This window comes from Rattus norvegicus, chromosome 1 (genome assembly GCF_021556685.1).
Source record: "Rattus norvegicus strain SHRSP/BbbUtx chromosome 1, alternate assembly SHRSP_T2T, whole genome shotgun sequence".
Lineage (NCBI taxonomy): Eukaryota > Metazoa > Chordata > Mammalia > Rodentia > Muridae > Rattus > Rattus norvegicus.
In genome coordinates this window covers 30,704,013-30,845,768 of record NC_141534.1, presented here as the reverse complement: position 1 = coordinate 30,845,768, position 141,756 = coordinate 30,704,013, and the positions used below count along the sequence as shown (strand labels likewise).

Here is a 141,756-nt window from a genome sequence, read left to right as displayed (position 1 = left end):
GTGGGGTCTCATGATATCCCTGCTTTTTTGTGCAAGCAGAAAAGGCCTTCCGTGACCTTAGCTCCTCAGTTGTAGAGCAGCCCAGAAAAGCATTTGCATGCCCAGATATAGTTACAAGATCCTGCTTCCTGCCCAGAATGCCCCAATGTCACTATCGGCAGAGACCGCCAGCCTCCAGATGGTGTGCAGTGTGCGACCCTCCTGGCTCATAGCCGGCTCTCTGGCCTGTTCTCAGTCTTCACCCCACTTGAAGCCCTATCTAAGTCTCTCTTTTTGCACAGTGCTATTTCCTCCCTAGGCTATATAGTTTACAGGTTCTAGGCAAATTGCAGAGTCTTGAGCTGGTGTCTAAGGCTGGCAAATCCAGGAAATCTGTGGGTCTTTTTCCAGTGGAAGAATTCGTGTGGCCAGAGAACCACATATCCACCCCCAGATAACCTATCCAGGTTTTAATCTCTCCTTTCTCAGCACGTACACAGTAGCAGCTCAGAAAGACCTCAGGAGACTGGCCACACAAGGCCTTCCAGACAGGCAAGTTCCCCTTCAGAATCTAGGACAGTTCGTGACGGCAAGTGAGAGGGTGGAGTGGCTGTGTGAGCCTTTTGCTTTTACTAAAACAGCATGCGAAAATAATAAAAAAAAAGATTAAAACTTGCAGAAAATATTGTTCACCCACTCCTCAAATCTCAACGGTCAGAAAAGGTGGAAGCCTCACTTAGCACCTGAGCTGAGGAGGTGATTGGGACCAGCAGGACAGGGCCCTGCAGAATGGACTCCACACACTGATGGGTCTGCGTCCACACACAACCACCGCGCCACTGGTGGCCCTATGCCAGCACCTGGGAGCGGATGACAGCTTTTTCTCAGGAACACTTTTTACTATAAACACAATGCCCGCTATACTGAGAGGACGGGTGTTTCCAGTTCCATGCTGGAGAAGACAAGGTGATTCCTCTTTGCCTCTTAGTTCACAGTTGTGTGTTCAGAACAGTTTGTCCCTCCATCCGTCCATCCCTCCATACAACCTTGCTTCCCTCCTAAGTCCCAATATCTATACCTGGTTTTCACTTAACATTGCAGCTTGAGAATTTCCCTCTCGTTCATTTTTCAAACAGTTAAGTCGAGATAGTTTTAAATTTGAACTTTTACTTAGTTTTTCTTCCAAGTACCATTTCTGAGTTATAACACGGAAAGTTCTTAGTGTACTGGGTACCCGTAATTCTTTACCAAAACTTCCCAAGCACAGCTCATCTGATCCTCTCTGTGGTGCTGTGTTGAAACTCCAGTTGCTAGTGTGTGTCCGGAGCATTTCCCACAGGCCACATGCTGCAGCTTGGTCCTTGGGGTGGCGGTGTTGAAAGTGATGGGACTGGGGCTTGGGGAGGTCTTAGGTCACTGGGAACATGATGACCTCAAAGGGGAAAGTGGGAGCCTGGTCTCTTTTTGTCTTTTCATTCTTGGCCATGACGTAGGGGACTTTGCTTTACTGTACGAGACTGTCAGGATATGCTGCGTTGGCTCAAGAACAACAGGCTGGCCATGGACTAAAGCCTTCACAATTACGAGGTTAAGCAAGGCTTTCCTCCTTATAAGTGGACCGTCTGAGGTGTTTGTTACAGCGACAGAAAGCTGGTTGGCTCAAACATTATTTTTTTCTGAGGTGGGCGACTCTTTTTGGTGTTGATAAATTCATGTAACTACCACTCAGGTCAGTACCCAGGACATCCCATAATCCCAAAGCTCCTGCTCTCTCCCAGCCATTTGACCTCTCCTACTGAGACTATAGCTTTGTTTTGTTTTGTTTTGTTTTGTTTTAGGCTCTTGGACATCTTGAAGGCTCCATGTAGTCTGTGCTTTCACTCAGCACTCTGATGAGGTCAAATGAGCGTAGAGTAAGTGCTTTCCATGCCAGTCCTGGCTGCAGTGTTCTTGGAGGACATGCTGTGGCTGTCCACCATTCTGTTGCCCTATGGCCAGGGACAGTCTTCATCTTCATCATGCCAAAGCCATCACTGCCTCTAAGCACATACATGTCGGGGTTTTTTGTTTTGTTTTCCTTCTATCCCCACCTCCATGGGAGCATCACTGCCTCCCAAGTCTCAAATGATTTGTAAGGTGCTGCCATGGTTGGGGGTAGCTTAGGGGAGTACACAACACCTGGTTTTGATTTCTAACACTGTGGGGGGAGTGATGTTAAATCCAGCATAGAGGTGTACACCTATAGTCCCAGCATCTGGGGTCAGAGTGCTCCGGAGAGTTGAGAGTTTAAGGGCCAGCCTGGGCTACACACTGAGACTCTATCAGTGCTGCCAAAACATTTCTAAGAACAAGGGACCAATCCTCAGATACCCCAGGGCCACATGGGTCCTCTCATGCTCATGAGTTCTACTGCTGTTCCACTCCACAATGGTCTATGAGACTGTCAGGATATGGGCCTTGTTAGCCCTTATCATCTAAAACACTTCCCAGTCCACTTCCTAAAGGACAGTGACCCTTCTCCATGCATTCTTGGGATTTAATTTTTGGAATTTGATACCTACAAATGTTTCGACATACTCAGATGTTGCCTTTCCACTCCTGATGGACAGAAGCTTTGACTATGAAGTCAATCACCCATCCTTTATGAAAAGCTTTGCCCTCAAGGTGCTGAGCTACCCTGGGCCCTTCCTTGCATTCTGCAGGCTGCCTTGCTGAGAGGCTGTCCCCTGTGTAGGTGGTCAGTCCTTCACTCTGGCCCCTGAACTGTCCTTTGGCATTATACTCTCTCCGTCCTTGGGGCTTCATCAAGAGCCATGACATCTAATGGTCCAGGCCCCATGGCCATGTTCATGTCCTCTTCAGGAGCCTTTTCCCCACCAGTTACCAACCCTCAACTGTCACTCCAGCTCCTCAAGATTCCTGTTCTCATCAATGAGATTCATCTCTACATTTTGGAAACAAGTAGACTATCCCCATTCTCTTAACGTGATGCACAGTTCCTTCGGAGTCCTGCCACTCCTCCACTCCTAGAATGACCCCAACTGGTTCAGGACTGTAGCTTTCCTACCCATGGATGAGATCAGCTCATAACGAATCCATTTTAAATCTCTAAGACTCCACCATCCACCTTATTCACCATCCTGGTTGCTGTAAGGGTCTTCTAGGTCACTCCTTGAACTGGTTAGTTTTGTGAGTTCACTTGACACAAGCTGGAGTTATCACAGAGAAAGGAGTCTCTGTTGAGGAAAGGCCTCCATGAGACCCAGCTGTAAGGCATTTTTTCAACTAGTGATCAAGGGGGGAGGACCCACTGTGGGTGGTGCCATCCCTAGGCTGGTGGTCTTGGGTTCTATAAGAGAACAAGCTGAGCAAGCCAGGGGAAGCAAGCCAGTAAGTAACATCCCTCCATGGCCTCTGCATCAGCTCCTGCTTCCTACCCTGTGTGAGTTCCAGTCCTGACTTCCTTTGGTGATGAACAGCATTGTGGAAATGTAAGCTGAATAACCCCTTTCCTCCCCAACCTGCTTCTTGGTCATGATGTTTGTGAAGGAACAGAAACCCTGACTAAGACACTCCTTAAAGTCAAATGTCTCTGTCTCTACAGTAATATCTGTGTCCATAGTGCTGAAAAAGCTGGGTTTTCCTCCAACCACTGGAGTTAAAGACATGCTGTTCCTTGGTGGGTCTGACTGACTCTACCCCCCCCCCCAACTAATCCCTTCAGTTTAAAAAGAATACTGAAAGGTCAACATCCAGTAAAGACATCTGCAGCCAAAGCTGACAACCAAGTTCAATCCCTGGAACCCACATGGTGGGAGGAGAGAACTTATACGAGTTGTCTCCATTTTGGTAAGAGGTGTGTGTGTGTGTGTGTGTGTGTGTGTGTGTGTGTGTGTGTGTGTTTTCAATAAAAACACCACGACCAAGGCAACTTATAGCAGGAATGGTTTATTTGGACTTTGAGTTTCAGGAGGATAAAAGCCCAATACCACGGTGATATGGAACCCCATCCCTGTAGGTTAGCCTTTTGAGGGCTTCTTTATTTTGTTAGGTTCTTATGTCTACTGCCCTTCTAACCCTTATTCTGCCCTAATCCCGTCCAACCCCCTATTACTAGGTAGGAGAGAAAGGTTAGAAGGAGATGGGGAGTAGACCTTAGGCTACTTCTTGCTGATTAAGGGAATCAAGTTCTCTGGGTTAAGTCCAATCTTCATTGTCAGGATATCCAATTTCTTCTTCTCATCTCTTTGCTCACAACCACTTGGCAAAGCACAACAGCAGCCTCCTCAGAGCATGCCCCCCAGCCCCTCTCAGGACCCTCGAATGTATACCCTCTCAAAAATTTCCCAGAATTCCAAGTGTCACACACTCACAGAAACTATCTACAGCCAGTAAAACCACACCTCTGCTAGAGCATGAGGCAAATCATAACGAACTGCTGTGAAGTAGCCTCTTAGCCCACACCTGGGATTAAAACAAAAACATATTCACATAGCTAGGTTTTTAAAGAAGCCAAAATTTTCACTATCCGTCCACAACACACACTTCTCAGCTGCCACAAGGTTAATATTGGTGCTCCACCATGATATACTGCCTCACCGCAGGCCTAAAGTAACAGAACCCAGTAACCATGAGCTGAAGCCTCTGAAATCTTCCCTCCTGTGTGCTGCTTGTCTCTGGTGTTTGTCACAACAATGGAGAACTAATGAGCATGGATCGTTTCCTTCAGTACTGTAGACACCTGCTGTTCAAATCACAAAGATGTCCTTTTATTCAACATCAACTTGGCCTGGGCTGCAGTTACAAACACTCCCAATGATGCAGAACAACAAGTATAGATGAGTCACAGAAAAGTGTCCTGCAGGCTGACCCCTAGGACAGCTGTATCTTCATATCTATCTTGGCATCGTGACTGAGGAGAAAGGGCAGGGATGAGCCATTCTGCTGACCAAAGAAGTCACATATCTTACCAGCTTCTTCAAAGGGTGAGGAGGGCAAGCCCATGAGGCACAGTGGGGGGGGGGTGGAAAGTCATGGTGACAGGCACTCACAGTTACCAGAGTGGATGATGGTTTATTAGACATGATGTATTTTCCCAACCCCATACTTTGAGCCACAGTCCTTATAGCATTTTCTGCTATGCAGGGCAGCCTCACCCAGCCTTCAGGAACTTGTTCCTGAGCATCCTGACAGAGCAAGAAGCCTCTGTGTCCAAAAGATGATGTCCTTTCAGACTGCATGTCCATCCTGCTCTGTGGTCAGGACCCTGAAGTCTGTAACAATTGCTTGGTTACTATAGCTTAAGAAGTGATCAGTCACATGGCGTCCAACTCACCAATAAACAGTGCTTCTGCATCACCAGGCCCAAGAGCTGGTCCCCAAGTGATCAACATTGTGAACATTCCTGGCCCCCACAGATACTTATGTGGCAGATCCTACCATAGGATCCCTCTGATTCCCACCAGAGTGCTAGGAAACAGAAGGACCATTAGTAAGGATGCCTGTGCCTGACCTTGGCTGTGTCTCAGGGTTTCTTCTCAACTGTCCCCATCCTTACCGTCCTCCAAGAAGAAGAAGAATGACTTCCCTAATGGGTGGGGACAGTTGCAGAGAGGCTACTCTTTCAGGGAAAGGAGAACATTATGGAAGCCAGGCTTGGCCGTTGATCCCTGCCCCATACATTACCCTTGTTCTACCAAAGCAAGTCTCGAGGCCACCATCAGCTCAAGGTTAAATGTCCCTAAAGGACCTAGCATTGTGCAGCCTCTACCAGATATGAGCAGCAGGTGTGGAAGAACATTTGGTGTGCTCTCATGTCCTCTGTAGAGGGAGGACCAAAACACTGTTGAGGGACAGTCATTCACAGTAAGACCCCATCTTCTGTGGCTGACAGCCACCCAGGCCTGCATGGACCAAGATGAATGGCTGGGGCTTGAGTCATTCTTAACTGTATTGAGGAGCAAACAGGGAGAGGAGTTTGAAGCCCAGCCATGATGCCCTTGACAATATCTTCCTTGTGCCTTTCTTATGAGAACAGAGGCAGGAACTGGGTGAAGAGCTGGAGCAGGATGCCCATCACAAAGACTGAGCAGTGATTTTCTGAAAACTCCAGTGCCTAGGCCATGAGGCACAGAGGAGAAACCACTCTGATGGGTCTCCTTAGCCCTCCTCCGTGAGGACTGTGGGAAGGGCTAATTGGAGGAAGGCCATGGAGGAAAGCCATCAGGAGAAGGCTCGTGATGGGCAGTCATTAACCTTTGTCTGGAGAAGTTTGTTTACAGGAGAGCTGTGTTTGGAGGCCAGAGTTGCTGAGCAGTGCTCAGAAGTCACGAGACTCCAGATGCACCAGCCCCTGCTAAGCTCAGTATTGACTCTGAGCCCGCAGTTAAGCCCACGATATTAGCCTCACCCCTTAGAGTCATCTCTGTTTGTGTCTCCTGCCTTTGTCTTCCCTAAAACATTTCTGTGGCAGGAGGGTAGGAGTGGGGTGCAGAGAGAGGGGAGACAGAGGTGGGGGTCGGGGAAGAAGGAGAAACAGACATGGGGAGGAGAAACAGAAACAGGATGGAGACAAGGGGAGAGAGTGGTCCTCAGTGCTGAAAGCATCAGAAATTTACTGTGAGCCTCTGAGTTCTGGTTACTAGGAGGAGGCTTCCCCAAGGGAGTCCTGCCTGATATTTTAGCCCTGCTCCTAACCTCTCAGGCCTATAAGTGATTACTGCCCACTGGACATTTCTTACCAGGGATCTTGGCAGAAACAATGGGGGATGCAGCTTGACTTTGTCTCTGAGTTATAGCGACAGCTGACCCTTGGCCTTGTGCAGACAAGAAGGGGAGCCAGAGTGACCAGTACCTCCCTGAGTACGCCCACTCCCTCAGCCCCAGAGCCTTCTGCCACTTTGCTGCTAGTGGCCAGGGCTTCGCTACGATCCTTAGCTGTTATGAGCGCTGCTGCAACAGGCACCTGTTTCAGAAGCCTTCCTTATATACATCGCACACAGGATTTCTCAAAAAGTGCCTGATGGTTAAGAGAGATGAAAACTACTTCCAGGAAGGGCCTTGGGAGAGTCTCTCTCAGCCACCTGGGAGCATTGGAAGAGGCCTTGGGGAGCACCTCTCTCAACCCCCAGGGAGCACTGGTTAGTTATCATCTCAATCATGCCCGATTTAAAAAAATAGAAAGTCGGGGTTGGGGATTTAGCTCAGTGGTAGAGCACTTGCCTAGCAAGCGCAAGGCCTTGGGTTCGGTCCCCAGCTCCGAAAAAAAGAAAAAGAAAAAAAAAATAGAAAGTCATCTCTTAGAGAATTGGTTTATGTCTCTTTAACTTCTGACTCGCTTGATAGTTTCCATATTCACAGGCTTCTGTAGGTTTTCTGTGACAAGCTATTCTGCCTGTTTCCATGGGTTGGCGGTCTAAGCATCTGAGCTTAAGTTGTGTGTGTCACAACTGGAAGGCATAGGCTCAGCACAGCCTCTGTGGGCCCATGTATCCCAGGCTACTGGGCTGAGGCACTATAAGGGGGATGGGAGCTGTATAGAAAGATGCGGGGCTGAGCCCTCCCCCTAGCCCAGAGCACTAGCTCCCTATTATGAGATGGAGGTGAGTGACCTTCAGGGACTTCTTGGCAGCCATGAGGCTGTGTGGGATGTTTCACTGGGGACCAGTCTAGCCCACGGTATTATCAAGGTAGATTGGGTGTTTTAGGAAGAAAGGGGTAAGAAGGGAGGAATTCCTAACTGTAACCTGAGGAGCTTGGCAGATCCCCACATCTCCAAGATTCCTTGTCAAGTCAACTCCAAGAAGCCTTTCAGCAGCAGGGGGTCTGGTTAAAGGTGGAAAGATGGAGCTGAACTTTAAATAGCCAAGATGGCGCTGAACTCTGAATAGCCAAGGGCTTGAAGGTCCAGCACAAGAGCCAAGTATTCTTGGAGATAGAAGTGTGGAGTAAACACCAAGGCTGGGGTCAAGAGATGTTTAAGGAGATGACTGGCTGCTTCCCTTATGGGGAAGGAGTCCTTGGTCTGTCAACCCAACCCTAGGGACCCAACAGGAAAGTGGAGCCATGATAGGAGCTAGATTCTGACCCTCTCAAGGCTCCAGCCTATGAATGGGACAAGAGTAGCACTCAAGGTCATGGCATGTCTCCGCCCCACTCTGAGTTATCATTTGGCTTCTGTTCAAGCCATGTTTAGAAACTTGCAAAATGGTCTTTAGGTAAATGGCCCGTGCCGGATTAACCATCAACCGAGGGCCTGTCTTCTGGGCATGCTCTCTGGTCAGTACTTTTCCGAGATGAATACATGCTTTGGAGATATCTCTGAGAGAAGCCAGGATAAAGATGGGGCTTGTGCATGCCTTGAATTTGTGGCCTTGAAGTGTTGGAACTGCTGTCCTAAGGCCAATAGTGCTTTCAAAAACCTGCTTGCTTCTGTTCTCAAAGCAGACACGCTGTTCCTGGTGGTCTGATCCCTGCCCCTGCCCCAAACCTTCTGAAATGTCCTCTAGGTCTTCTTGCTTTCCAAACATCTTCTATGGCCAACCCTATCCTCCACCCCTTGTGCCTTTCTACATTCAAATACCAGCTCAATTTCACGATGTGGAGAGCCCTGCCTGTGACTTCCCAAGGAGTACTGGCTCTCTGTGTGTCCCCAGACTAGCATGGTCACTGTTCTCCAGCCGACTGTACTTGTTAGGAACCTGAGTCCTGCATCTCAGCATTTGAGATCTTGACCTGACCTGGGAGTTGGCTTTCAAGTAATTATAGTTCTGGTACTGTGTAATTGCAGTGTAATTGACTTCTTGTGCAAAAAGGAACCGCTATTAAAAAGTCACTGGGCTTGGCCCTTTTCACTGGCTTACTAATCTTGCAGACAAAGCAAGGCCACATGCAACTGTATTTTCAAATGGAAGTGGCTAGAAGGAAACATACTGAAGAGGACATCTCAGAAGCAGAATTCACAGCTCACGAGTAACCAGCCTTCAGAAATGCCTCTGGGTGTCCCCGGCCTTCCTAAGGTGCCTTCCCACCCTCTACTAGGATTTAAGTTCACCACGAGCAAAGCAACTGAATCTTTCAGAGTTCTCTCTGGCTCATACACTGTGAGATCCCAGGGCCAACACAGATTTAGCACTGAAACTCCCCTTCGCTTTTCCCTCATAAACAGTGTAAGGCTGAACAAAGCTGAGCTTCTATAAGCTCCTATTGCATCACACTCAAGGGCCTTCCCACATGTTACAGATAGCCATTGGTAGCAGGAAGTCTGAGGCCTTGAATCTTTTCCCATGAGAGTTCAGAGCTATGCCTGAGGGGGCTTCTGCCCTTGGGAACCTTGGAAGGTTTCCAAAGAGGTTGGAGCACAGGAAAGGGGTTTGCCTAGGTAGCTAGCGTTGGGAAAACAGGAGCCTTTTTATGTCACCAGGGCTTGCTGCAAGATGATGCCAGAATCTTTGTAAACAGTCTGTTGGTGCTTGGGGGGGGGGTCACTTAAATCCAGGACATTTCTGAAGGAAAGAAAGCTGGCCTCTGTTCCCTGGAGTTCTGACAGTAAGCTTGCCTGGAGCTAGCAAGGCCTGGCCCTTACATCCAGGGCAAGGATTTCCTGAGGACCTCTGTATGCAGGGTCCCAACAGGATTGTCCTACACACTGAGAGTTTAGGATATAGAGGAGAGAGACACATTCAGGTAGGGTAGTGAGGTAGGGAGCTCATATGAATACTCAGGTGAAGCCATCAGGTGTAACCAGAAAATACAGAACTCAGGAAGGCAGGAAGAGCTAGCACGGGCAGAGGGAAGGACCCAGGGCACAGTGACAGAGGTGGAGCTGGTGACAGAAAACCAGAGAAACCAGCAGAGCCCAGCTAGGCAGGATGGAGGACTCACCGTCTCATCTGGGATACAAACTGGGCTTTGAAGAAAGGGGCTGATTGTAGGAGGAGGGCCTCTGGGAGACCAAGAACAAAGCACCAGGGATCTCATGGAGATACTGAGAAGACCTGGCTTCAGTGACCAAGACCCAGGGGAGAATGAGATGAAGCTTGGGGGACCAGACAGAAGAGCCAAGTAGGAAGAGTAAGGAGAGGGAAGCGACAGAGAAGGTAGAGCGGCAGTGGCAACATGGAGTTCGGTTTGGAACTGATGAGGGCAAGGCGTGGTCTTGAGATTGGTAGCTAGGGTCCAGAGGACAAAGCCGGGGGAGTGATTACTGGGGTGGGGGGGTGCAATGAGTCATTTTAGAACTTTGAAGAACGAGACAGGTGCTGAGTAGAATTGGGTGGCAGGTGCTAAGGTCACCAGGAGTTGGAGGAAGGGCTGGCAGCTCAAGTGGAAGTGGAGGGAATTTCAGTGAGGGGACAGGATCCTTGCCCGTCATATCCTGGCAAGTACATGACACTTCACTCCTTGAGGGCAAGGGTTAAGAGAGAAACCAGACCCCCCCCCACCCCCTCCCTTTACTTGAGTCCTCTCCCTCTTTCCTATTCTCTTTCCTCTACTTCCCTTTTTCTTTCCCTCCCTCTTCTCCTTTCTTTCTTCTCCCCATTCAGAGAAGGTGTGGCCTGTTGTTCCTAGGATTTTGCCTGGGTGACTCCCATCCCCACTCTAGCTTACCTTCTAGCTTACCTTGCCTTGGGTAAAGCTTGACTGCATGGACCCTTAGTCACTGTAGCCCAAAGCCCAACTCTGCCCTTTGTTGCCAGTTCAGGAAAACAACGAAGACTTCCTGAAAAGCTACCAACCCTGGCACACGCAGAGACCGGACTCCCAAGCTGACAGGCTCTGCTTGACTCCCTCCAGCGGTCAGGATGCAGAACTACCTTACCTGAAGTACCAAAGGACAAAACTCACCTCTCTGAAAAGAGCTACAGAGAACAGAAAATACAAACAGCAATACCCCAGACAGAATATCTCTGTTAGGGCTTCTTCATAACCAAAGAGCAAGTCCAGGAAGAAAAAGGTTTTTCCAGCTTACACTTCCAGATCATAGTTCATCATTGGAGGAAGTCAGGACTAGAAATCACACAGGGTAGAAACAGGGTAGACAGGGGCTGATGCAGAGGCCATGGAGGGATGTTACTTACTGTCTTGCTTCCCCTGGCTTGCTCAGCTTGCTTTATTATAGAACTCAGGACTACCAGCCCAGGGATGGCACCACCCACAATGGGCTGGCTGGGCCTTCCTCATTTATCCCTAATTGAAAAAAAATGTCTTACGCCTGGATCTCATGGAGGCATTTCCTCAACTGAGGCTCCTTCCTCTTCCTTATGTCAAGTTGACACATAAAACTAGTCAGTTCACAGAGTGCTTAGAATTTGAGCTCACAAGGCAGGGTCGTATGGAAACAACATCATGAAAAGAACAGGGCCTAGAGGACACCCCTGTACTACCTAATCTCCATAGAAACCTTGAAAGTAGCTAAGGAGTACCTCTGCAGCAGGATGGATGAACCTGCCCATGAGAGGAAAGGCAAGCAGGCAAAAAGCAGACACTTCCTTCCTCCATATCTTTTTTAATGTGGCCTGCCACCGAAAGGCGTGACCTAGATTTAGAACATCTTCTAATCTCAAATGGTCCAATCCAGAAAAACTCCTCCACAGGTGTGCCCAAGCTGCTTGGGTTTTAATTGATGTAGCCAAGTTGACAGCCAAGATTAGCCACTATGGGGAGGAAAGAGTTTATCTGGCTTATAGGCTACAATATAGCATCAGGGAAGCCATGGCAGGAACTTGAAGGCAGGAACTGAAGCAGAGGCCACTGAAGAACACTGCTTGCTGTCTTGTTCTTCGTAGCTTGTTCAGTCCACTTTCTTACACATCCCAGGACCACCTTCCAGGAGAGTAGCGTCCACAAAGAACTGGGCTCCTTCCGTATCATCAATCATTAATCAAGAAATTGTTCCACAGACTTGCCTACAGGCCAATCTGATGGAGGCATTTTCTCAGTTGAGGTTTCCTCTCCCCAAATAACTTAGCTTTAGATACACACACACACACACACACACACACACACACACACACACACACACACACACACACGTGCTTCACGTGTGTGTGACTGAGAGACAAGGCATAACTTTGAGGCGATTACCCCGCTCCTAGACCCTCTTCTCAGCTTGTAAGACACCTCAGTAGGAAATTAGATCAGGTGTTGAAGGTATGGCTTGGAGGCTTATGACAGTTGCTTCTGTTAGAATTCTGACTCCTGAAAGCCTAAATTTATCCTTGTGTACTTCTTCACGGTCTATAAGCCTTATGGCATAGGACCATTATACTTCTCAAGAAAAACCTTCAGTGGACTGACAGCAGATTCCTTAAATATCAGCCCTTCATGTGGGAGAAACCGGAAATTGCCTTTAAGACTTGGAAAAAATCTAATCCAATCCATCCATCTTCCAGAGGAGGAAGAGAAGCCTGTCTACTGTTTTGAGGAAACCCTCATAGACAGCAGTGCAGATCACCTTGCTCTCTCAGATCAACCATTAAAACACTGCAGCTTGACCCTATGTGGATGGAAGGTACTTTGTGAAAGAGGGACTCTGATATCCTAGTTATAGAACAGTCCTGGTTTTGATGTACCCAAATCAAACTTGACACAAGCAGTCCCTGGTTAATGCCTCTTTAAGTTCTGAAAAACCTTCTAGAACTTAGAAATCCATTCAAGTTTGGTGAGTCCTTGAGCCTGGGTTTCCTTGAGGGCCTGGTGTAGAGATCTAGGTATTTCTGCATAACCAAGAACCCAATTCTAGAACATCCTGCTCTGGGACTGGAGAGATGGCTCAGTGGTAAAGAGCACTGACTACTCTGCCAGAGGTCCTGAGTTCAATTCCCAGCAACCACATGGTGGCTCACAGCCATCTGTAATGAGATCCAATGCCCTCTTCTGGTGTGTCTGAAGACAGCTACAGTGTACTCATATAGAACATCCTGCTCTGTTTAGAAATGTTCTCACCTGTTTAGTGGGTTTTTTGTTTTGTTTTGTTTTTTTGAGTGATGCTTAAGATGGATTGAATCTATTCAGATCTCAAGACTCTGGTTTGGTGGACAAAACAAAACCCCAAACGAAAGTAAATCCAAAGTAAGTAGCACTGATTTTCACATAGTTGGACTTTTCCTTGAGACAGTCTGTCATTCCTGTCAGTCAAGAAATTAAGAATGGGGACTGGAGAGATGGCTCAGCGGTTAAGAGCACTGACTGTTCTTCCAAAGTTCCTGAGTTCAATTCCCAGCAACCACATGGTCACAACCATCTGTAAGAGAATCAGATACCCTCTTCTGGTGTCTTCAGACGAAGACAGCTACAGTGTACTCACATACATAGAATAAATAAATAAATAAATAAATCTTTTTTAAAAAGAAAATGGATCTTGTTCCTCAGGCAATAAGCTCTTCCGTTGGCCTGCACAGAAGGGGATATCTGCACACTAGATGAAGGTGGTGTCTGTATTTAACTGTTCCTTCAGGCACCCTGGTGATTGAGCACTGAGCGCGCCTTTAGTTCCAGCACTCAGGAGGCAGAGGCAGGCGTTATCTCTGAGTTCAAGGCCAGTCTGTTAAACAGATCAAGTTCTAGGACAATCAGGGCTACACAGAGAAACCAACCAATCAACCAACAAACTATCCCTTCAGGTCTTGGGATAGTGCTAAACCAATTAAGTAAGGGCAGCCTGGGAACCCTGGTGAGAGAACAATGCAAGTGGGTCGCCCGTCTCCCTGGGTGGCACCCTGAGAGGAGATTAAAAGTGGCTAACTGGATGGGACAAAATTAAATAAAAAGATCTAGCAGAAGAAAGGGACTCTGGGTGAGGAGAGTCTGAGTAAGAAAGTACATGCGGGATTGACCCATGACCTTGTAGATCAGATGGAGATGGTGAGGTAGCATTTATTTGCTGGGCCCTTTCTCAACAACACGGATGAGTGTGTGATATGGGTTAGAACTTTTAACCAGGCTTCCTGGTCTCTTTAGTCTATTATGGAAACCAATCCTATTTTGCCTCTAGGCTTGAGGAGATAATGCTTTTGATAGAGGAGTTAGATAATGCTCTTAAAATGTCTATCCACAAGAGTGGCCATCTTAATCCTTCCTGTCATATCTCCATCTGTCTTTACCAAGACCTCGGCCCTGGAAGGAGAAGTAGCTTAACCCTAAGTTTAGACAAGAGTTACTTTTCAATAGAAAAGACAAGGTATGGGGAACAACCAAAAAGAAATGACAGAAATGGAGGTCCATCTTTGAGGCTACCCCAGTATATCCTAAATAGTTGTGGACCTTCAAGATTGGAAAGTAAGGGAGAAGGTCAAGGAATAGAATCTCCCTGCAGAGTCTATCATAAATCAAAGATCACAATCACTCACACTCAAAATTGTCCAGGGCTCCTCAAGATTAGTGGGCATACTGTTAAAGCCTAGGTAAAATGTTAAGGTCCAGGTAACTGTTACCTGGCTAGCCTGCCATTTTGTGCTGTTACCAATTTTATAAGGAAACTTTCTCAAATACTGTTTCTGCTGTTACTAGGAAACTTTCTCATGCCCAAGTTGTGTTCTGTGCCCTTGGAAACCAATCAGGCTACAAGTCAGCAGAACTGCTTTGTGTAGTTACCCACAAGAAGCTTGGGCCCGAACCAACCATCCAACAGTGCTTCCTGTACTTATGTATAAGTCCTTATGGTATTTGCTTTTATAAGCTGCTCCTGGGATAAACCCTATCGTAAGAGACTCCATTTATTTAGAATAAGACTTCCATTTTGAGTAGGGGGTCAAGTAAAGCTTAGGTTTCCAAGACCTCCCAATGAAGAAAATCTCATCCTAGGTTAAAATTCATGAAATTTCCCTAGAGCCAGCCATCAGGGATTAACTCTAAGACCTCTCTGCCCAGGTCCTAAGGGAATAGTTGCCAGCTGGAGGGCTTGAGCAGAACTGAAAAAAAAATACTTTTGCTGTCCCAAACAGCCATTGAACCTATGGTCTAAGGAGGAACCCTTGCCTGTCAGAAAGAAAGAAGAGATTAAATTACCAGCTTGGAACTTCCACCATTTCTAGATCATGGTTAGGAGCTTTCCCATCCCAGGATGGGAGAAGGGTGCTGGGAGCTCAGTGGTCACACTTTCTGATTTTTATTTTTTTATTTATTTTTTATTTTTTATTTATTTATTTATTTACTATTTGGCTTGGCTTATGGTGACTTTGACAACACTATTGGTGGTTCTCAGAAGAAATCCTAAAACAGGGTCCCTGAAAGAGTACAAATGCATTCTTGTTTACATGATGCTCCCCCTCTGACTCTGAAAAACCCAGGCTCAAGTTTAAGAAAAACCTTGAAGACGGATTATTTCTTGGAAGCAAAATCTGTTACTAAAATTACTCAGATATGGCATCCTTCCCTAAGCCTAACCCTGAGGTGTCTCTCTCCAGCTTAGAGCACTTTATCTATGGTAGAACAAGAAGTTCAAACCCTGGCCTTCCTATCAAGTGTGAGGAAAGAGAAGAAAGAAAGGTTTACCATCCATCTCAGAATAAATAAAAAGCTCAATTCCATACTCCATAAAGGAGAGAACTGGTTCCAGCAAGCTGTCCTCTGAACTCCACACTTGAGCTGTGGCACATGCACATGGACACACACACACACACACACACACACACACATACACACATGCATGCACATACACACACATACACATACACACATACACACACATACATACACATGTACACATACACACACAGGCACACACACATACACATACAGGCACACATACATACACATACACACACATACACATACACACACATACATACACACATAAACAATCACACACGCACACACATACATACACATACATACACACACACGTACACACACACGTACATACACACACGCACACACACGTAAATAACTATGTAATAAACATTTTTGTTTTTTGGTTTTTTTTTGGTTCTTTTTTCGGAGCTGGGGACAGAACCCAGGGCCTTGCGCTTCCTAGGTAAGCGCTCTACCACTGAGCTAAATCCCCAGCCCCTGTTTGGTTTTTTTTTTTTGTTTTTTTTTTTAAAGATTTATTTATTTATTATATATATAAGTACACTGTAGCTGTCTTCAGATACACCAGAAGAGGGCATCGGATCTCTTTACAGATGGTTGTGAGCCACCATGTGGTTGCTGGGAATTGAACTCATGACCTCTGGAAGAGCAGTCGGGTGCTCTTAACTGCTGAGCCATCTCTCCAGCCCCTGTTTTTTTTTTTTTTTTTAATAAACATTTTAAACCTCACCTTTTATTACCAACATTCTCTCCTTCACCTTGTACATCCTGGGACTGCTCTGTGGTGCATGCTGTGTTGTCTGACAGTCACTTGTAGTTAATGTGCTTGGTGTATTTATATTTCACATATAACTTGGCTTCAACTACCCACCTACCCCTTTTCTTGTTATGTTAAGCATGTCTTCTGAATGTGGTCACAAGGTGGCAGCATGGCTTCACTCCTGTTTCTTCCTAAGAGCAACTTGGACAAATCAGACAGGCTGTTAAAACTAAGGAAAAGCCACCAAGGAGGCAAACAGGCTAATTTCCCTCTCTCTCATTAGGTGAAAGACCAGAGCTAAGTTAGAAGCATTTGCAATTAGAACTGGAAGACCCCTTAAGAAACGCTTGTCAAATGGGCTTACAGACTGCCCAAATTACTAGCATAAAGTAAAAAGTTTATTTTTTAAATCGTGAGTGCATGCGTGCGTGCGTGCATGTGTGCACATGTGTTTGTGTGTGTACGTGTGTGTGCGTGTGTGTGCGTGCATTCGTGTTTGTGTATGTGTGTGTGCATGTGTGCATGCGTATGTGTATGTGTGTGCGCGTGTGTGTGCATGCGTGCGTGTTTGTTTGTGTGTGTGTGTGTGTGCATTAATATGTTTTTGTGAAACTACCTCTTGCCTTTGAAGAGACTAAACATTTTCCAAACCTTGCAACTAAGCTGATAATAGACCTTGAGGTGATTTAAAATTGTCCACTCTACATGCTGTTCTACAAAGTACTCAATCAGTTTAAGAATGACATTTTCTTTAGAAAAACAATGTAACCAACCTTAACATGCCTTAAATTCTCCATGTAATCAACTTTCACAACCAAAGGTAAATTTAAGATACTCTTAAATAATGTATGTAGGGTTTTGGGGTCCCGCGTCCACTCCGCCAAAAGGCTCTGCTGCTCAGGGAGGCAGAACATGGGACTTGCCTGTGCTCACCCCAGGCTGTTGGGGGGTGGGTGTCAGTAGGGAAGCCCCAGGATGAAGAAGCACAGTCAGAGGTGGGACAGCTGGAACTGGGGGTCCCCGGGCCTGTGGCAAGGCCTGGGCTGTCTGGTTCTCAGGTTCTCAAATACCCAGGCACTGCTGGGAGCCACAGAAGAGTTGAGAATGGAGTGGAGACCATGGACTAGATCTAGCCTGGGGTGGAGGGGGAGAAGAAGGAATTCTGGCTGGTCCTGCAGGGGGCAGTCCTTAGCTTGATGGTGGTTGGCTTGGGCTAGGCTTGGCTTAGTGGACAACTGTGACTGAGTGCAGAGATAACTACAGGAGATTAGATGGCAGTTCTGTAGGCGAAGGAGCTCTCCATGGCTCCCCATGGCAGATCCCCATGAAAAGAAGCAGTCCATGGTTTTAAGACATTACTGTCGGGGTTGGGGATTTAGCTCAGTGGTAGAGCGCTTGCCTAGGAAGCGCAAGGCCCTGGGTTCGGTCCCCAGCTCCGAAAAATAGAACCAAAAAAAAAAAAAAAAAAAAAAAGACATTACTGTCATGGTGGAAAGTGAATGTGAAGAACTATATTCCACTTCTCAGGGTGGGCCTGAGATTAAATACCTTTTGCAGGGAGGAGCGTCTGGGAAGGAAAGTGTCATTGGCTAAGCCACCAAACCTTTAGGTACCTCATTAAAATGGAGCTCTGTCTCGAGCCTACGTGACCACAGGTAACATCCTCTACCTGTGGAGGGGTTTGGGGCGATGCCCTTATAGGACTGATGGTCACAGATCTATGGAGGGCTGAGGCTAGTGACAGGGGCCTTGTGGCCGGGAGTCAGGCAGAATGCTTACCGTTCCTTCGGGGTCTCCAGGGTTTCAAGCCTTGGCTCAACCAGGAACCAGGGTGCCTTTCACAGTCCCACAAATGTACTCTTCCATGCCTTGACCCAGAATGTGTTTGTGTGGTGGTGGTGGTATTGATCGTTTGCTGAAAGCAACCAACAGACTTAAATTAACCTTAAAGGCAACAAATACCAACCATATAAGTGTTGAAAACAACGTGTGGATGTAGGCTGATAATATCTGCGTGAGGTTTCAAGTACTGTCCTGGGCCAAAAAGAAACTTCTCTTGTAAACCTCTGTTAAATCTTTCTGCTTTTAAAAACACGCCCTCATTCCTTTCTCATAACAGGTTTTCTGTGATGTTCAATAAATGTAGGTCAAAGGCATTTTTAGGGACCGACAACAGGGCGGAACACAGCCAACAGACAAACTAGAGGAACACCACAGACTATGAGCAGACAGAAGATGCCGGGGCGGGGGGCGGGGGGGGAAGAGGGAGAATTTAGATCTGAGCCGGATCCTGGTCTCAACTACCCCAAGAAGAAGCCTCTGTTCTTACTGTTTCATGTGATATCCACACACATGTTCATGTGCCCACATGTGCCAGAGGTGTTGTCTTCTTAGGGAGAGGCCAAATCTTTTAAGTTCAGACTCCATTTTAGAAAACCTAAGTTTGAACTCATGTAAACTAAGAGGCTGGAGCCTAACATTAGTTTCCAAGTCGTCCCCCCAACAAAACCCAAGCCCAGCTCCAGTCACTGCAGAGGGAAGCAGGGTAAGTTGATGATATGACTCCCAGCACCAGTCAGTTATGTTAAAGGCCACAGTAGCTTTCCAATCAGGTGTTTACATACTTATCCCCTACTTGCTGGTTACTATAAAGCCTTGCCCAATAGATATTCACAGACACAGACACACAGACATGTGCACACACACATACCAAAACAACCCACCCACAACCAAGACTCAACAACCCACAACAAACAACTCAACTAAGTACAGAAGCTGAATTCTGGACAAAATCCCCAGAACCACTGCATCCAATCCCCAGAAACCCATTAGTTGAGTAAGGCCCAAGCCCAGCTCAAACTACTTAGCAAGCACCAGCACAACCTGCCCTTCTGCCTCAGGCAATACTCTGTGTAAAGGCTCTTGTCAAAGTGGGACTATTATTGTTGTTGTTGTTATATTTATTTTACATATGTGAGTACACCATCGCTATCTTCAGACACACTAGAAGAGGACATCAGATTCCATTACCAATGGTTGTGAACCACCATGTGGTTGCTGGGAATTAAACTCAGGACCTCTGGAAGAGCAGTCAGTGCTCTTAACTGCTGAGAGCCATCTCTCCAGCCCCAAAGTGGGACTCTACCGAAATGCCGTCTGCTCTTCCTGTTTATCAGAAGGCCCCTGCTGTCCTTGAAGCTTGCTAAGCCTATTCCTGGGCCTGACGGAATGTCTAGCATACGTGTAGAGCAAACAGCATAATGAATTTGCATTGACATGAGACATGAATTACGTCATGTCTTAGATCCTCTCCCTGTGATAAATACCAAGAAGGCAGCTAAAGTAAAAAGAAAAAAAAAAAAAAGGTGATTATTCTGGTTCAAGGACACAGTCCATCCTGGTGGGGAAGTCAAAACATCACCTGGTGACATCCTATTCAGTCAGAGGGCAGAGAGCCACTCAGCAAGCTTTCTCCACACAGCATCTCCTGCTTAGGGGATGGTTCTGCCCACAATCTGAGAAGTGCCATGTCAATTAACATAATCATGATAACCCCCCCCCCCCGGAGGCTAGCACTATTTACAGATCCTTCACAGATGTACCTGGAGGTTTGTCTGCTAAATGAGTCTCTCATTTGGGAGGACTTAACCACCACAACTACTCAGCAATAACGTCTGGGAAGTTTAGAAATCGCCAACGCATGGGTCCCCTTTTAGACGAATTAAACTAGAATTTCATATTTCTCGAGGATTTCAAGGTGTGGCCACATTTTCTATTACCCGTCAGATTTTTCCAAGTGTTATTACATGATATTTGGTCACACGGTGAACCCTGAGATTATGTTATTTACGGGGGGTGGGGGGGAGCTGTTTTTAGCTGTGGCGTGGCTCAGACCTTAGCATACGTGAGCCAGAGAATTAGAAGGAGCCAGAAGACTAAAGCTGATCGTCAGAGTTAGTTGGAAGCCAATCAGAGCAAAAAGTCAGAGGCCAAGAGAGAAGCCAGTTCGAATCAGTCAGCTTGGAGAGGAGTTGGAGCCAGAACAGCTGAGTTGAACCAGCCAGCCAGAGTTCAGAAAGAACTAGAAAGGGGGAGTTTATTCAGCAGCAAAGCAAGCTGTAATCCCGGCAGTAGGGAGGCAGAGGCAGGCAGAGCTCTGTGAGACCTGCCTGGTCTTCATAGCAAATTCCAGGCTAGCCAAGAGTACACAGTGATAGCTTGTAGGGGTCCAGGAGTGGGGTGTAGGGCAGCAAGGTGGAAAGATGGAAATGCCCACAGCTTCCTGGATGAGAGATAAAGAGGAAGAGAGCCGTGTCTTCTCAGTAGAGGTTAACAAGCAGGCCTGTGGCAGACAAGCAGTCCCAGAGGGGCAAAAACATCAGAGAAAGAAAAAGTAATCCCAGAATGTCAGAGAAAGCATGCCCAGCCTCCTTCTGATATCTGAACAAAAGAGAAAGGAGTTAAAAACAATGAAAAGGATCTTTCAAATGAAAAAGATAGTTTACTGGAGAGATGGCTGGCTCAGTGGGTAAGAGCACTGACTGCTCTTCCAGAGGTCCTGAGTTCAAATCCCAGCAACCACATGGTGGCTCACAACCATCTGTAATGATATCTGATGCCCTCTTCTGGTGTGTTTGAAGACAGCTACAGTGTACTTACATATACTAAATAAATCTTAAAAAAATTTTTAAGAAAACATTCGGGATGTTCTTGTCAGTCTCGTGGGGTTTCATGAAGGAAATATTTTTTTTCCTGTAAAAGTATCTTTTATCAAAACTGATATAATTGTCTCGGAGGCTTACTATGTCTATCTAACTTAGTCCTAATCCTGGAAGGATTAGCCTCTGCACAACCATATTTAGTCCTAGAACGTTTTCAGTCTCTCAGACTTGCTGCTGAGAGAGCTCACCACTTCCTAGTTCTCTCTGATCGCTGGCTGACTTAACTCAGCTGGTGACTCGAACGCCTCTCCAAGCTGACTGAATCGATCGGCCTTCTCTCTTGGTTTCTCCTGAATCACTCTGCTTGGCCTCATACTGACTTTGGCAATATGTTCTAATATTCCAGCTCCTTCTCGTTCTCGGGCTCATTCTGCTGTCACCTGTGTCTGGCTTGTTCTCTCTCTCTCTCTCTCTCTCTCTCTCTCTCTCTCTCTCTCTCTCTCTCTCTGCAACATGTCTTTGTACAACTGTTCTGGTAAAGCTGCCTCCCTTCTCTCTGCACTGCTCTCTCTTAAGGAGCCTCTCTTTCACCTCTGTTCTCCTGAGAGTTGAGCATATCTTACTGTCTAATCTTTCTCTAATTCATCACTTTTCTGCTTCTTAATTAGACATCACTTTCAAACATGGGAGCTTCTACAAATTAACTTTACCTGCATTGTTCGGGATTAAAGGTGTGTGCTAAGGGTGTGTCTGTATTCCAGTCAGAATATGTTGTTGGAGTAAAATCCCTGTACAACACCAAAAGAAAAACTACCTGTGGGCTCCAGGAGTACCCATTGAGGTCTGAGCCTGTCTCTGCTCCAGGAGACCCTTGCCTACCCACAGTGACCGCCAAAGCTGGAAAGCATCCTCCAGAGTCAGGAAGGAAGGAAGGAAGGACCAGCTCTCCCAGGTCTCCTTCAAAGGCCAAGTGTCAGATACAGCTAAGATACCGACTACTTCCAATGTCTCAAGAATTCATGTGTTCCATTAGTTTGACTCAAAGTTTAGATCTCATTTTAAAGAGAGGTTTAGAATTACAGAATTCGGTGGCCAGAACAAGGCAGATCCCACACGTCTGTCTCCCCCGCCTTTTTCCCATTGTGCCAGTGAATTCACAGAAGAAAAAAAAAAAGCCACACCTTTGATAAATATTCAAAACCCTGGCTGACTAAAGTGTCTTGAGATTTCGGAGATGTGGAATATTGTAGCTCTTGAGTCAAATTATTAATACTCTTAGTGCTTGGCTACTCACTGATCATCTGTGTCAGACATAATGTCCTTATGACTGTCCGACAAATTCTTGCAATGTATTAATTTAGCAGACCACTAGCTGTAAGCAAGCCAAAACCTAAGAATGTCATCGGATAATACCTAAGACTTCTAGTGGGGAGCCTGCCCTCCCCCCACTTTTCTATATATAGTCTCCCTGAACCAACGTATTTGGAAAATGCCTTGATTTATGACTGTATTCATAACCAAAAAGCTTTGTGAAACCATTTTCCCTTTGGTGCCTGGTGTTTTGGGGCAACCCGCATCTGTGTTCTGGGGCTGTGGTCACTCACATTTTGGCTCAAGTGTAAGCTCTGCCTGCCTTTGAGCTGTGTACTCAATACATGCTCCGTGCAATGCTGAGCTGCACGGACACACCAGTATCAGCCCGGGCCGTCTGGCTCTTACTTACCTTGTCATCTCTCCGGTGTGGAGAGGGAGTAGTGACAGTGAGCTGAATGGGGAGGGGCTGCCTTGCCTCAGTTTCCCAGGTCTGGCCCTGCGCCTTCCACACTGCCACCAGCACAAAATGAGAGTCTTGGAACTAGGAGATGAGGTTCAAGACTTCTGGGAGAGGTGTCTCGTACAGGCGCCTCCCATAAGCCTCGGAGATACAGATCTCAGAGAGAATACCGTTTCCAGAAGAGGAGGCCCAAATCAAAGGAAATCCCATAGAAGCACACGGTAAGCAAGGATGCCATTTTAAGTGGAATTTCCCTTTTCTGCCTGGAAAGCCTCAGAGTGGTCCACTGTAGCTCAGAAGCCTTTTCCTTTCTCCTCTGCTCAGGAGGGGCCAATTGTTTTTCTGGGAATTCAGGGTTGGCAGCAGGGTGTCCTAAAACCATAAGTGGCTGGATCTGGTTACTGTGGGAACGGAGCCTTGGGGAAAGGCTGACCTCCTGCAGGGTGAGAACATCCAGGAATTGTTATAATGGGTGGCGAGTTCCAAAACGGACAAGGATCTGTGAATATTTACAGTATGTACAGGCAAACTCTGCTGGCTGGGATTTGGTCCACCCTAATACCTAGGGTGTAGGGTGGGGATGGGACAGTGGGCAAGAGAGTTGGCAGGATCTCACTATCTGCACTGAATCAGCGTGAAGCAACAGCTCTCACGCCTCACCTCCGGCTCACAGCTCCGGCTGATCTTCCCCCTGTGGAGAAGAGATGCTGCAGGGCCTGAGAACAGTTGACAGCATCTCCCAGGTTACTCCCCTGGTGAGGTGAATGGTGATGAAGGTCGCTGACCAGGCATAGTCCTTCTGTCCTGGGGTGACCATGACCATAGACAAGCTTCAAACCTCCTCTGATTGGCATCTACGGTCTCCTTGTTCACAGTCGGGCTTCTTTATCAGCACTTGATTATGTGCAGACGCGACCCAAGTCTCCCTCAGGACAGCGAATGAGGACCCAAAGATGAACAAGGACCGCTGAAGCATCCAAACTACACTGCCCTTTTCTGGACAGGGCTTCCAATCTTTGTCACCTACTGTAGTTGCAGCCAAACACAGTGACCCCTCTCAAATGGGCACCAATGAGACTGACTTCCAAGAACCACTCTGGTCTGGGAGAACCAGCATTTTAATCCACGGGCCACGTCTCTAGCCTATGCAGTGGTAAAACTGTTCTTACTGACTCTACATTCCACTCTGGAAAGCCCACCCTGTAAAAGCCCTAAGACTCACAAGCCCAAAAGGCCCTGTACTGTGTGGTAGGTGGGGCACCAGTCATCTTATAGAGAGGTAGCTAGTTACAGCCCTGTCTCTCCGCCCACACTTCTCTAGCTCTGTATCTTTGTTTCTCTGACACCTCTCTGTGACTTCCTTTCTCTGACTTTCCGACCTTCCTGACTTTTGATCACCCAGGCTTCCTTGAAAACCCATTCCTGGCAGGAGGAGACACACCCTAGAACACTCCCCACCTCCAGGGATAAGATTAGATGTGCTCGCTGAGTGAGGTCAGAGGAGCCTGGTTCTGGTTCTGGTGACCTTAGAAGTAGCTTCCCAGGCTAGCCCTGGAGCCCTGCTCTGCCCAGGTCTCTCTGAAATAAGTTGAAATAGGTTTTTCTGTAGTTGCCCTCTTGGGTTAGGGTCTTGAATAGCCTAGTTCACGATTCTTCATGGCTTTCTCTAAAATGAGGACTCGTGGGCTTTGCCTCCCTTTGGGTGCTACCCCTCTCCCTCCCACTGCTGCCACCAAAGGTGGCATCTTTCCTCATGGCCACAGAGACACCTGATGCCTTTTCAGAAGTTCCTGAAGCCTCCCTCAGCTCTCACAGTAGCCTGGGCAGTGATCAGACATGCCTTAGTGTCCTTTCTGGAGGCCTTGGTTCAGGTCTCATAGGTGGTATAGCAGTAGAGAGGCCACTGCCCAGACTGGTAGGTAGGATGCTCTCGGGGAGCCTTAGGACATCCAGATGTTGACAGGCTGGGTTTCTGTGCCCACGGCCTGTGACTGATTGGGGAATGGAGAGGACTCCTGCGTGTGAAGTCCCATGACGAAGTGTTCCAGTTCTGCCAGTTGCTTTCATTTGAGTCACCATCATGCCCTCTGCTTACTGTGCCTGTCATGGTGACATTCAAGGTCCATCCAAGGATCCATGCATTGGCACCTCTAGTTTGGAGAGGCCTCTAGGGTCCCGATGACAAAAGGGATACTATCTATGGCCAGGGAAGTGTCTTCCAGATCAAGGCTCAAAATGCTCTATGCAGTAGGAAGTACCCTTCTGCAAAGACAAACTGAATGGACAGAGTGGGTATGAGGGATTATGGGTATGATCTATGGGGCTCTGAGGAAAGCATGCTGCTTGCAGGGTTAAGTCAGACCTCGCATAACAGTCAAAAAAATTGCAGAGGCTATAAATAGTCTGCTGGCAATCAAGATTGGGATTCCAATTATAGACCAGGAGAGTGTGGAACCGAGGCCATGTCTGTGTTGGGAGGACAATGTATTATCATCAGTGTTTTTCTTTATTCACTGAGACATAACAGAGACAACTTAGTGAGAGCTGGGTGTGGTGGCCATGCTTGTCCCCTCAGTATTTGAAGACTGCCAAAGGTTCAAGGCTACCCTGAGCTCTAGTTTGTTCTAGACCAGCCTGGGCTATAGCATGAACCCACACTTACAATTCAGATGAAAAGAAGAATGAACAAGCTATAAGAAGCAATAACCATGGAAACCCACTGATGGGAGAAGATGCTGGAGAAGCTCTCCTGTTTCCTCAGGACTGTGCTCCATCCTGTTCCCTACCTCCTGCATGATACCGTGTCCTCTATGTCTCCTACTGCCTGTGCCTCCTCCCCACTCACTGTCACCTTGTTTTTCTTTTTCTTTTTCTTTTTTTTTTCCTTCGGAGCTGGGGATCAAACCCAGGGCTTTGCACTTGCTAGGCAAGCGCTCTACCACTGAAGTAAATCCCCAACCCCTACCTTGTTTTTCAATCCTCACCCATTTACTGTTCAAAACTGGGGTCTTATGTAAAGCAGGTTTCATTTCCCTGTTTGTCATTCTAAGAGGTCACTAGACTTTTGATGGCTTTTTTCTTGTGCAGATACACAGAAGTGAGCAGGACCAACTGAGCTTCCCATGGGTCAGTCCTGTCTGGTCTCAGCCTAGAGGTGCCCAAGGCCCACAAACTCTGGCTGCAACAAAACTCCTGACTGTGAACAGTTTGAGTGTGGTCCCCATGGAAAACTCCTTAGCACTTGCTATGAGCGGTTTGACTAACATTTCTGGGTGGCTTCAGAGTCTCGCAGATTCTTGAGACATTTGCAAGCAGAGGGACAAGGGGAGTAGAGGTTGTGTCCAAAAGGATAGATCTGGGCTTTTTTAAATTTAAAGGTGAAAGTGTAAGCTGTCTTTGAGGAACGTCCTGGGAAGCCTTCACCCTCCTAGGCTTCAAAAGACAAGAGGTTTTGAGGCCCCCTCTCCTACCATGCCCATCCAGAGTCATAGCTGAGCACAAAAGGTATGTAAAGGGACAGGCCACTCTGACCCAGCCAGTGACCGTCTTGAGCCGATCACAGCACGAGTCTAAGTCACAATAGAGATACTCTATGAGCAGTGATTGTGAGGGTTGCCCTGAAATGTCTTAAACATTTCCAAAATAAGAACCAAGGGATGAAAAGAAAACAGTAGAGGTTTAAGGGTGGGTGGGTGGAAGGAAAAAGTTATCATTATTTATAACCTAAAACATATTCCAATGCCATGGAGAAAAGCCCTTGAGTCGTACAACTCAAAAGTCCATGAAGTGTCAGGCTTCAAAGGAAACATACAAAGCCACCAGTGTCCTCTTCTGTTTTTTCTCTTTCATCAGCACGGCCATTCCTTCTAAGAGTAACACGGAGTCAGCTGGATGGGAAATGTGGGACCTCAGGGAGGCGTTTGACAATGGAAAGACATCAGTTTCCAGCAAGTTAATGAGTGCATTTCAGCATGAATGGATTTGGATTTAGACCACCATGGAGACATACCTCTGGGGGTAGCTGTCCAGGTGTTTCCAGAGAGGTTTAAGTGTAGAAGGAAGGATCTACTTTTTTTTTTTTTTTTTTAATTGAGGCAGGGTTTCACTATGAAAGCCACTATGGAACGCCTCTGGCTCAGTCTCCCAAGTGCTAGGATTACCATCATACCTGGTAGCAAGACTCATCTTGAGTATGGGCGGCACCACCAACCCCCGGGCTGCAATTCCTCACTTGATAAAATAGTGGGAGTCAGCCAAGCACCGGCACTCATTTCTCTGGAGGGCTCAAGCATGACCAGCTGCCTCGTGACATCGATGTCATCATCGTCACAACTTCCCACTACAATGGGCTGTGTCCCTTCCTAAGCCTCTCCTTTCTCAAGTTGCCTTTGTCAGCCATTAAGCAATAAGCTTAATAGATAATAGTTACCGAATAAGTAGCCAATACATGGCAACTTTAAAACATGACCCAGAAGTTCATCTTGGGAGAAAGGGCCAAGAATGGCCTTGGAAAACTGAAGCAGACTGACTGGAGAAGAGCCTCTTCCTGCAGGGACAGGATCCCAGGAAGATGTCTGTGCAAGCGAGAACACTCATCCTGGTTGGTTTTCCCCTCTCTGGCTGCCAGGCAAATGGAGGTGGGTGGCGAAACTTAACTTCCTAAGAAAGACACCCTGGCTTCCAAAAGAGAAACTATCTTTCTCCTGAGCTGGATTCATCTTGGAGAGGCTTCACACATCACTAACAATACTATATGCAACATCCAGGCTACAGTATAGGTGGGAGCAGCTAACTGACCTTCTCTCCCCAGCCTGTCTACTGCTGAAAGACAGATACGGTAGCTGGGCCAAGATTAACCATAGTGGGCCATGACCGTAAGAACAGAAGCCCCGTTCCCGTACATTTCTTTCCTTCATTCTCTCCCTCTTTATCAGATACCTTCTTTCCGCTCCACTCTGCAAGGCGTGCTTTGGAGAGGCCCGGCTTGCCTAATATCTGCCTCCCGTCTCCTTCTGAGCTTGAGACAAGGAGCTATGAATAAATATTTGAGTGAGCAAATACACAACCAATGTTATATGAGGTGAATGTCTTAGCTAGGGTTTCACTGCTGTGAAGAGACCATGACCAAGGCAACTCTTATAAAGGACATTTAACAGGGAGGGGCTGGCTTACTGGTTCAGAGGTTCAGTCCATTATGGTCATAGCACGAAGCATGGCAGCGACCAGGCAGGCATGGCGTTACAGGAGCTGAGAGTTCTACATCTTCATCCAAAGGGTGCAGATTGTCCTCAGGTAGCTAGGAGGAGGGTCTCAAAGCCCACCCCACAGTGACACACTTCTTTCAACAAGGCCATACCTCTTAATAGTGCCACTCCCTGGGCCAAGCATGTGCAAGCCATCATGGTGAAGAGCTATGTAACGACCATGAGCACAGAGCGCTTGGTGTCCCCCTTCCAATGTCTGCCTGTTTCAGGCCGTCTGAACAGCTCTTTATCACCCTTGGCTCTCCCAGGAGTCTGGCAACCCAGACATAAATCTAGGAGATCAACAGTATCAAAGCCTTATGTTGTTGTTGACTCCAAATCATAAAATTATTTTCGTTGCTAATTCATAACTATAATTTTGCTACTGTTATGAATCCTAATGTAAATACGTTTGGAGGTTTGCCGAAGGGGTCATGACCCACAAGTTGAGAACAACTGCTCTAGGCCTTCACATGCCCCTACTCCCAGAATTCCTTACCTTGGGTCTCAGCAGACATTCATCAGACACTGCATTCCCTGACCCTCCTCAGCCTCGAATGAACTGTGCTCCGCTGGGACACCTAACTGCCCGTCCCATAGCCTGTCCTATCCCAGTCTGGCCCTGTGCCAGATCCCTGTGATCTGGTGAGTTGTTGGCAGGGGAGGATGGGGGGTGAATGGCTTGGAGGTGTGTGGGAGTTGGAGTATCCTAGTCATTTATCAAGGCGGGGCGGGGAGGGCAGGGCAGGGGCAGTGGGGGTGGGGATGGCTGAATAGAAGTGGGTGACTCTGGGAGACTATAAGGGAGGGCTGAAAGGTATGGGGGTGGGGGTGCTGTGAGAAACTTGGGCTAGGGGCAGGGGTGGGACCGGGGCAGGACGGCTACACTTCGGTGACCATCCTGGAAATCAAAGATTCCGTCTCTTTGGCTGGTAGTGACCAGTAAGATCTGTACCGCCATCACCAGGTAGGTCATCGAATGCCCTTCCCAGGCCATACGCCCTGCATCTTCCTGCCCAAGCATCGTCTGTTTAGGTCCAGTACAGGTCCTTCCCATATGGGTCCCTGCCCCTTCCCCTAGCCCTGCCCGCAACCTCATCCACGTCCCACTCCATGGCCACCTCAGCCCTCTCATGGCCTTTCTCTGCCTTACTCTATTTCGCCCCTCTCTCCTAACCAGTCCCCTGCTCCCCTTTTCATTCTCGCTCTTTTTTGCTCTCACCTCCTGCCCCAGCCTCGACCCCTGCCCCTACCCCAACTTTCTCACAGCCCGGGTGTCACTCAGCCCTCACTTATACTCTCTCAGACCCACCCACTTCTATCCATCCATCCCCACCCCCACTGCTCCTGTCCTGCCCCTCCCCGCTCCCGCCTCGGCTTCCTCCTGCCCCGCCCCCACCTCGTGCCCCGCCCCGCCCCTGCCCCGCCCCGCTCCCCGAGACCCACGGTCAGCACCGGCAGACCTTCGCATCCAGCAGTCATCGCGGCGCCTGGCGTTCCGACGCCAACATGTCCCAGCGCTTCGTGGTGATCCCAGCACAGAGCGGGACGGGGGACGCGGGACCCAGGGCAGAAGGTGGCAGCGGCGGCAGCCAGCGCCTGTGCTCGGATCCCGACCCCGACCCCGACCCTGACCCCGACCCCGATCCCAGCCTGGCGGCCGCTCTGAAAACACAAGAAGTAGATGCGCTGCCCATTCTGCGCTACTGCCGCGAGCCCAGCCGCTATGGTAGGTGCAGCTAAGCCGTCCTCCCAGTGGGTCATTGCTGCCTCTGTGGGAGCAGCAAGTGACAGACTCCCTGCCTGCTGCCCAGGTGTCAGGAGGTGGCCATTGCCTGCTGACTTTGGGAATGCCTTCAGGTCATCAAGAATTACAGCGCTGGCTTTGGAATCAGCTGGTGTCCTTTGTCCCACAATTTAGTTCGGCTAATCCTTGGCCCTGCCTGATGTCCTGTGGACCTTGTAGGTGGTAACATTCTGTAGAGTGGTTGTAAGAACCGGTGGGATATTGTGGCTGGTGGAGAATAGCTTCGGGGTTGCCTTCTGATCACTAACTCTGGATCCCCCACAGTTAGGACCACTGAGAATAGGAGCCCTCTCCTCTGTCTTGGTGAGGGATTCGAAGATGCAAGGAAGACAGAGGCAGCCAGCCTTTAGTGGGAACTGTGAGTGTAACTTCACTGTGGATGCCCACTTGGCTTGCTGTCCTTTAGAATGACTTGCGACCCGTGCTTGCATGTGGGAATCCTGGAACAGTACAATGTATTGTTGGCCACACATCTGGTGAGCCAGGTTTTCTGGGGAACATGAGACAGAAGCAGGCTCTCACAATGCACTCTCCAGATTGCCCAGATTGCGCCAGAGCCGGACTTTGGGTCTCAGAGTGAAGATGAAACCAGATCTGGTCCATGAGTTGGTGTTTGCCCCCCCCACTTGGAGGACAGATGGCACTGGACAGGCATTCTGTGAGAGACCGCTACCTTCTGAGCACCTGTCTGTCTTCCTGGGTAGGGTATCTAGAGCTGGATTGGTACCTGTATAAAAACAATCTGTCCAGTACCAAGATGCCCTGCCCTGGTCAGCTGGGGAGAGGCCCTATCACAGGTACCCATGTTCATGTTGCACACATGCAGAGATCCGGTGATGAGGGTATGCTGTGACACTGCGACTAAGAACTTAGCACTGTTATTTTATATAGCAAACTTTGAGCAATTGCTTCCCCCTGTGGACATTGCATCGATTGTGTGTGTGTGTGTGTGTGTGTGTGTGTGTGTGTGTGTGTGTGCGCGCGCGCGCGCGCGCGCGCATGCGTGCGTGTGCATGCGTGTGCGTGTGTGCATGTGTGTGCGTGCATGTGTGTGTATCTGTGTATACACGTTCACTACAGTTACCCATTCCCTAGATGGCCTAGACCGTAGGCATGCTGAGCTATGTCTCCACTGTCTTTGTTCTGAGCTCTAGGTCAGGAGTTGTCTCACGCTTTTAGGGGACGGGCAGGGTTGCCAGGATGCTTGTCCTGCTGGGTAGTGGTTGACCTTCCTTAATCTTGGCATGGCAGCAAGGTCACATGTGGCTGTCTCCCTGCTTGCCACAGGGTGTGGGTGGGAGAAAACAGGACAGCCCCGGCTGCTAGGGTCCTCTTGTTGCTGAGTTAAGGAGCCTACTGTTCTCCTGGATAGCATCCCTCACCTTTAGGCAGAGAATCTGCTGATGGGTGGTATGACAGGGCTGGGGTCTATGCTGACTTTGACCTGGGCTTTCTGGCTCCCACTGTACTTGTGGAGAGCTCAGGCTTCTGGGTAGGACTGCCCAGGAACACTGTACACCTACAACACCTGGAGCCAGGAGCATGAGTTAGGCCAACACTGTAGTGGCTTCTGCCCCCTCATCCTCCAAGTCCTTTATGCTGGACTATAAACCCCATCAGAGGTCCTTGGAGACAGGATGCCAGGGGACAGGCATGGATAGAGACTTCTCCATGTCCCCCTCTCTCATTTCAGGCTCTTAAAGTAATGTAGAGGAAAAACATGACCCAAAGTCCTGGATGTAACAGATAAGACAGGATTAGGAGAGCCCACCAGGAGACCTCTCAGCCCTGAAATCTCCACCCTCCTCTCCTCTGTTGTAAGCAGTGTCTTTGACTTCTGTCTAGAAGGCCCAGAGGTTAGCTGTCCAGGGGTCAGATCCCATTGGAAGTTGGAGATAGGGCTGGGCCAGTCCCTGTCACCCCTGTGTGGGTGTTAGGGATGTGGGACTGGGGTCCCAGCTCTGCAGTCCTGGCTGGGTGATGCATCTGTCCATGGACAGCTGGCTCCAGCTGTGTGGGATTTCGTGAGACAGTTCCAGACAACGGTCAATCCAGTGGTTCTGTGCTATGCTCCTACGTGGGAACAGAAGACCTATTATTTGGTGTTTCATTAACACAGTGTAAACTAAGTTTGAAAAAACAAACAAAGGTTTTATTGGTCCGACTTGGGCACAGTGCCAGGAGCCAAGCACTGGTTGGGGTGTTGTCCTTAGTCAACCTTAGGTTACATATGTGTGGCAGGTGATGACAAGGAACTTTCCAAATCTCCAGAGACATCAGGTCTCGTGGCTTTCAATTTCCTTCAGGACCAACTCCCAAAGCTTTCTACTAGGATTCACCATGATACATGGATACTGGCCCAGTTGATGCTTTGACTCAGACCAGCACCCTTCACTTGAGCATTTTGGTCTCATCTCATTTGGCGGGATGTGTAGGAGTAGATTGCGCATGGTGGCATGGTCTTCCTTTGCTGTATGGAGGGATATGAATGTGATACTGTGTCTCATGTCTGCAGAGCTTGCTCTGCATACTTCCCATAAGACACATGTCTCAACACTGAGACTTTGAACTGTGTTCTGTTTATTTTGATGAAGATGTCACCCATGGAGGGAGAGAAGTGAGTGTGCCATTTGCTAGGGGTGACTACCTGCTCCTTGGTTGTTACTGTATCTCCTGTGAGCAGAGGGGCACAGGGGAGGGTGCATGGGCCAAGGGGAGATAACCCAGCACAAAAGACCCACAGGAAAGATTCTGGCCCTGTGGCAAGGGTCCAGAGAGAAGGCCCTCTCTGCTCTCTAGTTGAAGGGATTCTGGTGAGAGTTCTTATGGCAATTGCAAAGGTGGTCTCAGAACCATTTAATAGCACATGAAGTGGTCAGTCACCAAGAGTGCCCCCAAGACAGAAGGGACAAGGAAAAGAGAAGTCTTAAGATAGCAAGAAGAGACACATGAGAAAGACTTAGAGCTCCTGGGAAGTAACAACAGCCTAGAAGGTCATAAGTGGCCTGGAGCGTTCTCTGCCTTCCCTTGTTCTGCCCTGCCTGGCCTTTGAGCTGCAGACTCCTGTGGTTTCACTTCTGTCCAGGACAAAGACCAATATGGGTCCCTGATTGGAGGTTGGCATTTTGGCTTCCCGTCACTGTTATGGCTGGTAGGACTACATGTCTGCCAAACCTTGATAATTATATTTGGAGGGGTGGTGGTTCAGGGCTTGACCACAGAGATCTAGTGAAGCTATTCCTGCCTCCTGGAGACCCAGATCAAGAGAACAGCTCACCTTCTACAACAATGGCCTCTCCAGTGAGTCCAAGCTGAAGTCTCCTGATGTGTACATATATCCACATGCGTGTGGCTCTAAGTCCTTGTATCTCTTTACTACCTGCAATGTCTCCATGCTGTGTATGTATCTTTGTGTTTTCTTGTGCTTTTCTATTTCCATGTTGTCTTTGTATGAGTCCTATGGTGTATATATGTCATGTTTTCTCTTTGTGTCTCTGTGTGCCTGTCTCAAACATCATGTTGTGTCTGTGCTGTCTGCACGCATGTTTGTGTGTGGTCTCCATGTCATCTGTGTGGATCAGTGTGTCTTGTCTCTGTGCTGTCTCTTTGTTGTCCCTTGTGTTTGCATGTGAGTTGGTGTTGCCTTGGTGTGCTTGTCTCCATGTTACCTACGTGTCCCTGTGTCTTTGTGCTCTGTGGTTTGTTGCTTAGCATATTTTCTATGGCCTCCTCTGAGGCACTTTCTACAAGAACAGTTCTGAGTTCATCCCGTGAGGAGTGCCAGCTCCGAGATGTGTTCACACATTGGGCAATGTCTCTCACTACAGTTCTAGGTTCTGCTTAGGGCAAGTCTTGGTAAAAATTACATCCCAAGCCATACCTGGGTTTCCTGGAAAGAAATACTACTAGGCTGCTGAGGCTGGAGAGCTGATGTCAAGAGATGGCCAGGCTCTGGAGCCTGAAAACCCGCGGCCTGCCGGGCAGACTTGTTTACTTTTTGCTTAAATATTTCATAGGGTGTGGCCCTCCTGGTAATCGGTGAGATGCCTTTAGCCCTCGGTGAGCAGCGCCAGCTCAAGTTCTGTCACTTTGCTGTGAAAGGAGCCTCGCTTTGGTGATTGTTAACTTGGCCTAACAAGAAAATTCTCCGTGCACGTCCTGTTCTCTTTGCTAAATAATATTTAACTTGGCTTCTTTTTTTCACGGGATAGGCTAGGGTTTGAGACCTCACATCACATATGGGGAGGAATTTTCTTTAAATAAAGCAAGAACATCCAAAAGAGAATCACTACCGGGTCAGGAAGAACCTGTGTTCAAGGCCTCGGGATGGGGTTGCCCTTGAGCTGGCCTCCCAGTGCCCCTGCAGACCCTGCAGCAAAGCAGAGGAACTTGATCCCGAGGCATTCAAGATGACAACCGTTTTGGTGTCTCCTGCCTGATGGGAGAAATAAATACATGTCTGGGTGACGCCCACCCTCTCCAACCACTAGAGAAACAAACACACAGGAGCATTTGTGTTCAAGTGGGCACATGGCCTTCTCCAACCTGATGGAGTAACAAACACGTGAGCATATCTGTGTCTAGGGTACCCTGGCCTGAATCAAAGCAGCCCCGTTGGCAGAGGAAGCAACTGGGTGACATTGAGGGTGATGTTCACATTCAGAAATGGCTTAAAGTGGGGGATGACAGTTCCTAAACCCACAAGGTGAAAATCTGTTAAATACGAATAGGTGGGACACTGGCAAATTATCTACCTGGTAATGGGTTACCTTCCAAAACTTGGCAACTAAAACACCCAAATAAATGGACAAAGGTGAGGCTGGAGAGATGGTCAGTGGTTAAGAACACGGGTTGTTCTTCCAGAGAGGTTCTATTCAGTTCCCAAACCCACACGGTGGCTCTCAACCATCTGTAATGGGGTCTGATGCCCTCTTCCGGTGTGTCGGAAGACAGCTACAGTGTGCTCCTATACGTAAGATAAATAATAAGTTTTAAAAAATGGACAAAGGGGCCAAGGAGGTAGCCCGGCGACAAAGCATTGCCCAGACAAGGCCCTGGGTTCTATCCTTACACCTCAAAATGAGCAAAAGGACCTGCTAGCTGGCAAGTAGGCTGTGAGAAGATCCTCAGCTGACTGGTCAGTAGAGAAATGCAGGCTGGAGCCATGGCTAAAGCTGAGGGTGTAGGTGATAGGACACTTGCCCCCCGACTCCCATCCCAGTACCAAAATACAACCCAAAACCGAGCTAAAATAAAATAACCCGACCATAGTGAAAAACCACTTTATGTCTCTCATGGCTATTTTTAAAAAGTTGAAACTATCAAGTATTATCAAGGATATGGAGAAATGGGAGCCCTGGGCTTGCAGATAGATGTCAAATAATATACTCCCAGGAGAAGACAGTATAGAGTTCCTCGAGGGCTTAAAGGTAGTCATTTGGGGCTTATCAAGATGGCTCAGTGGGAAAGGTTGCCACCAGACCTGGCAACATGAGTTCAATCCCTGGGACTCCATATGGTGAGAGGAGAGCTGGCTCCCACGCATTGTCCTCTGACCACGCAAGTGTCATGGTGCCTGCTCTCTCACATTTTCACACACATACCAGGGAAGAATGTGATACAAATTTCAGCTTAGTTATGTGATAACTGAATTAACGACGGTTGCATCCCCACAGGTGTCCAAGCTCAGTGAGGCAGGCGCAGGCGGATCTCCGCACACCACACACAGCGGTGTTGTTCACAGCAGCAAAGTAGAGCCTCCCAGTGTCTCTCAGAGGGAGAGTGGGGAACCACACTGAGGTAGTAATGGTGTGAAATGAGGTCATGGAGGATGTTATCTAGGGAGACCCTCTGCTCTAGGCCCCAGCTGTTGAAACCAGACCAACGTGGAAACCACTCATACCGAATTCCGTGTCATCACTTACATCACTTACAGGAAGCAGTAGGCAGCCAGCCTGACACTCAGGCTGGTGAGAAAGTCTCTGCGACTTTAACCCTTTAAAAAGAGGTAACCTGAGCTAACCAGTCAGGTGTTTCCTATGATTCTATCTCCTGCTCCCACTGTAAAAACCACCAGCCAAGATTGGTGGCTCAAAATAGCTAAGTCCATTAGAATTTTGCCTTTTGATAATGGAATGACATCCAGCCTTTAGAAAAGGACACAGGTGGACTGGAAGGCAGTCAGAAAAGGACATGTCTGTATAGTTCTGCTTTATGAAGCTGCTGGACTGTCACTTTATCAGAGACAGAAGGTGGTTGAGGTGGGGGGGGGCTGTTACTTAGTGCCGCACAGAGTCTCAGTTTTGAGGTCTGCATTTTACCAGGTGGGCGGATGCAGGGGCACAGCAGGGCCCCATGTGCGGACTTCACTTAGAATGCTGGGTATAGTAAAGTTCATAAAATCGATATTTACTGTAAATAAACTTATTCACTTTTATTTAGGAGTGTGTGTGTGTGTGTGTGTGTGTGTGTATGAACACACGTCCCACCCTTGCATATTTAAGCACACACATAACACATATAGACTCAGACACAAAGAAGATGAAAACAGGAAGTAGAGGTCTGAGAAAACCACATCTTCCCCGTCCTGCCCTCCTGTAGGTGACAGCACCTGATGCTGGCTCCTTTCAAGGAAGTAGGAGGGGCGTGAACCTGATTAAATCAATTTACACCAGGGCAGCTGTTCTCAGAGGAGCCCTTTATCATCTAAATTACTCTCAGCAAGGTGTTCTTTGAACAGATATTTTTGTCTAAAGATCTTCCTGTACAAAATTACATCCTATTACCTGTAACTGTGGTTCTGTAGGGGCCAAGGGTGGGATAGGGATGTGAATATGTCATGTGTGTGTGTGCACACATATGCACACACACATCTCCACACCCTGTGTTCAAAGGCAGGCAGGCGGGCTATCGGGCTATCTTTGGTGTATTGGAAGTCCTATCTGTGTATCAGAAGTTATTTTCTGCTCAAAAATTTTTGTTTTGTGCTTTCTAATTTTTTTTAAAAGATATATTTATTTATTTCACGTATATGAGTACACTGTAAATTCAGACACCCAGAAGAGGGCATTGGATCCCATTTCAGATGGTTGTGAGCCACCATGTGGTTGCTGGGGATTGAACTCAGGACCTCTGGAAGAGCAGTCAGTGCTCTTAACCGCTGAGCCATCTCCAGCCCATGCTTTCTAATTTTAAAGCAAATCATTATTGTTGTGTTTATAAAAAGATAAAGAGAGTGGGGTTATGTTCTATGGAGGTGTGGGAGAAGGGGGTGCCTCTGTGTGCCCATGCTGAAACATCCCTTCCCCTTGAGAGACCAGCCACATGGCGTATAGTATAGAGTTTATTCAGGGCATGGGGAGGGCAGTTAAGAGAGTAGTAGGGCAGAGAAAAGGCGAGGGTGGGGGGGTGGGAGAGAGAGATAGAAGAGTAGAGGCCAGCCATGAGCATGGGGAGAGAAGGGACAAAGGGGGAATAGGGGGAGAGCAAGAGAGAGAGAGAGAGAGAGAGAGAGAGAGAGGGGGGGGGGGGGAGGGGGCAAGCAGCTCCTTTTATAGTGTCAGGCATAACATATAGTTCCATGCCTGTAATCTGAGCACTCAGGAGACTGAGACAGAAGGATTTTTGAGAGTTTGAAGTCAGCCTGGGCTGCATAGTGAGTTTCAGGGTGACACACTGTTATAGGCCATAGAATAAGACGTGTCTATTATCAACAATAAAGACAAAACAACAATAACAAAAACTAATCGTAAACCCAAGCAAACAGAATTTAAGGAAGCAAGTGACTGGGATGGTGGTACACACCTATAATCTCATTCCCAGGGAGGTAGAGGCAGAAGGCTAGTAAGCTCCAGTCTGGTTTACAGAGTGAAACTGTCTCAAACAAATCATGAAGGGAAATATGACTGCTAATACTGGCAGTGTAACCACTCTTCCTGTGACCCATAGAAAGGCCTAGCCTCAGTTTTCCTCTCAGAATTCTCAGGTACTAAAAAAAAGGAGGTGAAACCAACTTTCCTGATGTGCTGGGGCCAACTCCGTGTCCCCAGCGGCTGTCGAGTGGCTTATGGCCTTGTGTTCAGCACAGAGGCCACAGTGTGGGATGCATGGGATGAAGTCTGGTACTGTAAAGTGGTGAGTCTTCTGCCTTGGGCTCTGGCCTCATCCTTGGAGGAGACGAGAGTTGAGAGTAAGCTCGTCTCCACAGGTATTTCTAACCTATGTGCTCTGTATTGTGCAGTCGGGGTGGGGATTGAACAAGTTGGTCTGCCATTGTGATGTGAAGAAATTGGCACAAAGTGGGCTGTGAACATTTTGGGTGCTGGCTGTTTTCTCCTTGGTTGCTTTGCATACATCACTCTCTCCTCTGAGATTCTTGGGAGCCCCAACTGGAGGCCTGTGAATCTGCAAGCAACAACCAAATGGCGAGTGTACACTCAGTAAGCCACACAGTGCCATTATGTGTCCACTTCTTCAGACAGACAGATAGACAGACCCCAAATGCAAAGCAATTGCCCATGGGGGCAGCATTAGCATCTCATTTTCATTCCGGCGTGTCAGCTCCTGTCTGTGAGGAACAGGCAAAGCCTGTGCTGATGAAGAATGGTGGATGAGGAAGTCTTGTATGCTCACAATTTTGTCTATGGGATGTCTGCAGAGGGGCTCTCTTCACTGAAATCACTTCCGTGTCAGGGGCCCCCCACTGGTGGCCCCCTGTAGACTCAGGTACATGACACTCCCTAGTGGATGCCGGCGTTTTGAGATGCCTATCTAGAAATTCTACATTTGAGTTCTTTCCTGGCTCTGGGCTTCAGCTTGAGACCATGTTAGGTGAGCCTACACAAGCCAGGGTATAGCACCTCCTTGTCTGGCGGAGAGGTGGGGTGAGCAAAGGAGCAACTGAGTTGGGATTTTGCTAGTGATAAGGCCTTGCTGTGCAGGGTTTGCTGGATAGACTGAAGGAAATCTGTGCTATGCTGAGACTAATTAATGACAGGTACCCAAAGTTGAATGCAGGGTTGTCTGGGGCTGCCACACCACCTGGAGCTCAGGAGCCAACAAAGAGCCCTGGGTGTGGAAAGAATACTGCAAGAATAGAGGAAACCTCAGAAAAATCAATATAAATGTTACATCCTGCTATACACTGATGTGTAGATTAAAGCCCTTGCCTCCAAGTGGATGTCCAGAATTGAGCCTCTAAGGAGAAAATCGGAGCTAAAAGGAGGTTCTAAGGAGGCCCTGCAGTGATAGAACTGCGACCTAACCAGAAGAGGGGGACTGGAGGCTCTCACAGGGAGTAAGTGACCACACAGACCTTCTCAGCTTCTCCGGGAAATGCCCTGAAAGTCACCTGCGCCCCCATTTAGCTCCTCGCTATCAGTCTTCCCATTGTGGTCCACTAGGAGATCACTGTAAGCCTGCATGGTCAGCGCCCTGACTGTGCCTCCCAGGCCTGATGTTTGTCAGTTACTCACCAGGGAGTCCCCTGAAGCCACCTCTACCAGGCTCTTCGGCACCCCCTCTGCTGGCCACCTGTGCTCTCCCTGGGGCCCTAAGCACCTCTGATGCCTCCATCCCGTTGCTTGGCAACTACAGCTCTCTTGTCCCTCTGGACAAGACAGCTCAGGGCTGGGACAGCCCGTGTTCCTGGGCAAACCAATGCCCCTGGTAGCGCTGGGCTTTCATCTCTCTGTTTACAGAGCAATGCTCCCCAAAGGGGCTCAGGGGAAGCAGAGTAAAGAGAGCAGAAAGTGTCAGCAGCTTGAAGTTAAAACACTGCCCGCCACCTCCTGCAGTTCACCCGTGTCCGTCAGGCCTGGGGTAAGTGGGGACCAGGACACACATGCTCCTGGTGTGCAGAAACTTACAACCCACCAAGAACCTTGGAGACTTGATGTCCTCCTTTACCTGGGATAAGTTAGCTAAGGGCTGGACCTGCACTGATGTGGGCTTGGGTCTCCTCCAGCTTCAGGCACAAGAGAGACCTATGTCTTCCCCGGAACTGGCCCCTGTCAACACTGGCTTACAGGCAGGCATGCCCAGGACACGTTCTTTGTGCCTATCCAATCCAGCACAACTCTGCAGCTCCCAGTACTTGTGAATGCAGCCTGGGCTGTGGGGTGCTGGTCCCCAGCCACCAGCCACTAAACATAGTATTCCACAAGTGGCTCCAGAGAATAGGATAGCTCCTGTGGGAGACTCTAACAGATGCAGAGGTAATGTGGCTCCTTGGTCAACATGTGCTGGAGTATTCTGGGCAACAGCAGAGCTTAGCTGGTATAGCCTCGGCTCCATGCCTCCTGCGTGCTGTGGTTTGAGGATGCGCTGGATGCGGGCTGCAGGCAGGACATAGGCTGAATGTTGTGGCATATTCTGTGACTGCAAAGTTATTCTTGGACCAGTAGGCGCCCCAACAGGCCTCACTCACAATGACTCATTTTCTGAGACATCTAGAAGGAGATAGGGAGTAGAAGTGTATAGCTGGCCCCCCACTGGGTCAAGAAAGATTCCTTCCACCACTCATCGGGCATACAACAGAGTTGATTTCTGACAAGTAACACGGTCATTCTGACCCTTTTCCTTAGGCATCCATGTTTCTGGGACCATTGGTCAGCCAGCTGTTGAAGGGACTCTGTGTGGCAGTGTTAATGTAGTGGTTCCGTTCTCAGCGGAAACAAGTCTTTCTATATAGACTTACCGAGTCCCAGGTGGTAAAGGCCATCTCTTCATAGTCCTGGTCTCTGCCAGCTATGCCTTTGTGAAGACATACTGTGCCACATTGACTGGGAGTGTTCCCTGTCCCTTGGGAGCTGCCTTTCCATTCAGGTGTGGTGTGGCCTCTGTGTCACTGGCCAGCATTCCTCTTAGGGAAGCCCTTCTAAGCACCAGAAAAAGCAAGGGAGGGACTCCATCTCCAGAGATGGGGGTAGCCTGGGTTATAGGACCAGAGAGGCTCCCACAGGGGGCATGCAGCTGCTCAAGGTCTCCTCATGGTTGGTGACCCTGAGCCAGTTTGCAGCTCTCATGGTCAGAACTTTGAGAGGGTCACCTGTAAGTGAAGCCATCTGGTTGCACTTATAGCAGCCCTGATGTCATCAGAGTAAAGGTCCAGGCTGCCAGCTGCTCAAATGCCAAGTCCTGGGAGCTGTGTATTGGTAAGGAGTCAGATCTTAGGAAGGGTGGCAGTCCTGAGAGGGTAGTAGCTTCCTCAAAGCTCAGTCTTGGGCAACTCAGAGCCACAAAAGGCTTTCAGGGAGGGAAAGGAGTTTCAGGGAGACAATGTGTAGGGAGGTTACTGCCTCCCAACAGTCGTCAAGGTGTGTCTGGTTCTTCTGCTCAGGAATGCACACTGAACTTGGACCTCCTGGGGGCAGATCCTGACTCTCTCTCTCTTTAGACCAAATCCCTTCAAGGACTGAATATAAAATGGGAGGGGGCGGCTTACTGAGGTCACTAGAGGTCCTGGGATCTGAATCTAAAGAAAGCCAATGTGCTGCGAAAGATCCGGGATATAAAAGGCTAGGGGAGGCAAGACAGACTTGTAGGAAGTTGCCAGGGACAACCCCAAGAGAGAGTTATTTGTCTGGCAGCAGATTGGCCCATGTTGTAGGGAGGTACCTGTCTGGGACATGTTTCTGGGGTGCTCCTGCTCTGGGGGTACTTGTATACTTGTTGCCCCTGCCTCTTAGGGCATGTTAGCACCCCATCAATTCTTCTGTCACTCTGTGCTCCTGCATATGTGGTTGCTCTGCACATCCAGCTCAGGCTGAACAATACATCTTGTTTCCATGGAGACTGCGCATCTAAGCCCTGGCCCTCTGAGGTGGTGCCCTCATTCTCAGGGACTCACGGGGGCTCTATATGAGACATTCCCAGGAGGGATAAGCATGGTGTCCTAGCATAGGTGGACAGCAGCGTGGGGTGGAGAGGAGAATTCATGGAGCCCCACCAAGTGAGGACCTAAGCCAGAAATTAAGTGACCAGGGCAGGGTAGCCAAGCAGGTACTCAGTGGGCAGGCCATCTGCTTAGAGGGGAATAGATGTGGGCACCCAGGTGGCTCATTATTCTCATTGGTCCACCAAGGCCTCTCTTTTCTGCTGCATGGTACACCTTCTCTGTAACCTTACCTCAAGGATATCATTGACACCTGCAAATCCCGATTCCCTGAGGTGACAGAAGCCCTCAGTGTACCTGTGGTAAATGGTTTGCTTCAGCTGCTTCAGAAGCACTCTGATTTAGCACCCTGATTCAACAGGAGCACAGAGCTGCAAAGGACTTGGGGAGTCAGGCCAGTAAACTAGAGGGGAGATGTGAATGTGGTATAGACAGCAGTCCTAGCCTTGTCTTTGCCTGAGGGAATTTTTTATTTTTTTAAAGATTTACCAGAAGAGGGCATCAGATACCATTTCAGAGCCACCGTGTAGTTGCTGGGAATTGAACTCAGGATCTCTGGAACAATGGTCAGTGCTCTTAACCACTGAGCCATCTTTCCAACTCTTAGCTTTGTCTTAGCAGAGAGGTGTTTGTGTCAGCCCCTCCATTCATATACTGTTCCTAACCCTACAGCTTTAGTCTTAAGAGGAGGGACCTGGGGGAGGATAAGGTGTCTTAGGGTTTTATTGCTGTGAAGAGATACCATGACCAAGGCAACTTTTATAAAGGAGAATATTTAATTGGGGCTGGCTTACAGTTTTAGAGGTTCAGTGCATTACCATTAGCAGAAAGCATGGCAGCATCCAGGCAGACATGGCGCTGGAGTAGCTGAGAGTCCTGCACCTTAATCAGAAGGAAGCCAGGAGAAGATTGCCTCTTCTTCAGACAGCCAGGAGGAGGGTCCCTTCTGCACTGGGACCCTCAAAGCCCACCCACACAGTGGCACATATTTTTTAACAAGTCTGCACCTACTCCGACATTGACACACCTTGTAATAATGCCACTCCCTGGGCCAAGCATATTCAAACCACCACAGGCAGCCAGCCAGGAGAATCAAGCTGTCGGGTCTTCCCCAGGGTGAGTGACAAGGTTTAACAGTGACCTCTGTGAGGCAGGAGGCTGGCCATCAGCAGACATTTCAGATCCTAACCTTCCGGGACTGTAAGAAAAGTGTGCTGTTCATGAGTTATACAGTCTAGGGTGCCTTGCAGCTTAAAGGGGCTAAGACACGAGGCCATGTGCTGTCTTGGAGGTTTACTTGAAGACTATGATGGCTATTTTGGGTTGTCAGTTTGACTACATCTGGGATTAACTGAAACCCAAGCAGCTGAGTAAAGCTGTGAGGGACTTTTCTTAATTAAATTATTCAAAGCGGGAAGGCCCACCTTACATCCAAGCATTTTGAGGTGGGAAGATCAGCCTTAAATCCGGGCCACACCTTTTAGTGGCAGCCTGGATAAAGGACATGGAAGAAGGACCTGCTCCCTCGTTGCCTGTTGGCCTTAATCTTCAAAGTTCATTCCTTCACTGGAATTAGAGCCTACTCTTTGGGATTCCAGCATATATTGAAGACCATCCAGCCTTGTGGACTGACTATTGAACTCTAGGCCGTTAGTAGGCAGCCATTGTTGAACTTACTGGACCACAGCCTGCTATACTTTATGCAGAGTAGCTACTCTGGTATAGATTTACCATATATATATATATATATATATATATAAAATATATGATGCATCTACTTACACACACACACAGACACACACACACACACACACACACGCACACACACGTACAGCTTTGACTAGCACAAAGACAGGATGTTTGAGTTTAGTTCAGTGCAGCCTCACTCTGTGCAGGCTGATGGTACAGTTGGATGTTCTCCTTTCTTGTCTGGGCACGGTCCGTTTGGTGGAGGAGCTGGTGCTGAGGAAGTCCCTGCGGAGCAGTTCCTGGTTGGGATGTAGTTCACTTGGCTGGACAGGGATTCCTTGGCTAGCAGGTTTCCTTCATGTGTCCTGCGTGTGATGATTTCTAGGAAGGATCAGTGTGGCCCTGCAGCCTCTGGTCCTTGGGAGACAGAGCCACTTTCTAGTGAGGACTCCTCCCTTAGCCTCTGGGACAGGAGAGACTGCTGAGGAAGAAGGTCACCGGGTGGAGGTCACAGGTGTCTGAGGAGCACAGACCTTGGGCAAGGACAGTGGTGGGATATGGATGTGTGCCTGAAGCTCAGAGTTACCCCCAAGTCCCATGGTGGGGGCCCCCTCCTGCCATTTGATGCCTTAAAAGATCCTAAAAAGAAATCCCTTCCTGAGGATCTGGCTGTCCTGGGTTTCCCTGGGGCTCTTGCATGATCTCCTTGTACCTGGGAAAGCCAGAGCCCCTCCTCCACCTTCCATCAGCCCTCACCACGAAGTGGAGGAAGCAGAACAGCAGTTCCTTCCTCTCCATCATGGCTCTGCCCAGCAGGCGTCCTTACAGCTCAAAAGCTGCTGCCTAGGTGCTGAGGCAGGAAGTTGGATGGGGATCTTCCAGGTAGGGTTCCATGAGTCACAGGCACAAACCAATGCCCTGGAGATACTGAGGGTTCTGGGCTGCCACCTCAGAGGAATGGCTCTAAAGTTACTCATAAGTGAACTCTCAGGTCAACCAAACAAAAGCAGTTTTAGGATTTGTTTGTTTGTGGCAAGGTTTCATGTAGCCTGGGCTGGCTTTTAACTCCTCCGTAGGTGAGCTGACCTTGAACTTCTGATCCTCTCATCCATCTCCCAAGTGCACTGCCACACCCAGTGCCTGTGTGAATTCTGACCCACATCTGGAAATAAAGCCAGGTCTGTAACATCCAGGCTTGGGTGGCAGCTTACACTCTCCTGCTTAAGGGGGAATTGAGAATGGGCCTCAGCTGTTGCTAATGTGCTTTTGTGCTTGACCCCAAACTCACAGCTTTACTGCCAGGCAATGGTTGGTGGCTTCAGGTCAGGGGACAATGGCAGAGCTGAGCTGCCTTTGACAACAACAGGAGTGGTTAATCACTAGTTTTCTAGCAGTGGGTAATGCAGAGCCTGGAGAGCTAGGCTTCTGAATGTAATCTCAGCCAGAGTCTTTTATTTCCTTCCTGTTTAATCATGTCCAGAAATTATATCCAGCAGAGTGGAGCTGCGGCCTCCTTCCTGAAACAGTGGGTGGTTCCTGAGAGTTCTTGGGTTTATTTGTGCGACTGAAGCCCGGCTTAGAGCTGCCAGTCATTCTGGGCCGAGGTTGGTTGATGCCAGCCAGGCACCTGGCCCTTGCTCTCCCATCTCTTAGGGATCTCATGAGGAGGATGGAATGGACAAGAAAGGGGACCTATCAGGAAAGCACTGAAAGTGTCTCTGGTCAGCCTAAGGCTGGAGTCTTGGGGCATATTCCTGCAGTCCCATGTGGCATGATCCTTTGTTGGAAGTCCATAAGACTCTGTCTGAGAAGGAGGGGGGGAGTCACTAATGCATCCTAGGCTTCCCTCAGAAGACAGGCAGCACTTCTGCCGCCCAGGCTGGCCCACGAAGATGGATAAAGAAGCCAGCATCAAAAGCATTTGCCACTACGGGAGACACATTGGGGGAAGACATACCGTGCTCCAGGAGCAGCAAGCCCTGGGTGCCAGTTGTTCTCAGGACCTGCAAGGGCGCAGTCTTCACAGACAAGTACCATGTGTGGTCATCAGATTTGTAATCTCCAGATCCTACCGAAGCTGGGCAGGAGCGGCAGGGGTGTGCAGGCTGTGAGGAGAGTGAAAACAGAATTGGAGCAGGTAACGGAATTAGCCATGCCATAGGTAAAGGGAAGGTGTAGCAAGCAGATCAAGCCACAAAGCACTGCAAGGATGGGAAAGCAGCCAGGGCAACTCTGCGGCTCCCTTGAGTGTCTGTGCAAGCACGTTTGCAGTTGTGCCCAGTCTAGAAGGAGCCCAAGGGGAGGAAGCAAGGCAGTGCTCCTCATGTATCTGAGTCTGGTACTGTGGGGAAGAACCTAGGTTGCCTCCGGTGGATTTTAGTCAGGGTGTCTGTGCCCCCCTCCCAGGAACTTTTTAAGAGGCATCCTTATATGACATCTAAATAAGGATTAAGGCTAAGGGTACAGTTCTGTAGGAGTTCTAGAAGGTGGTTTCAGCAGGACTCCTCGGGGCTACAGCTCAGCCTGTTTCTCCCAATGATTCTAGTTATGGAAGATGTTTATCTCAAGCTATCCCTGATAGAGCTTGAGGAGTACACTCCACTCACACGCGATGGCACATTTATACACAGCGTGCATACTTCACAGACACTAGCCAGTGGTCACACGGATGTGCCACAGCTCACTGGGGTTCTCAGCCCGTCAGATTCTTGATGGCCAATGCAGTTGTTAATTTTTTAAAATTAGTTTTAAGAACTAATGTTCTTAAAGAACTAACTGGATGCACTGAGTGAAGGGCCTCTCGCCAGCCTGAGCTTGGCAAACACAGCCCTGGCGGCCTTGCCCTTCTCCCTGATTACCTCCGCCTTGCTAAAAACCATTAGATTACATTCCTAAAGCTAGCCAGCAAGATCTAGTCCTTTACTTGACCACTTCCTCCTCCTGAGGCTGACTACCAAGGTCCAGGAATCAAAGTGTTAAAGTCCAGCAATCAAAAGCCCCCTTTGGGGCTGGAGAGATGGCTCAGAGGTTAAGAGCACCGACTGCTCTTCCAGAGGTCCTGAGTTCAATTCCAGTACCCACATGGTGACTCACAACCATCTGTAATGAGATCTGATGCCCTCTTCTGGTGTGTCTGAAGACAGCTACAGTGTACTCACGTACATGAAATAAATAAATCTTAAAAAAAAACAACCCTTTGGCTCATCTAATTAGCATGCCCAATTAAAATCAAACACCCCATCGTAACAGGGAGCCTCATATTTTACATTTATAAACTGCCACTTGCCAATGGACCACCTCTGTCACTTCTCTACCAAAGGCTGTCCTTTGTCTCCCTCCAGGACAAATACCCCCTTCCCCTCTCCCTTATTCCCTTCCCTTTCATCCACTATCTCCTGTGTTTGTCTCTTATTCCCTGCCCTCTCTCCCTCTGGAGCAATTAAATCTCCTTTGTGCTGAGAAAGTGGTCTTGGGGGCTCCTGAGTTTACACTATCCCTTCAGTGAGTGTTGTAGTGTTGTTATTGGAGTAGTGAGAGTCTGATCCTGGACCCTGGACCCTGTTATAACATTCCAGGCTCAGTCTCCTGTCCTCAACAGGTCAATTAAACAAACAGGGAATAGTGAGAAGCAGAGAAAGATTTATCCAGTATGGCCACAGTTGGAAGAGGAACAAAGAGAGGCAGTGGTTCTCCTGACCCAGTCTCTGAGGAACTGAGAGGTTTAGGTTTAGAAGCCAGGATATCTGCGTGACTAAGAGTCCTGGTCCCAGGGTCGTTCAACCTATCTCATTGTCTGAGCTCCATTCTGCCCTGTAAGGTGGTCTGCCGGGTTGTCACAAGTGTCAGAATCTCTTTCCTGGAAATAAGCTTTTCTTCTGGGTAGCACTAGACTTTATTTAGTCTTTTCATCCTCCCAACATGAGATTCCTGAGAAGAATTCCAACTTCTTGGGGGTCCGTAGTTTCAGTAGTTTGATAGCCACAGGGAGGGGCACAGTGTCTCAAATATCTCTACTTCTGCCAGGGTGGTAAATGTTGTTGCTGGATTCGTCTCCACTCAAAAGTCAATATTCGAGAAATGTGAGCTGGAAGGGAAATCAGATGAGGGCCTCTCAGTCTCAATTCTCCGCCTGAGGGTACTTGGGGATTTTATCGAGTGGGAAGGAGAGACACAGGACAGTGGTCTGGAAGGCGGTGTGCTGAATAAAGTCTTTGTCATCTGTGGTAGGTTCTTCTGTGTCTCCCTTCAGAGTCTTCGGATCTTTTTCCATGAGGGCACCAGGTGTGGAATTAGTGCCCACCACTAATACAGCATCACCTCACCTCAATTAAACATTTGCAAAGATGCAGGTTCCCATCACGGTCTGTTCCTCTGGGGCCAGCTCACACGTTGCCTCTGGTTTCCATGCTGGAACCCACTGTGGCTGTGTAACCCAGTGAAGCGAGCGCTGCTGTGGGAAGTGGCCAGGCACTGGGGACAGGGTTTCTGCATGGCTCTCTGTAAAGCCCCCTGGATTATCTTTATAATCATTGCTAGACCCACAAGGAGGGAACTCCCCCACCTCCACCCTGGGGAAAAAGACGGTGTTCGATTTCAGTTGGGACTCCCTCAAGACCTTGGGTCCTTGGGATGGGTTGCTTAAATCCTCAAGGCTTTAACAATTTCCTTGTGGTCTTTCTGTGGCTGACTTTCCGCTCCTTCCTTTGAGAACAGAGGTCACATTCTCTCTTGTTCCCATGCTAGTGGAGGTGAGAAGCCTCCGTGGAAGGGGGTAGCACGGTGGAGAGGCACACTCATGGCAGCTTGTGCAGTCTTGTCTTAATCTCTGATTTCTTTTCTTCCTGCCCAGTGTTTTTTTTATCAAGTGCCAAGCCCAGTGTTTCCAAATCTCTAGCTTCCTCAGCAAATTATCCACCATTTATTCTCTTGGGTCTATAGCCCCTACAGTGAATGCCAGGGGTGTTTTCTTTTGCCTCCTTTGGGATTGAACAAGCAGTAGTTGTTTGTTTGTTGTAATACTAGGGATTGGATCTAGGCACGTGCTAGGAAATTGTTCTACAATCAAACCATACTCCTGTCACAGCAGAGCAATTTTTAAAAGTAGGAATCACATTTTTAGTATGTAGCCCTAGCTTTTGTTGAAGCAACTGCTCAGAGATCTTGTAATTAAGGCCATTTGCACCTGAGACCTCTGTGCTCCTACCTTGAAGGCATCTCTGTTTTTTGGACTCTGCTCCACGCACCTGCCACGTGGTGGCTTAGATTAACCGTAGTGGCTGGCCCCCATCTCATGGTCTGCATTCCTGAACTTTCTCAGGGCCAGGCTTGGGGTTTTACAGGTCTGGAGATGTCTTGATTCTGCCTTCATCTTCAAGGAGACATTTGCCCAGTGGTCATGGAAGTAGTAGGCACCCCAGTCTCCTGGGCTAACCCATCCTTTGACCACCAAAAATAAGAATCCTGCTGTGGTCAGAGATAGGGTTAAAATTATTTTTGCTTTTGTGCTTTTTAAAATTAGTTCATTTACCTGATAACCAGAACACAAAGTTAGAGAGGGAGAGAGAAAGAGACAGAGACTGAAAGAGAGAGAGATTGCTTTTTAAGTCAGGGTGAGCATATCTATCTCTTCAAACATACACCACCCCTACAGTAAAACATTCATAATCTTAACACCTTAGAGTACAGTAGAACCACATGTACCCGTTAGTTGAACTAACCACTACTTGGTGATTCCTCTCCCTCTCCACTCCAGTTCCCTTCCCTCCCCTCCAAGTATTGAACTCAGAGCCTCATACATCTATATATGCAAGTGCTCTGCATACCTCAGCCCTGACCCTTCGCGCGCATGCACGCGAGTATGTGTGTCTGTGTCTGTCTGTCTGGACTCTGCCATATCCTGGTATTGCACATCTTTGGACTGTGCTCTTTGTCTTGTAGAAAGGATCAGGCTTGCCTTGGGGGAGGCTGACATGGTATAGGGAGTTTAGAGTTGTGAGGGCCATGTGATGTGGCTGTGCTTCAATAGCAATCAAAGCTCATTCTCGAAATGTATTTTTAACTCATGCCCCAAGGAAATAGAAATTAATGACTTGCATTATTTACACAAAGAAGTTCATTCTTGATGGCACAGTTTTTAACATTATGTTTGCTGACTCTGTCATGGGACATAAGTCAAATATTTAAGGTTTGAACAAGGTGATTAAGCCAAGAGAGTTATCTAAGTCAGCGACTGCTGGGCAAACGTATTTCTCCTTCTCTCTTCTTTTAATGAAATAGAAGGAGAGGACTGGGGGCGGGAGGTAGATTTTAAAGGTCTTTAAAGCAAAACTCAAACTTTATAATATGAGAAGATGAAAATCGAGTTGGTTTGGTAAGGATTTACTGCCCTTAGCAATGTGTATGCAGGACTCCCAGTGCACACAGAAATGCTCAGAGGTTAAGTCCTCCTCAGCCTATTGGGGAGGGTCCACCCACAGTGCCTCATTCTCCAGCTGCCCTGTAGCCCTGCTGAGCAACTGCCCCTTAGGGTGTAAAACCTGACTGGAAGGTTTTACTCCTTTATCTGGAAGTCCTTCTGGGAACTCTCTGGGTTTTGAGGAGCTGGTATTATTTTCCAGCAGGGCTGCACTGCAGATGTCCAGCCCCAGGGTTCAGAAGCCTTGAGTTGGTATCCATGGCCCCTCCAGTGGTCAGAGGGTCCTGCAGTCGTTTCTGCTCTGTTTGCTGAGGTGCCTTTTGGTGGGTGCAGACACAACATCCCCCAGGGGCTGTAAGACTGCCATCTCCACCTGCCTGCAACCAAAGAATGACCTTTGGCACAGGCCTGAGTCACCTTGCCGATGCTAGTTTAATAACAGGACAGAGATCATGGTGGGAGGTAGCCTGCTTATCTCTGGGCAGTGGAATCTGGTTACTAAAGGATGGTGCAGTATTCTGTCTGGCCAGTGCTGCACATGTTTCAGACTATGCTTGGTTTAGGCAGGGCAGGAAGTCATCCCTTAGTCCCAGCAGATAGACCCCACCGTGCTGTGTCTCGAGTTCCCCAGATAGATTGCATGTGGATGTATGCTTCTCTACAAAAGCAGTGGCCCCTAACCACTTTTTATTCTGCTTCAATATATACCCCGGGAAATGTGCTGTTCATTCCATATAGGGGGAACTTAACAAGAGAAATTATTCACAATAGCTAAGAGGTGGAAAGGACTGGAGTACCCATAAGGTAAGCGAGAGACATGATTGATCACATGGTAGAATGTTACTAGCTCAGAAAAGGAAGGACACTCTGACACAAGCCGCACCATGGATGAGCCTCCAGGACATTGTGCTCAGTGAATTGAGCCATTACGAAAGGACAGATGTGTGACTCCCAGTCTCATGATGTCTCTAGAGTCACTGTGCTTATTGACCAGGAAGAATGGCGGGGTCAGGGGCTGGGGAACTGGTGTTTCTTGGGGACAGAGCTGCAGTTTGAGAAGAGAAGGTGCTAGTATCGATGATGCTATATATAGATATAGATATAGATATAGATATAGATATAGATATAGATATAGATATAGATATAGATATAGATGATGCTGGTATTGATGATGCCTTGGGAAGCATTTCAGGCCAAAGAATGATGTTAATATTCTAATAGTATTTTTTCTTTGCAATTAAACAGAATAAATTATTTTAAAAAGAAAAAGAAAGGTGGTGCATGCCTCTAATCCCAACACTTGGGAGTCAGAAGCAGGAGGTTGAAGTAAGTTCAGAGGTCTGCCTGGTCTACATACTGAGTGCCAGGCCAAATGATGGCTGTTCATGGAGCTCCTGTCTCAAAATAAGCAAACAAACACCCCCCACCCCCTGACCCCCGAAACCCAACCCTCCCAAACCATGAAAAAGCAGCAAATGACTAGATAAAGTTTTTTCTTTTTTATTCATTAGCCTCTGTGAGCAGCTTGGGGGCAGGGATATTTCATTGCATGTGCATGGAGGTCAGAGGGAACTTTGTGGGCTTTATTCTCTCCTACCTTTGTTTGGGTTGGAGGATCAAACTCGGGTTTGAGTGACAAGTGCCTTTACCAACTGGGTAATCCTGCCAACTCTAAGTAGATGTTTTTAACAATCACCCGTAAGGTGCCAGCAGCGTGTGGACGGCGACCTGTGGCCAGCTGTTGTTAGTGTGACGTGTGATAGCTCAATGGCCACAGTTACTCTGCAAGGAGGACTTTTCAACGTGGGTAGATGTCAGCCGTGACTCTGACACTGAGTGGGTTCGTAAGCCTTACCTCCAAAGTCTCCTTGACCTTGACTAGCCCACAAGGGGAGGGGCCTGGCTTGGTCAAAGGGTCAGCTTGTGCTGGTCCTCAGCCAAACCGGAAAGAGAATGGGTCAGTCGATGCAGCTTAAATGTGAGAAACACGGAGTCTAGAGCATTCGGAGATGGTCACTGTGTGGGAAGAGCTGGCTCCGTCTCTGTAGCCCGAGACAGAGCTCCTACTGTATGCACAGCCACAGCCGTGATGCTGTCTGGGAGCTGTGACTTAGGAGTGGATGCTGGGCTGAGGAGGTTGGTATGCGTCTCACCCTGCCATTCAGGAGCCCCATTTGTCTCCCGGACATTCCACCACCCACAAGTCCCTGGATGCGAGTGAGCATCCACTCTGAGGCCAGGATGTACACGCAGCTGCTGCTTCTCATCAGAGCCTTCTCCGTTCCTAAGGGCAGCCCAGGCATGGGGCCTGGGCAGGGCACCGATGGGCAGAGGCTTCCTGGCCCTTCCATCCATTCCAGGGTCCTAGAACTTGTTTCCTTGTCCTGACGCTGCCCTCCTTGTCCACCCTGGCCACCCTGGAACCCACAGAAGAGGCATTATGTTATTATTGTGCCTATCGATGTTTATCTTCTTCAGGGTTATTTGAGGCTATGTCAAAAAGAGCTTAGGGTGTGTATTAGTCAGGATTCTCTAAAGGAGCAGAACACATGTATGTATATATTGCACACACACACACACACTCACACTCACACCACATACACTCTCATGCACCACACACCCCAGGGTAATTAAAGAGCTTCAAGTGTTCCTGGGGTAATTAAATGTTAGGCTGCTGTCCGGCAGAGAAAGAAAGCACTGACTGGCCTTGAATTTGGGCCTCCTCCCTACCCAGTGTGGTGGTAAAGGTTGTGAGCTCTCCAGCCACGCTGGGGTTGATCAGGAAGCTAAAGCTGACTGGGGCTCTTCCTGACCTTGGTACAGGCTGGCCACTACCAGGCCAGACGAATGTCTGAGAATTCTGCTTCTAGAAATTCCTGCCTTGGAGCCAGGCACCTTTGTCATGGGTTGGGGACCAGGTGAGTTCTTTTGTGCTTTGTGATTTAACAAACATTTGCTGGCCTACCCTGTTCTGTTGACAAAAGGATGTGTCAGAGATAACCCTCCTTGCCAAGTGAGTGCAGAGCTTGCAGACCAGCAAGCAGTCACTTAGGCATGGTGGAGGGCCCTTGGTTCGGTAGTTCTGAATTCTCTGTTACAACAAAAAGCACAGCTTTGGGAGAATGGTTCTATACTTTTTAAAGGCTGAATCTCCTTCCATTTTCCTACTGAGGGCAGCTCAAGCAGAGGGAGACCCACTTCTGCAGTCTGAATTCTGTGCATACAACCCCTGCTCCCACCAGAAGATCAGGTCGAAACATGACCATCCCCTGCACAGGAGGTGTCTTCTGTATAGTCCTCGGGTCTGGGGTTTCCACTTCAACCACAGGTGGACAAAATTGCAAGCACCTGCTTTAGCACTCAGCAAGGTCACAAGGGCACCTGTGAAAGTGTGTGGTAATGGCTGGCTCCGATTTCCAAGACTGTGGATGCACTGGGGAACCGTTTAACATTTCCATGGTCTGAGCACTCAGTCTTCTGGTCTCTGTTGAGCTGGTGTTTCTGGATCATTGGCTTTTCTGGTCCCTGCTGTACAGTGGGCCAAGGTGGCTGCAGGTTACACGTGCCTCTGACAGCCTGGGAACTGGGTTTGCCATCACAGGGTGGAACTGTGGCTCAGAGTAGTCTCTTTCGTGTGCCTACAGGTACCTGCCCAAGCATGGTGTCCCGGCGGAGCAGCTGGTTAGTCCTGCCCTTTTTTCTATTGCTCTGTGTACTATGCACCTGTGTACAGTGGCTGTCATGCACACTAGGCTCCCTTTTCCACCCTCGCTGTGGGGGCACAGAAAAGTAGGGATTTTCATGGAGAATATTTTTCCAGTTTACCCCGGGAGGTAATTAGGTTTGGAGGTCACAAAGGGATGCTGAAGGCCAATCTGCACTTGGCAGCGGCTGCTGATGACAAACAGCATTACAAGCTAGATTTCTTTGTTAGCCTCTGGAGGCCACATGAGGGATCTCCTGCCCAGCTGGGCTCCCATAGCCTAGAACATCTGAGCAGTGAACTGGACTGGCCGGACCCTACAGCTGAGCAGAGACCCTGAGCTGTTAACAGTGATGAGCAGTGCAATATGAGATAGTGACCAGACAGTGGCCTTGAATGGCCTTTCGGGTGACACTCTGTGCATACTCTTGGTCCAAGTGGACTGGATTTTGGATGAAGAAGGAATGGCATTGTAGAGCTGTTTGACTGAAGGCAGATGGACCTCACCAGAGCCCAAGGTCCCCTTGGCTTACTCCTCACAGTGCTAGGTGGTCCCTTCCTGACCATTGCTAGAATAATTATGCAATGGGGAAGCCCTATATGAAGCAGGCTATGGCCTTGGTCTACCTTGAAGGCAGCCTCCCAAAGAAGGGTTCCGCCTGGGCTAACCTTCTGGTGCCAGGGTCTAGGATTGTAGATGACAAAGTTTAGAGGTTACAGGAAGTTCCTAAATGGGCAGGAGAGATGGCTCAGTGGTGAAGAGCACTAACTGCTCTTCCAGAAGTCCTGAGTTCAATTCTCAGCAACTACATGGTAACTCACAACCAACTGTAATGGGATCCCACTCCTTCTTCTGGTGTGTCTGAAGACAGCTCCAGTGTACTCATATAAATAAAATTATATGATTATGACTATGTGCACCAAAGCCCTGGACCTTTATAAGACAAGCGGTCACAGCTAGGAGGAGGTGCTGCTGGTGTCCCATGGTTTCTTGACGCTAACAGCTTGGGATGGATGATACCATATAGCAGTTGCTGGATGTGCTTCATTGTGGCCTAGCTGGTCCCTCTGAGCAAGGACAGACTCATCTCTGAGGTTAGGCTGGGGAAGAAGGTGACAGGAGAGCCAGACCTTTGCATCTTATTTCTTGAGTACTTTAAAAGCACTTCAGAGGTACTTGGGAAGGGGCCTGGTTGCAAATGTTTTACTGAACCCTGTAACTCAGGTAGAAATCTGGGTTCTCTTTTGCATTTGTAATCCCAGCAGTACTGGGAGACAGGTGACTTCCTGGAAGCTCAGAGGCCAGTTAGGCTAGGCTCCGTGTCAAGAGTGCCACACCAATGGTGGACCCTATCTTGAACAGAAGGAAGAAGGTGCCTAAGGGCCCACAGCGGGGGTCGTCACATGCACCATCCATGTACTTACCTATGGCACAAGCGTGAATATGCACACATACATGCTCACACATCACACATGGGGGGGGGACTGGGAGGAGCATGGTGGATCCTATGATGTGTATCTCATTGCAGCTTAAGAAATTTTACAATGTAGTGCTCACTGAATAACATGCTCTCAGAGTTTCCCAGTCTTCTTTAACCTCTGCATGCATGATTTCATGTCAAGAAAAATGTATTTTCATAGGTTGAGTATGCATCAGACTTTGGTGTCCTGTCTGGAGCAGTTATAAAGCACAGTTACATTACGTTTTTTTAAAAAAATATTTTATTTTTTTAAAGATATATTTATTTATTTATTTTATGTATATGGGTATATTATAGCTTCAGACACACCAGAAGAGGGCATCAGATCTCATTACAGATGGTTGTGAGCCACCATGTGGTTGCTGGGATTTGAACTCAGGACCTCTGGAAGAGCAGTCAGTGCTCTTAACCACTGAGCCATCTCTCCAGCCCCGACATTTCATTTTTTGTAACCCTTGAAGTGGGCAGAACATCCCTCGGGTGTCTAGGAAGGTGTGGTAGCTGGCACACTGATCCTGGTTCTGTGGGAGCCATTTGCTTTCTTTCCCGTTAAAGCACTTGGTGCTGCATTGGTCTTGAGGCTGTCCATACTTGGTTGATGGAAATCTTACATCTCTACTCTGTGGGGATTAAAGGAATGTCCCCTTATAGGGGACAATCCCTAGGCTACCGTGCCCTGTTCTATGGGCTCTTCCTTCTGTAGGGTCGCTAAGCTCAGTGGGCAGCCCCTACCCACGCAAGCTCCCAGCATATCTGAGAATATTGAGAATACCCTTCCTTAGTTTAACTACGTGCGGTGGTCAGTGTCGTCTGAGTTCCCAGCTTGTGGGTATCATGCCACAGTAACAGACCTCGCTGGTGCTCAGTCAGCCAGAAGAATGGCTGAGAGACAGACAAGTTTGAAAAAAAGAACTATAGCTGGGCATGTCTGTACATGTATGTAATCCCAGTACTTGGGAGGGAGAGGCAGGAGGACCGGGAATTCAGTCATCTTTGGCTATCAGTATCAAAGTTTGATGCCAACCTGGGCTATGAGACCCTGTCTTTAAAAACAACAGAAGGGAGGGCAGGGGAAGGGTCTAAGTATCAAATGGTTGCCTGTATGGATGGTGTTCTGAGGAGGAGGCCACCGGTCACTGTTTCCACCCAAGGTTCAGTTGATCAGGAGAAACAGGTGATAGCCCTTTCCTATTTGCTATGGATATGGAGGGAGGTGGGGTGACAGTATGGCCTGAATAAGCTTCACCCTACCCCCTACAGGAGCTGGAGTAACTGTATAAGGGGACATTCCTGAGCGCCCATGATTCCCTCATGCTCCTTTCTGCCAGTGGGCAGAAAGCAGGCCGTGCTGGGCATAGCTGGGCTTTCACAGAAAGGGCTTTTCTGATTGGTTTCAAGATGTTTTATTCTCATTGGTAGGATATGCAAATCCCTGTAACTCCAGTGTTCCAGTCCTGCCATTGGTCCGGCAGCTGCCTTCCAGACCTTGTCCCTGATTGAACTGGGCCAGGCCACCAGGCTGGCACTGTTCCACAGGTTGTGAGCAGCTCTAACACTATCACCTATGTTTCTCTTGAGACATCTAAAACAGTTTTAGGGGACTGGTTACACCTGGGGGCTATGGCTTTTTGTAGGATGTGAGTGTAATACCAGGGTCTCTGAAATGGTAGGGAACCTTCTGCTGAGCTACACCCCAAGCCTGCCCCTAACATTTCATCTCCATTCTCTTTCGATGAGTGTTTGTTTCAGGTTTTTCACCAGTCTTTCATCGAAAATGCACAAGGTCCTGAAATTCCTTAAGATCTGTGACTTCCTCCCTGTGGTATTCTGGAACTCTTTATTCGGATCTTCCTGTCACTACTACCCTCGGAATTTACCTGTCCTTGGAGCCAAACGTAAGGGAGGAAGTGCCATCCTCCAAGCTTGGGCTGCAAGGGTTCCCCAGGTTGGATCATGAAACATTCCTGCCAGCAGGTACAAAGAGGCTTGGGACTTGGCTGGCCAGGCCTGTCCCAGAGCCCAGCCACCTTCTTGGGTGGGATTACTTAACCGCAGGGTGCACAGCTTCCCCTGACTAGCCATGGATTATTCGCTGGGCTAGGTTAGCACCCTGACCTGGTCAGGGCCCCGGCCCAGATCACCAGCGTTGGTAGGGAGAGGAAGCTGCAGACAGGCTGAGAGAAAGGGTCATGATGTGGTGGGAGAAAAGCCCCACGGGAGTTTGGAGTGAGAATGGGAGAACTGAAACTGAGGAAGTGGTGAATGACACCAGCTCTTGGAGGGCGGGAGGACTCAGAGCCTGTGTTGTGAGTAGGGGTGAGGGGAGAACGCGGTCCTGCGGAGCAGAACTGTTGTCTCCTGTGCTGAGGGAGGTCTGCAACTGTGGGACGTTCATTAGGCGGTGGCCTCTAGGGGTTGGGTTTGTGGGTACGGAGTCCTTGAGGGTACAGGGCTCTGGCGGGGTAACCCAGGGACTATGGTTACAGGGGCGGAGTTGCAGGGGCGGAGCCTTTAGTGGGCGTGGCCACCCGGGAAGCCGCCCGACCCCGCCCCGGGCAAACTTTTCCTGAGCCGTGGGGGCGGGCAGGTGAGGTCACGTGGCGGGCGGGGCGGGCCGGGCGGACCCCGCCCCTACGCCGGAGTCCGGCGGCTGCTCCGGGGCAGCGTGTGGCTGCGAGGGACGCAGAGTCTAACGGAGCCATGCCCACGAACTTTACGGTGGTGCCGGTGGAGGCGCGCGCCGACGGCGCCGGGGACGAAGCTGCTGAGCGCACGGAAGAACCCGGGTCTCCCGAGAGCGCGGATCCTGCCTGCCCTACGCCGGGTGAGCTTGGCCGCACCTGCAACGGGACAAAGGCAGAGGCTGGGCCCTTCTGCTGCCGCTGGGCCGCTCTGGCTCGTTGGTTGGCGGCGGCCCGCGCGGCGCGTAGCGGGGCGATGGGACGGGGTCAGAAGGGCCAGCTGGTGCCTGCCTGGCTCGGAGGAGTGACCCGAGCCCGGGAGAGGATTCTTGGGCTGGTGGTTTGTTGGTCCTGTTCGTTCAGTCTCTTGAATTCAGTGCTCTGCTCCTCGTTCGGGCTGCATGGGGCGCCCACTGCACGTCTCCCTGTTGGCTGGACTCAGTCAGCCCTGGGGGCGCGGTTCCCACCCCTCTGCAAGGCCTGACTGGAGCACCGAGGCTTAAGCACCGGAAACTACTTGGTCTGGCAACTCTGACGGGACTAGGGAAGAGTTACAGAGCTACTCGAGGTACCTATGGAAACGGGAAGGCCCAGGTGTCTAGGTAGTACTTGGTAGAGCTGGAGGTACAGACCCCTGGATGGGTGATCTCATTGACGTACAGCTTCCTCTGTGCAAAATTTCCTTTGCTCCAGGATGGCCCAGTGCGGTCATCTAGTAAATCTGACTGGAATCCCAGTTCTGTCTCCACTGACCTTGGACCAGCCAAACCTCCCTTGGGATCTTAGAGGAAGGACAGAGGCCCACATAAGCCTGGGGAGGGGGCTGCGCACTCTGAGCGCGGGCTTCTCTTTGCTGCTCTTTGTTCCCTGAATCCGGAGCTCTCTGGCACTTTCACTTTCCACGGGGTGGGGATGGGCCTGGGAATCTCTCTCCATCCCACTTCCAAGCACCCCCTCTGCTGATGGCAAGTCACCTTGAACTGGCTGCTTCCTCCCTGTTCCAACTCTGCTCTAGACCTAGATCCTAAAAGGCCCTACTCCAGCTGTTGAGGTGAGAGGACCCAGCACAGACCCACAGCTGCAGCTGGCCTTGCACATACCCCACGTCTTATGTTGGAGGCTCAGGCTCAAGGCTCTGGGTCTGGAAGGAAAAGAGGGTCCAATCTTCAAGAGACGGATCTTTCATATGGCCTCAGAGGTTTTGCTGCCCAGAATGCAGGCAGTAGAAACTGCACTTCCTCTGGTCATACTTTTAGGAGTCTGCATTCACATGCTAGAAGTGCTGGCCTGGAAGTGGCCTAGCCCAGGTCAGCAGCCTACCTGTCTCACTCTGTGACCCTCTCTCTCCATGGGATGCTGGACTGTTCAGATTTCTCTGCACAGACAAAGCATGCCATGTCTCAGGGCTGCTGCCTGGCTAAACACATAAAATCAGTTGTAAGGTGGAAGCAGAATCTAGAAGTCCAAACTCAGTGTCCAGCAGCCACGGAAGTGTGGAGGGTCGACAGCATCACAGAAACCCCCAGAGTACTGCCCCGATAGCCCTTCCTGATGCCCAGTGGCCTGAGGCAGACAATTCTACACATTTGCAGATGCCCCATATGATTAGTGTCTCAGGCAGAGGTAATTTTCCTTTTGATTCATTTCTTGTTCCCTGCACTATCAGGGCCCTCAAGTGGTGCCTGACGTCAGTCAGAGCTGAGGATTGAGCTTCTAGGAAGGGAAGTAACTATCAGGCTTCTTATGACTTGCACATGTTTAGGCTAAGGAGAGGAAAGCATGCACTTTTAATTTAATTCATTAGTTGTTTTGAGACAAGGTCTTATGCAGCCTTGAACACAATATGTAGCTGAAGATGACCTTGAACTCCTGATCCTGGTGCCTCTACCCACAGCTTGTATTACGTAATGTGTTGCCACACCCACTTTATTTTTTTTAAATATGTATTGCTGGTCAGGATTGAACCAGGGCTAGGTACATTGTTAGGCAAATGCTCTCAGACTCGTTCTGAGAGTACGTGTTTTAACGATCCTTTTATGGTCCAAGCTGAACTTGAGTAACTTGGCTGGGCTCATATAGAACTTGGCAGTTTGGTGCTCTGTATATTTAATATTTCTATAAAGATGGTTTTTGGAAACTTTAACCACCATACCGTGACGGGGGTGAATATGTTGTAGTCACAAGTCTGCTGGGGTTTGGTTGTTTCTTTCTTCCTTCCTTCCTTTCTTATAGTTATTATTTATTTATTTTTGTTTTCAATTTTTATTATTTTATTTCTTTACATTCCAGTCCTTGTTCCCTCTCTCAGTCCCCCTTCCCACAGTTCCTCATTCTATTCCTCCTCCCCTTGCCTCCCAGAGGGTACTTACCCCCGTCCCCCTCCCCCCTCTCCCCCAGGCATCCCCCTTCTGTCAAGTCTCTTGAGGATTAAACACATCTTCTCCCATTAAGTCCTGACTTATAGCAGACGTCTGCTCTGTGTGCCAGGGGCCTCCGACTGGTCCACGTGCGCTCCTGGTTGGTGGCTCAGTCTCTGGGAGCTCCCTGGGGTCTGGGTTAGTGGAGACTGCTGGTCTTCCTATGGAGTCACTCTTCCCTTCAGCTTCTTCAATCCTTCTCCTAATTCACCACAGGGGTCCCCAGGGGTCCCCAACTTCAGTTCAACGGGTTGGGTGTAAGTATCTGCTTCTGTCTCATTGAGCTGCTGGTAGGGCTGTCTGGGGACAGCCATGTCAGGCTCCTGTCTGGTAAGCACATCATAGCATCAGTAACAGTGTCAGTCCTTAGTGCCTTCCCGTAAGATGGATCCCAAGTTGGGCTAGTCATTGGACCGCCTTGTCCTGATTTCTAACAGGAGTTGCAGACCCCAGCCGGGATAAGAAAGGGACCTTACACTTAGTTTTTGGTGGTTAAAGTCCTGTATAGGCAAGAAGAAGGCTTTCCAAAGGTCGGCTGTGTGGATCTATACCATGTGTGTGGTCATGTGTGTGGTCATGTATGTGGGCATGTGTGTGGGCAACAGGCCAGGGCCAACTTGCCTGATCACAGGAGTCATCTTTGTACACTGCAACCTTGTCCTGCCTCCTATGCAAATCCCTTGACAGTTCTTGGAAGTATCATTTTTTTAGACATGTCTCCTGCTTGTGACGGAGTGAGTTTGGAGACCTCATTAGGTCTACACAGATCCAGGCTGCAGTTGAACGGGCCTCCTAGGCCATCCCAGCTTACACAGCCCGTGTCTTTGGAACCAGAATGTAGGTCTGGCATCTGACCCACATTCAGTCTAGTCTGCCTAGGGGTCTCCTCAAGTTGTGAACACATGGCTATAGGGAACCCCAGCCCTCTTGGGCCTGGTGCAGCTTCTCTCCCAGGGAAGCAGGTACTGTGAGGGTAGGAAGTAGACTTTTCCCTGGGCCATACATAAGGCTGAGCCTTAACCTTGACTTCCCCTGGTGCTGTGTGACCGAGGTAGGGTCTGGGATGGCAGTTTAGTGGCAGAAATGCAGTTGCTTCTGTCTCCTAGATAGTGTGTGTCTACCTGTGTCCTTGGCCCTGTGTAGGAGCTGGCCTCCCAACCCATATAGGTGAAAATTTGTTGGGCAAGAAGAGGGCAGGCGTGGTGAGTGGGACACCCACATTTTGCTCCCTTAGTCTTTTAACTTCTGTTTCCCCCTCACTCGGGGTCCCTCCCTTAATTATGTGTTCTAGAAGCACCTGGGATGAGCGTCTGGACAGGGAGCGTGCGTGCCCCTCAGCCTTTCAGCAGGACAGACATTGGATCTGGAGTTTATTTATTGTGAGATTCTTCTCGAAGTGGAAAGGACCTGTGAATTCTTGGTGTTCTGCTGGAAATGTTTACAGTGGAGAGAACACTGCTTGGGGCCAGGACCTTTCCTGTCTATCAAAGTGGGGCATCATTAGATCTCAAGACCTTTGGGGAACCTGTCAGGGAACGTGCAGGCTTCCTAGTGAGGTGCCCCAGGCATGGGAAAGGAGATTCCTCAATGGAGTCTTTCTGGATTTACTGCAAGGTAATCACTACCTGGTGGCCCTTCCACTCCAGGTCAAATCTGATGTCTGTGCAGGCTTCCTTCCGGTCTGGTTGTAGGTCCCCTTTCAGATTCCATCCCCGTGGTGTCGTGCTCTGTAGTTGACTTCACGTTAGTCACCTGGGGACTTCTTCCCTCCGTAGAAGTGACCCTATGGTAGAAGTGACCCTATGGTACGCTAACGGAGACAGTCCTGAGTCACCTTTGTCCTGTCTGGAGGTTGAGTGGAGGCTGGGCAGGTGATAGTGTTCTGTGCCTTCAGGGCTGCTGCTGACAGGGGTCACAGTTAGGACGAAAAGATTCAGAGAAAAGTACTGCTAGGAAGTGGACTGAGCAGGAGATTTAGGCCCTGCTCTGTTTGGCTAGGACAAGAGCTAACAGCCTCATCCTGGGATTTTTCAGGAAAGGTGTGTGTGTGTGTGTGTGTGTGTGTGTGTGTGTGTGTGTGTGTGTGTGTGTGTGTGTAATCAGAATAAGAAGGAAACATGCACCCTGTTTCCCTTTTCAAACCAAAGATAGTGCTGGGTTCTTTTTTGCTCAGTGGTAGGGTGCTTGCCTTGGGGCTGGGGCTTTGATCACCAGTATTAGTACTGTAAGACAAAGCTGCACAAAACAGCTGGAGGAAACAAAGGATCTCACAGGAGCAGGTGACCAGGTGGCTGCTGGGAACCCAGGTGTCTATGGGCTGTGTCCTGCCTCCTCTCAACTGTATCCGTGCAACAGGCCCTTCCCTTAGGAATCAGTGATACAGGTGTCAGCACCAGTCATCATGCTAGGCCCATGTTCATGTGGGTGAGCATGCATATATGTACTGTGTTTGCATGTGATGGTTAGAGGAGCTGGTTCCTCCCCAATGGCAGGTCACATGGTATTAGACATTGTCATTTTCCATGGTCAGACTGCCTCGTAAGTGGCTTAGTGTCACTGGGTGGCCTTCAGGACTGATGAGGGGGCTGAATGTTCTGACTCTCCAGTCATTACCATTTTTAAAAAAAAAAAAATAAATCTGAGGGTCCTCCTGTACCTAGAAATTCATCCTTTTCTGGACCCTACATAATGCTGTGCACTTGAGGCCAAGCCGACTCGGGTTGTTTGGGCACTGGGTATTGCAGTCACATTGATGGAGAAAGATCACCTAGTAAAGTGGTGTCTCTTGGACCTGATGCCTCTGTGACCAGATGGGTTCCCCGCTTCATCCTGGCGCAGTAGGAACCTAACATGGTGTAGGGCAATACCTCGTGGAGAGTGAGCTCTGTGGGGCCGAGTGTCAAGGGGACCTTTGTAGGATGCTCATCTGTTGCCTGCTGGAGCAGTGGGAGAGTGGCCATGTGTTCCTTGGGACCTGAGAGCAAAGAGAAATTCCAGTAGGGTGCGCAGGAACGATACGGACCACTCACCAGTGGTAGCAGAGACAAACTGATGGCTTCCAGAAAGACAGCCTTATAGCCTTAGGAGACTTGTGAAGGGCCTAGGCTCAGAATGAATTTAGCTTTTGTTGGTGGTGACTCAGGGTGGCCACAGGGTGCTGAGGTGGCTGGAGGGAATTCCTTAGGAAAAATGGCCTTGAGCCTGGCAGGAAGAGTCTTGCATTCAAGTGTGTGCATGCCACAGGGGCTGAGGCAACTCTTATCAGAGCAGGGCTACCATGGATTCTAGTATGCAGAGGCGTCCCTTAGGAAGAAGCCAGTGGTGAGTAGCATTATGTGAGCTGCTGGGCTGTGTGTCTTTAGTTTATTAACTCACCCGTTTGTGCTGGGTGTGGTCTGTGAAGTTACCTGCTCTCCTAGTAACACCATAGGTGTTGTATGTGTAACCTAAGAGCTGCTTTGGGAGTTAGACTCTGGCTTGAGGAGCAGCAGATGTAGGCGACCACATGTCCAGGCATGGTGTCACCTTCTGAACCTGGAGAGAGACCCCATTTTTACTTTTTGCTCTGGACACAGCTGTGGGAGAACACTAGGAACCATGTTACTCCCCTCTGTGAGTGGTGCTCATGGATTTCAGGGTAGTTTTCCTCTAGGTAGATAATCCCAATGTCCCTTAGAGCTGTTTGGCTTCTGGTGTACTTATTCTGTGGTCAGGAAGGACAATCAGAAAGAGGCGGAGCCCAGGAGAAGGAGAGAGGTTTTGTCCACGGGATAGAGCTGGTCACTCAGAAGTGCACCACAGCTCTCAGCACTGTCTAACTTGATGGGGTTTTTTGCTGCACCCCAGAAAACATCTCAGACCTCAGCAGAGGTTTTGGTCACATTCGCCTTCAAGACCATTTGGGAGTGGTTTCACTCTGCCTGCCTGGCAGTGAATGGGGGAGAGAGGTCAAGGAGCAAAAATGTAAGAGCACCACCTTAGCAGACAAGATCTGACCAGAGAGCGTCATGGCAAGCCCACGCTTCGGTGTTGAGGGGCAGAGACATTGGGCCAGGCCTTCTGCCTTCTGTTGCTTGAGACAGTAGCTCCATCCTGTTAGCCGTACAGTTGGGTATAGCGTGTGGTAAGACACCCAGCAGTCTAGCGGGCAGCTGGCTAGACAGCTTGCAGTTCCTGTAGCTCTTCGAACATAAAACCCTGCCTTTGCAAGCCTAGAGGGCAAAGTTTGGTGTACAGTGTTAAGTATTAACCATTCTTCCCATGCTCCTGTTGTCAGGGCCTGGCCAAGTGGCTGGGAGGAGATTACTGTCATTTGGAGTGACAGCTATACAGGAGGCAGCCACTGGAGAGTGAGTCCTGCTGGGCTGGAATTCAGAGGGAACACCCTCCTCTATGTAGAGGCAAGGAAGCCCCTGTGTAGACAGGATGACAGGAGTAGGTAGATAGTCTTGGGGTTCTGATGGCTTGAGGTGACAGGTCCTAATGGGTGCTGACTTTGAGCCCCCACTAGGGATCAGTCATAGAAAGTTTCCTACCTTCTTATGACGTGAAGGAGGGAAATTGCCCTTTAGGGTAGGGTCTAGGCTGTGCAGAGAAGCCTTCCAGTCCTGCTCAATGGCAGGCCCACCTTGGTGATGAGGCTTTCAGCTCTGTGTTCATATATATGTCCATGGTGGCCAGGCCACAAGCAAGTATAGGTTGGGGGGTTCTGGGTGTGTAGTTATGGTGTCCCTGGATCTGAGTTGCTTAGTACGCAGGTCAGATGTCCCCTTGGGCTGGAGGCTGCTATAGAATCATGTCCCTCCTAAGTAAAGGCCTGTACTGCTGGTGCCAGTGTCTTAGGGTCTAGGCTATCTGCAGGTGGGAGGCAAGACTGGCTCCATCAGCCAGTTGCTGGGGTACCCAGGCTGTTTCCTCCTTCTTAGGTAGGCTTGCTTTAAGAAAACCATTGTGTCAGGGTGTGGAGGCTGACTGGTATATTGGAGTATACGCTGGCAATATCGCTGCTTGGTCTGATGTTCTCAGAACCACACATGCATTTGATCACAGCCCCATGAGGGAAGGGTCTGCGGAATTCGAGGGAGGAAAGTGGCAGTCCAGCCCTGTGTTTTCATAGTTAGACACACTTTCATTTCCTTGCTGGTCTGAGCTTCTTTAAGCTTACAACTGCAGGGTGACCCATTTCTGAAGATGGCGGATGATTCTTGAGCATTTCTCTGTGCCTCAGTTTTCCCCACCAGGGCCTCATCTCTTACAAAGGCGGCCATGACCTTTCATCTTTTGGCCCATCCTTCTGTGGGTCTCTGGCGCCAGCAGGCTGGGCCTGGCTTTCAGGGAGGCTCAGGAAACATCTGATGGTCACTGGGGAGGACTGAGTGCTCTGGAGGCCATAGGAGGGAGTGCCAAGTGGCTCTTCTTGGGTTTCCCTTTTCATTTAATGGAGGGACTTGACCGCAACCCAGACAAGTATGTAACTGAAGCTGCCCCTGGGAGGGACCGACTGGTGTTCTGTGGGGGCGCTGATGCAGGCACAGGCCCCGTCCTCCTCTGCTTTGTCCTGGGCTTCTTGCATCTGGGCATTCGGGTACAGCATTCCTCTTCTCAGCTCTGAGGATGCTCTAGTCTCTGGGGAAGAGAGACTGGATCATGGCTAGCACCAACTGTGTGACGTGGGTTGTTGGAGAGTGAGGTCACCGGAGGCTGTCTTCCTCAAGGGCATGTCTTTTATATTAAGTCCCAGACCTACACACGGCTTAGGTAGCTGCTAGGGCTGTTCTCCCATAGATGACTAATGCCCTGAGGTTTGTCCTCCACGATGAAACAGTCTGGAGCTCTGATTTCTTTTGGCCTTGTACGGGGAGTATGTTGCCATGCAGATGAACCATGGGTGTGTTTCTATGTACAGGTGTGCATGGTATGCACACATAAGTACAGTATACGTGTGACTCTGGTATATACTATGAATGGATGAAAACACGTATATGTGTGAGTGTGCATGAGTACACATGTGTGAGCATATGCATGCGTGTGTGTGTGTGTGTGTGTACACTCATGTAGATATATGTTGTGTGTACTGTGAAATCTGAAATCGTGCAATTGTGGTGCGTCAGGCTTTGACCTCTTGTCCTCATTGGCTGCTTCTTTGCAGAGAAGCTCTTAGATGGCGGGCTACAAAGCTTCTGCTTCTCTGGGTTTTTTTAGGCCGGTTTGAATGCTAGACTTAAAAGCAATTAGAAGCGATGCCTTGTAAGTGGACATAAGGAATACCAGTGACCTTTATGGGCATGTTTTGGGGACCGTCCTACCAATTCAAGGGTAGGAGGTAGAACAGGCTTGCCACATCGTTTGGGAAGCTTCCTTCACTACTCACCGGGCCCCCAGATCTTTTTAGTGTTCCTCAGAGAATCTTTGCCTTTCAAACTATATGAGATGTGCTACTGAGTTGAGTTAGGGTGAGCAGGAGCGTGGACAGCAAGCTGTAGATGTAGGTACTAACCAAGGTTGCGGGGTTTCCAGCCCCCCCTAGGCATTAGCCTTGCTCACACACTTGGTTTGCCAGTTTCTACTTAGATCTGGACCTGTTCCCGTGGAGCCTTGTGGAAAAGAAGTGGGGTTGCCTGCCACCCGGTGCAAATGTTCTGCCTGTGCATTAGAGCCCCATCTGCAGCCCGGCATCAGTGCAACCTTGAAGTAAAGTGCATTGCTTTGCAGGAAGAAGGTGGAGCTGGGCCTGAGTGCAGAGGAAACACTCTAAGCCACTAACTTCAAAAGTTCCCACACTGAATTGGAGTGACAGAGAGGTCAAGTCAGGCCTGAAAGCATTGAGTAGGACTCGGAGCAGATGGGAAAGGACTGGGCCTGTTCCCTGAAGACAGCGACTCTCTACTGGACCTCACGTTTCTGGAAACCTGAGATGGGAGGCAGGGGTTAGAGGAATGTGCATGGAAAATGCCATAAGAGGTGACCCTCTTGGGCCGGAGCTGTGGGTGGTTCTTGTTTCTCAATATTTCCTTTGTTTTCTCTCCAGAATGCATTGTTCATTCAGCCCGCAATTTGCTGTTGAAAGTGGAAAGCCGTCAGCCTGTCGGTCAGCCTGTGGCTCTCTCTCTCTCTCATTAACCATGCTCTGTAGCCTGTCCCACTGGCCTGGATTTTCAGGATGCATGATGGTTCTGAGAATCTGGAGGGCGGTCAGGAGCCGATGGGTAGTCCTTGAGTTTTCCGGGACCCGGAACTCTGAAACCTATTCTAGCACAAAACCCTTTCACAATGCAGCCACCAGGGTAGTTTCGTGGTGGTGGTCCTGGCTGGAGACAGGCCGTCCTTAGGAAGCCAAAGAGCCGAAGGTTACCAGGTGGGACTGCATTTCGTCGTGGGTGCTTGCTTAGTAGCCAGCCCTCTGAGCTAAGCAGTTTGCGTACCTCCTCCACCAGGCCTCTCTGTACACAAACTCTGCTCCTCTGTGACCCATGCCCCATCTCCTGTGTTGCTAAGCTGGGTAGACTCTCCACCTACCCTGGATGGCCGGAAAGGGAGGAGGCTGCTGGCCTTTGCAGCCAGCTCTACCGGCCAGCCTCCTCAGCCTATCCGGGATGTGGCTCCGAGTCTCAGGGGTTGCTTTCTTTCTTTCTTTCTTTTTTTTTTATTCATCATACATTTATTAGTGAATATCCCTCTGAAATCAGCAACAATATTAAAAAAAATAATGATTGCACGACTTGGTCAAGCAGAACTAGCAACTTTCATTTTAAAAAAAGTACAAATCTGTTAAAAATTTCAATCAGTATACACATATATAGTACAACATACTAGTTATGTTAAATGCTACAAACCAATGTGAGTCCAGTGGGATGGAAAAACCACACATTTAAGCTTTAAGAACCATTTGTCTCTATATATTAGCATTTTCTCAAATACATACATGGGAAAAATGGGGTAACTGTAAGATGTGCAAGGAACAGGGCCCCCAAATCACATGTGTTTATGTGTGTGTGTGTGTGTGTGTGCATGTGTGTTTAGTAATATATATATAAAACCTTTCTAACACAGAACACAGGCACTGGGCCCAGCAGTGCTAGGGGAAGGTGCCCACTGTCAGGCCTAGGCCAGAAGTTGGTAAATAAAGAGTAAACAATGCCAGCCCAAGGGTTGCTTTCTATCCCTCCCTTGAGCCATTGAGGGATTAGTAGTAATGCCCTGGAGCCCTGCCTGCCTCAGGAAGAACAAGGGAGGAGGCCATGCCTGGATCTTGCTGTGAAGGCCTGGCTGCCTGTGAATGGGTCTGGGGGCCTGCCAGGTTGTGCCTGGTTTCTCCCTACTAAGACACCACTCTGCAAGGAGCAGGCCGGGAGTAGGGAATCAGCTTGCTGTCCTGGAGCAGATCCTGGGCTGAGGGCCAGCAGTGGTTCTGGCACTGCTTGGCTCTTGCCTATGAAACTTGGCCAGATTTCACACATACCTGATGCTTATCTAGTGGAGAGGTTGTCTCCCATGCCCAGGACCCTGGCCACCTCTGACCTATGCACGCACCTCTCTTACATTCACAGTCAGATTCTCTGACGGGACAGGGTTCCTGAAGCTTGAAGCCTGTAGTCCCTCCTTCAGTGGGACCTAAGAGACTGCAGCTATAGGAGGAAACTGTGTTTTATTACCTGCTTGCTGAAAAGGGAGGTTGCATTTGCCTACCTTAGAGGAATTCATTAAGACATGTTTGAGAAGCCAGACCTGAGGTTGCTTCTGAGAGGGGTTTCTAAGTAGAAGATGAGTAGGTGCAGGTCCTTGTCAAAAGTCAGCAAACTTGCATTTCTACAGGCGAGTCCCATTCAAACACAACCTTAGCATGGTGGCTCTCTGGGACATTGTGCTTACAACTATCTCTACTCATGTCCATAAACTTTAAAATGCATCAGTTGGACATCTACGAAGCAGGGGCAGCCTATAGCTAGTGGGCAGCTAGGAGCAACTGTCCCTAGGCTAACATAGGGCTGTCCCAATGTAAGATGACAAAGGGAAAAACCAAGTTGAGGCTTTTTCTCCAAGTTGAAACATCCTGTATTCTTTAGGATAGAGGTCAGGGTCGGCCCAGGTTCTGTGCATTTATAACATGTCTTCCTAAAGCATTTGATGCACTTGTAAGAAAACTTCATGGTCTCTGTGGGCCCAGGGCTGTAGTCTAAGCTAAGCCCACTGACCAGATAGTGTAAGTTATCATCATAGGAGGCCCTGGAGTGGCCCCATAGTGGCCCTGTGAAGAACTGCACCTATGAAGATAGATGGGCTGTGGGCAGTGTCCACAGAACCGCCAGACCTTGTATGGTGAGGAGAGGAGCAAGTCACAGTGGCCAATCCCCTTTATGTCATAGACAGGATGCCCAGACACCCTGACCATCCAGGTTGGTAACAGGGTGTTACAGCAGGTGGGTCTTTTAAGGGAGGGTTCCAAGGTTGGCAGGTTGTTAGGGTGGCTGATCAGGAGCTGGGCCTCCCTGGTGCCAGACAGGAATGATGCAGTCCGCCTTATCTCATGGCCGGATTGTGGAGCTGTGCTGGGACTAGTCAGCACTAAAGAGTCACGATGCTACTCTCTCTGCCACTGCTGCCATATTCCCCGAAGGTTCTCTGTCCACTGATGCCTAGGTTCTGTGGGGTTTCCTTTTGTCCATGCATGTTTTACCTACATGTGTGTCTGTGTACCATGAGTGCCTTGTGCCCACGGAGGCCAGAAGAGGGCACCAAGTGCTCTGGAACTGGCGCTACAGTTGGTTGTGAGTCACCTTGGTTCTGGGAATTGAATCCTAGTCCTTTGAAAGAAAGAGCAGAGTCTTAGTGTCTCCATCCTGTCCCAGGAGTCCTCAGGATATCTAGTTGTCCTTAGCTGAGAGGGTTTCTTACACTTACTCATTTCTGATAACCTGACGTCACGGGAGTGAGGTCAGGTCCTGGAAAGTTTCTTCTGTGGAGATCATGTCACTTCCCTGCCTGGGTCTGTGTCTGGGGAGGAAGGATTCAGGGAATGGGTACCTGTCCTCTGGTATCACATTGGGTCTTTCACTGTCCCAGAATTCTGTCCTATTTTCCTCAGCACTGGGGATAGCTGCGTGAGGCCCCTTTACACTATCTCCTCTCTAGGTCCCTCATCTGACATTTAGTCCTTTAATTTTTCTTTCTCTTTTCAACAAAGGACACGAGGCATGGGTAGTCAGCTGATACTGCGCCCTCTCTGGTTTCTGTTGAGGCCAGCTGCCCTTGGAATGGCTGCTGAGGCATCAACTGGCAGGTCATAGGTGTTACACAGGGAGTAGGCTCTGGCTGCCATGGGGATTATAGTCACTGTCTGCTGGAGATGCCTGAGACCCTTGTACTTGCATCTTAAAGGCCAGCAGGACGCGGATGTCAGAAGAGAGGCGTGATACCTCCAGTTGTATCTTTCTAGGAGTCCATCTGGCTTCCCTCGGTTTCGAGGTTCTTTGCTGCAGTCTGACTGTTTCATAGTTTTATGCATGAGGTTGCCGATATGGCACCAGCTCATCTGGAAGGTTTGCTAGAAGTGCTGGCCTTCCTGAGGAACCTCTATGGTCTGCGGCCCCCTCTACTCTAAAGGAAAATTCCCTCAGTACCTCAGGTCCTCTCCTCTGTGGGTCTGTGTGTCTATGGGCCCAGAGGCTCTGGGGTTTGTAGCAGATACATGACAGCTCAGCTGAGCATTCTTTGTCTCTGTTGTTTCTGTGAGGGAGGCTTGCAGGCAGGAAAGGGTGCATCCATCCATACCTCATTTGTTCTATTCTAGATTTTATGGCTGAAGACCCTGAAGATCTTACCTGTCATTCGTTACTGTTTTATTTTTGTGTTTTTGAGACCGGGTTTCCCTATATAGATCTAGCTGTCTTGGAACTGGCTATGTAGACCAGGCTGGCTTCAAACTCACCAAGATCAACCTGCTTCTGAGTGCTGTGGTTGATGAAGGGCATATATCTCTACCATCAGACTCTGTCACATCCCTTAATGACAGAAGCGGCAGAAAAGGGGGAGGGCTGAATGACTCATCTGCCTCTCTCTATTTACAGACCCAGGTATCCCCACGGTGTTCTCTGTCTCCCCATTCTGCATTTATAGGGAGTGCTTGGCTTTGTAATTTTCTAAATCCTGCTGCATCTCAGCTATGGAGGGTCGTGGGCTCTGCCCGCCCTGTGACTTCCGAATGAACCCTTTCTGGTTGTTCTGTCATGGAGTAAGTGACAGGCCATTGTTACCTGCGTGTGAAGTAGGCAGGGTTTTAGAAGTATTTCTGTAATGAGAGAAATTGATCACTTTTGGTCCACGAGTGTGGAGGTTTATCAGAAGAATTCGTCTTCCTAGGGTGGAGAGTTAGCCTTGTGGTCTCTTGACCTGGCCACATCTTAGCCGAGGTGGACAGAGTCTGGCTGCCTGGCACCTGCCTGCAGAGTACTGGAGCCTGCATTTCCTCTGGTGGAGAGGCCCATGTTTAAGTGCGTGGCTGAGGCAGTGGATACCTGACCTAGTGTCCACTCCTCTTCATGCCATCCATCCCTCTGCACACTCAGCTGCCCTCTGCCCAACATGCTTCTAGTCGCTGTGAGTGTGCCGCTGAGAGTGTGTTGCCGTGAGTGTGTCACTGTGAGTGTGCTGCTGTGAGTGTGAGTGTGCTGCTGTGAGTGTGCTGTGTGAGTGTGTCGCTGTGAGTGTGACGCTGTGAGTGTGTTGCTGTGAGTGTGCTGTGTGAGTGTGTCGCTGTGAGTGTGACGCTGTGAGTGTGTTGCTGTGAGTGTGCTGCTGTGAGTGTGCTGCTGTGAGTGTGAGTGTGCTGCTGTGAGTGTGCTGCTGTGAGTGTGAGTGTGCCGCTGTGAGTGTGCTGCTGTGAGTGTGAGTGTGCCGCTGTGAGTGTGCTGCTGTGAGTGTGCTGCTGTGAGTGTGCTGCTGTGAATGTGCTGCTATGAGTGTGCTGCTGTGTGTCACTGTGAGTGTGAGTGTGTCGCTGTGAGTGTGTCGCTGTGAGTGTGCTGCTGTGAGTGTGCTTTGAGTGTGCTGTGAGTGTGCTGCTGTGAGTGTGTCACTGTGAGTGTGTGGCTGTGAGTGAGTGTTGCTGTGAGTGTGCTGCTGTGAGTGTGTCACTGTGAGTGTGTGGCTGTGAGTGAGTGTTGCTGTGAGTGTGCTGCTGTGAGTGTGAATGTGCTGCTGTGAGTGTGAGTGTGCTTCTGTGAGTGTGAGTGTGCTGCTGTGAGTGTGAATGTGCTGCTGTGAGTGTGAGTGTGCTGCTGTGAGTGTGAGTGTGCTGCTGTGAGTGTGAATGTGCTGCTGTGAGTGTGAGTGTGCTGCTGTGAGTGTGAGTGTGCTGCTGTGAGTGTGCTGCTGTGAGTGTGCTGCTGTGAGTGTGAGTGTGCTGCTGTGAGTGTGAGTGTGCTGCTTTGAGTGTGAGTGTGCTGCTGTGAGTGAGTGTGCTGCTGTGAGTGTGAGTGTGCTGCTGTGAGTGTGAGTGTGTTGTTGTGAGTGTGCTGCTGTGAGTGTGCTGCTGTGTGAGTGTGCTGCTGTGAGTGTGCCGCTGTGAGTGAGTGTTGCTGTGAGTGTGTCACTGTGAGTGTGAGTGTGTTGCTGTGAGTGTGAGTGTGTTGCTGTGAGTGTGAGTGTGTTGCTGTGAGTGTGCTGCTGTGAGTGAGTGTTGCTGTGAGTGTGTCACTGTGAGTGTGAGTGTGTTGCTATGAGTGTGCCGCTGTGAGTGTGCTGCTGTGAGTGTGTAGTCTGACACCTTGGAGCTTAGCAGCTTTCAGCTCTGGGGACTCCTGAGCTCTGGACGTGAGTGTTTGGGTGTTATGTTCTTTTCTATTTATCTTTTTTTCCATCTATCTATCCACCTATCACTTACCTATCCATCTATCATCTAGCTAATGTGTGAGTACCTGTAGCTGTCTTCAGACACACCAGAAGAGGGCATCAGATCCCATTACAGGTGGTTGTGAGCAGCCATGTGGTTGCTGGGAACTGAACTCAGGACCTCTGGAAGAGCAGTCAGCGCTCTTAACCTCTGAGACATCTCTCCAGTCCCTATTTCATTCACAATTATCTCATGACTCTGGTGGAATTAGGAAAGGAGGACCTTTGGATGTCCTCTGTGCCCTGAAGATGGGTGCCATAAATACTTACCATCTGTTTGGTTTAGGTGTGGTCTCACCTGTGATTAGTCTCTTTGTATCTGTCCAGTCAGAGTTTGGGCTTTGATGATGGGTGTGTCTGTTTAGAATTGGTGTTGTTAGAGTGTAAGGTGTGATGATGAGTGTATGTCTTAAAGAATTGGTGTCGTTGGAGTATAAGATGAGACCTGGGGGACTAGAGAGAATGGTCGATTGCAAGCTTACGGTCTTCAGCACAGCCCCCAACTGGAGGGATGTACTGAAATTCTGATGATGTGTTTTACTATCTTTAAGGTTTATGAGCACATGTGCATGTGTGTATGTGAGTGTGTGTTTCTGTGTTGTGCACTCACACATTACTTTGCTAAGTGATACAAAGTCAGAGGTGTATGAGCTGCCGTAGTGGACGGCTTACTGTGAGCCAGGTTGAGGCTGTGTGTCGAGTCTACCCCAGTCTCCCCAGCATGTGTTCGTATCCTTATATTTCTTTCCAGGTCTCGCAGCCTTAGCTACCCCGTGTAGTCATCCCACTGAACGGTCGTTCATCTAGTCAATAACCTCATAAGTGTCTTGCCACCACTCCCGGGAGTGTTTCTTGGTCAGGCTGTGGGAGCACTGTTTCCCTCCATGAGTGACCATTGCTGTACCTGTGCATCTGGGCAACGGGTCAAAAAAGTCTCTTGAGAACACCAGCTGTGACTGCTCAGAACAGCATTATGGCTGCCCTTTGTGAGAGGCCCAGGCAGGCTACGACTGGAGGCCAGAAGAACAGTTTTCTGAAGAGCTTTTGCCCTTCCATTTCTTTCCATGTAGCCCTCCTCCCTGGAGACCAGTAACTTGAGCTGAGCTGGAGGCGAGCAGCAGAGACTTTGTTCAAGGTCATGAGCTTGAGTTGGCTCCCTCTGAGCATCTAAGGGAGAATCTGAAACCCTGTCTCCTGACCCTCTGCAGGGTTGTTGGGGTATGAGTCACACCCTGGTCCTCTTTGTCCTCAGAGCTGGTGACACCAGGGTGTGTTGCATTTGTATTTGCTTTTCTTGCTGTTTGTTTGTTTTCAAAGCAGGTTTTCACCGTGTAGCCCTGGCCTACAACTTCCATGTAGACCAGGCTGGCTGGCAACTCACAGAACTCTTATCCGCCTCTACCTCCCAACTGCTGGGGTTAAAGGTGTGTGCCACCATACCTGGCTTCTTTAAACCTGATATTAACTGATTTCCAGACATCAGGAAATCCTAAGTCTCTCCTACACTTGGCCTTAGCTCTCTGCATATGACATATTTACCACGGTGAAATATTCTTTCTTTCCCTTCTTCATCTGTCTCTCACACACATGCAGAGGCTGTGAGGCTTTTTTGGGGCAGGCCCTCTCAAAAGAAAAAAAAAGAAACAAAAACAAAACCCCCCCAAAACCACATTTTCTTTCAGAATTTCTACAGCATTTACCAGGTGAGAGAATTAATGTTCACTCAACAAAGAGTTTCACTGAGTCATATAACGTTGTGATGTCACCACAGAAAGCCCGCTATCCTGCTTGATTCTGAAATTTTCCTGTGTGCCTCTGCTTTCTGGGCAGCAGGGACTGCAGGCTTGTGTCTGTGGGCCCAATAGTTTGGATAGTGGCATGGTGGGAACACCCACTGATACACAGGACCAAGAATGCTTGCTGTCCAGCTACCCTTTACTGTGTATGGTATGATAGCCGTGACTGCTCAGTAATTCAGCTGGGCCTACCCCACTCGGCTGTGTATCCCCCATTGTCTCCCAGCTACAGTCTCCCTAGGCAGTTTCTTCTAGCCTGACCACAGGTCTGAACACCAAGGCATTATAGCAGGTCTCCATGGCTTGTGTGGTCCTCAGGTGCCTGTGTATATCTGTGCTTTAATCAGTTGATGCTTAGATGGCCCCAGAAGTGGTCATGGGGGACTATCCAGATGGTGCCCCTTGGCTTTTGACACATCACTGACATTTCCTGGTTACATTTAGTCTTAGTGTCCATCCCCCTGCCTTAGCCCTGTAGTCAGTGATTCTCCTGAGATGGTCTGAGTGGAGCTTAGCAGCATTTGTAGGTGCTGAGTATACATCTAGGGACTAGCGCGCCCTGCTTCTTGGCCTGTTAGCTGGCAGAGTAGGAAGATACATATGTCTATGCATGTGGGTAACTGGACACGCCCTGAAAAGGCCAGAGTTTCCACCCCTTCTTCAGATGTGTCACGCCTCAGGGCTCATCTGGCCCTCCCTTTCCTAGAGGGGTAGAAACTGGCTTCCACTGTCCACAGTGGGCTTTGTTGTTTGTTAAATTTAGTTCACTTATTAGAAGACCTGGGATGCTGTTCTAGAATGCTTCACCCATACTCTGGAGCAGGAACTGAACAATGAGGAGTCTGTGTTTGGTTACAGTGTTTTGGGTGCTTAGCATAATATTTATGTAGGTTCAGAAGCCATGAAAGGAAACGTATTGGCTCAGGATCCCCAAGACCGGTTCTCAGCACAAAGGAGATTTATTTGCCCCACAGGGGCAAACAGTAGGGAATAAGAAACAAAGGCAGGAGATAGAGGGTGAGGTTGAATTGGGAAGGGGACCGAGAGGGGGGTGGAGGGTTATTTGTCCTCAAGCACGGAAGGACTGAAGTACTATCCCAGGATGGAGAGGAGACAGACATAGCCAATTGGTGGCTTAGAAAGGTAAAATGGGAAGCCTCGGGTTAGGCTGAGGTGTTGAATTTTAATTGGGCATGGTAATTAGGTGAGCCAAGGGGGGCTTTTGATTGCAAGACTTGCTGGACTTTTGGTAGTCAGGCTTAGGAGGAAGGATTGGCCAAATAAGGGAATAGAGTGTGAGGGCTAGCTCTAGGAATGTAACCTAAGGATTTTTAGCAAGGCAGAGGGACTCAGGGAGAAAGGCAAGGCCCTCTAGAGCCATGCTGGAGCTGGCCAGAATTCCTTGGAAGATTTGAACCACACTGTTCAGCTCTCTCTTGGCCAGGGTCTCTTATACCTATTAAGTGTCTGTTTTGCTGTGATCCACCTCTCCTGTTTCTTCTGTCCCTTGACTCTCTTCTTCATCTGTCCCTTGACTCTCTTAGGTCTGCCACATGTAAGATTTGAAGGTGATGAGATGAGGAGACCTCACACTGGGGGCAGTTGAGAGTACAGGCTCTCGCCTCCAGATGGAAGGTGGTTATTCCGCAGGATGCTGGCCTGGTTAGCTCTGTGTGGGGGTGGGCATGGGTTTGATGGGAACCTAGGGAATTGTGCCTTGGCCGGTGAGCCCTCACTTGTATGAAAGGCTCTGCATGATTTCGCAAGGATGAGCGAGCGTGTATGCACAGGCGGATCAGCAGACCTCACTCAGCCCCCAGCTGCCTGACCATCCAGTAAAGGACCAGCCAGCCTTTATTTTTAGCTTCAGTCCATCCCCTCCTACTTGCTCCACGGTTCTGATGTGAGTGGAATTCGAAGGGTGTAAGGTCCCACTAGGGAGGATAGTTACACAGAACACACTGGGTGGGGTCGTGCCTTGCTGTGTATATTCCACTGCCCTCAGAGCTCCTGTCTTATCAAAGACCCTGCTGAGAAGCATGGTGTGGCCGTGTTCTCAGCTGTCTGTGCTGCCCCATGAGTTAATTCTCTGTAGAAGACTGTTCTGTTCCTACCTTATTTTAGTTCCTTGGCGATCTGGGGGAAGCTGAGGGCCGTGAATTAGGAGGAGGGGGACACCAGTGGGACTTAATAGCATTTGCGTGTGTACTGGCGAGGGAATTTCTTACTAGAACAAAGCCACTTCTGGGTTGTGGGCCCTCACAAAGGTTTCTCCCTCTGCTTTGGTTCAGCACATGTAATCAGATGCCACATTTTAGGGCCTACTTAAATTCAGGGCCGGGCACTTTGTGTTCCTTTGTTCCCTGACCCCTGATGACCTTGATTATTGGAGTTTGTTACTGGGACCTGGGTCAGGTGTATCCTGAGACAGAAAGGGTCTAGTGAGCTTCAGGGATCTGCGTCAGCCTTTTCTGTTTGGCTACCAATCAGGATTGGTGGTAAACCATGGTCTGAACTAGCTAATAGGAGCTGTGTGTGGGCCTTTCCCGGAAGGCCAGCATAATCCCATTGGGATTTGAGGAATTTGAAATTCAAAGCTACTGTCAAAACAAAACAAAAAAAAACAAACCTTAGTGTGTGTGTGTGTGTGTGTGTGTGTGTCCTCCCTCAAAGAGGGCTTTAGTCTTTAATGGGGCCAATCTGTTTGTGAGATTCTTGGCTTTTAGGCCAGTCATCCCCAGAAGTATCACATGCCTAGTTAGTAGGACTTGAAAGAGGACTTAATGTAACTTTCTGTTCCCCAACTGGAGGCTGTTTAGAATCTTTACCTGTTCCTCCTTCCAAGTAGCTACCTTGAATAAGTCCAAGTAAAGATTCATTGCCCTGCTCCTATCCTATGCTGCTGGCCCACAATATGCTCAGGGACAAAGGCCTTGGTTCCAGACACCAGCACAGGGTCACAACCTGTCACATCAGGACTCAGTTCTTGAGGTCTCACAGCAGAGGTCTCCTTTAGGTTCCTTCCTTCCTCAAGGATGCTCCCTTTCTACAGACCTCCGACTGCAGTATCTCAAGATCACTACTTCGGCCTCAGTGGATGCCAAACTAGCCCTGTGTTTTTTGTGACTGAACAAATGTCTGGGTCCTTGGGCAGCTGGAACATGAGGTATCGAGGCCATGTGCCCAATGCCTTGCTATTCTGGGTCAGGAATCCAAACCCCCAAGGTGTGGTCTCCTCTCATCCTGGGCATCATAACATTATACTGCTTACTGGACCTGCCTGTCAAGGGCCTTAAGTGTCCATGACTCGTTGACTGTGGACATGGAGAGGAAGCAGAGGTGAGGATCCTACTTGTAGAGACCTGTGTGGAACACACTGCAGGACCTAACCTGTCCCTCCTCCTCCATCCCATTTGTCAAGACTGTTACTGATTTTTTGGAGGGGGGGTCCCCTTCTTTCTGGCCCTTGTTCCTGAGATTGGCAGAAGTAGGATCACTCTCTCTCTTTCTGCCTCGGGAGTCCCATGCCCCCATTTATGCCTCACCAGAGGAGGTCACATAGCTGGTAGCCAGGTTAAGCTTCCCTTCCCCTTACAAGGTCATGTCCTCATGCAAATATGGCACCCTCAATTGCCTGTTATTATCCCACAAGGGTTTAAATGGCTTTTGTTCTCCCCAGCAATAAACTGAACCAGTTCTCCGAAGCTGTTCCTAGGTGTGTGGGTTCCTTACTTGAGTACTCACCAGTCCAGCCCCGTGTGCAGAGGGGAGAAGCAGACATAGGATGTCACCATCTCACATGTGGAAACTGAGGCAGAGAGGATTGGTCTAGGAACCTGGCAGCATGAGGCATGCCCTTCGTACCAAGGGCTAAGGAGTCCCTCAGAGGCACATCTCTGCCGAGACCCTGGCAGGGAAGGAATTAGAATACAGGGTCCCATACCTACTAACTTGGCCACGCTGCCTCCGGGCCTGCATGGCCTGGCATCCTTAGATGCCTGGACTTAGAACCTGACTGTCTTCCACAGGAGATGGAAACCCCAGGGAGAACAGCCCATTCATCAATAATGTGGAGGTGGAAAGAGAGAGCTACTTCGAGGGGAAGAACATGGCGCTTTTTGAGGTAATTTTATTTTAGTTTCTACATGTAAAAGGTACATTAGTGAAGAACCTGTGGGGAAGTAAAGGAGCAGTCGTTTCTTGTGTCCCGGGCAAGGGCAGCCTGGGCTCATGAGGAAAGAGCAGAGTGCTTCTGTCTGAGATCCACTGAGCTGATCTATTTCTGATAATTGAGCTGCAACCTGGGCAGACGCATTCCCTACAGGTCCTGAAGCCTGAGGACCCCCTCAGTCCTCTGATTCTAAACCTGCCGGGCAGATGTTCTGGGGCACACAGATCTGGGGCGGGGTGGTGGTGGTGGTGGTGGTGGTTCCGTTCACTTGGCTGTGGGCTCTTGGGACAGATGGATCTTCTGGGCCGGTGATCTGCTGCCCTGGGATGTTGATGAATCTGGTCCCAACTATGTGACACTTTGTACCCATAGGAAGAGATGGACAGCAACCCCATGGTATCATCACTGCTGAACAAGCTGGCCAACTATACCAACCTGAGCCAGGGTGTGGTAGAGCATGAGGAAGATGAGGACAGCCGGAGGCGGGAGATCAAGGTACACACACTGCCTTCTGTGGATAGCCGTCTTTCTAGGCAGAGAACACCAATGCCAGACTTTCAGATCTTGTGTATCCTTTCCTTTTATGGGGCTTGGCCACCTTCATCTTTCTGGTACTGTGTCCAATGTCCTATGCTTCTGGGAAGGGACAAGGTCCTAGAGGTGGTGTGCAGGCTGCCCTGCATACTTTGAGTGGGCGTCTGTGGGACTATTATAGCTCCAGAGAGACTCCTCAGACACTAAGCCCTGCCTGAGGTCTGGCTTTGTGTTTCATTTTATTATTTGGTTGCTGTGTTTGTTTTTGAGATATTCTCACTCTGGCCAGGAGCCCATTGTGTCACTCAGAGTTGGCTTTGAACTCTTGCCTCAGCTTCCAGATACTGGGATTACAGGTGTGTGCCGTTATGTCTGGTTTAAAGCCTTCACTAAAGACTTTGAGTTTTTTTTTTTTTTTTTTTTTTTTTTTTTTTGGTTCTTTTTTTTGGAGCTGGGGACCGAACCCAGGACCTTGCGCTTCCTAGGCACGCGCTCTACCACTGAGCTAAATCCCCAACCCCAAGACTTTGAGTTTTATTCCCATCAATTCTGTCTAGCTGCCTGAGGCCCCTGCTTTCTCTGGAGGTAGGAGTTCAGTGCTGGTGAGCAAAAACGAAGGTGATCTACCCTGTTTGTCACAGCTAGCTGTTTCCTAGGTGCTTCTGGTGAGCCGGTGCCCAGCCTGACTGTGGGTCTATGGAAGTCAGGCCACAGCTCGGCACTGGCTGTCTTCTTTCCCCCTGCTGTGAACACGGCAGGGTCAGTACTGTGTTTCAAATCTACAAGTGTTCAGCACTTTTGAGACTATTCAGATCTGGGGCCATGTGGTCCCTGGGGACAGGGCTAAGGTTCACAGAGGCATGGGCTGTCTTCCCAGGAGCAGGGCAGTGGCTTCCTCAGAACGTTGTCTGGACCATGCCTTTTTCTGCCCTCTCCCGGATACTCTGGGCATCCTTAGCTGAGAGTCACAACTACCCAGATGTGCTGAATGACAGACTATAAAGGAGAATTTAGGGGCGGTGGTGGTGGTAGAAGTAGGCTTGTCACTCAGATGCATTAGTGGGGTTTACTTGTGCCCCCCATCACTGCCTCATGGCCCAATAGACTCTTGGGCCTCATAAGCCCTAGGCCTTCCCTGTCCACAGTACACATGTCCATTTGCCTGTCTGTCTCTCTTGTCTGCTGGAATTTGTGTCCAAGGAAAACTTGGCCCATGCCAGGGAGCAGGTCTGAATGCATCTTGGAACTGACCCTCAGCCTCAACTCTGCATAGTCCCGGCCCCACTCAGTTTAGTCTTTTTTCCCTAAGAGTGGAACCCAGCAGGCTTGGCTGCCCACAAGGGCACTGTGGAAAGAACCTGTCCTTGTAAACAGAACATCCAGGTTTGGGGATATTATACTTGGTATGGCCTTTGTATATTTTACCCTATCCCAAAGTGTGACAATTCTCTGGCCACTGTTTCCCTCGAGGACATGACTTCTGGACTGGATTTCAGTTGATGAATGGTTAGGACCACAGCAGAGCTGCCTATCTTGGTTGAAAATGCCCCACTTAGTGATCCACTGGGTCAGCTTGACAGGAGAAGTAGAGCCTGCCCCCGGTGTCTCCTTTGATGGCACAGAAGCTTGTCCCCAGAGACGGGAATCACTTTCTTTTGAACTGCTTCTGGGTTGTAAACAGGTCTGGGTCATTTGGACAAAGCTGAGAGCTCAGAGGTGGCCATCCCCTCTTTGAAGGATCTGGGAACCCCAGGCAGACAGCTGGCTCCTGAGCCCATGTGTCAGTGGGATCTGAAGCTAAGCCTCCTATGTACCTCACTCAGGCTGCCCATCATGGCCTGCCTAGACAAGTCGTTTTCTGCCGCGTTTCTATTAGAGACATTGGCTGTCCCTAGTATCCATCTCATGCTGTGGTCTTGTACACACACATTCTTGAAAAATTAAAAAGGCAGGTTTGAGAGATGGCTCAACAAGTGTAGGTGACTGCTACTCCTCCAGAAAACCCGTGTTGGACAGCTTACAACCAACTAGGATGCCATTTCAAACGGACCCAGTGCCCTCTTTAGTCCTCTATTGGTACTTGCACTCATGTGCGTTAAACCAACAGACGTGCATGTACACATAACAGATTAAAGATGATAATAACTCTCAGAAAGTCCCAAAGGCCTTTCTTCATCTACCAGCTTACAGAATCCAAACCCATAAGGATTTTATTTTCTGACCCCACAATGCAGTGCCAGACCTCAAAGATAGGGAGGGCATGAGGTCAAGTCTTGGGCCTCCCTCTTGCTATATATATTTCTCCCTTCTGTGTGAACCTTGATGCTCACTGGCCTTGGGTGCAGGGATAAGGTCTCCAGGCTGTCAAACCCAGAGCTCTCCACACACTCTCCTTTTTTCCTGTGAAACCTTTGATGTCGAGTTGGTGGACGTTAAGCGGCCCTGCCCTGGGTGGCTCACAGTGGCAGGGTCCTGTGCAGGCCTGAGCTGCCATCCTGTTCTCTCAGGTTTAGGTGGTCAGTTTGTTCTCCTTGGACTCTGCCCTCTGGCCAGCTACAGCCATCCTGTACCATCCCTCAGCTGCTGGGCTCTCGCTGCCTGGTCTAGGTTGGATGACGTCCTTGGCCAGGCTTCTGTGCGAGCATTGCTCTGTGCCAGCCCTGTGGTCATCATCTACAGGCAATGTGCTCAAGCTAGTCCTCCATCTTGTTCTGTGTCCACCTAGACTGAGATGAGCCTCCCTGTTGGGGTCTGGCTTCTCAGCTCTTGTGTCCCCGAGTCTCTAGTCTGTTTCCTATTGTATGACAGTGAGACTTTTGAACTTTCAGGTAGTCTTACTGGTGTTTGGCCCCTTTCTGGCCTCCTTTCTTTCATGCCTCAAGCTACCTGGCACCAAGATTCAGGCCCCTAGCTGTCCCACATATAGAACAGGGACCCTACCTCACTGTTCCAAACTTCCCACTCTGATTCTTCTCCCCGGCAGGAAACCAGAGTCAGGCGGTTTGTTCCTGTGTCTGCCTAGGATGGTTTTCTCAACCTCCAGCACAATGCTCTAGACGCCAGGAGTCTGCTCTAGAGTCACAGAACCTCATCTTATTTAGGACGTAGATTTTTGTAGGCATCTTCCCTATCCTTGTATTTTCATTGTATGGCCACCATGTCCCTGCCCAGTTTTTCTTTTCCTGTGACCTCCAAACCAAAACATGGGGTAGGGCTCCAGGCTGAGTTACTGGGTGCGGGCTGTGAGCCTCCCCAGACATATGATACTCTGTTCCAGGCCCCACGCATGGGCACCTTCATCGGAGTCTACCTACCGTGCCTGCAGAACATCTTGGGTGTAATCCTTTTCCTGCGCCTGACCTGGATTGTGGGGGCGGCTGGCGTTCTGGAGTCCTTCCTCATCGTGGCCATGTGCTGCACCTGTGTGAGTGTTCATGTTTGCAGCTGGTCCTGGGGCAATTTCGCAGGAGCTGTGCTAGGGCCCGGGGAGGCTACTATTGGGAAATCCAGGTCTGCGTTTTTAGGTCCCTCTCTAGGAACCAGAGAGGCTCAGTCCTATAGAGGACTCAGGAGAGGTGGGCTGGCCCATCCGGTCTGGCAAAGCAGGTTTCCTGCTAGTCTGAAGATCTTATCTAGCTGTATCTATGTTGAGGGTTGCATTTCTCGTCAGGACAGGTGCCTCTTATTGGGGTATGATGAGACCCCCCTAGTTTGGAAGGATAATGGATATTTTCAGAGTTTCTTGAAGAGAAAGGGACACAGGTTTGAAACTTGTTCAAGTCCAGGCTTCCAGCATGTTTTCTAGTTCTACTGACATTTTTGTCATGCTGGTTTACCTTATCCTTGTTTACCAGCTGACTTTCTGTCCTTCCCCTTCCTCTGGTGAGGAAGAGTATACCTTTGTTTTACTTACCCACGTGTCACTGGGTCCTTTCTGTAGGGAAGTCAGATAATATGGTTGAATGGGAGTCTCCTTGACTCCTACCCCAGGCTACCTGACCACTTGTTCCCTGATAGCTCACACCTGTGTGTCTATCCCAGGCTACCTACTGTCCTTTGACTGGCCATTCTTGTGGCTACCTGCTTGCCTGTTCCATGACTGGTCAGTCTATGTTGTCCTTCCAATCCTCCAGCCCATGCTTCCCAACTGGTCACTTCATGTCTTTGCCACACCATGACCACCCTAGGGCATTCGCCTATATTTCCAGGCTGGTCATTCCACATGGTCACCCCAAGCTGTCTTCTGGTTTCCAGTGGATGCCATTCTTGGTACCACATTCCTGGTACCCTCAAATAAACTTACCTGAGCAGAGGGTGCTTGCTGGAGGTGAGGGGGATACAAGGTGTGGTGCCCTGTTCCCTGTTGCATGCACATCTAGATGAAGCGTCCTCTTGTGCTTCTTGGATTGGTAGAAAGGTCAGGCACTTAGATGAGGTTCAGCTTTCAGGTCTGTGGCGAACAGGGTCCGAAACCTGTGTCTTCTGTGACCTTTGGGAATGGGTTTGTGGGTTGGGTAGAAAAGGGTTGACAGGCAGGAGGCCTGTCTTCCCTGGTCATTAGTACCTCCTTTGAGGTCAGAAGCTTGCAGCCTCAGGCTGAGCGCGTCGGAGCATCTCAGGGCACGAGTTTCCTGAAAAAGCTGCCTCTCTTTGCAGACAATGCTGACAGCCATCTCCATGAGTGCCATCGCTACCAACGGTGTGGTCCCAGGTGAGGGTGCCAGCGCCTGTGGCCCTTGAGTTGGTTTATCGATCTCTTCACAGTACAGGGCAAGAGCTATTGCATGCAGATGCCATTCCCGCCCCAGGCTCATGTGATGACAGTGACATTAACTGTTTTCACCAGGGTGGCACTGGAGTATTGTGCTGCCCATGGAGAGAAGGGAGAGGCTCTCTCCCCAGAGGCTCTGGTGTAAACACACCCTCACTGCTTGCCTGTCTGTTACTACGAGGACAGACACCACATCCTTGAGTTGGACACAAACCTAAGTAGAATGCAGGTCCTTCTGAAGCGGTGGACTCTTATGTGCTAGCAGAGACACCCCCAAGCACTACTGCCTGTCCTCTGCATAAAGGAGTCCACAGGCCTGTGCCAGTGTCTCTCCTTCAACCGTCTGAGGGCACAGCAGGTTTTCTGAAGACAGGTGAGGCCTGTATCAGATGGTTCTCATCACACTTGAGCTAGCCTGTGACTGTGGACGGGGTAGACATGAATTCATAGCCCAAGGCTTTCTAGTGATTCTGCTTTGAGGGCAGACTAAAGCTGCTCGTCCCTTAATGGGGACACATCTTTTTTTTATAAGTGCTCAGTGTTCACAGTTAATGACACTCCCTGACCCATATTTTGCCTTGGGCTGTCTTCACAGCGGGAGGCTCATACTACATGATCTCCCGTTCGCTGGGGCCTGAGTTTGGAGGGGCTGTTGGCCTCTGCTTCTACTTGGGCACAACGTTCGCAGGCGCCATGTACATCCTGGGAACCATCGAGATCTTCCTGGTGAGTCCATCTGCGGAAGTCTTCCTTCCTTGCCCAGTCATTTTGCCTCAGACTGTCCTCTACCCTGCTGCTACGGACAGCTGGGCACTCAAAGCTGCTGTCTGTCTGGGCTGAGGGTCTGGGTCCCTGATGGGTGAGACCTCACAGTCTGTGCTGTCTCAGGAGGCATGGCTAGACCGGACTTTGTAACTCCTTGAGTAGGACTCGATCAAGCCCCAGAAAGAAGGTAAAGCCGTTCTGCTCATCCCTGGTTCTTACAGTCCTGGCAGGCAGCCCCCATTGCAGAAGGGCTTCCCTGCACCTTGATGTTGGGCTTGGGCTCAGTGTCTGGTGGGCTTTGTACCCTAAGTTTTTGTTCACTGTGGGTACTGTTTATCCTGGCCAGGAAATTATGGGGGCAAGAGCTTGAAGCAGCTAGTTGTGTCAGCATTCAGGAAGAAGACCCTAAGAGTGGCAGGTCTTTCCATCTCAAACTCAAAATAATCCCTCACTCCTGTGAGCTAATCTAATCCTGACTAATCTAATCTGACACAGGTCTTCTAGGTGATTCTAGATCCTCCTGATTGATAATAGATTGATAATAAATATTAACCATTATAACCATCTTCATGGAGTTGGCTCTTTTTTTCTCTGCTACCCAAGCATCCCGGAGCCAGCTGGGAAACCTTCCCACGCTTTCTAAGAAAGGGTTCATGGGGGCAAATGCATATTCTAATTTGGGGAGTCTGGGCTGGGACCTAGGGTTCCTTGTCCCCCTATAGGTCCTGGACTGCAGAGTCTAGATTGCCATGCTCGTTCCTAGGGTCCCATTGGTCACCAAGGAAGTCCCACCTACAGTAGAGCAGTTGCAGGACACTGTAGCCGTTTGGTAGCGCTCTGGAGACTGTGCTCAGCAGTCAGCTGGCATTAGTAAACACGGAGGAGCTGCACTGGGCTCTGCTGAGGCTGTTGGCAGGAGCCCTTGGCCCCTCACCACAAGGATTCTCCCCTGCCCATTAGTAACCTGACCAAGGTTACAGTCTGGCTCTGGCAGTTCGAGGGAACCAGACAGGAATGACTGCAGGCCCGATGCCCTGGGTCCGTCTTGGATGGCACACAAGATTCTGTCTCCGTGCACCCAGTGGCCTCAAGCCTGACGGGCCTTCTTTGCCAGTATCAGGGAGGGAGCCAGGGTGAGGTCAAGGCTGGGTGAGTTCCTGGACAGGACCTTCTTTGCTGACCTGCCTTATTCCCACAGACCTACATCTCTCCAAGTGCAGCCATCTTCCAGGCAGAGACAGCAGACGGCGAGGCGGCCGCGCTGCTGAACAACATGCGTGTGTATGGCAGCTGCGCACTGGCGCTCATGGCCGTGGTGGTCTTCGTCGGAGTCAAATATGTCAACAAGCTGGCCCTGGTCTTCTTAGCCTGTGTTGTGCTTTCTATCCTGGCCATCTATGCTGGTGTCATCAAGACAGCCTTCGCCCCACCTGACATCCCGTGAGCCTCAGGCCGTCCTTGTGGGGTGGAGAGGGGTGTGATCTAATGCATCTCGTGGTGTTCAAGGGGCTTGGGCCTGCTCTCCTGGTTCCCTCTCCTCCTAGCTTCTCTAGGGAAGAACATGGAGGTGTCCTTGGTAGTTCCTTGGTAGTCGTTCATTCCCGGTTTCCAGTGTGGTTTTTTTTTTTTTTTGGTTCTTTTTTTTTCGGAGCTGGGGACCGAACCCAGGGCCTTGCGCTTCCTAGGCAAGCGCTCTACCACTGAGCTAAATCCCCAGCCCCTCCAGTGTGGTTTTAAGGAACTTTGGAGTATGGGGTGGGCACGGCGCCCATGCAGCTGGTTCTGGGTGCATCTGGGAGGCTGGTGAAGGTTGTCCGTTTGTCAGTGCGCACAGTGGATTGGTTACTCTTTGGTCCCTGCGATAAAGCACAGTGATTAGGAACAGGCTATGGAAGAAAGTGTTTATTTTGGCCTGTGGTTCTAGAGGGGTGAGAGAGCAGGGAGAAATAAGCAGCAAAAGCAGGCACGGTAGCAGAAGTAGGAAGCCGAGAGGGGTGGGGGCAAATTGAAAGTGAGACTGACAAATCTGTCCCTAGAATATAGCTTCCTGAAACTAGGCCATATGTCCTGAACCTCCCCCAGAAGCACCATCTTTGGGTATCAAGTGTTAAATGTCTGAGCCTGTGGGAAACAAGCCTCATCCAAACCACCACAGTCAGATGGGCAAGCTTTATCCCATGAGACGTGGCTTCCTCATCTTCACAGAAACCCCTCAGATGAGCTGCCTCTTGTCTTCCTATGGCACTGAGGAAGGTAGCCCAGGTGGCTGGGTCATAGCAAGTGAGTGAGCCTGGGACCTAGGTGGAGTCTGGGCATGCTGGGACTGACCAAAGCCATGGTCCTTGGTAGGGAATGTGGGAGCTGTAGTTCCACCATCTCTGTGCAGGGTGTGGTCACCTTCCTTCCAGAGTGAGTTGCTCTGGACAGGAGGAGGACAGCCCTGACCCATGGAGGGCCGTATGTGAGATCAGTCTTCACGCTTGCTCCTGACATGGCACCTGCAGTGACATGGGTCAGGTTTATTAGAGCCACTCAGGAGGCGTTGAGCCCCGCCACCCCCCGCCCTGGCCAGCCCCCGTGAGTCAGCTGAGCAGTGTGGTGAAAACAGGCTCTGCCCTTTCTTTGCTCCAGGGTCTGCCTTCTAGGGAACCGCACGCTGGCGAATCGCAACTTTGATACCTGTGCCAAAATGCAGGTTGTCAGCAATGGCACAGTCACCACCGCGCTCTGGCGCCTCTTCTGCAACGGCTCCAGCTTGGGTGCCTCCTGCGATGAGTACTTTGTGCAGAACAATGTCACTGAGATCCAGGGCATTCCTGGTGTGGCCAGTGGTGTCTTCCTGGGTGAGTACTGGTGGGGACGGCTAGGACCACCTCTCTGGGCCATCGGGGAGGAGCACATGGGATCTGCTGGGGTCTCTGAGGAAGGATACCTGGAAAAAGCAACCCCCAAAGGGTCTCAAGGGAGGCAGCAAGGGCATATGGATTGCTGGCTGGAGCCCACCTACGGAGAAGTCCCTTTGGGTGTGTTCACAATCAGTGCAAGACTGCAGTAGAGAGGAAAGGTGGCCACACTCCCTGGATCGTTGGAGGAACCAATACAGTTACAGGCCCTGTCTTTCTGCCTTGTTGGTGGACGCCTAGCAGGGAGGGCACCAAGACTGAGGGAAGCTAGCTGTTTAGGGGTCTGTGAGTGCTGCATGCAGGGATCCCCCAGTGCTACTGAAGCCTCATGTTGAGGTTTGGGGAGAGTGGCTTCTTGCCACTGTGGTCCTCACAGGCTGAGTGCCCTGATTGGAATTAGAGCCATGGAAGAGCTGCCTGCTGCTGAGTGGTGATGCTGGGAGCGCACAGTCCGTTGGGCAGTCCTGAGAAATCCTGACTGTTTTTATTACAGATAACCTGTGGAGCACGTATTCGGACAAGGGGGCATTTGTGGAAAAGAAGGGCGTGTCCTCGGTGCCTGTGTCCGAGGAGAGCCGGCCTGGTGGATTGCCATATGTCCTCACAGACATCATGACCTACTTCACCATGCTAGTCGGCATCTACTTCCCCTCCGTAACGGGTGCGGCCCCCTCCCCCCGCCTCCCCTCCCTCTCTGTCTTTGTGTCTTTCTGTGTTTTCCCACCGTGACTATCTCTTCTCTGACTCTGTCTTTCTTTTTCTCCATTACTGTTTATGTCTCTTGGTCTGTCTCTATTTTCTGGTCTCTGTGTGTATGTCTCTGTTTCTGTCTTCCAGTCCTCAGAGACCACACCCTCCCAGCAAGCAGTGGTGCTATTAACTCATCTTCTCTGACCTACAGATGAATCTTTCTGTCACTGTTACCTCTGTCTGTTCTGCAGGGATCATGGCAGGATCCAACCGCTCCGGGGACCTCAAAGATGCCCAGAAGTCCATCCCAACAGGGACCATTCTGGCCATTGTGACTACATCTTTCATTTGTATCCTTTCCTTAAAGGGGCCCTGGCCAGAGGTGTTTGAACTCTAGTGCTGCTGCCTTAGCTCCACTCCCCTCAGTCACACCCCAATTGTGCCCATCTGTGATGCACTGTCCAGATTCACAGCCTGCATTGCTCAGGATGCACTATCATGGACCCTAGTAGAATACCAAGTTTCCAGGCAGCTAGGAGTAGGGTCTTAAAGACCACGCCCACAATGACACACCTACTCCAATAGTGTCACCAACCAAGCACCTTTTGAGTACCCTGTGGCTAGCACTCTATAGCTAGACAGATGTGAGGACAGTACTCAGTGGACTGTGGAGGTGTTGGGCACATCTGTGGGGACAGGATATGGAGACATGTTACTATTAGGTGGCCCTTGCTGGGTTGCTCCAGGCCCATGGGATGGGACCCACAGGCCAGCATGCATCTCCTGGAGTTTGCATGCTACTCTCTTGCCCCAGGACTGTCTGTTCCTTGACCTCAACTCAGATCTTTCCTGCATTGTGCTGTTTGGGGCCTGCATCGAGGGTGTAGTCTTGCGAGATAAGTATGTTGGGTTTTCACTACATGAAATGACTGTAGTTGGTATTGTCTTTTCTGAGGGAGACTTCAGCTTTGAAATTAAATTACCTCTGGGCCTCATAATTGTGTATGAGTTAAATGCCCTTCTGAGAGGGTCACACTGCCTTTCGCCTGACTTAAAACATTGATGTGTCACCCCTTGGGCTTGGAGCCTGAAGATTGCTAAGAGCACAGTTGAGGCCTGATAAAGCTGGAGATGGGGAATGAGTATAGGTGTGAGAATGGGAGAGATGGGACCCAGGGACCTCAGTCCTGCTGCTCAGTCAGCAGAATCTTGGTGTGGACTACCATGGACCCTTCATTCTTAGGGTCCAGGCTTGTCAGCATCCCAGGGCTTCAAGAGGTCTTGTAAACGGCAGGGTGAAGAAGTAGAATACCACCAGACCTAGAGATAAGACCTCTGTAGAAATGGCCACCTTAGTATCAGCCAGGGCTTCCTGTTCCTGAGAGGATTCTAGGGGAACAGTTTCAAGCCGTCTACGCCCTTAGCCTGTTTGGATCCTAGCTGGGTTGGTCCTCTGAGGTGGGCTCTTTACCTTCCTTCTCCCCAAGCCCAGAGGTTCACACTCAACCAGGGGACAGAGATTTTTTTGGAAGCTCTACTGACCACCTTCCCTCCTCACCTGTAGGTTTGGGGAGGCCCTGCAAGGGAACTTGGTCATTGGCATGCTGGCTTGGCCATCTCCCTGGGTCATCGTGATTGGCTCCTTCTTCTCCACCTGTGGTGCTGGCCTGCAGAGCCTAACTGGGGCACCCCGCCTGCTGCAGGCCATTGCACGCGACGGCATCATCCCCTTCCTGCAGGTGAGTCCTGCACTCAAGCTGCAGCAGATGGTGCTAGCTGTCCTGAGAAGGGACCGTGTAGTGTCAGGTCTGGGTGTGGGGGTCTGTAACCGTCCATCCTGCAGAGCTGGACGCGTGGGATGAGGACAGGGGACATATGTTCTGCTTTTGGACTCTGGTTATCTCTCACTGTAGCTGCTGGGCTAAGGGTGCAGGCCCAGGGCAGAGGTTGCCCAGGACTATACAGTCCTTTTCCAGTGCTTCATGTCCGTCCGTTGACCTATTGAGGCCATGGTCCCACTGGTGTTGACCAGGGGCCTGGTGTCCCTGGACCTGGCCTCTATAACTGGGAGTAAGGCTCCTGGAGTGAACCTAGAGGTACAGGGTGTAATGAGAGTCCTGGGATGATGTCACCAAGGTGTCATAGCCCAATGGCTAAAACCAAAGAAAGTTGTTTTCCAGAAATTCTGGATACTGACCACACAAAAGTGATTTGAAGATAGAAAACAAAACAAACAACAAAACATGGAGGTTTGGGTGTGGCAGGGCTGTCCCCTGAGCCTGTTTGTCTGTATGGCTGTCGGGTTTTCTTTTGGACTTGGCTGCAAACGGCGCGGTGACATGTGACTAAAGCTAGGTCTCGCTTGTGAGTCTTGTAAGAAGTTCCGTTGTTTAGATGTTCAGGTGACACTACCTTGCAGACGTTCCGTGCACACAGGCATTTCCTACCCAGCTCACCTTGCTCTCTGCGTACTGCAGGTGTTTGGCCATGGAAAGGCCAACGGGGAGCCCACGTGGGCCCTGCTGCTCACGGCCCTCATCTGTGAGACCGGCATCCTCATCGCCTCCCTGGACAGCGTGGCTCCCATCCTGTCCATGTGAGTAGCCTGCGAGGACATCAGGGTGGAGGGTGTGAGGCCTTGCTTACTCCTCCTTCCTATCTGGACATAGAGTAAGTGAGGAATAAAGATACATGGAGGGTAGGCAGGAAGGCAGATGGTTGTGCTGTGGGTACACAGCTGTTGGACCCGCTGAGGTGAGTGTGGTTGGACAGACAGCTGCTATGGTAGGTGCAATGGCTGCTCCTGTGGTAGACGCCGGGGGACAGAAGGCATGTGATCGTTCATGGGGTCCCTGAGTTGCTGTGTGGAGGCCTGTAGAGGAGGCTCCACTGTGTGAGCAGGGAGGGTCTTCCTGAAAGGTAGTGAGCAGAGTGTGGTGGAACAGCGGCAGGACACTACCGTGCCATTGTAGCCTCACTGGACCGTCCCTTCCGCTCCAGGTTCTTCCTCATGTGCTACATGTTCGTCAACCTGGCCTGTGCTGTTCAGACCCTGCTGCGCACACCCAACTGGCGTCCACGTTTCAAGTTCTACCACTGGTAAGACCCTCCGTGTGGACGCCCCGAAGGACCCACAAACCTGAGCACGCTCAGTCTGTTCCGCAGGGTGCCTGCTGCTGGGCTTAAAACTGTTTTGGTGGAAGGAGCCCCAGTGATGTCCATGAGGCCGTGGGCCTGTCCCGGCCTCTGACTCGTACATGCATTCCTGAGTGCACACGTAATTCATAATGTCAGCCTGGTCCTCTCCAGCCAGGAATGTTGAGGTCCCAGAGCTGCGGGACTTCTTCAGGCCCCTTTCCAGCATAGCGCTGGGTAGGTGGGTGGAGCCCGTTCTGTGTGATGCATGTAGCTGGGTGTCCTGTGTACTTCAGGAAGGAAATAGACGGTTGCACTCTCCTCAGGCTGCAGCCCTGCTGTGCCGATGCAGGGGCCTGGGGCTGATATTCTGTTCAAGGGAGAGTTTCATAGTGGGGAAAGTGCTGTTGGTGAAGCAGGCAGGTGCTGGTTGGGGGCCATATGGGCCAGTCTGAACGTCATGTCCATCAGGACCCTCTCCTTCCTTGGGATGAGTCTCTGCCTTGCGCTCATGTTCATCTGCTCCTGGTACTACGCCCTCTTCGCCATGCTCATCGCGGGCTGCATCTACAAGTACATCGAGTACCGAGGGTAAGTGGCAGCCACTGAGGAAGCTGTGACTTTACCACACTCCCCATGCTCACACAGAACCAGAGCAGTCACTCGACTTGCCGGGGGCATGAGTCTGGGTACTGGTGCTGAGGTCTCGGGAAGGGTCCTAGGTGTCTTGTCCCAGCCAGGCTGACTTACTCAGGTATATGCTGATTTCCTGCCCGGGAGTTACTGTGCAGGAGCTGGGCAGGGTTTTTGGTTTTTGGTGTTTGATAGTTTTACATGTGTTCTAATTTGTTACCAGCTCCCACTGCTAACAGTCTGTAAGGAATTTGGCACTCTGTCAACCATAGCACTACATTACGTTTCAGCGATCTGTCCCCACAAAGTTACCTATGTCCTTCCCTGACATTTCCGTCCCCACTCTGGGCCTTGAGACCAGTCTAGTTCAGGGCTTGCAAGTCATGGCCTCACCCTCATTCTTCTCTTTGACCCTGGTGTCCCCAGTGAACGGTACCAGAAGTCCTGCTGCTCAAACCTTTTCATTTTACCCATTAGCCCTGCTTGTCCTGGGAAACCCCTTCCTGCTGGGTTTACAGACATTGTAAATGTCCCAACTAGGTAACATTCTTAAAGAGTGTTACTGTGACAAGGTGGCCTTCCTCTGTACCCACACAGGGCTGAGAAGGAGTGGGGGGATGGCATCAGGGGCCTGTCACTGAATGCTGCCCGCTATGCCCTGCTGCGTGTGGAACATGGGCCCCCACATACCAAGAACTGGAGGTGAGTATGCCCCACAACCACAGCCCCAAGATAGCAGAATGGAGCAGAGACCCTTATCCTGCTACCTGGGTAGCACTGTCTCAGAAGCTTTTGACTCTCTGGGGAGAGATCTGACAGGGCATCGTTGCCAAAGAATGGGAGAATAACCAGAGATGAGTCCTGGCTAGCCAACAAGCCACCAGCAGTGTGGATTGGAGGCGTGATCCTCTAAGGGAGTTTTCTCTGCCCTAAGGCCAAGCAAAGCAACCTTAGCTAGGACACCTGAAGCCCTACCAGTCCCACCTGTCCCGCCTGTCTCGCCTGTCCTTCCCATCCCACCTGTCCCACCTGTCCTTCCCATCCACCTGTCTCACCTGTCCTTCCCATCCCACCTGTCCCTCCTGTCCTTCCCATCCACCTGTCTCACCTGTCCTTCCCATTCCACCTGTCCCGCCTGTCCTTCCCATCCCACCTGTCCCACCTGTCCTTCCCATTCCACCTGTCCTTCCCATTCCACGTGTCTCACCTGTCCTTCCCATCCACCTGTCCCACCTGTCCTTCCCATTCCACCTGTCTTTCCCATTCCACCTGTCCCATCTGTCCTTCCCATCCCACCTGTCCCACTTGCCCCACCTGCTCCACTTGTCCCATCTGTCCTTCCCATTCCACCTGGTCTTCCTGTGCTGTCTGTCTGCTTGCTCTCCCATCTCTATCCCGTCTGGCTCCATGAGCACGGGAGCCCTGGCTATGTATCACCATTCCTGTCCCTGCCTATCCTCCCACAGGCCCCAGGTATTGGTGATGCTGAACCTGGACTCTGAGCAGTGTGTAAAGCACCCCCGCCTGCTGTCCTTCACCTCTCAGCTGAAGGCTGGCAAGGGCCTGACCATCGTGGGATCTGTGCTGGAGGGCACCTACTTAGACAAGCATGTGGAGGCCCAGCGGGCTGAGGAGGTAGGCGGGTGGAGTGCTGGGTGAATGGGGTCTGGGTTACAACCACCTAAGAAGGGCTGAGCCATGTCCTGCATCTCGAGGCTGAGGGGTACAATTTGAACATGTGCTGCTGCTGGTTTTTCTCATGGTGGCTACTGAATTTTGAAGAGATGAGGTGTGCAGTCTCCTGAGACAGGGGCAGTGACAGCTGCCATGGGACTGAAGCCCTGAGGGGCCCTGTGCCTAGCCTTGGCACTTCATCCCTGGTGTCTGTTATAAATCAGTATGCACCCCAGCCCCTTGTAGTAGGTAAAGATTATATGTAATGAGGCTGCCGGATGTCCTGATCCTTTGGATAAGAGTGAGTAACCAGAACCTGCTCAGACAGCATCCTGGAGCCATCTCTGATGCCTGCTGCCCACACTTTGGTGGTCCTGTAACTCCTGGGTTTCTACATAGGCCTTTTTATTTCTCTGCATTCAGTTGTGACAGGAAGCCACCTCCAGCCTAAGCAGAAGCAGAACAAGTAGTGCCATCCGTCCCTCATGTCTGCCTCTAGCCTCTGCTGTCCTCCCAGAACCGGGCAGAGTCTTGTTACCTCCAGCATCCAGCTAGCCAGATTGTCAGAAATCTTTTTATTCCTCTCTCTCCTTCCCCAAGGCTCCTTTATGGCTGCCACGTCTTGGTGTCACCCTCTTCTCTGGAGGGGGTTGATCACAGAGCTTTTTTCTTATGGCCTTATCTGGTCTTGCTTGTGCATCCAGGCCTCCTGCTGTCTGTGTGTCTGTAAGCTGCAGCCCAGTTTCTGAGTCCAGTCCGTGCCAGGTGAACTGTGGAATGGACTCTGGAGAGTGGGTTCTGAGGAGTGACTGTGGGCATTGATGGTAATGACTATTGATATCCCTGGTCTGGAGTGACAATCCTGTGGCATTTTCAGTCATGGCATCACTTGCCTGGCCAGCCTGCCAGGCCACTTTGAGATTTAGTAAGTTCCAAGAGGACAAGAGGCCTGAGGGGTCATTTTCTTGCTCCTCTAAGAGGACAAGCAGTTTGTTGTCCATTGGCACTGGAGCCTCCGGGTGAGCTCTGGCTGCTGCTGACTGCAAACCCACGAATTTTAGCATCATAGCTCTCGCCCTTAAGGGTGGGTGCTTTTCTGTCTTGTTCTTTAGTGTCTGGCCTGTAGCTGGTCTGAGGGACATTTTGTTAGGGTAGAGAGGGTAGGTGGCTCTGTTTTGGCGGTACTCTTGTTTTTATCTGTGATATTTCTTGGGTACAAAGAGGCCAGTGTCTGCTTTAAGCTCATGTCCTTTTCGGGTGTCTCCTCCACACTTTAGAGGAGATCCCAAGAACTGAGGCCACCCCTTGGACAGATTCTAAGGGTGCACATGGACTCTTATTATCGGATGTCCCTGGCAGAACATGGGAGAAGGTATTTGTGTTGAAGTGGGTGGCTCTGTGCTAGGGTGGGATCCATATGTGCTAGACGAGTGGCTGGCCACTAAGCCATACTCAAACCCTGGCTGGATGACTTTAATCTCTGTGCGCTTTTAGGTGGAAGGTTGGAATCAGGAACACATGTTGAAAAACAGAAGCCAAGCATTTGCCTCTCCTGCTAACCACAGGAAAGTTTAGCATTGGAATTAGTCGTTTCTATTGCTCAGCAAAAGCAAGAAGGAGCTGCCCCAGGGTCCACCTGTCCCTCATGCCAGCGTCTGGGACCTGTCACTTTTCTGACGGAGCTCTGCCATTGAGTCAGACTATTAGTAGTAGTAAATGAGGACAGTTTGGGAAAGCCATCATCAAGTCTTGTGTAAGAAATGCGTTGTGGGCATTTCCTTAACATCTGGGAGATTAATATTCCTTTCCCTCCACTGCAGCATTTGTATGCGAGGGCCTGAGTCACCCTATCCTTCCCTAACTGAGGGTCCCATCTTCCTCTTCTGTGAGGTTTCCCTGCCCACAGTGGCTTTGGCAGAAGTGCTGACTTCTTGTCCAGGGCAGGCTCTGCCTGGTCAGGGCTTTGGCCTCTAAAGCCTTAGGCTGGGCAGGAGAGTCTCTGGTTGTAAGGTAAGGACTAAGATCCAGATCTAGCTCCTTGGGTCTCGCATGGGGAAAGCAACGTTGCAGCCAGTGTCAGGGACACAGGCATCACAAAGCCAGGGCAGGTGAGTAGACCCTCTGAACAGTAGACATACCCTTCTGGTCCACAGTCTTTATTCTCTGTGCTGTGACCTTTAGCCAGCTTCAGCCCATAGGAGGACAGCGTAGCCCTGCCACATGCCATTAAGCTGAGTCAGCCTCTCTAGTACTTCTCCTGTGAAATCCCCGTCGTGAGCACTGTCCTTCCTGCCTGGGAGCAGCTGTGTCCCCGTGACCACACCTCCCGCCTGGGCTGCCTCTCACTCCCTGGCATGTTCCCCTTTTAGGACTGTGTTTAGATTGTTTCTGGATTATGCAGGATTCTATAAGTGGAACATGTTGCTGTGAGCCTGGCCTACCCGGGGTGGCTGGTGGTTGGTGGAGGTGAGAGGATGGCTGGGACCGCATGTGTTATCTGTGCAGCGTTAGCTGTGGGGCAGTGGTGCAGGGCAGTGTCACTGTGGGGCAAAGGAGGGAGAAGACTGCCTTGTGACCAGTGGAGCAAGTCCAGACTGGGTGAAGTCTACATCTGAGGTGTGGGCAGGGCAGGCTCAAATCACTTCTGGCTTTGGAGGCTCCAGGCATTCCTAGGCACTCAGCCTGTCTCTGCGTGGCTGCCTTCCTTCTCAGATCTGTCTGTCTGTCTTCTCAGAGTTACTTGTTACTTGGTTCAGGGTCCCATTGAACAGTTAGGATTCCTTTGCAAGGATACTTATTTCCAAATAAGGTCATGCTTTCCCATTTTGGCTGTAGCAAGGTCAAAACGAACCCCTCTTGGGAACACCATTCAAGCCCTCAACAGTCCAAGTTCCCTAAGCACATCTACCTCCCGAGCAAATTACATTCATTGTGCTGCAGTCTCCAAAGTCTTGAGCATCAATAAGTATGAATCTCATTACAGACTACAACAAGAGGAACTCCTCTCTGCTTACCGTGAGATGTGGAAAATGTTTGCCGGACAGTGATGTGGTCTTCCAGTTCTCAATCACTGAGCCATCCCTCCAGCCCAAAGATTTATTTATTTATTATATATAAGTACACTGTAGCTGTCTTCAGACACATCAGAAGAGGGCATCAGATCTCATTACAGATGGTTGTGAGGCACCATGTGGTTGCTGGGATCTGAACTCAGGATCTCTGGAAGAGCAGTCAGTGCTCTTAACCACTGAGCCATCTCTCCAGCCTGGTCTTCCTGTTCTAAAGGGGAGAGTGCAAAGGCATGAGGGTCGCTGTCTGCATAAGTGTGAAGTGTAGTAGGGCTGCTCCTCTAGGTACCGTCAGACACCCTACACCCAACAGGATCTAGTAGCCTGCCTGTCACAGAAGAAGGACTGCATCCCTAGGGCTGTTGACTAGTGAATGGTGTGTTCTGAGTCATAGTGTCCAACCTCTCTATTGTCCCTAAGCTGCTCTGGGGAGGGAGGAGCTGTCCTAGTAGATGCCTGACATAGTGATTGTTGTGTTTATAAAAAGATAAAGAGGGAGGAGGAATATGTTCTGTGGGTGTGTGGTAAGGTATGGGGGAAGGGAGTGCCTCAACGGGCCCATGCTGAGGCCTCCCTTCCCCCTAAGTGACCAGCCACACATGACAGTATAGTATAGAGTAGAGTTCATTCAGGGGGAGGGGAGAGGATTTGAGAGGGGGTAATAGAGGCAGAGAAAGGCAGAGAGAGAAAGAGTAGAGAAGAGCACATGGAGGAAGGAATGGGGAGAGAGGGGGGGAAGGGGCAAGGGCACAGAGCCAAGAAGGCAAGAGCAAGAGAGAGGAGGGGGCAAGCAGCCCTTGTTATATCGAGTCAGGCACACCTGGCTACTGCCAGGCAACTGTCAGGTGGAACTTGGACAAAATGCTAACGGTGATGGAATGACAGAAAGGGACAGGCGTAGAGACTGACATTGTGGCTTGTCACATAGCTCCTGCTGGAGCCCTCCATTTGCTCAAAGGCTGTTAACGTCGACCCATGAAACATGACCCATGAGCGTTTGATGCCTATTGTCTGATATGACCCCACCCCCAATCCAAATAGTAAGGGGTGGTGGGTAAAGTCAGAGATCACATTCAAGCACTATCTGGCATACCCTGGTGGTGACCCTCCTTGACACCTGCTCACAGCTGTGCCTCACGGCGTCTGGTTCACTTTGTCTCTTACACGTGTACAAACACACATGGCTGGTCCCTCCTCGTCTCCCTCCCTAAGCATCAGGCTATGGAGTACGTGTGGGGCCACCTCACAGGAAGGATGAAGGACATGGTGTCGCTGACATGTGTCTTGGCATCGTGTACTAACACCCACCTCCACCACTCTCACAGAATATCCGGTCTCTGATGAGTGCAGAGAAGATGAAAGGCTTCTGCCAGCTGGTGGTGTCGTCCAACCTGCGAGACGGTGCATCCCACTTGATCCAGTCAGCTGGCCTTGGTGGCATGAAGCACAACACTGTCCTCATGGCCTGGCCAGAGGCTTGGAAGCAGGCAGATAACCCTTTCTCCTGGAAGAACTTTGTGGGTGGGTGTGGCAGCCATCCCCCTCCCAGGTTCCCTGATAGTCCCAAGAGTTAGTGTCACACCAAGTATGTAGCCAGATAATATAGACTTGGGTCCTCTGAATGTGCTGGCCACGTTGTTAGTTCCTGAGAAAGCAAATGGCGGCTTTACATTCTTGAATACTTTTTCTCCTATTGCCTGAGACCAGTCTCCATTTGGGGATTTTCCTAGAATGTGACACACAGTCTTCTGGAGATCATGGAGTAGCTGGTGATACGGAAAGTTGCTCTTTGATGCCTTCCTGGGTAGATGACTTAAAGGGACCTTGTCTATTTAGCCCATGACAGTCTCCGCACTATCCGGAGGGAAGCCAGCTCTCTGTCCTGAGAGCCCATGGTCCAGCTGGCCCTTGGTAACTTAACCCACGGATACCTCTCTCCACAGACACTGTCCGTGACACTACAGCAGCACATCAGGCACTGTTGGTGGCCAAGAACATCGACTTGTTCCCGCAGAACCAGGAGCGCTTCAGCGACGGCAACATCGATGTGTGGTGGATCGTGCACGATGGGGGGATGCTCATGCTTCTGCCGTTCCTGCTGCGCCAGCACAAGGTGTCTGCCGTGGGCCGTAGGCCAGCAGCCGGGCTACAGGGACAGCACTGTGTGGAGGGTGTGGCCTGGCCCGAGTCCCTGCAGAAATGTCCCCGCTCTTCCCCAGGTGTGGCGAAAGTGCCGGATGCGCATCTTCACGGTCGCCCAGGTGGACGATAACAGCATCCAGATGAAGAAGGACCTGCAGATGTTCCTGTACCATCTCAGGATCAGCGCCGAGGTGGAGGTGGTAGAGATGGTGCGTGCACAGCTGGGTGCTGGGGCGGGGGGACGGACGGACGGACGGACAGGCAGGCGGACGGATCATCATGCTGTACTCGTGGACTCACAGAGATAGTACATCCTGATGCGTTCCTTAGTGGATGGACGGATGGACAGACAGACAGGCAAATGGACCTGGATGTCATGCTACACTTCTGGAATCACAGAGACAGTACATCATGATGCATTCCCTAGTGAATGGATGAATGAACAGACAGACAGACAGGCAAATGGGCCTGGATGTCATGCTACACTTGTGGAACCACAGAGATAGTACATTCTGACCTGTTCCTTTAGTGGATGGACAGACAGACAGACAGGCAGACAGACGACTGAGTGTACTGGACTGGGTGTCGTGCTACACTTGTGGAACCTCAGAGATAGTACATCCTGACGTGTTCCTTAGGGTGACACTTGTATTGTCTCACTGTCCCCATCCTTTGTCTGAGCATGTCTCAGTTGACAGCAGCTCTGGAGGAGAAGGCCTGTGGGGTGTAGTCTCTGGGGGTGAGGTTTGCCCAGAGGTCTGGAGCCTGGGGCTCTTTTTTTGCCCTTGACTCCATAGTTCCTCAGCTAGAAATTATCTCCCGTCTGTGGGTATATAGGGCCACGAGTGGAGCTGCTGGGCTAATAGGTAAAGTGACTGTGGCTTACAGTACATGTAGTTTACCATGTCTGAATGACTAAGGAGTGAGGTTAATCCTGAGGTGCCCACTCCAGCTGTCTCTGAGGACTCAAGATTGTCCCTACGGACTGAGCAGCCCCATGTGGATTAACTGTGTCCTTCGCTCCTTACTGCCTTCTGCTTCCTCTGAATGCCAGTTCTCACTTGTGTGGTGAACATGACTTATTCCTCATCACCTGATCTTGGATGACACCCAGTACATGATCACCCTGCATGGTCTGTGCGTGGCTGTGCAGCTCAGTCCCTGGAGTAGAACTGGCAGGGAGTCACATTTGGTAAAAATAGTCCCAGAGAGGCCGGCTTTTCTACAGTCTCACAGAGAGATTATGTTTGAAGGGTGTACCAGAAGGGCCCATTTCTTTCCCACGGCCATGCGGAGTGCCACATTAGGTAAAGGGAACTCTCATTACCCTCCATGGTCTCATGGAGGAATCCCAGCTCTGGGGCTGCAGAAGCACTTCTTAGCTGGGGCTTGCACACTGCTTGTCTCTGCCTGTGTCTCTTTAATGATGGATGAGGTCTGGCTTCTCTCTGCATTATTGACGACCTCTTGCATTCTTTGGTCAGCTCCCAGGGAACCTTATTTTCTCTCTATAGGAGCTTTGTGTGAGTCTTTGAGACTTGGAGACCTCTGTGAGAGTTTTGGGTAAGGGCAGGTTGGGTTTCACTGCGCTTTGTGCTCTGGGTGTGCTGGTCAGAAATGCATGTCCACATTTGGACATTTCCCAGCCATCTGGAGTTATAGACTTGCTCTCTGTGGCTTCTGTTTGTAATCTCCTCTGTAGGTGGCACTCTAGGTCTGTCTGCATTATTAGTAGTCAGAAATTACCTTTTTGACTAAGTAACAGAAGCTGGCCAGAAAGGAACCCTGGGGGGAGACGAGGTCTTATGACGTGGTCCAGGCTAGGCATGGAGCCCAGCAGTCCACTGGCCTGGACCAGTGTCTGTAATGTCCAGTGTGTGGTCCGCCTAAGCCCTCAGCTTCAGTCTTGCCCCAGGGGGGTGGCTTTTAGAGCTAACCTCCCTATGAGTTCCCACTAGAATACAGACTTTGTCCCTACCCTGGGGAAATGGTCTACTGACAAGGGGCTACCCAGAGTGTAAGGAGTTAGGTGTTTGGGTATAACAGGCAGGGCTATGCTGAGTGCCAGCAGTCGGGATCATTAGATCACTAGTGCTTAAATGCTGCTGTCCTCGGTTCAGTATCGTCCCCTATGGATTTAATAACTGTGAAGAGTGAGTTGCTCTGAGACAGGAAATGACACTAGTTATTTAGGAGTATGTATCCCTCGAGACCACAGCTCCTACAGACAAGCCAGGACTGTCCGGTCCAGAACCCTGAACAGCTCTGTGCTTAGTCAGTGTGAAATACAGCAGCAGCCTTGACCGTGGCAAGGCTACGGAGTCCCCAGAAGGAACGTAGCTAGGCTCTTGTGTTTGTCCACCTGTTTTTGCAGACTACACATTTGCATTCATTGTCACACATTCTCGCGCCCTGCCCGGCTGCTCTAGGGCAGAGCCCTGACGATCCAGGGACAGACATCTAGGCCTGGAGTACATAGCCACTGCTTGCTCAAGTTCACTTGACAATGGGGGTTGGGTAGGTGGTGGTTGACAGTGACACCATGTTTTGTATACATTGTTTACTTCTGTGGCTTGATGCTTTTTTAGGTTGAAAATGACATTTCTGCATTCACCTATGAGAAGACGCTAATGATGGAGCAGAGGTCACAGATGCTGAAACAGATGCAGTTGTCAAAGAATGAGCGGGAGAGAGAGGTGTGTGCACTGGGGAGAAAGTAGGTAGGGTCAGTGCCATCTGACCCCAAACATGGAGTCTGTGTTGATGGGGGCACAGAGCAACCTCGAAACAAATGGCTCTGGATTCACACAGTTCCTGTGGCACTTGACTTTGTTAATGGAGAGCGAGCATGGCCACCTGTACCCATTGGTACAGTGCGACTCTGAGGGCTGGCATCTGTGCGGTCGTGTCATACCTAGGAAAGACACAGACGGTGGATAACGTGACGTCTGCCTTTCTTTGGGACTGTGCCCGTAGATCTTTTGTTGTACAGACTCTAGGCTCACTGGGCAGAAGGAATGATTCTCTCTGGACTCAGTGACACCACACTGTGGTCACAGAGGCACGGGACCCCTGCCTCCCACCACCTTGTAACCTGGTTCATGATGATTGGCCATGGTCAGCGCCTGCCACATAACTAAGGGAGAGTCAGAGCAGTGATTGCTCTGGGCTTCTAGGTGACTTGGGGGCATAGAAGACAGGAGAGCTGGGATCCAGGTAGGATGCCCTCCATGCTGTGCACAGAGACCATAACATGGATGCCGGGCAGCTGGCTCTAACGTCAGGAAAGACTCAACGGTTTTGTTCTCTCACTGTCCCTGTGGGCTGCAGGGAGTCCTAGTGTCAGCCAGTCTGTTCCAGCCTTGTCCAGGACAAAGAACCTGTACTAGATTGAGCGGCATCTTTAACCTGGAGACTTACTAAACTCAGATAAAGAAGGGTTTGGGGTAGGGGGATGACATTCAAGAGCCTGACCTCAAGCTTCAGCAGAGACGGGCTTCCATATGGCACAGAGGCCACTTGTCCCGTATGGGCTGGTCAGCAGGGTGGTGGGGACCTCCGGTTGCACTGCTAGACTATACTGGATCTATTATGGTAGGTAGCTAACAGGCTAGTCTTCCCTGTGGAAGTTATGGAAAAGTTAAGGCCATGTTGGAGGTAAGGACACTAAGGGACCATGAAGTTCATATATAGCTGAGTTGACCCATGTACTATCTGAGGAGGTCAAGGCTGAGCCTTACCTCATAGGCCTTCCAGTGTCCATCCTGGAGGCCCCTGCTAACCCCTGCTGTATAGACAGAACTGACTGGTTATTGAGTAACATTCCCTGAAGCACTCCCTGGCTGGGGCTCTGCACGTGAGCAGGCAGTAAGTCCTTACCCACATAGGCTGAGGCCGTGAGGCCGTGGCAGGTCCTCGCCCAGCCAGACTCAGTTGTCTGGATCCCACAGAGGGCACGTGCCCTTGTGTGCCCTCATCGTTCAGTGACTCATATTGTCAAACATGAAGAAGGCATGTGGCTCCCTCTTCCTGTCAGCTCCCCTCAGGACACCGATTTGTCGTGTGGGGACATTAGTGAGACTAGTTATGAGGGGCTTGCTTCCAAGTGGGGGCTTCCGTGTCCTCAGCTGCATGCTGTCCCACTTAGCCTTCCTGTGGGTGGACGTGCTTACTGGAGCAAGACCTCCTAGGGTCTTTGGTTCTCACTGGAGCTCCAGAGTTCCTTCTCTCTGAGCTTTAGCTGTGGCTCTGTGAGACAGGTACCGTATTCCATTTTATGCCCGGCCGTTGACAGCCCAGATCCAGAGGACCAGTGGTGACTCTTCTAGCCTGCTCAGATCTTTGATCCTTCACCTAGGGGACAGGTTGGTCTCAGATCTTTAAACTTCCCTTTGCTCCCTCAGTGCCTGAGCCACTGGAGGGAGCTATATAGGCAGGTGCCCCCTGAGTTCAACCTCCCGGGGCTACCAGGTACCACCCATTTATGACCCTTTAAAGCCCCCGTGAGCCTGGCAGCCAGAGGGGTTGTTGAGCTAGCCCTTCCCTGAGATGGAAGCTGCCACAGAGGTGCACCAAAGTATGTCCTGGTTAGGGTTGATGTCTGAGAGGTCAGGGGCTGGCTACATCAAGTAAGGAGACTGGCACCAGTGTTCCAATAGCTCAGCAGAGTTCTGGGTCCACTTTTCTTTTCTTTCAAGGCAGAAAAGTGAGGTAGGAAGATGCAGCAGTGTGAACTCCCATCTGGTGGTACAAGAAATAGGGAGATCCTTGTGGGGTGGGGACAGTGCCAGCACCCTTTGTGGAGTTCTTGAGGGGTTCTAGTCAGTTGCACATGAATCCTCTGGGTTCATTCTGCAGCCTGCTTGCCTCACTGGGCCCGTTCTGGGGAAGCCGGATTTCAGGAGCCACTCTCCATTCTGACCTGCTCTTCCCTCACCAGGCCCAGCTGATTCACGACAGGAACACTGCATCCCACACCGTAGCAACGGCTAGAACTGAAGCCCCACCAACACCTGACAAAGTGCAGATGACATGGACGAAAGAGAAACTCATTGCAGAGAAACACAGGAACAAGGACACCGGCACATCAGGCTTCAAAGACCTTTTCAGCCTAAAGCCGTGAGTGTCTATTTGGCCTGGGCCAATGCACAATGGGGATAGACTTCCAGCCCCTTCCCCCCGTGTGCCCCAAGGAGTTTTGGAGGGCAGCGCACTGGGCCATAGGGACTGGGACCAGACCAAGGCTATGTTGTCAGTGCCAGTGAGCCAGGTCCCGAGAGGACTGGGCTATGAGACGACTTCCCAGACCCCACCCCTACCCTCAGAGTCTAGGCTGTTGTCATAGACCTCTGGGGTCCTGTCATTTTGGCTGACTTGAGAATCCCAAGACTGTGAGGTCCTTGTGGCTGTCACAGAGCTGTGGGGATGCCATCATGACTGATTTGGTTAAGACTTAATTGTCGGGGTTGGGGATTTAGCTCAGTGATAGAGCGCTTGCCTAGCAAGCGCAAGACCCTGGGTTCGGCCCCCAGCTCCGAAAAAAAGAAAAAAAAAGACTTAATTGTCACAGCCAAAAAGAGGGCCAGAGCCCCCTTTGACTAGGTCTTTATGGCAGGGTTATTCTAAAGCTCTAAGTTCCTAGGGAGAGAAAGAAGGTTGTAGGGTTCTGTGGAGTGGGGAAATCTGTTGAAGGGCCAAGGCCAGCCATTTTACCACTTAGCATGGCCGCCATCAGTATTTGAGTTGGTTGAATCGTGTGGAATCCTCTGCTGGAGTAACCTGCTCTTTGTGTTCTCTTCCATGTAGAGAGTGGGGAAACCTGTAAGTGCACTTTCGATTTTTAGACCGCCGTAGACTGAGCTGTCTTGCATGCCTGTGTGTGTACAGCCCTTGTGTGTGTAGAGCATCCCGCTGACCTCACTGCCTCCACTCAGAGTGGCTCAGGGCACACACCCAGATGTCCTTCTCTAAGTGACATCAAAGGCAGAGTGGGAGAGCTGATTCTGAGCTGCTCTGAGACGGGGCAGGTGTGTGTTTCCCGCATCAATGAACGAGTTCACCCACACCCCTCCAGGTCTACTCAGTTGATAGAAAATTGCTTCCTTGGCTCTCCATCTATCCAGGAGGCCGCCATCTTTCCTCTCCAGTGAGAAGGGGTAGTGGATCAATTCTGTATAGTCAGAGTACCCGTGTGTGAGCTCTGGGCCAGGCGTCATAGGCAGGGATGCAGTCTGAGGGTCTACCCACAAGCCCATGGTCAGGAATATTTTGGGAGAACATATGCTGAGGTTTCCTGGAGATGCTCTTTGGTCCTTTCTTCTGTGTCGTCCCTGTCCTGTCTCCCTCCAGTCATTCTGTGCCATTGTCCCTAACATGTAATGTGCAAGGTACTGGTTAGGTAGTTACGTGACTATAGCTGAATGACTCAGACATCGAGGGAACCTTGAGAAGCATGGACAACTGAGAAGCTGAGAGCACCCCACTCAGTCTTCCTGCTGTCTGCAAATCTAAAGCCCCACCCACCCACCATGGTTTATTAAAACACATAATCAGGAAGGCATAGTAACAGGGTTTGACCCCACACTGCTTGTGCCCATGTACCTATATACATGTGCCTGTATATAACATACAGATTCCCTGACATACACCTAGGGACTATCGGTGGGATACTTATCTGTCAGGACCCAAGCTTAGCCAGGGTCAGGAAGAAGATCTAGCGTTCAGGTGTATTTCATGGTTCGTCTAGCAAGAGATGTGTTTCCTTTCAGTTTCCCTAGAACATATATGGCTGTGGATGTATGTTGGTTAGAGTGCATGTGTGTATCAGTTAGAAAACATGTAAAGTGGCTAGAACATGTGTGCACCAGGTAAAGCTCATGCATGCGTTATCAGATGAGCATGTGTGCCAGTTTGAGGACATTTGTGTTGTGTACCTACCTGCATGTGTGAGTTGGAATGCACCTGGTAGCATTTGTAGACATTTAAGTGCATGTATTTTCTACTTTTGGATGGTCTTGGGCAGGTCTGCTGACAGCCAGCTAAAGGACATGTGACTTCACTTCCTGCTTCCTAGACTCTGTAGACTTACACTCCCAGGTGTGGACACTGTCTAGAAAGACAAGACATTTTACTGATTAGCTCTGCTGGCTTACTGGGAACAGAGGTGGGATTGAGGTAGCTTTCAGAACTCAGTTTCCTTGGCCCTCTGGTGTTCTTCTAGCTGCAATAGGGCATGCCCCACAGTGGCGTGGATAACAGGCCAAACCTAGGACTCAGGTTCCACGTGGCTGCTGCGCTCTCCCAGGCTCTTCATGTCATGCAGCTTGAGAACTGCTGTTGGACCAAACATACAGTAATTGTGCCCTTTCCATGGAGTGAATTCAGGGTTCCTGTAATGAAAGGCCTGACTGGGGCCACAGAGACTCGCCTATAATTTTATCAGATTAAACTGAAGAGAGAAGATAAAGGGCCCATGACTGTTTTCTTCCCAGAGAATGGCAGTTACAAGCTGTTATATTTGGCTTAGAGTTGAGTTGATCATTGGGTGTGATTCTGGGGCATCTCAGGACCTCTCTATGACCCTCAAACGGCAGCTTCATCTGCCTGTCTCTCTCTCTGAGGAGCAGATGCCTCTTCTCAGGAGGGCTGCAATCAAGACTGTATAGGCAGATTAAAGGCTAACCAAAAATTCTGCCCTGTGTCCTGACTGAGCCCAAGGATGTCCCAGATGTCCCAGGACCGATAGAAATACAAATTCATTGGGACAGGTAGTGCTCTGTGGCAAAATTTCCCAAGGTAGTTTTCTAAACATAGGTTCTACATGTGGTTGGTCCAGTCCTCTAGAGAAGGGGATGTTTGGTGGATGAGAAGGTCAGAGGCTGACCTCTGTCTTACAGGCACCCCACTGCTTATGTGTTGTAGTGAGTATAAATAAGCCTGTGATATCCTGAAACTTATGTGGGTGTGGTCCCTGCTGCCTGGGAAAATGAAGGGTGCAGGGCCCCATTACAGCATTAGAACACGTGGCGTGAGAACTCACCTCAGTGTCTAGAAATGTGAATCTCAACCGTGCAGTGCCAGAAGCTGTTTCTTTGTCACAGCTTGACAGTGTGGGAAAGAGGGTTGCCTAAGCCCAGACCCAGTTCTCTGCTGAATCCCAGCTTCCACACAGAACCTGGCAGGACCAGGATGGCAGTGTCTTTGGCTGGTTAGAGGACATTCGCGCGCTCTCCTCTTGAGCACCTAGTTCCAACTACACTAAGTACTGTGGACTCAGTTCAACAGATTTGCTACCTGGCAGCACCAGACATGTCAGGATGCCAGGGACTCAGCAGCTGTACCAGTGCCCTAAGACACAGGCCAGTTCCCATGCCTGCCCAGACAGCTGCTGTGCCCTCATACCCTGTTTCTGCCTGTACCGATGGTTGCCTCGCAAATGCAGCTTACTGAGTGTGTTGTAGCTTACCTGCATCACTTTACGGTCCCTAGAGGCTTAGCGGTTTAGTGATGCTCCGTTCTAGTGTCTAGAGCCAGATGCTTTCTGCTGCTACGTCCCCACACCCTGTCCTCAGATCATCTGCCGAGCCTCGCCCTTCCCCTGAACAGATGGGAGGGCCAGGCAGACTACAGGCCTCAAGCCCACTGTGCCCACTTTACCACCCTTCTCCCAGGGACCAGTCCAACGTCAGAAGGATGCATACTGCTGTGAAGCTCAATGGTGTGGTTCTCAACAAGTCCCAGGATGCTCAACTCGTCCTGCTGAATATGCCAGGCCCCCCAAAAAGTCGGCAGGGCGACGAGAACTGTATCCTTTTCCAATGTTTCCTGGTGGTGGTAGTGAACAGTATCACAACTATTGACACTGTCAGGCCTGACCTTTCTTGTTCACAGAGTCTCAACTCTTGTGAGTTGGGGAAGACAGTGATGGGGGTTGGGGGGGGAAGGCAGACAGTGATGTGTGGTACAGTGAGGGCTCCACCTAGGCCCATCAATGCCAAAACATGCTTTTCTACCTCTTGTGTATCATGCATGATCCCAGGGACCTTGGGAGATCTGGGGACAGAGCTAGGCAAGTGTCATGGAGTCTGAGCAGACTGGGAGGGCTGGGGAAGTCAGGTCCTTCCTAGTGTTTGAAGGAAGGACATTGTGTTTCAGCTCCTGAGGATCAGTGATGGGCCCTTCCTTACAGTGCTGGGGCCCAAGCACAGGCCCTGGAGCATGCTAGTAAGCGTACGATAGCCCTGTCCCAGGGTGCACCTTTGATTTGCTTCATACCCGACTGCATGGTGTGTCCCTGGGTGATAAGCCTTGACCCAAAGCAGTATAAGTGGGAACACAGACTAGGTCCTCTGAATGCCCAGCGAGTGCAGCGTGATCCTAAGCCCTCCTGAGTAGAACAGTGTCTCACAGGAAGAACTGAGCCCTGGCTGTCCTGCGTGTCCTGCCATGGTCTCAGTGGCTCTCTGCCACAGGCGCAGAGCTGACATGGGAACAGTGCTGAGTCTCCCTGCCTAGATGCAATCTCCTCTGATACTCTGAGCTTAGTCTTCCCCAGTGACATAGCAAGCAGGACAGGTGGCCACAGCCTTGGCAGTTTGTGTTTTGCTAGTGTCAAGACATCTCGGGTCTTGTCCGACAGCCGCTCTGGTCCATAGAATGGCAAGTGAGAGAGATGTCTTCTTGTTTCCTGGTCAGAGACCACAGAACCACCGGGATTCCTGTGACCCCGTTACCTATCGGTTTCAAGTGGAAGGAGTTAATAACTGGAGACTCCAGGAATATCTCTGCCCTCTGGAGGTGGCAGCTTTCTTCCTGTTCTTTCATGGTACCAGCCTGTCATTTCCTCGGTTTGGAGGTCGCTAGCCTCTTGGCATCTTCCCATCTGTCATGGGCTTTGGTTTCTCAGGCTGAGTCTGTAATAGGAACTGCGGTCCTCGATATGGCCAGTTAAGATTGGTATGGCCTTAACTATCAACCCAGACATGGAATTTCTTGAGGTCTTGACCGAAGGGCTGAACAGGGTCCTCCTGGTCAGGGGTGGTGGCCGGGAAGTCATCACCATCTACTCCTAACACCTGAAGCCTGGACACACATGGATGGGGTCAGGACTTCGCGAGCTGCCTGTGACCAGGCTGGGGCTCACCAGGTGCTGCTGACTGATGGCCTACCCTAGCACCTGTTGCCTGGCCAACCAAGATGTTGCAGTGATCCTGGTCACCCTGACACACATGGCTTCCCACAGACATAATACTCCGTAGGCTTCCTCCAAGCAGAGGATGCTACATGGGGAGTATCTAGAGCTGTTCTGACAGGAATGGCTCCTTAACATTGTCGTGGGCAACGGTAGGTATACCCAGGGGATCTGGGGCAGCTCTGGCGCCTCTGTACCTTTCACGAACCTGACAGATGAACCAGAACACGTGAACAAGCACACAGTTCCTTGGGGCTAGAATGTCACTGAGCGGTTCTCCATTGGCTTCTGCCTTCTTCGTTCCTTGGAGCATCCCTGATGTGCTTTCTGTACAGTAGGCACACTGAGGACTGTTCACCCTCACGCACACCTCACCTCCTTATTTCCTCCCCGCTCTCCTCAGACACGGCTCAGGGTACCACTGGAAAGTGACATAGTGTTTACAGGATAGGAGTGGGTCACCATTAGAGCCGGTGGTGCCTGCCAGCTCTGTTCCCATCTGAGTTGATGCCCTAGGAGCTCCTGCAGAGAGAACCTTTGTTCTGCAGGGCTCTCTGCAGTGAGCCCGCGTTCTCTTCTCACGGGAACTCAGTCACTTTACTTCATAAGCACTGAGCTGGGACCTCAAGCGGGTGACTACCGGGAGCCACAGTGTGACAAACAGCAGGAACACTGAGAACTCTGCACATAGTCCATGATGACAGCAAGGCACCTTCCAGAGTGTGAACCATGCACACAGCTTCACATATGACATGCCGTCCCATCCCTCACCCTCCTGGAGAGAACAGCCAGGCCCAGCCCAGTACCCTCGGCATCGGCAGCCACAGCCCTGGGTCTTTCTGGCTGAGTCTCTTGTCTCCTGCTGTGGAGCCTTGCTCAGCCGGGGCCATGGGCGCCTCTGCACTTTCTAAGGAGCTGACAGATGATTTGCACTTTACCCTTGGGCATTCTGTTCTGTAGGTCATGGTTTGTTCACAGGCTGTGGGCAACAGCAGTGATCCGTTCCTCACATTGTGTGTGGCATATTTATTTATTTAACCCTCCCTGGGGAAGCTTGATAGAGATAGCTTCTGTGTGGATGCCCCGTGCTGCCAGGCTCTGGGCATCTCTGGCTTCCTCCGAGAGAATCAACCCCGTCCACACTCACGACGTTCTGGTTAGGGTAGAAGCCAAGTTTGCACCTGCACAGTTTCTTCAGACTTTGTTAGGCAGCCAGAGGTAGGCTTGCCAAGTAACTGCTGCCCGGTGTGTGTCCCCATCAGGGTAGTGATTTCCACACCTGCTTTTGACTCAGCACTGGACTTGGCTCAGACTCCTGAGCCCTCGATGTCTAGAGCAGAGCAGGTGGGGCGCTGCTCCCAGCTGTCAGGAATGCCTTGGGCAGGTGGCCCTTTCAGGTTCTGGGTCACTGCTTACAAGAGCTGCCTGTCAAGAGTGTCCAGCCTCCTTATCTCGCAGACTCCGTGTTCCTGGTAACTGTGGCCATTCAGATCAGTTTCATGTTTTCCTTTTTATAGGCTTTTGCCTTTGTATGACTTTGTTAGTAGAAGAGTAAAGTTCTATAAAATATAAATGTTTAAGGAACTCCGTGTGTCTTGTTTCCGTAGAGTACAGGGGTGGGGGAAGATGCACTTGCTCATTCCTTCCCAGAGCTCCTCAGAGGCCCACTTCAAGACTGACCACCAGAGGGACTGACTGCCCAGGGCACTCGGGGTCAGGGATGACCCTCCTGCATTGGAGAAGCTCTATAAAAATATTAGGGAAACTTGTGCCAGCTTGAACTGTCCTCCTTAAACTATAAACCGTTTGCTTGGATTTGCCTCTGGGACGCAACGTGAGTGAACTCCCATACTACGGGAGCAGTATCGGCTTCTCTGAGTAAGTCTCCCAGGTTTGTGCGTGCTGCCATTGGTAACTGCCATCTCAGTAGGGCCATTATAGTGACGCAACTCAGGATTTGCCCAGGATGGGAGCCCCAGAACCACCACAGTGAGGCTATAGTCTAGAAAACGGGGACCAGGAAGGAGGTGTTGAATCACTGGAATGCGGAACTGTGCAGCCATGGCATTGGAGTCCCCACAATTGTTAATAAGTAGGGTTATCTTGGTGACCCAGGACATATCCTCATAAACCTCCTCCCTGGTATTCATCATGGGGTCTTCTATACTCAGACATTCTGCAGTAGAGAAGCGTTTGATTACAGAAACAGCAGCATGCACAAACCTGGAAGACTTACTCAGAGAAGCCGACGCTGCTCCCACAGTATGGGAGTTCACGCATGTTGTGTCACAGAAGAAGCAAATCCAAGGAGAGTGCTTATCATTCAAGGAAGGAGGACAGTTCAGGAAAGACTGCCAAGTGAACACTGAGCTGCTTTTGGGACGATGTTCTGATGGAGAAGCTTGACCTGCCAATGACTGTCGTGTGGAGTAGTCATACTATCCGTTGTGAGCCTTGAATACCGTGGACACAGCAAGGACTCGGAATAGCTGTGTGTTGGCTATGAGGATGAACTGGGAGAAAAGCCGTCCTTTGGCCCTACTGGAGACCAGAGATCTCATGCATGGCTTGGAGCACATGGGCCTGGCATTCATGGCAGAGACTAGGAGCTCAGGAATGGGGGTGTCATAGGGAGCAGGCGGACACAGAGACAAGTGCAGACACATATCCAGGTTCTATGGCAAGTACGAAGCTTAGGCAGTGTAGCCTTTGAAGCCTGTTACACTTGCAGGTGGGATTTAGTGAATTTTGTTTGCCTTTGGGAGTAATGCCATGGTGCAGTGGCCAGAGCTATGGAACCACAGCTATCTGTCAGTGACTCTGACATCTTCTGCTTAAGGACACTAGAAACAGAAAGGGCACCACCCCAGAGTCCCTGAGGATGGACTTGGTTCACTGACAATCACATCGATGATACCACTGTATCGAGGAACCCCAGGGCTGGGGAACAGCACCCGGGTCACTTTATCCAAGGTCACGAAAACATGCAGCTGTGGACAGGCCCAAGGGAAAAGCAGAGTGGTCTTGTGACCTAAGGTAGAACAAGGGCCAAGCAGCAGATACCCTTGAAGAGCTGCCCAGCGTAGGCCGGGGCTGTTAGTGCGCATGGGGATGGTCTGGTGAATGACAAAGACACTCTGAAGCCAGCTGAGAGTGGCGAAGACTGTCTTCTGCTCTCACAACTGGCCTGGGTAGCAGGCAGGAGCAGTGTGTCTAAGCCCTGAAGAGACAGAGTTGCCCTGAAGGTTTAGAAGAACAAGGACCCTATGCTTGACTGAATTTGCTAGGAGACCTCCATGTGTGAACGAAGGCCGTAGCCAGCTCAGGGCATCAGGATTCCAGATCCTGCTTGAGAGGCTAAATAGAAACTGGAGTCAAAAGGCTCACCCTGAAAGTAATGGGGTACCTGCTGAGAAAGGGGCATCTTGGCGACACCTTTGTTCCCTTGGCGGTTTTTATTTGGGGATGTACGTAGATCAGGCTGTTCAGTTCTAGGAACACACAGTAGCCACAACCTCCACATACACGGCCAAGGTTGGTTGTTTTCCCCACAATGGCCACCCTCTCCTGTTGCCAGGTGCTACCAACTGCCATGGAGACACCGTCCTGGCGCACAGCACAGGGTGGGCAAGGCATCCCCACCCCTGGCTTTCTTACCTCTCGTTCCACTTGCAACATGGCTGTTTTACCTCTTTACTTTTAGTCCTGGAGTCTCTAAATCAACCCAAGTTTCTGCACCTCAGCAGATCCACTCTTCTAAACGACATGTGCAGACACTGGTGACCATGTCTAGAGTGGCTAAATGCTGGAGAGCACCAGCAGTGTGGGGCAGGCGAGGCAGTGTCACTAGACAGCCCAGCCTGATCCTGAATTGTAGCTCTTGCTGTAGGCTCCCGCAAGCATTCACTGCCACACCCAACTAAATGGTCCGGGCGTTTGTTTCCCATCTCTTTAGGTCTGACACGCGGCATGGAGGATCCTGCTGTCTGGAGTGTTGCACAGTCCTCTGCTTAACACTCACACAGCGGCAGATGCTCGGCCCCTGCCACAAGCGCGTTAGGGTTACCGCCTGCCCTGAGTTTTTAAAATGTGAAGCCAGGGCTCAGACTTGGCTGAATCTCACCGCTTCCCACGGTGCTCAGCTGAACCATGTCATTGGGGATATCCTATGTGACATCGCTGGCTTTTTTATTTTATTTTTTAGCTTATGTTCATAGGTGTTTTATCCACATGGATGTCTGTGTGAGGGTGCCCGAAGCCCTGGAGCTGGGGTTACAGACAGGCGTGAACTGCCACGTGGGGCGCTGGAAATTGAGCCCAGGTCCTCAGAAGAGCAACCAGTGCTCTTATCATCATCATCTCTTCCTGAAAGGACGTCTTACAAACCCAGTGTAAGAATGCTGCACATTGAGAAGCAAACTGGGAGTCCACGCTGACCTCCTGTGCAGTCCCTCTGCTGTGGCGTGGGTGGTGGGACCTTATGAATGTGCCATCTCGACGTCCATGATGTGAGCGCTTTAGTCATGTAGGAAAGGGTGGCACGTTTTGGTTTTCATGAGCATCTCTAGCTGAAGTGACTAGCAACAGCCTACAGGGGGTTGATCCCCAGGTCTCCCTACACATGTGCAGCCAGGTCCCAAGAACCATCACACTCAGATCTTCAGTAACTCCTTAGAATAGGCACAGGGTTTTAGGGAGAGGGGATAAGCACAAGGTTGTGTTGCTTCCCAACAGCCTGCATAAGCTGTAGCCCACGGAGTCCACGTGGGGCTTGGTGTTCCTTGTTAACATGAGCTGAGCTCCGGGTTTAGAGTGCTGATTTTTCTTAGTCTGAGAATCGCTTAGTGAGTAGTATTACTATGGAGTCATGTGCGTGACCAGCATAAGTCAAAATGGTCCTACAGCACTTACCCTCCACAAGGACCTGCCACCTTCACCTGTAGCTGCGGTGTGTCGGTAGACTGACCGCAGCGCTCAGAAAGTGTTTTAATACAAGGATATGCCATGTTACAGAACGCGCCATCTTTTATTATGTCAGGAAGGCGTAATGCCACCTGCACAAACTCACAAGGCAAAGAGGTCCCCTCGCTGTAGCCTGCTGGTGGGACCACAAGGATCATGGCTTGTCGAAGTCTCCACACCCTTGCAGCCTTTATGGAGGGACATCTAAGTGTCACTTAGCTATGCACAGCCTGTTTGGGGACCTCCAGCATAGTACCTGATCCACCCACCCCAACCTGTCTGGGTCTTATCCACATCTACCTAGGATGCTAGGAGCTCTGGACACCAAGCCTCACGCTGCCACTGGACATCACCACCCTGCCCCTCTGCTCAGCCACGCCCCTCTGCTCAGCCACGCCCCTCTGCTCAGCCACGCCCCTCTGCTCAGCCACGCCCCTCTGCTCAGCCACGCCCCTCTGCTCAGCCACGCCCCTCTGCTCAGCCACGCCCCCTCCACGGTTGCTGATAATCTGGCTTCTTTGTTCTGCCTCGTTTAACAGGGTACACTTAAGAAGCACTTCCCAATCCCAGCCCTCAGACTTTCCAATGTCTGAACTTCACAAAAAGCATTGCCTTTTCCATTTAGGCACCCAAAGGTCAAAGGACCATGCGGATACAAAGAATGCCTAGGCACAGCCCTTCCAACGTCCCACGGCGACACTGCAGTAAAAGTGGGAGCACATGCTTTTGTGTACTCGTATGGGCTTTCTGGACCACACGGGAGCACATTTTACTGTAATCATCAGCTGCATCAAATGCACTGGCATCCAAACGGCATGGAGAAAGGTAGCTTTGTCCACGAATATCCAGGCTGGTGTCATCTCCCTGGGGCCAGGGGACGCTAGACTACCGGGCACCTGCCAGCATCTGGTCTATGTCCCCAAGGGCATTTGGGCGGAGTGCTTGTTTGGGCGCTAGGAGGCGTTTGGGTGGAAGTGGTGGTGGTGGTGATGGTGGTGGTGTTCATGGTGATGGTGGTGTTCATGCCTCTGGATCATAGGCACCACGTAGCCCTCAGGCCCCAGCATGGGAGGAAGGTCCCGGACCACTTCATGCTCCACCATGGTAGGCTGGCCGTGCCCCTTAAGTGGTGAGTGGCCTTCTCTGCTTTTCTGCCGGTACCGCTTGTGACCATAGGGCTGTGGCGGAGGCTGCGGTGGGGGTTGAGGAAGGTGGTGGCCGTCCTGAGCACCCTGGGACAGCGGCACAGCCTGCAGGCAATGGCTGAGCGATTTCCCTGGCTTGCTGCCGCTTGGTGCCCCAAGAGGTTTTCCCGGACCCTTGGGAGACCTGAGGAACTGCTTCTCCTGCCCCTTGAGTCGGGGCTGTGCAGCCAGGGCCCGAGGAGCAGGCTCATTAGCTGGCACAATATGCTCAGCCAGGACCTGAGACCTGCGGTGGTGTATAGCATGGGCGTCCGACTCCTGAGACCGGGACCTGCTTGGAATGTGTGTGGCCCTGCCATGATGTTCTTGCCTGGCCTGCTCAGGTGGTGACCCTAGAGACAAGACAAAGGTGGCCCAGAGTAAGGCTTGGGACATGTCATATCTGCACTATGGGTTTGCAATAGAGCTGGCTTTCTGGCTGGATCACATCTCAGATGGCCACATGCCCCAAGGTGGGGGTTGGGGGGAGAAGTAAAATCTCAGTCCCAAGCTCTGGGAATCAGGCACCTCGTTGAGGACCCTGAATGTCACCCTTTGGCTACCCTGGCAATTTGCGGCTTGGCTCAGCTGACCCTTTGTCCTTATTGTGGGTCCCATGAAGCAGATTCTCACTGGGATAGTCAGAACCCTTCTTGGCTATAAGGAGGGTAACAGTTGTGTCACATTATCAGCTTCACGAAATGCTTAAACCCTTAAGGTCGCCCTGTGCAGTGGCTTTAGTATATGGGGCCAGTTTCTAAACCTTTGGAGTCCTTCTTCAGCTGGCCCCATCGTCAGAGGCCAAAGCTCTCGTGCAAAGCACATGGAGCCAGCCCTTCCCAAGTGTGGGTCCACTTTAGCCAGGTGCTTCTAGCTGACCAGGCACTATCACAGTGTACAGATCGCCTGAGTGGACCCTTAGGGATGCCTAGTGGAAATGGGGTAGTAGCAGGAGACTCGGCCTCCAGCTTTCAGAGTGCCAGCCAGGCTGCAGTTGGTGAATCTCTAAAGGATACAAGAGGCACAAAACCAGAAAGGAACATGAAGCAGAGCAGGACTACAAGTGTCCACAATGCTGGTTTGTCCACCTCTACACAAGCTGGCAATTCTGGCCTAACTGCCAGCTCCCCCAGCTGGAGGGCTCTTGAATTAGTGGTTTTATATCTTCTTTAAGCCAGAGTATGTCTCATACATACACCTGGATGTTGAGGCCCCTGACAGTGAAAGAAGGGTAAGCTGTGGGTTCACATCTAGGAAGAGGATAATGGGGTGGTGCACCTGGGACCAGATCATAGGAATTCCAGACACACACACACACACACACACACGCACGCACTCACACACACATGTGCATACACACTCATGCACACAGGCACGCACACATACACACGCACAGTCTACTTGGACCTTCAGGGAGACATCTATACCCAACAGGGTAGATACAGGGTGGGAGTCCTCCAGTACCTACCAGGACCAAACTTAGATGTGTAGTTCTCAATGCCAGCAAGGTCTAGGTAGTGGTTTCTTCGCTCTGTGTTCTCATCCACACAGTAGGGCACTCGCACAGGACAGGGCTGGGGATCTGTGTTGGGCTTCCTGTGTGGAGCGGAGAGGATAGGCCTGACAATTTGCTCAAGGCCAGACCTTCAGTCATAAGACAGGGCTGCCTGCAGAGGTGGATAGAGGTCTAGGAGGCCTAGGTAGGGACTTTGACTGGAACCCACTACCCAGAGAAGGCAGAAGTAACATAGTTGGACAGTGTTGTTTGCTGTCCAGAGAATTAAGGTCCACAGCTTGTTATGCCAGCACTCAGGATACTACCACAGGTCGCACAGGCTCGAGTGGCCCTAAATTTAGGGTGTCCTCTGTTTACCTAACTGGGACCACAATGGCCCCTGCTCCCTTCTTTTGGATAGACGTGCTCAGCCCCACGACGTACCTCACTATTCATAGCACACAATGCCTCCCTGTTTCAGCAGCCTGTCTGACAGCACACTGGAGGGGGGAGGGGGGCAAGCAGGAAGCAACCACCGGCCCCACATCTCACCTGCTATAGGCAGACAGCCTTCTGTCGGCCACTCGTGGGTCATCTGGGAGCTCACTCTCTGTTCTGCCACGAGTGGGCTCCCGCTCTGAAAGAAAGGCGTTTGTTCATTCGTTAGTTCATTCATTCATTCGCTCATTGCAATTCAGTCATTCACTCATCCCTGACCCACCTGCTTACGCCTTCACTCATGCATTTCTTCTGCCTATCCATTTTACGCATCTGGACATCCACCCACTCATTCTTTGCTGTTGTCTTGTTTTTTGTTTTGTTTTGTTTTATTTTGTTTTGTTTTGAGACAGGCATGGTATAACCAGTGCTGGTCTTGAACTCCCCCGACTCCAGTGTTAAGACGTAGGGTTTATTCCACATCATACATCACCATACGAGATATTGCCTCTTGCACACTGCATATCCCTACATAGGGATTTGATAGTTTACGCTGTCTTAGCACAGTTGTGTGTAGAGTTAATGGTTTAAAAATAAATTAATGGCTGGATACAAAGAAACATGATTTCACTTGCAGAGTATGCGTAACGGAGGTGAAGGTCAGACTTTATCAGTGCACGGGATAAAGTGCAGGAACCAATCCATGCTGATACGAAGTTATAAAACAAGTCACAGCTGGCCTTGAACTTTTCACCCTGTTGCTTCTCTAGCGCATGGACTGAGGCCTACACCACTGTGCCCTTTGTTAATGAATTACTTTCCTTGCTCAGTCATCCACTCACTAAGCAAAGTTCTGTCCCCATGCCAGGTACCAGGTTCTGCTTGGGGCATTGTGGAAACAAGACATGTTTGACTGGAAGTGGCTGGGAAACAATGTTGATATCAGGGACCAATGGTGGAGACAAGTGCTTTGGGAAGGGGTGGCTGGAGGCGTGGCCTGCCCCTGCAGGATCGGCTGAGGGGTGGGGCTCATGGAGATAACAGCACTTGAACTAGAAGGCTCCTGCCTCACCTTGGCCAGGGGGAAGCCATTCCTTCTTGCTGGAGGGTTCAGGGCTGACAGTTAGCTTCACTCGGAGGGTCTTGCTGCTCCCCGAGGAATGATTGACAGAGGCGTCGACGACCTCATAGATGGTGTGCATCAGGCTGGACATGTCCTGGGACCAACATGACAGACTTCAAGGGACAGCTTTTTCCTCTCCTTACCAAGCATGTATTCACCCCCTGTCCACAGCAGGCACCTTGGGTCCATTTATTCCCCATCTGAGACTGACTTAGACCCAGATTAGACCCAGGATGTTGTACATGGCTTATCAGTAGCCCCGCTGTCTGTCTTTGAAGCCACACCTCTGACTTTTACATTCTAAAATATTAGATGAGCAACCAGATAAGCTTTCTACCTAGATACACTTTTTTTTAGCAGCACTGTCATGGCCAATGAAGATGCTTCCTCTGCCTCTCTCAGACACAGTTCAATGGAGCAAGGGCACTCCACCAACTCAGGCTGTCTTGTGAGGAACACAGGCTTAGTTAGGGATGTCAGAGCTACAGAGAAAGGCCATGCTGGAATTGGTGAGGAGACACGTGCAGATTGACAGAGTAAGGAGACACTGGCACTAGCTAGGTCAGGATGTTAAAATGGGCCCTGCCTCCTCTTCTGTCTCAGGAAAGTTCTGGTCTCTTCTTTCTCTCCAGTCAGGGTTCACTCTGTCTATCCATCTAAGGATTCAGACATTATCTGTCCATCTTGCTGAACCAGATCTCAAGAGGCCACACCCCTAACTCCCCATCCTGTGGGTAGAGTGACAGATGTGGGCACGTTACCTCTCTGGTGACTTTCCCACTGTTGTCAAAGTCATACAGCGTGAACGTCCACTCTTGACGGTTGTCCTCTTCCACTGAGACATCACACTGGAGTGCCTGTAGGCGGTATGCAGGGGTAGGGAACTAGGAAGAATCACTGGTGCCTGACACTGGGAGTGCCCCAACTGTGGCTCTCCCCCATCTTCAGCCAGGAAACGGTAGCTCAGGAGCAGCTGGCCTGCACCCCTCAACCCTGCTCCCTGCCCAGCTCTAACCGCCCTTCTAGTGAGGAGCTGACTCCATGCCTCATGACTCAGTTTCTCCCCTGTGGCATCTGTCTCTGCTCATGTAAATACGCACGATCACTTTGAGTTGGAGGAATTAGAACCAGGTGTTCCTGCTGCCCCCCTGTCTGTGGGCATAGGGGATCCCCCTCTTGTTCCCTGACTGTCGTGCTAGATACCTATCACATATGTAATCTCATTTGCCCAGCATTGCCAGGTTCACAGCAATACCATGGAAACCACCAGAGCAGCACGTTTTAGTCCTGCGATAAGACCTCAGAGAGGCCATGGTTCCCATTTAAGGTCATCACTATTCATCCCACTCACGCCAGTGTACACAGGAGAGGACTTACGTCGATGTTCAAGTGCTTCTTGCTGAGTCTTAGTGGACCCTCTCGGTTTGCTGCCTTCTCCCCATCATCTACGCTGAAGAGCTGGCCCTCATGGCCCTCAGACTTCTCAGGGGGCAGCACAACTGAGGGGACAAGAGGAGGTGAGGCAAGGGCCTGTCCATGAGGGTAGCATGAGGACAGAGGGGAAATGGGTTGACTATCTCTGCTCTCTTCTGTTCTCCATGAGCCCTGAGCTAGAGCCTTCTGGAGAATAGGAAAGTAGAGAGAAGGAGAGGCCTCCCTCACTTGGGTTAGCTCCACTGGGTGTACCCTGGCTGCACTACACAGCCCATAGTGGCTCTCAGTGAGCAGTCTGTCTCCTCTAGGCTGACACTGTACAGGTGGGACAGGAGAAGAAACTTCAAGACCAAAACGGAGTAGTATCCACTCCAGAGTCCTCCAGGAGAGCGAGTCCCCGTGTCCCTGGCATTTCTCCTCATTTTCATGGCCATTTTCTAATGTCTTTAATCCAAAACCCATTGGCAAAGCCACGTGTGAGCTGTCTGTTGGCCAAGCAATCTTGTCTCCCCTGAATCCTAGTGTGGATGCATAAGAAGCCCTGTTTCTGGGGTTCATGTCTTCTCAGGGTTTCAAGCTGTGTCTTGAGAGGAACCCAGGCTGTTGGTTAGGTGTCCGTTGAGAGTGCCTGACTTCCAGCAAGAAGTGCTGGGGGGTCCCTGTGGGCTTCAGCAGATGTCTGGAGGTGGGTCTACAGGCCAGTGCACCTACTAACCAGAAGCCGATAAGAACTCATCCCATTTCTGAGTGGGGCTGACTCCACTAAAGACGTACACATATGATATGACTCAAGTGGGGTTCAAGTCACAGTTGGCATGTTTAGGACTGCTCCACCACTCCACAACTGGTGAAGCAAGTGACCATGACAGTAGCTCAGAATTCAAGAGCACCAGTCCATGCGGTCTGACCTCCCTGCTCAGTCCCAGGACTACGCACACAAAATAAACTATTGTATGGGGACCCTGTGGCTCAGTATTTTGCTTCTGCCATGGACAGATCTGAGCTGCCTGCTTGGTAAGGAATCACAGGTGACTAAGGTTCCTGCCTGCTAAAGAGCTAACTTCTCTTGAGACTAGGAACCAATCGATCCCAGCTTTTGTGTGCCAGTGTTGAGGGTCTGAGTCCTAGGGTCAGGGTGAAGTCTTGGGATCAATTGAAGGAGTGAGACTCACCTTCTAGGGAACCCTTGTCTTCCCAGAAAGGCCCTTCCTTAGGGTCTCCATTGGGCAGCTCCTGCAAAAAAAAAAAAAAAAAAAGTGATAATCTATGACTACTAACTCTGAGACTTCGAAGAGCAGAGGAAGTCACTAAATAGGCGCTCTGTGAGCCTGAGCCCTGACTAGAAACCAGCATCAGACCTCTAAGAGGTCCCTCAATCTGTGGGCCCACATAGGCCAGCTCCTTACAACTTCACACAGCAGAGTGTACAAATACCATGTGCTGGAGTCGCTTCCAGGACTTGGCCTCATTGTCTGCAAGCAAAACCCACTTTCAAGTGAGGCTTGGGATCTCCCTGGTCTCAGCCAACACAAGTATAAGAAGCCTCGAGTCCTATGTGGCCCTCTGCTCCTGGCCTGGCTTGCAAAGCTGTCCACCAAAGCTGCCCCCATGGTACCCATGGGATGATCTTAGGGTAGCATTCACTGAAGCGGCAAAGGGGCCACTGCCTCCTTCAGGGCTGGGCTGAGGAGCAGGGATGGCTGCCAAGAAACATCCTCAGCCCACAGCTGATCTCAAGACCAGTTCTGGAAAAATGGGAAGGACTTCAAACACATCCAGGCAATGTTTAAGCCAAGAAGCTCTGCAGAACAAAAGCTCACATGGTTCTTGTAAATAGTCCACAGAAGCAAAGGCTACGAGAAAGGAAACAGAAAATGTGCCTCGGAAGCCATCTGCAATCAAAGGGCCCCTCGGGACAGGGGGGCTCTCAGCCCCCAGCCTGGCACTCAGGGCCTCCGGGAGGGAGGATTTCCCACCAGTTTCCTGGCACCCCTGTTTGATTCCAGGTGGCTTCAAAGTTTTGCGAGCCCTGGAGGAGATGAGAAGTTGAGCTAAGACCCACTCATCTGGCTAACTGGCAATGCCCCTGGGGATTACATGGGCCAAATGATCCCTTTGGTTTGTAGCTGGGGACAGGGAAAGATAAGGCTCCTCAACTTTATATCCCACCCCAGGGGCATGTGGCACATTCTCACCTGTCAGTGACTGCAGGGTGGTCGCTAGCCCTACCCCATTCCTCACTGAGGTAACACGGGGCGCCTGGCAGGAGACCTAACACAACTTTGTGGGTTCATGCCTATCTGCAGAACATAAAGGACACAGGTCTCATTCAAACCCAGAGCATGGAATGACAGAGCAGGTTTAAAAGCCTGATGCCTTTGGGATAGGATGGGGAAAACAGTCTGCTCTCTAGCAGCGAATGAGAAAATAACTGTGAAAGCCCCACGTCTGAACGGACAGGCTGACTGTTCTGCAGTACGTGATGAGGAATACCAGAAGTGCTCAGGTACACGACAGAGACAGGAATACAGCAGTATTCTAGGCAGTATTAGCTGTGGGAGGCTTGGTGAGGACAAACCCAGCGTTCATCTCCTGAAGGGAGAAGCCAGGATAGGTTTCTCCTTAGGACTACTCCAAAATGTAACATGGGGAAGAGAGAGAAGGGCTCCGCTCCAGGCTTTGTTTTGTTTTGGCTGTGCAGCCGTTGTAGGAAACACAGCATTTGAGGAGCCCTCACTGCAGAAGACCAAAGGCTCAAGGCCTGACCAGGGCCAGGAAGCATGGAAGACCCCTGCTCGTCTCTACATCTTATGAGTACCCCCAGAGTCATCTTCTCTCTGGAACTCCCACTCGTGGGAGCCATTATGAATAGGATACATACAAAGCTCGTTCTTAGGATGTCACTTAGGAGATTATACTAGAGATCGTCCTTATGAGAAAACCTCTAATTATTAAAAAGTCCCCTTTCTAAGCACATATGGTAGCATGTGTCTTTAATCCTAGCATTTGGGACACAGAGAGGCAAGGGACCTCAGTGAGTTTGAGGCCAGCCTGGCCTACTTAGCAAGTTTCAGGATAGCTAGGACTACATAATGAAACCCTTTTTCTTTTTCTTTTTTTTTTTAAAGATGTATTTATTTATTATATGTAAGTGCACTGTAGCTGTCTTCAGACACACCAGAAGAGGGCATCAGATCTCAATCCAGATGGTTGTGAGCCACCATGTGGTTGCTGGGAATTGAACTCAGGACCTCTGGAAGAGCAGTCAGTGCTCTTAACCACTGAGCCATCTCTCCAGCCCCAAACCCCTTTTCAAAATGGAGAAGGTCCAATGCACTGGTCAAATAACACACCGACTGAATGAAGGCTCAAAGGATCTGGTTTTAAGGAAGTGCGAGGAGTCTGTCCTGGTTTATGAAGCTCTTTTATGTCTACAGTGCCTAGTGACAGGTCCTCCTGAGACTGGAGGCCTAAGCTTAGACAGACAGGGACCAGTTTGTCCCGGCTGAACACAAAGCTATAAAATTTAGTAATTTCTAAAAACCTGATTTGGGGCTCTTTTTTTTTTCTTTGAAATCAGAGTAACTCGTAGAGAGTTTCAGTTCCAGATCCTAGGAGGTATGGAAGCTAGGTTCAAGGACATGAACCCCAAGGGTTCAGCTTCATCCTGGAGGAGCCTCAGGTGCTGTGGCTGACAGGTACTATGTCTGATTACAAGTCCTGGGTTTCAAGTTGCTGCTGACAAAACACAGGTATGCAGGGAAACCGAAGCTGGTGGCATCAGGGAGAGGGGCGAAGACTCCAGTTCACGTCAAGAGACAGGAGCAGGGCAGATGGAGCAAATGTCAAGGCGTCATCTCCTGAGTCACCAACAGCTACCTTTGGGGGCCCTGCTGGGCCTGAAAAGTGATGCAGGTGACATCAGGGACAATCCCTAAGATTTCTCAATAGTTCCCTCTCCAGACATATTGCTTCCCCCTGAGAGCTTAAATCCTTCATGAACAGGCAAGTCTCATCTTACCAAGAAGCTGGTGGGTATAGCACCCCCAGAGGGAAGTCTAGCTGAGTTGCCAGTTGCTATAAACTGCCTATCACTACTACCTTACTGCTGGAACCACCAGCATTTGTGGACACCTTCCATTTCCCTTTTTTAAGAAAACAATCTTGAGTTTCGGAGCCTTGCATGGGTAGAGACTTTAAAGTTAGGTGGGGGAAGCAAGGACATTCAATTCACAAAGGGAGCTAGGAGTTGGGCTTCGTGGAGGAGAGCATGCTCGGAATGAACCCTCCAGGTACAATGCCCAGCACTGCAAGAAAAGAAGAAAAATAAATAAGGAAGATCCTGCACAAACTCTAGGTCGGTCTCCCGAGACATTCCCAAGGCTACAATAATAGGCCAGGGCTGCTATAATTGACCAAAGCCACACCATCTGTGGGCAGGGCCACTGTAGCGGATTCTGTCAACACACACCAGAACCCAGGACATGGAGGATTCTAGACACTAGCCCAGGGGTGGCTGGAGAGGACCCGGATCAAAGGAGAAAATGAGTATGTCGGGGGTAATTCTGGCCTCGGCCTGGTGATTTAAGTCAAATCTGCTCTGCTCACAAAGAAATGTCCTTTAATCTGCACTGCTGTAGTTAAGTAGAAACACCATCATATAAAACCCGTACAGGGCCACCGGCCAGACACGCAGCCCCCTTCCCTGTGACTGAGGTTCACAGGCAAGGCTGTGAAAGGCAGACATTACACACCCCTGCTGTGAGAGTCTGGTGACCACAGGCCCTAGCAGATAGGGACCTGAGGGTCCTACCTCCCCATTCACCCCAGCTCCTCTTAAAAGAACCACACCCTCTTGCTCGGACCTCAGAAGTCACTCCTCTCTGATCAGGCTTTCCCTCCTCCTCACACTCTCGGCGGCTGGATATTCCAGATGTCCTGTCGAGGTCGACTGTTTGAGGAGGCTCCAGCTTAGCATTCTGCACGTGTCCTCTGTGCCTGACACATAGGCACCTCCCTGCACTACACACCCTACCCCAAGGTGCTTGATGCCTTTGCAACTTTCCAGTCTCTGATGAATGTTCCCCTAGTTACTGGGGACCGGTGTCATGATTGTGGGGGCCCATGCCACAGTGGGAACGTAACCCATAAGCATCTAAGGTATGTCTGGGACTAACTTGTGCTGGCCTATGGGGCTCCTTGCCCTGCTGCTACATACATACATAGTCCACATACTAGAAATACCCATTTATTCACACCCAAAATGAGGGGTCCACAGTTCTTCACACTTCCTGCCCTGTTCTATCACCCCACAAAGGGTTGAGGTGACAGGACCCAGGACAACCCAGGCCAGTCTTAAAACATTCCCCATAATTGCCACTAGGTGGCAGTAGCAAGCGGGGAAGTTTCCCGACAAACCCGGAGTCCTAGTTTCCTAAGAAGACAATTTGTCCTACTAAAGTCAGAGACGGTGGCACTGCCACCCACCTTTGGAAGAGGGTCATGTTCCTGAATCAAATCACTCACTAGAACCTGCAGGCCTGGGAGAGCCACACCCCAGCATCTTCCAATTGCCCACAGACCATAGACAGCTAAAAGAATGAGGAACAGAGCAACCACAGGCAGATGGACCTCAGGACAACCACATGCCAGTTGTTCACTGCCTGAGGTGTCCCTGGACTCAGAAACACAAGAACTCTGTCTTCACCTGGGCCTCATGCAAGGGGACTTTGCTCCTGTCCAGAGAACAACCCATGTGTCCTTCCCGACGGACTTCTGTAAGCAGAATCCAGGCTGAGGTAGAGAATCAAGTCAGGCCTCTGGTGGAAGGACAAGCCATGCCAGCTCCCAAAACATCCTGTTCTCTGTGACGAGGCGATGTGTGACCCTCAACGAAGCCTGTGGGCTGTGGAAGCTCTGGTCCCACCTGTCAATTTTAAGGTCAAGGCTGTACATCCTGGAATACAGACCTTGATGAAGGGGGAGATCTTGTCAGTGCCTCAGAGACGGGGTGAGGTTGTGGAGAAGGACACACCGAGAGACAGACTTCCCATAAGGAAATACAGAGACAGAAACAGGCAGGGATGGGGAGAGAAAGAAGTGGGATTAGACCCTCAGTGGGTCCTCTAGGGGAGGGGAGACAGAAGGAAGCGAGGCTAGAGCAGACTGAAGCCACTCTCCAGAACTGTGCCCAACAGGATAGCTGGGGAGGGTATGTGGTCTAGAAGGCATGGTGTCTCATTACTCTATTCCTGTCACTATTCTATTACTCTGTTCCTGGCTGTCAGAAAAATCACCCACATTCAACTCCTAGTTATTTCTACTCAGATGCAGAAGTCTCCAGAAACATATCACAGAGGCCACCATGATGGCCTCTGGGGCAGCTCTGCAGTATCTATCAGACCTGGCCACTATGTGAGACTGGTGTTGGGGCACAAGCCCAGGCTAAGAATATCCTGATGGGAAGATAGAGCTACAGGATCTATGCCAGATTCATGCCGTGGAGATTCATGTTTGTGGAGTCAGACAGAAGTCGAGCCATCCAGAGGAGTGGCCAGTAGTACTCTCAAGTGTGGGCTGCAGCTTCCTTAGGGCCACGCAGGAGAGCCCAGGGAGCCAGGAGAACGCTTGGGCTCCTGCTTAGAGGCTGCTGATGGGCATCCCTCACATATCTTACATTTAGGGCATCTCCCATGGGACAGATTACTCTTGGAGAGCCACAAAGAGCTTTGAGGCCCTGAAGGAGGTAACTGAAGCCAGGACCATCACCATACTGGAACAGGCAGGGACAAGAGGGAAATGGAGGAAGAGGCTGCTGGGTAGAGACAGCAAGGCCACAGCCTCTTCTGCTGGGGCAGGTACCAGGTGGAGTAAGGACTAGCAAAAAGCAGGGAACAGGAGACAAGGAGGAGATGGGGGTGGGCAGGGGTGGTTGGAGGGGTGAAGCTGCAGACAGCTCTGGAGCAGGGAAGTAGCAAAGCCCTCAGATGCAGGGGCCTTGTTCCACGCACAGGCTTCCAGGTGTGGCATCTAGCCCCAGGCTCTGAGGAACAGTGTTTTCTTAGGAAAAGGTGAGGAGGCCACTCTGCCTGCCGCCAAGGGCTGGAATTCCACTTCCAGGTGCTGGCCCACTCGTCTGTCTGGAAACGCTTGGGCAGCTTTGAAGTCACGACTCAGTTTCAGCAGCTAAACAGTTTCAGATGTGACAATCTAGTTTTATGGGCTTAATAATTCCGACACCTGTGCAGTAGGGGCCCAGCAGTTCCTGTGGTGCCTGGCGGGTCCCCTGCAGGGGCTGAGAGCCATGAAGTCCTGAGTGCCTGAGAATCTAAATCAGGATGTTTAAGGATAGTGAATCCAGAGCCCACCGTGGGAAGGGAACACAACAAGTGCATGTTAGTGTCTCACTTTCTTCTAAGATCTGCAGGGTGTTTTTACTCTTTTTTTTTAATTGGGGGAGGGGAAGCTAGGACCATTTTCACCGGGGGCTGTATAACCAAAGAAAGGTAAAATTTATAACAGCTGGGTTTCCTAAAACACAAACTCCTGCACACAGTGTCTGCCTTCCTTCATTTTCCGTCATCATCTTCCTACCATAGTTTCCCATTGTTTCTATCATTCAATTAACGATAGAAGATATAACATGGACCATATTCCCAATACCCATTCATCCAAAAACACACTACTCCCCAATTTGTATAGGATTGACCAGCCACATGTACTGTGTGGAGTTGACCATCTACTGTCCACAAGGAGGTGGACGCCAAGGAAGCCCAGTTCTCAGAGTACTAGATGGACAGAAGAGGGTAGACGCGTCCCTGAATGAATGCATTACAAGGATGAGCCTTGGCCACTTGCTGGAGAAACTCGTGCGGTGAGACATGCTGCCGGGAAGGTCATATGCCGTAAAGGGTCAGCAGCCTCCCTTTAATGTCTGGCAGCCAAGACTCTCCATCCCTCACTCAGAGGGAAGGACTTGGGTGACTCGTGTCATCCACACTCACCTACACAAGTGGGAAGCAGAGTACAACTAGCCCCATACCTCAGCAAAGAAAGAAGACGCCACATCCTTCCAAGAATCCATCTCCAACAAAGACATCACAGGGGACCCACCCTGAAACAAACTGCCTGCAGCACGCACATTAAATCTCTATGTGTGAGTGTGAAGACTCTACATAAGCATGTCTGTACTCACTGTACATGCAAACACACATGGACATGCACACACATGCACACATATATGTGCACCTGTGCACATGTGTGCACACACGCACATGGACATACACACATGTGCAAACATGCACACGGTGCACACACAAGTACTAATGCACACATAGTGCACCACACATTTGCACACGTGTGTGCCCACATGTATGCAAACACATACGTGTGCACACATTTGCACATGCTGTATACACACATGTGTACACACATCGCATACACATTTGCACATGTGTGCACATACACGTGCACAAACACATCGCACACTAGAACACACATATGCACACATTCGTGCACACACACATACACACATACTCATGCATGCATACATACATGCATTTCTCCAGAGACAAATAATCATGAGGCATGCTGACTACATCCCTTGTTTTCACCCTTGCCACACTGCAATTGCTTTGGTTTAGTCCTCCATGTTCCAGTCACTTGTAACTGGTCTATACCTTGATCTTCTTTTACCTGTCATGCCTGACACCATGACTGTCTTTCACAGAAAATGATGATCAAGGCTGGCCAACCTTCTCTGATGGTGACTATTCACAGTTTCTATTCATGTTCGCAGGCCACAAAGGTTGCAAAATAACAAAATGGAACCCAAACTCTGGTCTCCCAGCCTCAGATCCCTCTGCCTCTTGCTTGGATGAACGTGGACTCAATTGATTTGAATAGAGACCCCACAGGGTTCCCTCCACCTCGACTCTTACTCAGGAAACCCACTGGCCATCTTTGTTTCCTTTCGTTCCTATTAAAGCTTTATGCTTCTTATTTCAAAGGCAGATTAATTCCAAAGCTGGAAGAGAACTGAACCCCACGTTACTGTTTTTGTTTTACTTTAGAAGGTTCTGTGTGATGTGGTGTTCTTACCAGAGATAAGCAGGCTGAAAACCGGCGCCAGGCCCCTGGGGAGCTCACGACTCAGAAAAAGCAATAAATGCTGTTCGTTTTTGGTTAAGTGCTCTCCGTAGAGCTCTGTGGAAACATAGCCTCACTGGCTCTGCTGCCTGGCTGGGCCGTGAAGATCAAAGAGGGCCTCACAGCTACCCTATCTGGCAGCAGCCACATGAAGTTCTTAAAGGGGAAAAAGCTGAACCTGTATTCTCCAAACTGTAAGGGGATTTAGTAGGGTCCCCGTGACAGACTTGCACTGTAGCTCTTAACAAATAATATTGGTTCAGAAATGGAGCCCGCTCCAGGCAGCAGAACGCTGCCCAGCTGCAGGGAGAAGTGAGGGGAAGTGAGTGCAGGGTCATCCAGACGCAAAAGGAAGCCTGGGACATAGCAAGGCTCCTAGGATATTCATGAAGGAGTCCAAGGGACTGGCTGGCTATCACACCAAGGAGATTCTGGCTGCCAGGGCTGGCCAGGGAGAGGTGAGAGCTCTGACCTGGTTACTTCACCCACTAAGGATCTGCTTCCTCTCTGCATAGGTAGATATGGTACCCAGTGATTCCCTCACTGCTTCCCGAAGGAGCTCTTCCTCAAAGAACCCCCGGGAAGCTTCCCCCTTCCACAGATGAGCTAATGCCCTCTCTGACAGGATGTGGATACCCAAGGCAAAGCCACTGGTCAGCTCCTACTGCCTTGCATGCCTAGAAGGGTCTTTAGGGCCACCACTTCAGTGCGCCCGGATGTGGCTTTTCTCTCTGTACTTGGGGTACTCTTTGCTTTTATCCCAATACTTCCTTACCATCTTCCTCGCTTCCACTCCAGTCTACACAGGTTGGGCTGCCAGACGGTGCTCACTGCGGCTTGAACTTTGTTAGTGACGTATTCTGGTCCCTTCTTCCTAGGCCTCATGCTAAACCGTGTCTACCCCTGGAGCCTCATCCCATTATTGTAGACTCTGCACTCCACGAGGGCTCAGCCGAGTCCACCAACTTCTCTTCCCACTGCCCACTCGCCAGTGATCCTTTTGGCCTCCTGGAACCCACTGCTTCCTGTACACAACTCTGAAGCACGTGGACCCCCGCCCCCATCCCAGATTTCCAAGGAATCCATCAGAGTGCAGTGCAGTTCTCTTTCTTCTACTCATCTTTCTTGAAACGCAATGTTATCTTCAGATTAAAGCTGGCTCTCCCAAGCCCTAGGAAAATAGGCTCCAGGACTCCCAGCATAGGTGAGGCCCACCTAAAGTTGATGGAAGAGGAAGGTGGTTCTGCCCTAGTCTAGCCTTTCCTCCTAATAAGTCACTATAGGAGTCCGAGGGCTAACCTTGCCAGCGAGGGTCTGTGGGCAACCAGAGAGAGCAGCAGGGACCGGATCTATACAGGGAATGACAAGAGCAGGCCACGTTCAGAGACACTCACTCCTCTGGGAGACCTACGGTCTGGACACCCTGAACTGGGTGACATATGTGGGAGCTTCTGAGCAGCCCCGGGACAGCAAGGGCCAGGGTTGGACGGAGTTTCAGAGACCAAACGCCAGTCTAGCTAAGGCACCCAGTCAGCTATGGGGAAGGAAGACTGAGTGGGCAGGGGACACTGAACAGGATATGAAGCCAACAGTGTTGGGTGAGCATCCAGGACTTCCCTACCAAGACACAAACAGAGCGGAAGGCTAAGGAAACCTGCGAGAGTCCACTGAGCAGGGTGAACAGAAAGGGCTAACCAGCCACCTTACTCTCAGTCTCCCTGGGAGGACACTGCAGGTTCCTGTAGTGGAGCTTGTGTGCCAGGTCCTTGTGGCAGAAGAAAGATGACAGTTTACCAGGGTGACTGTTTCCTGCTGTTTCTGAGCACGCTCTTCCTCAGAGCCGGGATGAGGTCAGGCTTTCGCTTCAAGGCGATACAAGTAAATCACATCCCTTCAGTGAATTAAATATATCAACTCAGGACCTCCCCATTGGCGGCATAAGAGAAGCCAAGAGGGCCCTGGCACCCCCTACACAGGCAGCCCCTATGATCCTGGAGACAGAGAGCAGGAAGGGCTGTGCTTCCTAGCACACAGAACATCCTTTACAGAGCTTTAGACACTGACCAACCAGGATGCCTAACGGTGTGTTAAAATAATCTCCATCTGAATTTCTGTATTAAAATATTACATGCTTTTTTAGTGTCTCTGATTTCAGGGCTCAAAACTCGCCAGAGCTAGCTGAGAAGATTCCGAAGAACAAAAGTAAAATAAATCCTCCCTTCTGGCTGCCAGGCTTTACGACATCAGTCCATTCCAGCTGTGCGTGGCAAACAGGATCGAACAGACCGATTTGTTCAGCGCTGGCATGGAGAGCTGCCAGCCGGATGCTGCCAAATCTCCCACCAATGTGAAAGCTGACTACAGCAGTCACCAGCCCTGCAGAAGGTGCAGCTTGCCGCGAGGCAGGTTAGGGGGCAGCGAGGGTTTTGATCACTAACAGGCTTAGCTGTAAGTAGTAGTTCCAGCAAACCAGTCTTGCCCACCCCAGTGCTGGGCTTTGCCCAGGACGGTCCTAGCAGCTGACCATGTCTACCAACTACCCGAGAGATCAAGCACATAAACAGTGCCTCACCAGGACCAGACGACTCTGTAGCAGAAGGGTATACCCCATCCAACAGGCCATCTCGTCACTGTTCCTGGCGAGGGAGCCAGTACGTGGGGTAATCGCTTTCACCTCTCACAGCCTAGGGCAATGTTGTCCTTAAACGTGGCCAGTCCATGTTCTAGGCCAGGCTTCAATGATACCTGGCACCAAGGTCAGTTAATAAAACAATGGAGACTGAGGACGATGGTGCTTCCCCCAATCACCACTGATGGCCCAAGAGGAGCCATTTGCTCTGACCCATGCTGGGTCACAGTGGGCAGACAGCACTCATGTTTTGACAGCCCAAAGATAACCACAGAAAGCCAATCAAGGAAAGGGCTGGGAAGGAGGGGGGCTGTATGAATAACCGTTCCTTCTGCCACCTCAGGTATGAGGAGTCTCACTTGAGCCACGTGTTCCAGTGACCCTGTAGCCAAACCAAAGCCTAAGTTCCTCCGGAAGCTCTGGCCACCCGGGCTCCACCTGGCTCTGCTTATCAGCATGTCCACCTGACAGATCAAACGCATAAGCAGTGCCCCACCGGGACCAGATGGCTCTGTAGCGGGAGGGCATAGCCCATCTTTCACACTAGTGGGACTTCGGTTTCTCACACGACCCAGGACAGATTCTGGGTACCTGGCTTGCTCTCTGAACCCTTCTAGGGATCCTTCAGCCAGTGGGTAAAGTTGACACAAAACTCATAAGACACAGAACTGACTCCTCGGAAGGGCTGGGGTGGGAGGGATGGGATCTCTTGGGTTCAGGATCTTCCCTCTTGTAAGAAGATGTCTATGTAAGAAGAAGGCTATGAAAGGGAGGCCGGACACAGCAGTAACACACCCATCTGAACCTCCAGGCACAACTGTACTGAACTGCTATCCTGTTTGTCAGGGTCTGGTCACTGGTCTCAGGCTCTGCTCTGCTCTGTATGGATGAACTTGATGGCATGGGCGCCTGTACCATTCCACAGCAAGAGCAGCCCACAAGAGCACCCACAGCAGCTCAATGAACAGACAAGATTACCATGTAATGCTAACCTCACTCTCAGTAGTAGAGCACACATCCAAGGCTTATACGAAGGGAGCTCCCTCATGAACAACTCTTTACTGTGATCCTCAGAGCCACACAGCTCTGAAGGGCTTCACCACTAACCAGTTAGGGACAGCAGCCTTTCTGAGCGGCTTTGCGTTAGCTTCTCCATAGTCTCCTGGGGTGACACAAGCCTGTCTTCATAACCCAGAGACTTTCTGACACAAGCAACATTCTGGGAATGTCTCTTACCTGTAGGGAGAAGTGGTCTATGTCCACAGGGTTTTCCTAAGCACAAGGCTGGCCACTGTGTTTCCTAATCACATGTGGGTGATCCTACTGTGTGTTGACACTGACTCCCTAGACCAGGCCAGGTTGAAGCACAGGGGTCAGCCTCTGCCAAGATCGTGCATCCTATCCTAGACCCTCACATCTGTCCTCTCATGTCTCCTGGTTGAACTGTGAGAAATATGTGGTCTCAAGGCCACAGGAAACAAACTAAGCTGAACTTCAGAGACGTGTGGAGAAGGCCTCAAGACCTGGACACGTGGCTAAGCCATAGCATCGTTGCCAGGGCCAATTTGTTGCCTCCTGTCCATGGCAGGGAAAGAGTCATGTTTCTGTTGGGCCTGGCAGGGATTCCCATGTTAGCTGTGACCAGGACTTCAACAACCTCTGTGCAGATGACCAGTGGGTACCCCCTGACCTCACTACCGAGGCTTGAGACTGGAGACAGAGCTGTCTTCTACTTTCTTTCTTTTTAAAAATTATTTATTTATTTTTTAAAATAGGATATTTTCTTTATTTACATTTCAAATGTTATCCCCTTTCCCAGTTTCCCCTCTGCAAACCCCCTATCCAATCCCTCCTTACCCTGCTTCTATGAGGGTGCTCCCCCCACCCACCCACCCACCACTCCACTACTTTGCATGTGCACCTGTGCCTAGAAGAGGGCGTTACAGATGGTTGTGAGCCACTATGTCGTCACTGGGAGTTGAACTCAGGACCTCTGGAAGAGAAGCCAGCGCTCTTAACTGCTTCTTGGTTACCAAGAAACAGAAACCACCAATCCCTGTCCCCAGACTACAGAGCAAGTGACAAGAGTTACAGAGCAAGTAGGCCTGTCCCTGCTGGGAAAGGACTGGGCCGTCTGCATTATCTAGCTCTGGACAAGCTATAGGGATTGGGAAGTTGGCCAGCCTGTTTTTGCCCATGAAACTGGACCACAGTGCTAGAACAGAACACTCATGAGACCAGTCATTTCCCTGTGTATGGTTGAAACCATGGTTACAAGTCATGCCACTGGTGGCTTCCTGCTTGCCTTTCCCCAAGCTCACCTCAGACCCCTTGCTCCTCCCCAGGGCTCCAGGTTGAATAGGACTTCTGGTCAAGAATGGTGATCACAGGCTAACTCTTGGGTAGCTCCTAAGGAACAGTGGCCAAGGTTGACCTCTGGCCTCCACATACATGTGCATATATATGCATAAGTGCACGCGCGTGCACGCGCGCGCGCACACACACACACACACACACACACACACACAGAGCACAATATGTAAATTACTCAGCCACAAGCAAAACCGTAGGAAGTAATATGAGTTCTAGAGAGGTGGCACCATTTGCCACAGTGGCCAATCTGCTGACAGGGTGGGGTGAAGCCACTTTTCCACTTTTATTAATACTTCCAGAAAGCCAAGATTTTAGCTCCTTCAGCAGCAAAATGGCTGAGTTGGCTGAAGGTTACTTCCCAAGTTATGGATAGGGCTAAATGAAGAGGGAGAGGAGGCACAGGCCACAGGGATAACCCTGTGAGGTGAAGCTGTCTTAGAAATCTAGATGAGACAAGTTACCCAGTGTTAGCCTTAGTCCTAGCTGTTTATGAACCTCCCCTGATCAGATGCAGGTGGCACCCCGAGGCGAAATGCCCCACATTCTGAGAGCCTTGACCTAGGCACTTTATGTAGGGCTTTCCGAAGCAGAGGTGTGCAATTCACACATCTGCACATATCTACTCCCTCGGTGCCCACCAGACAACACTTGCTGGTTGATCTTGCTGGGAACCTCTCAAAGAACTTGAATCCCAGGGGAACACTCCTCCAATACCAATGACCTTCATAAAGAGAGGCTGTGCCAGCCAACCTTACTGTAGACACCAGGACTGTGCCCCTCCAGTCTCTGTGGCCACAGCCCTAACCACGCCCTCAGATGGTCAGTCTCCCAGAGCTCCTGTCATAAGACACCAGAGAACCAGGCAATGAGCAAGGGCAGAGCCCAATCATACACGGTTCCTCAGTGGCTGAGTACATCAAAGCAGTGTCAGGGCCTCCAAGTACCAGACTGACTGCATGGCGCCTGGCTAGTCCTTGAGGCCCACTCCAACATCTTCTGCAACACAGGGATAACGCTGTAGCCTGTGCCTCCTTTCTCTCCTCTGTTTAGCCCTATCCATATCTTGGGAGGTAACCTTCAGCCATGTGCCTAAAATACTGTTACTAGCTCCCTCAGGTTTGGTCCTCGGGCCAGTTTTGCCTCCCCTCTCCTAGAGGCATTTCCTGCAAATCAGCTGGGTGGTTCCTGAGACCTCTGCTGATTCAAATCCCCTTGGGTACGAACCACTCAGCTTATCACACATTTGTGGGGCTCAAGGAGACATCTGCAAACCCAGAAGCATAGAAGAGGCAGGTATTCAGGGCCACCTGACCACCTGACCTTGGGGGCGCTCATGCTCCTTGATGTTGCCCAGGCTTGTCCTTGATGTTCCTGCATTAAAGTGAGCCCCTGGATCCCTCTGCACTTCTGTGCCAACGTCTCGAGAGTCACACTGGGTCCCAAAAGTCAAACACAGAAGGCACAGAGATAGTGGGGAGCGATGATGATGTGCTACAATGGTTGCTGCTGATACCTAAGTTATGCCTCTTTTACCCAGGCGCCTTCAGGGCCTCCATTCCAGACTTTCTGTAGGCAGTCCCAGGCAAATACAGCTTCTTCTTGGAGGCCGTGAAGCTTAGCAGCTGAGGAGGAACCATGATCTCCCCATCACCCCCCCTGGAACGCCGTATATCCCTTGCACATGTCTTACGGCCCGTGTGCCATGTTTCTGTGTCCACCAGGGCTGGGGAGGTAGCCAGGCTGTGACAGAAACATGAGGAATGTCTCAAAGGCTAACATCTCTCCTTCCCTAACAGAAGCATGTCAATTTGTGGGTGAGGTGGCTCCCGGCTCAGGTCAGGTAAATGACTAGCCACCTCTCCCACAGCAGGAGCACCAGAGTTAAGGGGCTGAGGCTTGCCAGCCAGCACCAGAGACTTCTAGCCAGTCAGAAGGGATCAAAGCAGGAACGGGCAAGATTTCCAGTTCTGAGGAACCTATAGACAAGATGGTGATAAGGGCCGATGGGTTTTGTTAGAAGCCAAGTTCAGCCCCCGGAAAGTACCACAAGGTCTCACGTTGATCACTCCCATATCTTACAGGGTTATCTATCTCCTTCTGAAAGGTATAACATGTCAGCACACACAGAATGGCCCTGGAGATGTGGTTGGAGCTGGTGAGTGGCATGGTGAAGGTGCAGTCTGCTCAAGACAGCCACACAGCCCCTCAACTGGCTAAGCAGCGATGTCCTTCCCTCTTGCAAAGATGAGCAGCTGTAGAATGACCATAGACAGCCATAGGCATGGTTCTCAGTGGCCTCCTCAACTTACATACAAGCAGATCCCCCAAAGCCCAAGTTAAAACCCTACCACTCGAATGAGCAGAATGTTCCTTCCTTAGGCTCAATGGAAATCTGTGTTTAATTCACAACAAAAACAAAAATAACAGTGACTCTTGCCTTCGTAGCAATTTCCTGCCAGCCTCGAGGGCAACTGGGGAAATTAAAGACAGTCTAGTGGAAGAAATGACACACATAAGGAGACTGTTTTGTGGATGACTACTCAGCCACTTTGAGAAAAGCCACCACCAACTGCTGTTTGAACTATAGCCCCATCAGTACTGTCTCCAAGCCTGTGACTAGAGTAGTTCTGAAGCCACATGCTTCTCTCTAAATCAGCACTTGGCTCTTGCTAACAAACCCAAGCCCCTTCCTTCATATCCCCACAGGCAAGGAGCCACACAGGTGCTGACACACAGCAGAGCTTCTGGGAATAGCAATGGCGGCCACTCAAGGCAGAAAGTGGCACTCAGGAGACTTTTAGGTGTACACAGATGCACAGCTCCATAACAAAGTTAAAAAAAAAGCAACTTCATTCTTTGGTTTCAGGGAATGGGGAGAGCAGAGGAGAAGTCAGGAGAGGAGAATGCAAGTCTCCTGATGACCATCATGAGTGTTATGCAGTACAATCAGGGCTGCCCTTCCTTGGGGCACAGCTCCTGGGAGGACACTAAGTTGGGCGAAACTCTGGACATTGTGAAAAGAAGGATTTCAGAAAGGACATAGACCCAACACTAACTGTTCCCATTGAGCTTTCCAGATAGAAGAAAGAACATGGCGATAAAGTCCCTCCCAGACCTGGGCAAGAGCTACCTAGGGCAGCTCAAGCTGCTAGACACAAGGGCACCAATGTGGCTTCAAGAATACCTGGGCCAGGGCCTCAGCTCAAGCAAGGTCTTGCCTGGCTGGGAGCCACAGCCAGATAAGGGAAACCCAGAGAACAGAGTGTTGCTGCTTATAGCTACCTAAGCCAAGTCGGTCCTACTAAGACTGTTCTTAGCCGCCTTAGAAAAGCCTAATTACAAAAGGACAAAGCTAAAAGAAACAATGCAAGCCAAAGCCCACACAACTAAAACAAAACAAGAATGACCCAAAGTGTAGTACTCATGGTCCTAAGATCACAGCTTCACCTCAGTAATTCCACATCTACACAGGGAACGCCTATACCCTCCAGAAAGATACTCTGGTCCTCAATACTCCAGTGACACCCACTTCCTTGTCAGCTAAGATGTGCCCCATTCTGAACAGCACTGCTCTCCAGTAGGGATTCCAAGGATTGAGCTCACACTTGCTCCGGTGAGGGGGGGGGGGGCAAAGACCCTAGGCTTGACGGCTCAGGGGTAGGGCCAATCTAAATGTTCTCCCACGGCATGAACAAGTTCCTAGACACCAGCCTCAATTTTATATCTCTGGCTAACATGCATCTGAGAACCAAGCTGTCCAGAGGCATCAACTGCCTATCAAGATTTCCTCAGGACATGTAAGTGGTAGCAAGATAGACCTGGGCAGAACTGGAGTCTGGCCTGGCTCCTCTCCCAGAAATGGACGGCACACTTTGAATCTCCACACTAGACCCACAATACCTCAGCATACCCACTTTTAAAGCTACAGCAGACCCTCCCAGGAAGCACGCTTCCGAACTCTAGTACATATTATACTATGTACTACTCTGTAGCTCCAGGTCTCAGGTCAGGCCCACACAAAGTATTCATGAACACCCAGAAGTTTCTATTCATCAACCAGAAGGTCCTTTCAGAAAGAACACTGAGCCAGTCCACTTGCTGACTCCACAGAGCTCCCAGCCAGTGAGGGGCCTGTCTGTAGTAGGAGCCAGTAGTGGGGAGCCAGTTGTAGGTGACAAGTGTATGTAGTTGTCCTTTCAAACTCTGCTCTTTCTAACACCAATAACCCAATGTCTACTTCCTCTTGCTAGCAAGCTCCACCACATCTCATCCCTGGGGCTTTGACCCTGGGCAGTTCTCTGCTCTTAAACACAGCACATGGCTTATCTACTTTGAGTAACACGGGGTAACAAACACTTGTGGTTTGGGTGCACCGTTTTTCCACTGCTCATCTGTCCAGGGACCCTCCCTACAGACCTGTAGTACGCTCTCTAAAACATGGGAGGCAAGGGTAGCCCTTACCTCTTGGACAACTTCATTGTGTAAGCGATCAGCCCTATACCATCCATGAACAGATTAGAGGAGGTCCTCCAACTGAAGCCTGGAATTCTGAGATCATGGCCCCCAGTTGAGTTCAGCTCTGCCTTAGAGTCCTTTCACCAGCTCCTCCTGCCTCAGGGGTGGAGCCACCAGTCCAGTCTAGGACTTGGAGGTTCCAGCACCCCAGCCCCCTCTGGGATGCTATGCCAGATGGTGAGGAGGGATAGGTTATCCTGGCCAGCCAAAAGAGCCTTTTGCATCTCCCAGTTGCAAAGAGGCACGACACCGGTACTTCAAGGCCAGTGGTTGCGCGACCCCGCCCACCTTCCCGTCTACCTGCTTGTCCCGTGCGCGATGTTCCACACCGCTGCCCGCGCGCCGGTCGGTCTCTTCCGCTCCTTTGCGACCGCTCGCGTACGCCGACACCACGAAGCTGTCCCCTGCGGCCCGCCCGCAGACGCGCGGGAAACGCGCAGTACCCACGGAGAAGAAAGGAGACAGTGAGACTCGCGGGGTGCGCTTCTGCCCAGCCTGCCTCGCAGCGCCCACCCGGTCCCCAGAGCCCCGGGGCCATGCGCTCCCGGAGACCCAAGGCGTGTCCTACCCGAGGGCGCGAGGCAAGGCGCGCCCCAAGCTCAGAGCTCTGCGCATCCGGCCCCAGGGCCGCCTCGCGCCCTGACCGTGCCCGGGCTCACCTTCGGGACTCTCTCTCCTCTTGCAGGCTGCAGCGGCTGCGGCGCGGTCGGAGGACACAGGGAAGAGGGAAGGGACAGTGAGTGGCGGCGCCCACCCGCTCCCTCTCTCCCGCCCCCCGGCCGGCTCCTCACCGTGCTTGGACTGAAATTTCCCCATGTCGCCGCTGGACCCGGACCCACCCTCCGGCTGAGCTCCCAGGCGCACGTCCGAGGTTCGAGCCTGGGGCACGTGAACCGCGCGCCGAGAGAGACTTGTGGAGCCTGGATCCGGGGCCCGGCAGTCGGGCGAGGCTTGGCCCGGCAACCGGAGACACCGGCGCGGGCAGCGGCCGGCCTCCCTATGAGCGCGCGTGCCCGCGACGGGGCTTTAACAGCGGTTCTCGCAGCGCCCCCCGCGGCCGCGGACCGTAGCACACTGGACCCTAGCGTCTCCTTCACCCTAGGACTTTTCTATCAGACAAGCAATTTTGAACCTGCTCTGATCAGACTGGCACAGGGCATCTGTGAGTGCAGACAGGGCCTGCCTGCAGTGGACTCAGGATTTCTGGCTCTCTGAGGTTTCTTGTGGGGAACACCCTCCATCCTCACCAAACTTTTTCTTGAGATCCCAAATTCGGTGTTAAGAACCCTCCTTTGGAAGAGAGAACCCTGGAAGAGAGTTACTTAGGTCTTACAGAATCTTGATTCCTTTGGCTGGGAGAGGTGTTAGGCACAGGCTCGTCGTGAGAGGGCTGGAGGTGAGTGGGGTGCGGAGATAGAAGGCTACAGGAAGGTACCTGGAAGAGAGGGAGAGCAGGTAGGACCAAACTGTGTCTTGGTCTGCTGGAGTGGACCTTCCTTCCTTCTTTCCACATTGATGAAGGACCAGTGTTGCCTATCAGCATGGACGGCCCTGCACCCTTCCCGTTGACTTTGGCCCAGGCAGGGTTCTTGCTGTGCTGTGGTTGGTACATCTAGCTCTGACCAGCTCCTCCTTGGCTGGCTAGCCAACCTCTGAAAATCTTCTCAATATCCCCTCGTGCAGCTTCTCCCTTATGGGAGATCGCTCACCCTTGTTTATCTTGCTTATCTTCGGAGAAAGCTCATTCTCCTTCTTCCTTGGGCTCCAGCTTGTTCTGGTGACACTTCTCTCCTTGGTTCCCTACTTTACCCGCGGAAATCTAGAACACACAGGTCAAGAACAAATGGATAATTTTCTTCCCCAGCTTTCTTGAGATGTGGTTCATACACCCTATAACTCTCCCATTCAAGAGTCACTACCCAGTGACCTGTTATCTGTTCATAAATATGTTGGTATAGTTCGCTCTGTAGCATTCAACTCCTAGACTGACTTAACGTTAGCATGTACTTCCTGCAAAGAACTGCAGCCCTTTCTCCATGGTCTGTATTCCAGGCTGGCATTGAACTCACGGTATAGGTAGGATGGCCTTGAACTTCTGGAGTTCTTTGGAGTTGTTGATATTAAGGATTCATGGCTGCCAAGAAAGTAAAGTTGCTTACCTTGAACAGGACCGTCTCATAGCCACAGGCATGACACGGCTGTAATGGACTCATGTAACTATGGGGACTCCTTACCCACCAGGTCACTCACCTAGCTTCCTCCCTTCTTTATCTGTGTCAGGGTTCCACCCACAACCAGCAACTGAGGAAGACGGAATGCAGTCCCAGGAGGGGACTCAATGATCAGGGTTCACAACTATGTTTGGGGACTGCTTGCAAATACAGCCATCACCATCATAGAGGTCATAAATGAGGAAGGTTCCCACGAGGACAGTGCTCCACTGCCTACCCCAGTTCAGGCTCACCTTTGGGCAAACCAGGGGAGGTTGGCTTGGTCTATATCCTCTGCTTCACCCTGTTCAGGTGTCTCGAGTGTGGCTTCCTAATTGATGAAGACAGACTTGGATGGAAATTTCCAGAAATGGCCATTCTTCCCACCCTCCCCACTCCCAGAGTCACCGCTCGGTAAGATAGATAAATTATTGGCCTGAGAAGACCCAGTGTAACTGTCAAACTGGACAAAAGTAGCCTCAGGCTGGGATTCGAGGCCCAGGAGGTAACCCGGTGTGGGAGTGAATTTCCATTCACTGATCCCGTGTCCAGGCCAATCTCTGTCCCTTGGAATCTACTCCCACCCCATGCTGCTGTGGTCTTTCTGAGCTTTGAACCAAGGACTTTGACATCAACAAACAACACGAAGGCTGCATGTGGCTTCCTGGGGAGAAATACACATCTTTTTACCCCAGACAAAGAGAGCACAGACAGAACAAAGACAGTTCTGTGCAAGTGCAGCTTGGTGAACCACTCAGTGTGTTAGGGTTATTCACATGGCAGCCGCACCACCAAGAACTCCAACCCCCGCTTTGCTCCTTACACAATATCAGAAAGGGGAGGAGCTTAGGGGGTC

General features: G+C 50.4%; 2 protein-coding genes across 6 annotated transcripts; one reads left to right on the top strand and one right to left on the bottom strand.

Annotated features, from left to right (window-relative positions):
- Positions 1-29,424: 29,424 nt before the first annotated feature.
- On the top strand, positions 29,425-110,974 carry Slc12a7 (solute carrier family 12 member 7). 2 transcript variants are annotated; one of them, XM_087552656.1, is made up of 24 exons: positions 29,425-29,677; positions 78,744-78,838; positions 79,259-79,381; positions 82,698-82,844; positions 84,077-84,131; positions 84,787-84,917; positions 86,155-86,396; positions 87,588-87,799; positions 88,353-88,520; positions 88,801-88,899; positions 89,392-89,449; positions 90,114-90,288; positions 91,027-91,145; positions 91,550-91,648; positions 92,156-92,275; positions 92,915-93,019; positions 93,784-93,952; positions 98,385-98,580; positions 99,003-99,172; positions 99,279-99,410; positions 101,790-101,897; positions 104,141-104,319; positions 107,871-108,004; positions 109,180-110,974. In XM_087552656.1, exons 1-24 carry the CDS (start codon positions 29,458-29,460, stop codon positions 109,269-109,271), a joined length of 3,348 nt encoding a protein of 1,115 aa, XP_087408782.1. In that variant the 5' UTR covers positions 29,425-29,457; the 3' UTR covers positions 109,272-110,974. The 2 variants fall into 2 exon arrangements, with proteins under 2 accessions (XP_087408782.1, NP_001013162.2); NM_001013144.2 differs by lacking the exon at positions 29,425-29,677 and adding an exon at positions 57,589-57,760.
- A 1,870-nt stretch (positions 110,975-112,844) lies between these two features.
- Positions 112,845-139,692, bottom strand: Nkd2 (NKD inhibitor of WNT signaling pathway 2). 4 transcript variants are annotated; one of them, NM_001107454.1, is made up of 10 exons: positions 139,482-139,692; positions 139,350-139,376; positions 138,991-139,094; positions 121,199-121,259; positions 119,970-120,091; positions 119,354-119,449; positions 118,542-118,686; positions 117,584-117,668; positions 117,005-117,132; positions 112,845-115,889 (listed from the first exon to the last, which is right to left on the bottom strand). In NM_001107454.1, exons 1-10 carry the CDS (start codon positions 139,504-139,506, stop codon positions 115,306-115,308), a joined length of 1,377 nt encoding a protein of 458 aa, NP_001100924.1. In that variant the 5' UTR covers positions 139,507-139,692; the 3' UTR covers positions 112,845-115,305. The 4 variants fall into 4 exon arrangements, with proteins under 4 accessions (NP_001100924.1, XP_087408754.1, XP_087408761.1 ...); XM_087552628.1 differs by having other exon boundaries at positions 113,562-115,889; positions 139,350-139,385; positions 139,482-139,691; XM_087552635.1 differs by lacking the exon at positions 139,350-139,376 and having other exon boundaries at positions 113,562-115,889; positions 139,482-139,691.
- Between the last annotated feature and the right edge of the window lie 2,064 nt (positions 139,693-141,756).

Excerpts from the sequence above, each read along its gene's own strand:
- Slc12a7 (XM_087552656.1), top strand. The coding sequence starts at position 29,458 with ATGTCCCAGCGCTTCGTGGTGATCCCAGCACAGAGCGGGACGGGGGAC. Across the intron at positions 82,845-84,076 it reads TGGCCATGTGCTGCACCTGT|ACAATGCTGACAGCCATCTC; the intron begins GTGAGTGTTCAT and ends CTCTCTTTGCAG. Across the intron at positions 88,900-89,391 it reads TGTGACTACATCTTTCATTT|ATCTTTCCTGCATTGTGCTG; the intron begins GTATCCTTTCCT and ends ACCTCAACTCAG.
- Nkd2 (XM_087552628.1), bottom strand. The coding sequence starts at position 139,506 with ATGGGGAAATTTCAGTCCAAGCACG. Across the intron at positions 139,386-139,481 it reads GAAATTTCAGTCCAAGCACG|CCGCTGCAGCCTGCAAGAGG; the intron begins GTGAGGAGCCGG and ends ACCGCGCCGCAG. Across the intron at positions 120,092-121,198 it reads AGACAAGGGTTCCCTAGAAG|TTGTGCTGCCCCCTGAGAAG; the intron begins GTGAGTCTCACT and ends TTGTCCCCTCAG.